We start from the raw sequence: 113,350 nt of genomic DNA on the forward strand, positions 1-113,350 counted from the left end.
ACCCTAAATAGCTACTTAGAATATGTATCCCGTGCACAAGTCAGAACATTTAATGAGTACTATTGGTGTCAAATAGTCTTGAGATATTTGACCATGAATTTCAATAAATTTTATGGTTATGACCATAGAATATATTTCTCAGATTAGGATTCCTATGTGTATTTAATTATGGAACATTAATTTAATTATGGACAATAATAATTAGGACAGCACAAGCTTCCACCAGTGTCCTCTAAAGCACACTAGACTCCTGTTTGTCTTCATGTCCATTGCTTTAACTGATATTTTCTCTTTTTTGGGGGTGTTCTGCATAGAATCCATTCTCATCCATTCCACTTGCTAAAGCAGCTGTAGTATGCTTTAGAAAGTGGTGACTCAGTACTAGTTAATATCCTACTTCTACGTCAGTGCAGATGACCTCAGGCTACTCTTTCTGGGTTGACGCAATGTCTTTCACTTTCTACCACATAACTCCAATCTCATCAATCCTGTTAGGGAATTAAAAGAAACTACGGAAATGGCGTTGTTGAAGAAATGTTCGAGAGAAGGTCAAATTATAATTTTGCACAGTTGCTCTCGTATCCATGAATAGTTATATACTGTGCAAACCTTTGCACTGGTCTTTTCCAGCACGTCTCCCTCTAATACATCTTCCTCCTTGAAACACCCTCCCTTGTTCATTCCTCGTAAATGATGGGGGCCAGAGCTGTCATTTCCTCAGCCAGATGCGTTAATGCATTTATTAAATATGTAATGTGTAAACAATATATATACAAAATATGTACTTACTTTACATTTGTCATCTTTTCTAATCATAATTAGAATTTGACCAAGTAACTGAACTGAAAGGCAAATATTGAAAAGTTTCAGCTATCATTTATTTAAGCAGTTATTGCATTTTTTTAGGCAGAAGCAGCAACGTTTGACTTTTCGTAGTTTTGTTTTATCTTTGTCACAAAGGTGTTTGATGTTGTATATTAGAATATTGGAATATTAGAAAACGGTGTTAGTCACTTACAAACACAAACTTGAGGTAAATGAAAAATGAAAAGGAAATTCTGACCTGCATCTGACTCTTAAAATTTGATTTAAAAAAACACCTTAAAAAGGATTGATATTAATCCTTGAAACAACTGCAATTAAGAGGTGTCATTTTCTGTCTGTCCTTTACCAGTATCTTGTCAATTCTTTCTAAATTCTGTCCAATAGACAAACAAAAATATTTTGATATTCCAAATAATGCAGGTAATATGAATGGGATGAGAATCCTGTAGTGCATGCTCAGTAGAAAATATTTTAACAGACAATACACAGGAAAAAAGAAAGCAAATCAAGGTGTTATCACCTGTGGTTTTACATGGGAAAAATCTCATTTTCACTTATGTAATGTAGAATACAAAGCTAATTTTGTAGAAAATATGTATCATCAAGCCATCAAGCTGTTTTATAAGATGTGAGTTTCCTGATTCATTCTAATAAATTAGGGCGGATGTCAATTCACCTAACTGGATAATATACTGAACATAATGCACAAGAAAACATCCATATTTTTTTTATAAAGGCATATTTTCCCTACAGTAGTTAGAAAAACATTAAAATGTATTATTCTTTACTTAAAGAGTAATCATATAGTGTAGATCAAGAATTGCTTGAAGGAATTACATCGTGAGCAAATTGTTTCTTTTCTCTGGTTAATGTCTATGTAAAAATATGCATAAAACATTATTTCTCAACCCCCCCAAAAAGGTACATAAATCAGATGTTTAAATATATTAAAACACAGTGATATGTGTCATACTGATTTTTTTTATTATAATTAAAGCAGTTTCTATAGGGATTAAAAGAAAACTATACAGTACTGTAAAAATGATAAAAATGAAATAATTACAGCATTTTAATACATATATTTGGATTTCAGTACTGGACCTGTAAATACCTATTGACGGTATTGAGTTAAAATTCCATTTTGATCAAGCAGAATATTCTAATCACGTATTTCATTTCAGCAAAGTTTGACATAATTTTGCAGCTGGTGTTTGTCTTTCTCACAATACATGACCCATTAATACGTGTAGGTAGACTATTCCCAGAGAAATTAAATGGATAAGTGCAATTGGATTGAATTCTAACTGTAGGCTTCAGAAGATATCTCAATGATATCGGTTTTCATTTAAAAATTCCCTTATGAATAAAATTGCTAGATCTCATTTATGATTCCCCTTATTTTAATTTACAATTGTTTTACTAATCAAAGTGTACATCTTCAAATCAAGTTCATTACAGTGTGTATCTATGAATTAAGAATATAGTTCTTACTAACAGTACAATTCAAATAAAAAATGGTACTGGATGTGGTGCTATAAGGCAGTTTTACAGATTGTAGCAGGATATAGAGATTTAGGAAAGGAGAATGAATCAGAAAAGCAATAAGATTTGCTTGTGAAATATAAAATTGGTAGCAACCCATTTCCATGGATACATATGAATCATAGCCTAGACCAAATGAAAGGTTTTATTGCTACTTATTTTTAGCATCCACACACTTCTTTCTGATATTCACAAAGGATAAAATGCATGGTGGGGGGTCCTGCCAGTATTTTTCCCTGGAACAACTTGCTCACCAAAAAACTGGATAGTTTCTGAGACACAGTTATGTCCTCTTTCAGGGCCTTATGAAATTTTTAATGAGAAATCAGTGTCCCCTGCACACCAATATCACAAATTGATGACTCGTGTTATATGTATGTGATACAGGTGCTTTTCATAATCTGTGAACATTGACTGTGTCTGCATTGTTTTTTATTGTGAAGAGGTACAGGTGTATATACAGTACTGTATGGTACCACACATAAGTAATTTGCTTAAACTTATCTTATATCGGTGAATCCTATTCATGGCATCAAAACCTTTTCTTTAGTTTGACCCAAACCTTCTAAACCTTACCCTATATCCTGAAGGAATAACGAAAAAACTGACAGTAATAGTGGAGTCACTGCAAGGATGATGGTGAGGTGGAGAAAGGAGAATGATGATGCATGAGTGAACAGAAGTGGGTGAGATCAGGATCTAACCTCCTCCCAATCTTTCACTGATAAGTTACTGTAGCTTTAACAGTTTGACCCAAATCCTAATTGAGATGGAGTAAGAGGTGTGATCTGAATTAGTTAAGCTTCCTAGGCTGAACTCACCTGGCTGAGGGAACAAGGCCGTCTTAATCTCCAAAAGAGTGAGAGAGAACCTCATACTGCAAAACAAATGCAGAATCATTCAGCTGCAGAGTTTATTCTGAAGATGCTTAGAAGTATATAACATCAGAGTTGGATAGGCTTTAGGAGAGTAGTGTAAAAGGGACTGAAGTGATTCCTCACTGAGTGCACAGGAGAATGCACCACTCCAGAAGAAATGGCAAGAAAAGTGTGTGGAAGTGAGGGTGGCTTTAACTAACACATTGATGTCAGTGCAGGAACTGGTGGCAAGTACTGTAAATAGAAATCAGTAGATTTTCAATGATGTACAGAGAGTTGGAAGGGATGACTACTGTCAGTGTAATCACTATTTGGAATGCAGATTCTAGAAGACTTGGGGGCACTGCGTTCTGAAGAATGATGTTCCGAGAGAGGGGGCTGCCAGGTCTGTAGAAAGAGAAGGATGGAGGAGAAAACAGGAGGCCAAGACTACATCTGGTAGGATGCCAGCGACGAAGGGGGTTAGAGGATTGGAACCCATTGCCACTTCTGCATGGGCTCTGACCAGAACACCCAAAAGATGAGGGACCGTGGTCCAAAACGCCAAGGGCAGCAAAGAATTGTGTAGGAAAACACAATTTACAACACAGGAGGGTTAAAAATTGTGATGAGCCAAGGGAGAGGGACAGACAGAATGATGTATAGTTTTAATACAGTTGGGTCCTCTAGTGTTATGGTATTTATAAACAGAAGTGGAGAAGTGAACATAATTAAGGTTTAATTCCTTCCCAACTTTAAAACAGAACTCTATTAATTTGACTAATGGAGTGGCTTGATGACATTTTCCCTGTCCATTTCAAATTGTTCTCACCGTGTGCACATTCTATGGTTTACTCAACATGTGCAAAATGAGCATCAGTCTTGGTCCCAATGCTGGCTGCACCTTTCATACAGTCACGACATTATTGCACAATATTTTGACATTTGCCATTGTATTTTGTACATTTGCAAGTTATTGCTATGATCATGTGCAATTTCAAAATGATCTTTAGAATTTATGGATGATAACATTTCAATAGATTTTTTTTTTGTTTGCATACAACTTAAAAACAAGACTTAAATGCGGTTTTAATTTCCTGCAAGACTCTCTGAAATATTCTTCCACTGAACATTACAGTACGATTACTGTCAAAACTGAGCGTTAAGGATGACAGCTTCTTTCAACGGTACCCTTTCTTGTTCCTTTATAAACTTTTTTTAGAAGGTTTTCACTCTTCAGTTGTGTGTAAAAAAGCCCCATTCCAAAATGCTCCTTTACTTCTTTCCAAATGACCTTCATTAGTTTCTGGTGCCCACGCACCATATGGCATTGGGGGAAATTTGCTACAGGTTCTACCTCTGCCATACACATTCAATCTCTTATTGAGGAAAGGGTGCTATTAATTTATTGCATTCAATACATTTGCTCACTCCATTAATGTGAATTACAGAGTGACATTTCTTGTTAGTAATGAAGATGGAGAGATGTAAATCCTTCAGTGTACTAAGTGAGGATTGCTCACAGATCATGTATTCAATACTCTTGTGTATTTCGTGATTTTAGCTTGGATGGAGTTCATTCAAATTTTAATGTGTTAGCAAACAGGGGATTGAGCCAAAGCATTGATGCATGTAAGGGGATGAAGTCTAATGCTTTAACTTAGGCTCTCACTTGAACATAAAATTACAAACAGGCCAATGTTAAGTGTCAGATTTGATGTCTCTCTAGAGAAGACAGAGCTACTGTACAAAACAGAGAGCTCTTTTTAGAGCTACTCTTTTCCAGGCGTGAGTCTGAAATCCATTGCCCCTGTTTTTAATTATTAGTTTATTAAATCAGTCTATATTTCTGCTTTGCTACAAGATTTTCCCCTTGTTTGCTTTGACATTTTCTACCGACAAACATAGACATTTCAAGCTTTAGTTAGGAACTGCAATACATTCCTTGTCTTATGTTTTGCCTTCATTACCTATGTATTTTTGCCAAGTTTCTTTTAATTTAATTTAATAAAATAATAAAAAAAATATTTTCTTTCTTTTCTCCTTCTGAGGAGCTCACTCTTTTCTCTGTTGCTTGCACTGTTTTTGTTACACGCACTATCCTTTTCTCCCTTTCAACATTTTTAAACATTTTTTCTACCTCATGTGTTAAGTAGAAATCCAAGAGGAAAAAGAGACAGGGAGCAGCAAGCATCTATTATTTGGGCTGCACTGTAGTTCACATTACAGCCTTTCTCCTTGATTACTTGCCTACTTCTGGTCCTCTTCACCTGCTTCTGGGTTTGTTGGCATATGGGACCTGTAATTCTCATCCCCCTCAACTCTCCAGAAATGGACTACAGCCTCCACTGGAAGCCCCCCTCCCCACCCCCCCCACCGTATCCTATACCTCCACATATCTTAGTATCTCCATGTATCTAGTGCTTCTATGCACCCCTCTCTCCTGCACCTCCATCGCCCACAACTGCTCCCCCTCTATACAGTACCTTTGTGCACCTCTCTATAGTGTGGCTCTGTGGACCTACTGTACATATTTCATAGTGACACCATTTTTTGCACCTCTGTGGCACCTACAGCTAGCGACACTCGGTTGCGTAGCATGCTGCTAATCCAGAAAACACTAACACATACAGCAGGCTGCTTACTGCAGGATCAGGAGAGCCTTCTAAGACTGTTTCTCTTTCACAGAGGGATTTCTTCTCATGAGAGTCTAGACAGCCAGCTTAAATAAGATGGCTCACAGCTGCAGCCCATTGACACACCAGCTCCCTGAAGCTGCGACCTCTGAGGCTAATGTCATCTAACAACTTGTAACAACAATATACAAACAGTCGTTCATGCCACACAAATGCACAAATACTGTAGATACTTTGTTATACTTTTCTAAAAAAATATTGAATTTCCTAAAAAAATAATTTTACACAGATATTGTTAGTGTAAACATGATATTGTTTTATGTGAAAATGATTAGAAACCTGTGTATTTAGATTAATGGGGAGTTTATAAGTTTGCTCATGATCTAGGAGGGAATGTGAGACATAGTGCAAAATTAAAGTCTTACAAGTGGGTAAATGCTACAATAACTGAAATGTACACCTACCTGGCTACTGCTCTGCGTATGGGTTGAAAAAAGTAACTAAAGGAATACAGGTCTACTGATTCGATTCAGGAATAACATGTCCTTTCAATTACTAGCTTGATTGCTTCTTTCCATTTGTGAAGGCACTTCAGTACTGCACAAACCAGTGACTGTCTGAATAAAATCTGAAAAATAGTCAGTGACCTGTAGGAAAGATCTGCTTGAGACCTGCATATAGAGGGCCACTTACGGTATGTTTTGGAATGTCATTCAGATACTGTAGTACTCAAAACATAATCATTTTGACATAAAACCCTTTGCTTTGAATTTGCAATGTCAAAATTTAGATGTTTGAAATTCTGAATGTTATAGTGGTTGAACAGCCGCTATTATCCTTGAGCCAAATATCGGAGTTTCTGGGTCAGTGTTTCTTGTACATCACAGGTTGTACATGGACAATGAGCTACTCCACACTATTAACTAGGATCTACCAACTGAACATGGTCCACTTCACAAGAGCTATAGCAGCCACCTCTGTCTTACAGACAGAACAGCATTCTCATTTTGAGGACTACTGTAGGTATTTTGGCTCTGGCTTCACTCACACCTTTATTTAAATATTTCTTGTTCGGCCTACCACATAACATCCATTGTTTGGAAGTGACTCTCAAAATTGTAAAGGATCAGAAGGTTACTACCATAAGAGAAATGTACTGTATCCACTAGGCTGCTCAGACAGGTAAACCAAGTGTGTTTCTTTTGAAAAAAAAATACAATCTCTTAGAAAACAAAAGGTTAACCTATACGTCTTTTAGTTCCCACCACCCATTTCATGTTTGAGAAGCATTAAATGACATACTTATATCCATTTTACATTTAGACTGAATATTGCCAAGTCTATTAACTGTCATGTTAAGCTAAAGTCAGTTTAAGAAGAAGGTATATAGCCTCTTAATAATGAATACAGTATGTCTCAGTACAGTGCCTTTAAAAGTGCCAACTCATCTGTTTCTTTTGCATTGATTTTTTATACAGCATGTTTGAAAAGGACAAGTTATTCAATGGTAACAAATTGCCTAACACTCATCTATCACATAGCTCATTACACTGCTGCCATCCCTAGTCAAAGATAAAAGACCATCCTCTGGAGATCTTTGCTTTTGTCAGCAGATTTGCTCATATCTTATTTATATTATCCCGATTTTCTAGATACTGGCAAGTCCAGATTATTATCATCATCCAAAATGTCTCCAAATTCCTCAGACATGGCAGTAACATTATAATACAGCATACTTAATAATCATCAATACTCCATATTTCTAATCATAGTCATCTATTAATATTATAACAACGTTTACCATGACCTCACCATTTATTCATCTTCATTATCCCTATCCCAATATATGAAATACAACCAGGTTGGATTCATTTTAAGTTCATATGCAATCTGAATTTTGATCCTTATCTTTTGCTGTTTACTTCATCGGAGATTTACTTAAGACTTAGACTGAGATTAGGGCTCCTTTTGATCCTCTACATCTTCCCACAAGTTAACTTAACACCTACCCCGCTACACAAATACAACCAAACAAAATCCATTGTTCCAAACCTTCTTAGTGAGGCAATCGAGATGGAAAGTACAAACACTGTTAACCTTGCTGAAGCTCCGTGCCCCCCCCCAAGTCAGAACAATTTAATAAAATGAATCTGATGGTAGCGCACGTAATGCAGAGGGTCAATAACTCCATAGAACAAGACTTAAAATAGTTCTTTACACACTGTCTTTATATCCCTTTCATTTTTTATTTTCTTTGTTTCCTTCAAACCGACCATCTAGCAAGGCTTTGGTGAATGCTTTTGATTATACTTTTTCACAAGTTGCATAAGGAGGTATCCAAAGATTTTTAAACACATCCTGATGACAATCATAGTGCCAGCTCTGTGCTACAGAATGAGCAATGAATGGCTTTTTCTTCTGCTCGATGGCTTTTCTCAAATTATTCATCCCACTTGCTTAAACCATTCCCCTAGGTGAGTAATATAAAGAGCTTTATATTGCAGGTATTTGTTCAGCAGGATCTATTTGTGGTCACAGAAAGTTTAAGTGTGGAACTTCGTGGGTAGCAGAAACTAATAGTATGTACAGTGCATGGGTTTTTATTTAGTTTTAGGGTTTCTGTGGTGGTACTGTAATCAGGAAAACACATTTTAGCTGTTTCCTTAAGATTTCATAGAGCTGCTAACTGATTTCCTTCTGTTTGTGCTGATCTTGAGCACTGAGGCATCATGCAGTCGATCTTGCCGCCAACTTGAATGCCCTGTACACAAATAATCACGGATGTTTATCAATATTTTTTTACAGAAAATACCAGCCTTTGCCTCTGTCTAAACCTTTTCTTTTATTAAGGTTTAGACTTACAGTTTGGTGACACCAGCAGTGTGTATACCCTCGGGCAATCATTAACTAATGCGTCACCACAGTTAATTTAAAAATAAGGAAGGCCGTATGCTAATTTTTTGTGAGATCCATACTTTTACAGGACAGCTGTAATTATTGTTCTAGAGCCGAGAGAAGAAATTGGAACTCAGTTCAATGCAAATCATTGAACGAATATCCAGTTAAACGAGACATGTACCGGCTTGATGTGGAGAATTGAATTATTTGTTCTAGGCATCCATTTGTCTAAAGAAAGAGTATTAACAAATGCGAATACATTCAAAGGCTGTGCAGAATTATCAACAAGCCGCTTAGCACCATCTGGAGGAAAGTTAGCTTATTTTCAAAATCTTCTAACTCGGTACCTAGAGCACATACTGTATCATAAGGACAGTATCACCCGGCTAAATCTGACCAGCAAACACTAAACCCAAATTCCCTCACATTAAAAAAAGAGTTGACCGGTCATTGAATCTAACAGGACCCATGTGTTGAAACAGCAGATGTCGTGTACCGAATATTATTTAAAAGACTACTGCATTGAGAGCGGGTAAAATACAGGGATCTGTTGCAGAAAAGATGATACCTGTGCGGTAAATCTCCGCTTTTTAAGCCTGTAAACTTTGGATTTATAAGCATGTTTCAAAACTCGGGGGAAATTGAATGGTGAGTGGATTTTTTTAAACACTTCACGCGCCAGAACGCATCTCGTTTTCAGAGGACACTGAAACAAAGAAGCAGCGCAGGCCAATCGGAATCAAATATTTATATATAATTGATTTCCTGCTAAGAGGAACACGCAGCCGTTTCGTACTGAAATTAAGCGTCAGTAAACAGGGGAAATAGCTCACCTACTGTAAGTGCCAAAAGCCAAGTACTGAAAACATGGAGGTCCTGCCCTGTGTATAATCTTGGAAAGCCGCCAGCGGTGCTGCAGAATGTTAGTTTTTTTTTTAACACGCAAGTCTCGTGCAGGTAGACTTGATTGAGCGAAGAAGGCGAACTTAATCTTCCGAGGTTCATGCAAGAGGAGCTATCCATGGTGATGAAGCATTTCTGCTGTCCTTTACTGTCATCAAATGATAGCATCTTTTCGCAGGTAACACTTAAGTGGACCTACAAACAGGGCAAGTATCCGATTCGGAGCAGTAGTATTTATTCTTGCAAGGGGGGCAGCCTTCGTGTTCTCTCGTAGTGTGCAACACTTGACGTGAAGAACAAGAGAACCGCAGTCGCGCAGCTTGGATGATAAAGAAAATCGGCAAGGGCACACAGACATGAAAGCAGAAAAGGGACTACGTGCGTTTGTTTCAGACTCGAAAAAGCAACGAGATATTTCAGATGTGACGTCGACATCCATTACTTTCTGTGCATTTCCACTTGCTTTCCATAACGACGACGTTTGGATCCAAAGCCATGTTATCGCCACGATCCCAAAAGAAAAAGTTAATATGATTTCATTTGTAACGTACTTGAAGTTGATTGAAGAGTAGCTTTGGGATACTGAGCTGCAGACAAATCCAATGAAACCTGCTAACAGGTCCTGTCGAAATTAAATGCACGGATGATCTGGAAAAGAAACGATTTGCAAAATATATAAAATACACGATGTTCACAGCATTAATATAACTGCCGTGGTTACCATGGTTAATAGCGCAATAAGTTAACTGGGAAAAACTAGTGGATTTCTGTCTGGAAGCGAACTTTTTTTTCAAGAGGAAAAATAAAATAAAGGAAGGCATGGCACAAGTCCCTATTTATGTGAACTGTATTGCGCTGGTGCTTTCTAGCTGTAACGTCCTTTTGGTGGAAGCAAGTAAGTGACTAATTTATTCTTTCAGTCAATGTTTTGCTTCGTAGAAGGCTTAAAGTTGCAGGATAATTCACAGTAAATGGATGAAAGGTCACTGTTTAACAGGTTTTTCCTTCAATATACAGTAACAATTGACTACATTTTTACGTTGAAATAAAACCTAATGTTGACACATTTCTTTTCAGTCTGTCGAAAAAAAAATCAATTTAATCTTAAATTTAGTTTTACAGACCACGTTCCGCACGACCTGCATGGCGTCACAGCAGCAGCAATATAAGGAGAACTCACTTCTAGGAAAAAATATAAAGTTAAAACTGCTGTATCATAATCATTTCTGTATTTTTTTCTTGCGATTGAAAATCACAATTTCAAAAATTGTTACCGTAGCTGACAGCCAATCACGAAATCAAATTATGAATCGATGTTATCCAGTAGTTTGGTTTTAATCTGCCTTTCAGTTCTTGTCTTTGTTTAGTACCGAAAGGTCAAATGCTTCGGATTTAAGAAGTCTTTGATAGGTTTTTCATAACTGATATTATGAAAAGAAATATTATTTTTGATGTACAGTATGTAGTGTGTGAAAACGTTTTCTGATGCAAGATGCAGCATTGATTCAAATTTATCTCGCAAGAAAGAAAACAGCACTTTTAAAATACAGTACTTTAGTAAAGCTCATATCTGGGCAATTAAGTAATCACATTAATAATATTACCTATATGTTGATATACTGTACGGTATAGTCGTCTTAAGTTACATCTTCTTGGAATAACATTACAGAAGCAATGTGATCTACATATACAGTACTAACTACAGTACATTTGTTCAAACAATATCAGTTAAATTTGCTTTAGAGCCTAGCAGCTCTTTTGTTAGAATTGATGAAGCTCTAAACCAAACAAACAGGAAATGCAATCTAAAATTAATCAGATAAATTTAGTTAGATAAATACATTGTTGATTCTGTTAATTAAAGTTTATTTTCTTAACTTTGCTAGGTAGGGTTAGTTTAGTGGTACTGTAAGTAGGGTTAACCAAGAGCTCTGAACAATACCCAAACTGTAAAAATGTCACACTTTCCCTCTTTTAAGGTATTTGTTAAATATGGTGGAAGATAAAATTATCTACTAAGGAAAATGGAAACCATGAACTAAAGAGTTAAGATCAGTAAGCCTAGAGATTTTTATTATGCCCCAGACATGTAATAATTGTATTGACTATAGCTGCAAATCTGTCAAAAAACAGTAACTCAATAACGGTTACTGTACTTTATGTAAGTTGGTTATTTGTATCTGGGGATCCTTAAGGTGAAGGGTTTGGGTTTAGTCCTGTGTACAGCTCATTACAGGTTCTCGAATTCCCAGAAGTAGACCTATTACACACTACTGACACTATGAGATGGCGGAGGTGGGTACATTAGCTTAATTGGAGACTAGCACTTGCTTACTCCACTCAATATTGTGGGTGTTAGTAATAGGTTTTGAGAGCTCCCAAACACTGACTTTGTGCTAATAAGCCTCTATTTTTTATTTATTTTTGCAATATCAAATTCACAGTCAATCTTTGGGTTTTATTTACCTGGGTATTAAGAGCTTCTCTAATTTTCAGCAGAATCGTTAAGAGAATACACATGTGAGGCTGAATACAATTAAAGCAAATTTGTCTAGCTAATCTTACAATCCAGAATCTTTCATCCTCTGCACACGAGGTCAGGATTGTAGCCCTCTTGATTCCAGTCATTGCAAAGTCATTGGGAATTTGAAGAAAAATCACCCTCATTTAGGAATCCCCCACAATTTCCTTTTTCACTGGTTTGGATTAATTGGATTCTCAGCACTTTACATATCCATCCTGGTTTACAAGAACTGTTTGTACACTTGGTGACATGTTTTATGTCTGCGGGCTGGGCAAGTTTCATGAGGGAGTGAATCGTTCTCACTGGATTTTCCTATATTTATATACCCCAGACTCTGCACAACCTTTTACACCTATGGGAGACATGTGACATTCCCTTAGCCACCCACACAGTGGCTGATCTAATTGATTTAACATCACCACAAGGGGTCTAATCTTATCTCCACATGACCTCTTTTGTCTACAGTACAATGAATCTGCTCTCAATTAAATGTGTAAAATACTTTTGAATGTGTTAGATACTTAAATAAATGGGATAGTAGTATGGATTGGGATGTGTCTTTAACAATACTTTTGTCTTCTATTAAAAATGTTACGTTTCACCTCGTCCATTTGAAATGTGTGTGAAGTACACAATACCTTACTGGTGGTTCCAGATAAACATGGATCTTAACCCTCTCGGGTACACAGGAACTCCTGGTTTTCATAAGACGTATCTATAAACATTGTGATGAGGGTCCTATCATAGAGGACTGATACAGTATATGGCACAAACACCCTTTCAGATATGAGTGGTGTGACTGTGTTACTGACTCCTTGACTGTTCCTTCTCACTGATGATTCCCAAGCTACTACAGTATCAGTCTTCAAGTATGATGTCTTTTGTTCGTGGGTTTAACTTCTGCCAGGGTATCTATTTAAGGCTGGGTGAGATACCCTTAAACAACACTTGGTTGCGTGTATGTTAAATGTATTTGCAAAAATTGTTCTTCCGGAAAGAAGTATGACTAATTTATGAGTTCATAATTCTAGCTTGGTTAGATGCCTTTTCTCCTTTTTGCAGTTTGTTTAATTATTGTTGAATTGTAATCATTTGTTGTGTGAGTTACCCTCCATTTTTGTATATTTTGTATTGGGTGCACTGTGGTGTTTTGTTTTACGATTGATAAAAAAATGCTTTAATAAATTATCCCAAATAAAATACCTGTGGAGAATGGAATTGACATCAATAATCTGGGTGTAGAGGGGATATTTCATATAATACAGTAACCACCATTGATGTCATAAGGTACAGAATAAGAATCTAATATACAAAAGAGTTACTTGTAGTCATTTTTAGGAGCTACTCAGTACTTTCTTTTCAATAAAATGTTTACAAAAACATTATGATGAAGCATTAAGGCCCTTGAGGGCCCTTGTTGTTTGTCATTTTATTCACCTATTTAAGAATTAGTGATAGGTATGGATAGGTTAAACAAATAATCCCACTGAATGATATTTCTAATTTTCTGTCCATACTGTACATGTGTGACAAGTGGAGCCCTCCCTCCCCCTGCCAGGATTCTAGCTCAGTTCCTCAAAACTCCGAGCATCAACACCACTATCAAGGCAGCAGATAACTCTTCCACGCTTAAAGATCGTGTCTTTGGCCACAGTAGAGATTTACAATTTCTAGCTTTTAGAGAGGGGCGATGTCACTTTTGTAACTTGTTCATTCCACTGAGCCCTAGGTTACATGTACTTAGAAAATACACCATGCCTGGCCATTTTTGTTAATTTCCCCATGCAATATAATACTACTTTTACAAATATAAAGAACAATACATACAGTTAAATTATATGTTTAACTATTGTAACTTTATATTGGCCTGTGAAAATCTATTTGACTATAAATTGTCCATGTCAACAAGAAAGTGCCATCTTTACAAGTGCACTAATGTGTACAGTACTGCATTAACAGAGGAAGAAAGGCAGGGATTCTGCAATTAATTTGACATTAATGAGCATCATGTACCACACCTGCTGTGAAGCCATTAGAGTGCAAAGTACATCACATAATATACTGTGTACTGTATATCATATCATAATCTGGCATTATTGTATTCAGCAAAGCAAAATTGAAACTGCTTTCTTTTGAGGAATTGTTTTTGTCTTTGCTTTTAACTTTTTTCTCATGCTTTCTTTTTCTTCAAAAGCATTTTTACTGAGTATCCTTCTGAGTGGTTCAACCAGTGACCAATAATCAACACATCAGTGCTTTGATCCTAGACTATCTCATTAGCTATCTTTGCCTGGGATTCCCAAGTGTGGCACAACACCTGATCAAGTACTACCAGGGTAAGATGGTCTTGGTCTGTTGCTTAGTTTATCCACAGCTTGTTGTACTCCTGGGACCTCCTCACCGTGGTGAATGGCTTTGATATGCAAAGGTGACAGAAGAGTTTTTCAGCAGTAGACAAGCTTTGGTGGCAAAGTGAGTCATTAATAATGAGTGATTTAACGTTTTGGTGAGCATGAAGAAAACAACACGTCCAAGTTTCATAATGTTTTGTTGAAGGTTAACATTGGGTGTTGTCTTTTCTATTCTTTTGTTCCATAAGTCACATTATTTATAAAAGTACATTTTAATAAAACTTACACATATATTACACACATACTTTCACCTATGTTATTACATATAGAAATTTCTTGTTGTAAAATTAAAACTGTTGAATGGCCGTTAGGATTAGCATTGTGGCACAGTGGTTAGCATTGCTGCCTCACATTTCTGGGGCTTGGTTTCAGTTCCTGATGAACCCTCCGCATGGAGTTTGTAAACTTTGCCTGTGCTTGGGTAGGTCTGGTCTCCTCCCACAGTCCAAAGACATACAGTACTGATAGGTTAAGTGGCCTCTGGGAATATTGGCCCTAGTGTGAGAGTGTGTGTGTTTATGACCCTATCTGTGTCTTTGTGTGTTCTGAGTCCCGTCCATGGTCTATTCTGTCTTGCACCCACTGCCTGCCAGGATAGGAGCTCCATGAAGTTGGCACCTCTTCAAACGATTAAGTGATGTGATGTCACTTTCCCAAAGAAATAAGGCGCTATATCACAGAAACAAAAGCACCTAGTTTCAACAGCATAAACCACCAGAAATGGAGTACAAACAAAATGTGGTCGGTTTCATTGTCTGTGCTGTTCGTAGGGATGCCAACTTCACAGAGCTTGGGATAGGCACCAGCTCCCCCATGATCCTGTATTGAATAAAGTGGTTAGAAAATGGGCAGATGGAAAGCCAGTTTAACTGTTTCAAACAACCTCACAGAAATTACAAGATTTGAACAGTATATAATGTAATAAATCTCAAGAAAGACTCAAGTGCCAGCACAGCCATTTTTTATCATCTTATTTCAGCCTTTGATTTGAAAGGCTCAGAATAGGTGATTCTGCCAGTCCTTGTGAAACACTTGCATTATTAAAGCATTCACATTGAGTTAGCTCTCAATTAGTTAAATGGAAAGAGATAGTAATGCACTATAAATTAAGATCAACAAATAAAACTCCTTATACAAACATCCTCAAATCCAAAATTCAATTCTGGACTCCCACCCTAGAGACTACTAAAATGATACCCTAGTCAAGTACAAATACAGGTACACCAGTCAGTTTTATAGGGAGTATCTATTTGTACATAATACAGAATGCAAATAATTGTAGAGATCTGATGAGACAAACTAACATGTGTTCAGTTATTGAGTTTGATGAGGCAATATAATTTTGCAGCCATATTTACTATACTTACCTTAACCTGCAAAATCAATAGTATATTTTTTGTTTTATTTTTTCTTTTATTGCAGCATTTAACCCTGTGTCTGTGGAGCAAAGTTAGGTCATGAGTTTTTTGGTATTTCATAGCATTATGATTAAAGTTCAGTTTTCTCTTGGGTCCTACTCAGTGTTTGTACCCTTGTTGTACAATAATCTTGTTTTACCAAATCAGCTGTGTGTGGTTTGTTTTAGACATCTAGTTACTGTAGGAAACAAAAATAAACAAAATACTGTAAATCAGAATGAAACCTGAAACCTTTCAGATTATATGAAAAATGTTACATGGCAATAAATTGCCTTTAAATTATGCTGACATTTAAGTCATTTTAGGACATTTAAGTGTTTTGGGATTTTGGCTAATAATGTATCTAGAGGTTGCTGTAATAAATTGTTTATAATACATCTGTGTATAACTATTCTAATTTCATCTTAAATGTGTACAAAAATAATTCTTATGCATCTCTTTTGAATACTGTACAGTATAAACACATACACAGGCAGCTCACAATTACTTGTGTGGTTAGTGAGTCAAATTTAATTACTTACTTTATGAAATTCTTAATGTCAGTGGGGAAGAGCTGGGGAATTTAAATTGAAAAGGGAATTTTCTAGAGCAATTTTACTCATACAGTAATTCAAGTGTATATTTTGAAACAAAATCATTGACTCATTTTCCCTTTAGAATGCTTCATTTTACAGGAACATTTTCCTGCAGTATAACCTTTCACAGACTTCTTACAGACTGGAATAATTATAGCATAAATAAATAATCAGAGCTGTAATATTCAGTGTTTTTTGTGAACCAAAGTTGTTTTGTTTGTTTTTAACTCTCTTTGAAACCCAAACGTTTTTTTTACTTAAATGTGTACAATGACGTTAATAGTAAAATAGATTTTGTTTTTGAGGTTCCAGTCTAATTTTTCCTTAGAGTCCTTCCACTCGTAAAACATAATAATATATGTTAATTTAATCAGGGATCCATTTTAAAATCTCAGGAGAAAGCTATTCCTTATTTTTTCCTAATGTGCTGGAGTTAACTTTACATTTAAATGTCCTGTAACAGGTAGACCTTAGTAGGTTTGAATATTTCCTGAATATTCTTTGTTTATTATTTAAGGAAATATTGATAAATACTTATTTTATTGTGTAGGAACCATTACTTAATTCTCATTGACATTAGTATCTTTAAACAATTAACCATTTGCTTTAAAGGCAATTAACCATGCCTTTACCCTAAACCTCAGAATACTGCATTTTTATGCTGAGATTTTAAAACAGGGTGGCACAGGGGCTCAGTGTTTAGCATTGCTGCCGTGTGTTCGGCTTGAGCCCTGGGTTCGGTTTTAAGACCTACAGTAGGGTGCTATCTGCATGGGGTTTGCAGGTTGGTCTGATTATCACTCACAGTCCAAATAAATACTGGTAAAGTAATAGGTTAATTTGCATCTGGGACACGAGTCCTAGTATGAGTGTGTGTGTTTGTGTGGACAGTGTATATATGGAGTGTATATAGAGTGTATCTCTGAGCCTCTTGCTCGCCTGCATAGGCTCCGGCTTCCCCGCAACCCTGAATTAGATAAAGGGGTTAGAAAATGGAGGGATAATATTTATGTGTAGGTAGACAGAAGATGTTGAGATTAGGATTTGACCTTTCTGAAAATCAAATACCTATTTCTTGGGCTAGTATGTCTGTCTCTAGATACACTTAAATCCCAGCACAATACAGACTTTATATTGATGCTGGGTTAAGTGAACCAAGGTCAGGATATCTGAAGTAAAGACATCTGTTTCTTTATTTTCTCATCTGTTGTGAGAGATTTTTGTCAAGGAAGAAATACCAAAACAGAGTAAGAGACACAAACCTTCATTACAAAAAAGAAAAACATTTTCACATAAAGTACAGTATGTGGTCTAAACAACCCACTAACTAAATGTTTTTAAGGATTTAATGATGCATTGATATACTTCCTTGAGCCTGTCCTTCATTTCTCCTGTTTGTATTTTTGTTGTTGTACAGTACATGTAAAGTTCTGTATACAGTATGTCTTGGAGCCTTGCAATTACCAGTTATTTTCCTTTACCAAAGGTTATTAATCAACCACTATGAACCCTGTACTTTCATGGGAGACTCAAGACAATGTCCATGCAGTTAACCAGGGATGAACCAGTGGTTCTAGACTATTGGGGATCAATCTGCTTTCAAAATTAGAGTCCCAGAACATCAAATGCCTGTACTGTATGTACATTTATTTTGAGCATAAGAAGCAGAGGTAATTTAGACCACCTAGCTCATTTGGTGGCTAGTAGATAGGTGATTTGTCAGTTGTGAAAAAAGCCAATTTATCAACTTTGACAACATGGTTTGGTAGTTTGTTCCAAACTCCCATCATCCAATGAGTAATACCATGTACTGATTTCATTTCTAGATGGAATTCACCAAAAATATCCTTTCCAGTTTCAGTTCTTTCAGTTCTTTCAGTGCTAGTCTATTAAAAATCATCCAGGTGCAGAACTTGTAAAGGTTTTCAGACCTTTCATATTGTATCCCATTTTGTGAAATTGCAAAGTGATGGATGTGTATTTTTTTAAAATGAAGGACTACTAAGGGTAAGTTAAATTCCAGAAAATATCAGGAGAAAAACTTAAATTTGTTGATTGTATGCAGTAAGTATTTAGACTCATGAATTCAATATTTGGCAACGATTACAACCATTACAGTCCATTATTTTGGTACATTTGCTCAAGCTAACTTGGGGATCATTTATGGACTGCAGTTTTAAGTCTTTCCACAGATTCTTAATAGTATCCAAATAAAGACTTTGACGGCACAAGGGAGATTAATTTTTTTAAGCTAGTCCAGTGTAGTTTTGGCTTTGTCCTTTGGATCATTGTCCTGCTGAAAGGTGAGGTTTTGTCCCAGATTTAGGTCTGAAGCAGATTTTCCTTTAGGATGTGCCAGTGCCATGTTCAGTCTTCTACATTCCCATCGGTCTTGACATACTTCCCTGTTGGGGCTGATGAGAAGCATAACTATAACACAGTGCTACCACCACCATGGTACACTCGCACTTGTTGTGGAGTGGCTGGGATATTGTTCTCGCCCACTGAACGCTGTAACTCTTTCGAAGTCGCCGTTGGCATTACACGGGCAGCCCTATTGAATTTCTTCCTTGTCCACTGTCTCAGTTTTGAGAAACAGCCTGGTCTAGGCAGTATAGGGTACCTTCCACTTCTTCCAATTCACCATACTGATTTGAAATATTAAGGATCTTTGAGGGGTTTTATAGCCTTTTCCTGACGTGTGACTTTATAAAGCTTTATGTCCGAGTTGTTTTGAAAGCTACTTATTCTTCATGATTGGATCCTATCACAAAAGTAAGTACTTGACTGAAGGACTTGACATAGACAAGTGTATTTACTTAGAAATCATGTGAACCAGTACTATTACACACAGACAGAGGCTGTACATGTCTTAATAAGGTAAGTATAGGATTTGAAAAGGGTCTAAATACATTTGCAAGGCACTGTAGGACAACATAGTAATTGATAACTGCATGTGGTGGTCTTTTGCATACTCCCAATACTATGCTAAAAAGAAAATAAAGGAAACACAACGTTTCAGCTGTGGAGCCTTCTTCAGGTCTGAGAAACACAGGGCAGACAGCAAAGATTAAATAACACAGGAGAACAAAAGCTGGGAGAGGGAAGGAGGCAGGAGAAGGGAAAGGCAGAGAGGCCACTCGGGAAGTGCAAAGTGGAGAGGGGTGAAGAAAGGTGTGAAGTGTGAGAGTTAGTGAATTGATGCAGGATGTGCTCTAGCTGGTCATTAGAGCATGTAGCAGCACTGATGTCATCGGTGTATCGCTTGTAGAAGTCAGGGACAAAGCCAGTATAGGAAGCAAAGAAGCATTCTTCTACCCATCCGACCATAATATTGGCATAGCTAGGTCAATCCTGGTGCCCATGGCGACTCCACTAACCTGTTGATAAAAAAGGTTATTAAATGAGAATGCATTGAGTGTGAGAACCTATTCCACAAGACGCACTAGAGTGTGGGTGGGTGGATCAAGCACTGTGCGTTTGTCTAGCATGTGCTTGAGGGCTATAAGACCATCATTGTGGGGAATGATGGTGTAGAGAGACATGATATCCATGGTAAAAATGTAGCATTCTGGACCCTGAAATTGGAAATCATTGAAAAGTTGGAGGGTGTGGTTAGTATCCTTGATATATGAAGGATGCTGAATGTAATACTCTCCATTGCTCTGTTAGCTCAAATTAATTACAAGTAATTACATTTGCATTATTAATGTCTTCTAATCTATTTTCCCCCCAATATTCCCTGCAAGATATAATACAGATAATGTTTCCAGTGCTTGAACAAAGCTGAAGTGAAAAAGCTTAAGTTTTCTTTACCAAACCATGTTAAACTGTCAATTAAACACATGTCTGAGAACATTTGTATTTGTTAATCTTGGTATCATGTAGGCAGGATACCTGAGAGAACTGCTGAATTAATTCTGCTTATTTTCCAGATGACAATGGGGCACACCAGGCCCCCCACTAAACAGGTGGCACATGATTCTGGGCACATGACACTCACAATAGCAAAGAGATTGTGCTTGCATACCTTTGCTAGAATACAAAAGCAATAATCCGTTCACACCAACAAAAATTTGTTCAACAACCACTCAACACCAGCTACAGTACCTGCGGCCCTTTCTATACCAAACAGTCTAAATTATGATTCTTATTGCTCCACCAATTAAACAATTAATCAAACAGTGACTCTTATGTGAGCCTATATACTGTACAAACAATAGAAGCCCTGGCAGCATCTAGTGGGGGTGAAAAGAAACTACTCTCCTTGCTGCAGCTGGCCTAACACAGTTGTTTGCTCCATCATGAACAGCAACAGCTTCACTTGACTTTTCTAGGGGCCTGTCTGCTCTGTGAATGTAAAATAAAAAAAGTCTAATTAATATATTCAATGAGAAATTTGATATTAACGATTAATTAGTGATACATCCACCTTCACCATTCAAATTAAATATAATCTGTTAAAGATCCCAGAGACAGTTAATCAAAAATGAACATTATTAACAGGGTTTGGTGCTTCTTTCACAGGCTCAGTGACATTGAGCCCTGTTATGTCACATTCGTAAACCCCTCCTCTTAAGCACGCTCCAGCCCCTCCTTGTTTTCCACTCATCGCCTACTCCCTGTCCCAACCCCCTTTCAGTTCTCCTTAAAAGCCAGGCGCTCACTCTATTCTGGGCTTTGCTCTGGTTTCCCCACCAGGCGAGTCCGGGACCTGGAAGCGCCTGGTCCCATTAAGGTTTTATTTTCTGTTCCTGTTCCCCACCGGTTCCGATCCGGTTTCCGTTTTTAAATCTTGTTTGTCTTGGATGGACCGGCCGGTTTTGGACTTTTGCCTTCGTTTGGATTCCCCTTTGGACTTTCTCCTGGATTGTTTGCCTCGGCCACACCTCCCCCGAACACCAGCGCACAAAGGACACGCCCCCTGTTTTCATCCCCATATCCTGCATGACTTCTTCCCCCGTGTTTTCTTCACTTTTCCCTGGATCGTGTCATCCGCACAGCGTCCGGAAAGAACTGTATGTTATATGTTACAGTTGCATCACTGGAAATTTTAGGATGAAGATGTTTGTGAACATACAGTAAAGTCTGTCTCTGGGTGGATTCCGGGCAGCAGAGGTATATCTGCAGGGACCTGGGTAAAATTGAAGGATGGGGCACCTGTCACTGTGTAGTTTTTATGTCCTTTTAAGTACGTGTTTGTTTGTATTTTCTCCACACACTCTAGTTTATGTTTATGTTGTTTCATATTTTTCAGAGTCTTCTAGCAGCACTTGAACATTTGTGTAATTTTCCAATGTCACTGGTGCCAACAGACAACACTCCCCCAGAGGGCTCTGATGTATTGAATACTAAAGTAACAATACTGCAAATCATTTCCCCAAAAAAGCATGGAGCTCAGTAGAGACTTAATGGATAATATAACCTTGCTTAGACCATAGCAATGAGCCTCTCACTCATTGTAGAACACAGCAGCAATCCGTTCCGGTATCTGGGAGCACTACTTACAATCCTCATCAGGGGTGGCAATCAGAAAATAGGCACTTTGCACACATGGTTACAGAAAGCATAAGGACAAAAAAAAACTTTATAAAAGAGAAGAGGTCATTCAGCCTTTGGTTTTAGTTGTTAATTGATTGGAAAGCTCTCATTTGGCTATTTTTAAGAAGCTATGGCAGAAGTGTGGAGTAATATTTAGGATTCTGGACTCATGAGTGGAAGATATTATGCTTAGATCATTGGTTGGGTACTTTTGTTCTAACTTTGAACAGATTACTTGACTCAAATTGATTCGGTAAAATACCAAATTGTATAAATAGGTACATACTGTTCTGTATGTTTGTTATCTTTAGGTAAAAGCAACTGCTGAACAAATTAATAATTGAAGTTTTGACAACATGGCTTGGTAACGTATTCAAGACTGCCACGCCCCTTTGTGTACAGAAGTACCTTAGTGATCTCTAGTCAAGTAAATACACAACATTAAAAGACACTTGGAAATTCCAGTAAAGGCAGCAGTCACATGGTATTTATTTTTTAAACTATGGCAAGTTATTCTCTTGACATAGGTCATACAAGAAATTTAATAAAATACAATTCCTTTGCAACTTATTTCAGGAGACTTTTTCTATGTCCGGTAAAACTTTGGTGTTCACAAGGGTTAGATACCTTGAAAACCTTATGGGAATAAGGAATACCTTAAGGGGAAAATAGGATACGGTTTCATGGCTCATGAAACCAGCATTTCGGTCGTTTCAGTCGTAATAGTTTTCTAACTATTAACAAATTTTGAAATATTGCGAGTATATATTGGAAGTATTTGTAAAGAAAATTAATACTGTAAACCTAAAACAAAGCATTGTTCCCCCCTATTATTCATTATTTATTTCCCCTCTATAAATCTGGTTATTGAATATGCAAAAAAATGAGATCATACCTTATCCTGTATTTGTTTTTTTCATTCCTAGTAGAGAGCATTTTCTTTAATTTGTTACATCTTGTTTTTATTACTGTTAGAAATGCAGCACTACTATAGTGTAATAAAGTTTAATTTCAATATGGAGCTACATATTGCTTGTAGTTTTAGATGGCATCTCGTTTAAAATTAGTTTTCATTTAAATGATCAAAAAATGTAATTATACTGTGCATAGTTATTTCCTGTTGGAACAGAACTGGCAAGTTCATCATTCTACAGCAGAGTTGAGCCTAAATACATTATTGTTAGAGAATTCAGGATAGACTAACATATTAAAAAACAAAGCTACAGTGGCAGGCTACAGTGTTCTAAAGACCAGCAAAAAACCATTCTGCATTTAACAAGAAATGAGGGCACGAAGCCAAAATGATTTAGGATTTATTTTAAGCTTTCTCAGGGATGCTGGGTAAAATGAAGAAAAAATAAAAGAAATGGAAATTTATTTTCAATAAGCTATAAATTAGAGTAAAGGGTAATTGCTCTTACATATTTAATTTTGTTCTCTAAAAGAAGCTTGCAAAAGTAGAGTTTTTTTTCTGCATTCTCTGTCATTAAAATAAATGCAGCTTGAAAGCACTGTTGTTTACGATAACTGTTTTGTGTTCAGATTGCAGTATTGCAGCTCAGTCATATTTAGTAGAGGTGCATATACCCTTATTAGCTTGATTACAAGCTAATCCTTCCCTTCCACCATTATTGCAGTGGCTTAGTTTAATAATCAACAACAATATTCCTGTCAAACATATACAGTATACTGATGGAAAAAAGAACCGCAACATTTTCTGGAATGAGGATACTATAGTTATAGCTCATGTACTTTCACAAAAAGTTGTCAATTTGTTTTAAGCCCTCTAACCAGTAATACAGCTTGAGCAGTGAGGCATTGCAACTTACCAATCACATGAAAGCTCATTAGGTGCACTTTTACCGAACGAGGTCCAGGTGAAACAATTCCCGATTAGGTCACCTTTAAAAATGCCTTAATTCAAAGCTGAGGTCACTGCAAGAAAAGGCCGCACTTAGTTTTCTGAGCTTTCCATAATGCCTCGAATGTCACCAGATAAAAGGGAGAGATCCATTGGCATGCTGCAGGCAGGCATGTCATTTGCCAGAGACTATGGAGTAAGCCACTCCACTGTGTCCCGAGTGCAGAGAAGGTTTCAGCAGACTGCCAGGACAGATGACCGTCCAAGATCCGGTCGCCCTCGAGTGACCACACCCAAGCAGGACCGACACTGGATCAGACTGGTCCATCTGAGAGATCCTTTAGATCTGCCACCCGTACTGCTGCTGAAACTGCCAGCAGACACAATGCCCACATCAGTGACAGGACAGTGAGGCTCTATGCTGCTGGCCTTAGAGCAAGGCGACCTGTCAGAGGCCCTCTGCTCACACCTCCTAGACGTCGCACCCGACTGGCTTGGGCCAGACAAGGCTGCGATGGACTAGTCAGCAATGGCATCAGGTCCTCTTCATGAATGAATCACTCTTCAGCCTGTTCCTCGCAGACGGGAGGGCCAGAGTGTGGAGGAGGAGGTGTCGCTTTTCTTTTTTCCATCAGTATATTTACTTACAATTTTTTAAAAGCATTATGTAAACCGATATGCTGATAATTGTTCAGCTAGTGGGCAGCACAGTTCTGCAGTAGTTAGCATTGTTGGGGCCCTGGGTTCAGTTCCTGGGATGTTATCTGTGTGCAGTTTGTGTGTTTTCCCTTTGTTTGTGTGGGTTTCCTTTCCACAGTCCAAAGACATGCTGGTAAGTTAATTGGCTTCTGGGAAAATTGACCCTGGTGTGTGTGTATGTATTTGTGTCTGTGTGTGCCACGTGATGTACTGGCACCCCATCCAGGGTGTACCTCACCTTGCGCCCATTGCATAGAAGTTTTAGAAAATGGATGGATGGATGAATGTTCAGCTAGTACTAGTGAAGTGTTTTGGGATACCTAGTTCATATTAATAAAACTGTTATACAAGCATTTAGACATACCAGGTGGTTTGGCGTTGTACCAGTTTAGCACTGGGGTTTCCTCCCCAAAACATGCAGGTGGGGTTTGATTGATTCCTTTAAATCACCCCATTCTTAGGGGGATTTCTTGCTCATGAATTTTTCCATTCTACAGATTACTCTCAGTGTTGGTTAATGGGGTTGGGCAAGCTGTTGATCTAGAGCCTAGTATCAGCTTTAAGAGCTGGCCAGGTGTTTTGGCTGCAGAGTTGGATCAGGAAGTGCTAGAGCAAAGTTTACTGAAGTACCCTAGAGCCCGGAGCTGGAGTAGGGTTCCCAGAGCTACTGCACTCTCTACTGCCTTCCATCGGAAATAGATACTGTATTTAGTATAGTTTACTACAGGTAAGATACCTTTGCTGATTTAGGGTGATAAAAAACAGTTCAAGCCGTTATTAAATAATACTTAATTAATTTGTGTTCTATGATGTACTTTCCTTTTTCCTTTTCCTGTGTTAATGAACTGATTCTATAATTCCAATGATTAGATACTTGAATATTGTCCTTTTAAGGTAGCATTCTTGTTTATCTTGTGTTCCTGTGAATGAGGTAGTGTTTTTTGGTTTGTCCTGCAATTTGATGGACTTTAATTTCTGGTGTTTCAGTAGTGCTGTCCTGAGACTGGCTGGTGTCAAAGTGGCCCAGAGCACTGAACTTAAGGACTGCCTAGCTGAGAGTGCTCTTCTCTATGCTCAGATGTTGTCTAAATGGGACCTTGGGGTGGTAGAAGTTTGGGTCACTGCTTTTTGTAGCCAGTATAATTGTATTAATTGTTATCAGCCTGACACAGCCCTGTACACATTGTTTGGTGTTTTTCTTTCAATATAAAGAATATTTTCACAGAGCTCTGCGTGCATGGCTGCAATGGGGTATTTGCTCCATTGTCCCATTTTGTATAATCCTGGTCTGGGATTGAACCCCACAATTCAGTGCCACACAGGGCAATAGGCAGTGAATTTCAACATCATAGTAGCTAAGGCACAGAGAGTGCAATCTGAAGAATATAATAAAATGAGCAAAACACAAAGCAGACTGTGCATGAGAATCTGAATGAGAAGACTTTTAAAGGCATGTTAGATATTTCAGGAGAATTAAAAATAAAACATCCACAGTCTCTACTAAGGATTGTTTTGGAATGCAATCGAGGAGTTAATAATTTTCAGCAGTTAAAAAGATGTTTAAAAAGTTGCATTGGAATTCAGTGGTATTGATCTGCGACCATTTTATTCCATAGAATAACTTGAATTTGGGTTCAAGAAAAATACAGATGTTCTTATTTGATTGCGTTTGTTATGTCCCAGTGTGTGGTCTGTGTGTGTTTTTTTAATGTTCCACACTGCTGACCCTCGATTGTTCTCCCTTCCCCATTGGCCCACCATTACACCACTGATCCGTATGACATCATCATCAATCAGCCTCTCACCCAATCAGACTGCATCTTATTCAGTATATAACATGGAGGTTTTAAGGAAGGAGAGGCCTTTTGTTTGACTTTGGTCCCGTTTGGTTGGGCTTTCCTTCATTTCACTTTGGACCGCTTTGTTGGTTTGTTGTTTTGTATTTTCGTATAGCTTCGGCTTTGTTTTGTTGGTTTCTGTTTGTTTCTTTGTACTTTCATTTGTTTGTGTGTTTATCCTTGTTTTGCCATTACCTTGCCCTAACGCGTTACATATTCAACCTTTGTGTTCTTTTGTACCCTGTTGCTGTTGATTACTCTCGTTTTCCCTTATTTGTATTCCAAGTTCACTTGTGTTTTGTGAACTTTTGTGTATACGTTTAGTTTAGGTTGTTGGGTACATTCTACACACTTAGTTGATTTTGTATTAGTAACACTAGTACGGGTGAGTGCCGTTTGTCTTGTATGGTTTTGGGTAGTCAGTGGAGGTTAGCTAGGGTGTTGAAGACGCCGAAGACCGTGTGTTTTGGGTTTTCTTTTGTAGTCATGTTAGCTTTCCCTCACTTTCCTAGCCAGCTCCATTTTGTTTGTTATTTTCTTTTCTTTGGAACCACTCTAGTTCCTGTGTGTTATCGTGTCTTACCAGTCACTTGTTCAACTTAAAATCAACTTTTGCACCCACCTTTGTCATCACACTTCCTAGTCCCTCACCAGAACCTACCTGCTTCCAAAAGAATTATCCTAAATGTTACACCCCTTTACCTCTAGACACTTGGGGTCGTAACAGTGTTAAAACAGATTTTTCTGTTTAGAACATGTGCCTAGTCTGGTGCCATATTGTTATATGAAATGTTCCTTAATTTTCCTCTCTGCCAGATTTCTGTGGTTGCTAATTTTATTTAAGTTGTTCCTGTGGACAGACTAATCTCTGAAATCATTAGTAACAAATTCTGAGATTAGTGTGGCTACAGAAACAATGTAGCCTAATTAGACAGAAATAAATAATTATCAGCAGATTTTATAATCCTCAAACTATAGTCTTGTCACAATATTCTATGAGTTGTTAATATTAATTTAATTTATTTGTTGTCTAGTTTTCTACATTGTATTACTTTTTTCTCTGTGCTCTAATAGTATAGTATGTATCCATATATATAGTCCTTGTAGGTTGCCTTATATAAATGCCAAACAAAGAAACTAATATAATAACTTTAGTGTATATTTGTTACTTGTTACTTGTGGAAACATTTTTAAAATGCATTTTTTTTATTTTAGTTTCACATCTTTTCAGAAAGACCCTATACCTCCTTTGTACAGGATACCAACCACCCTTAAGAAAATGTTCAGGAACAGTGTTGAACCATTCTTTTTCAACTATTGTGGACAGCTTAAAAGAAGCACAAATAATGGGGAGAACATTGCCACTCTGTCCTGAAGTTCTTTAACTTAAAGTGTGTAGTACTGTTTAATATGTGATGTTACTGATAATGATAGTGGAATCATTTTGTATTTGTGAGCAGTCTCTTGCAGTTAAAAAAGAGCTCTCTTGTCTGGCACAATTTGTACCAAAAAATTAGTTTTCCTATGGCAGGAAAGCAAGTTCCAGTAAAAAAAAAAATGGCTTAAAAATATGTTAATCCATTGCAGCAGTAAGAGGTCAACAAGTGCTTGGCTTGCTTGTACTAAGGTGTATCTGAATAAAATTGTGTCAGAGTCACATACAAGTGTGTTAAAAATGGTACTCAAACTTGCCAATGAAAACGTGTTCAATAAACAGACCAATTATAGATGATATCTGTCACATTGAAGAAACCAGCATAAAACAACTGCTGAAGATAAGGTGCACCTTGAAGTTTTGAGGTCACACCATTCCAGGAAATCAACAACACTCTGTAGCAAAATAAGTTAAGTTGTTGGAATTCACCAAGCCCTTAGAAAACCAAAAACTAAATTCAAAGCTGGACTGAAAATTATAGACTCTCAGTCGAGCCAAATCTCAATGACATTATCAAGCAGAGAGAATAACTTTGCTAATTACCAACCTTTCTTGAACCACGTTTTTTTTTAAACTTTGTTTGGCAATGACAAAAAATAAGCTTGAATCAAAGGCTTGTCTGATCTGGAAGGAAATAGTCCCAGACTTCAACAGGCACCGGTTAATGTACTATACACGAGTGAATAAATTGGTTTTATATGTGAAATAGAGCTGTTTTTGTGAGATCACTACCTGGATCAGGTAGTTCAGTGACAGAGCACTGGGGTAGTGGCAGCGGCGAGCGGGAATTGAATACCTGGTTGATTGCTCATTAATTGGTGGCAGGTAGCTGAGAGACCCTTAACAGGTCCATGTAATACGGAGCTCCTCGATCTGTCTCCTTGGAAACCGAGGATTGGGAGCTCTGACCATAACAATTGCATACTAATTGTAATAATTTAGGAAAAAAAATTCCTTGTTGCTAGCTGCTACCAAAAACCAAATTAGGTTCACTAAAGTCAACTAAGGGCTGCCCATTTCACTGAAATGTTTAACATAATTGTGTATCACAATTTGTATCAGGGATTTATCAGATATTAAACTGAGAACATTTTATTCAAATTAATCTCTCTAGCTATCAGGGAGTCACAGGCTGGAGCAAGTAGGACCCTGAGCATAGCAGTCTCCAGTGGTATCTGGTCAGGAGGTTGATAAGGTATCAAAAATGAATCCAAAAAAGTGAGAGGCAACGTCATGGTCGAGTATGGTTGCTAATATAGAAGCCAAAAGCCAGTAAGGACAGAAGAGAGAAAACCAAGTCTTCAGGAGTAGGAAGTCATAGAGCAGCTCGGCGAGGAAACCTCAATAGTGAGTGAGGTCCAAGAGGAGAATGAGGGTTAAAGAAGAGAGTGTGTGCTGTGTTGATGCGTGGATGTTTACAGTGAGTAGTGCTCGTGAGAATGCTGGTGTGTTTCCTTGTCTGTGTGTGGTTCATGACAGTACCCTCCCTTCACGGGCGGCTCCTGATGCTGTAGATTGGTGAAGAGAGAAGGAGCGGTGCAAGTCATCAATAAAAGTTGTCGAGGATGTGTCTTTCGGGGACCCAGGACCTTTCTTCTGGTCCATATCCCTCCCAGTCAACCAGGTATTGCCGTGAACCTCTATGCCAGCGGGAGTCCAAACGTATGTTGACCTTAAAGGTAGGTGATCCAGCAATGGAGGGGGAGGTGTGTGGGCGAGGTTGCGGTCTGGAGAGGGGGATCTGTGGTAGGGTTTGAGGAGGGAAACGTGAAAGGAGGGGTGAATACAAAGGGTAGGGAGGAGGGCAAGGTGGTAAGTGACCAGAGTAATCTGGGAAATGACCCTGAAGGGACCAATAAAGCAATGGCCCAACTTGTGAAAGGATTGGCATAGATGTATGTTTCGAGTGGTCAGCCAAATAAATTGTCCCCTCCTGAGCCTGAGAAAAGATCTTCTACGCCGATCCACGAAGGTCTTATGTCATTGAGAGGCTTTCAGGAGGGCAAGCCGGGCTTGGCCCGGCTTAGTCTCTTAAGGGAATAGTATCTTAAGGGAAGAGATGTATTATTGAACAGAGGGTAAGCCAGAAACTGGAGTGGTGTTCCGGAGGAGTGAAGGTTGGTAATCTAGGGAGCAGAGGAAAGGTGACATTCCAGTGGAGGAGGAGTAGAGCGAGTTGTGGGTTTACTCCGCCCAAGGGAGTAAAGAGGTCCAGTTGTGCTGGGTGGCCAAGACGTATGCCCATTAGTAAGTTAAGAGATCCTGGTTTAATCTCTTGGTCTGGCCGTTGGCTACGGGGTGGTAGGCAGAGATTGTAGTTTCCAGGGCCTAGCAAAAGGCTCTCCAGAACCGACACACAATTTTGTAGGCCTCTATATGAAACGATGTGCTCCGGAATACCGTGGAGTCTAAAGACTTGATGGACAAACAGGTCGACCATTTTCTGGGGCAGAAGGTAAGGATGGAAGGGGGACAAAATGAGCGGACTTGGAAAACCTGTCGACAATAACCATAATTTCGGTGTTGCCCTGGCTTTTGGGAAGGTCTGTGAGGAAATCTACAGAGATGTGTGACCAGGGCTGCTCAGGTAACGGGAGGGGTTGGAGGAGGCCAGACTTACATTGACAGAGTGATTTGATCCGGGTGCACATGGGGCAAGCTTTCACTTATTCAGAGACTTCACCTTGAGAGAGGGCTTCCAGAAGTCCCTGGAAATCAAATCCAGTGTGCGTCTAGCGCCAGGATGTCCAGCGAGGCAGGAGTCATGCCTCCAGTGTAGGACATCGGAGCGGACGTGATCAGTCACAAAGCTTGTCAGGTGGACACTGAGAGGGTACGGGGTGGTCCTTTAGGGTGCACCTAACAAGGTGTTCAATGTCGGAACAAATGGCAGCTATCAACCGGTGAGAAGGAATAATGGGTTCAAGGGGGTTCTCGATCCCCGGTATATCATGGAGGCGGTAGAGGGCATCGGCCTTGATATTTTTAGATCCCGGAGTGTAGGAGATGAAGAATCTGAACCAAGCGAAGAATAGGAACTACCTGGCTTGATGTGGATTAAGGCGTCGTGCCAACTAGATATAGGACAAGTTCTTATTAACCGTGAGAATGGTAAACAGATGTTGAGCTCCCTCCATCCAGTGCCTCAGGCCAGTGCCTCAAGGGTGAGCTTGATGGTGAGAAGCTCTCTTGTCACCAACATCGTAATTCATTTCCACCGGTGACAGCCTCCTTGAGAAGAAGGTGTAGGGGTGGAGGGTATTCCTATCCTCTTGGCGCTGGGATAGAATAGCACCAACTGCCTGGGCAGAGTCATCTACTTCAAGGACAAAGGGTAGAGAGGGGCTGTGCTGAAAAGACATTTAAGGCGATATAAGGCGCGGTCTGCCTTGGGGATCCATCTGCCCAGATTGGACCTTTACGAGTAAGGGCGGTTATAGGAGCGGCGACAGCTGAAATTTCTGATGAAGCGGCAGTAGAAATTGGCGAATCCCAAAGAGCATTGGATTTGTTTCAAGTTCCTGGTGGTGGGCTAGTCCCTTATTGCAGCTGTCTTGGTGGAGTCCATCTCAATACCAAGAGGAGAAATAACATAACCCAAGAACTGTAGCTTGGATACATGAAAAATACATTTTTCATGCTTGGATACAGCCTGTTCTTGATGAGGCAAGTGAGAATATTAAGATATCATACAGATAATTGAGCGTGTATTTGTGTATAATGTCCCGGAAAATATCATTCATGAAATTTTGAAAGACCGCCGGGGCATTGACTAGACCAAAGGTCATGACTTGGTATTCATGTTGGCCGTGGCTGGTGATAAAAGCCGTCTTCCACTCATCACCCTCGTGGATGCGGATAAGATTATATGTGCCACGGAGATCCAATTTAGAAAAAATAATAGCACCCCAGAGAGATTCTAAAGCCGCAGGAATGAGTGGTAGAGGGAAGCGCTTCTTAACAGTGATTTCGTTGAGACCGCAGTAATCAAAGCAGTCTCAAAGAACCATCCTTGTCTACAAAACAAAAGCTGGCATAGGCAGGTGACGAGGAAGGACGGATGAAGCCCGATTTAAGAGAGTCCTGGATGTAAGTCCCCTAACCCTTGGATTCATTTAAAGAGAGAGGATAGACACGCCCCCAGCGCAATAATGTACCCGGGATCAGATCAATGGCACAATCATACGGGAGATGAGGTGGGAGAGCCAGTGCCTTCTGTTTACTAAAAGCCATAAGCAGGTTGGCATATGGGGAGGGAATTGTGTGGGATACATCCTGAGAAATAAGGGCAACAGAAAGTTTCTGGGGAGACTGACAACAATGAGTTAGGCAGCGAGACCCCCAGGTTGTGAGTTTGTTAAGATTCCAGGAAATGTGTGGATTGTGTAATTGTAACCAGGTTAACTGAGAATGAGTGGAACTGACTGAGACTGGAGAAGGAGAAACTGGATGACTTCCAGGTGCATGGCTCCAACACGCAGAGAAAGGGGAATCGTCTGCCATTCAATGAAGCCTGGAGAGAGGTAGGAGCCGACGATGGACAGGAGGCAGATAGGAAGGGAGACCGTTAGTAGGGGAATCTTCAGAGAGGAGGCGAGTCAAAAGTCTAAGAAGTTCCCCGCGGCACCTGAATCAATGAAAACCTTGCCCCGGGATCGCGGGGAGGAAGAGACCGGAAGCAGAAGGATTGAGTGAGAGAATACTGACCTTAGTGGAGGAAGGGGCGGTGCAAGGAGGTCTTACAGAGCAGGAAGCTCTGAGATGGTCGAGATCCCCGCAATAGAGACAGCACCCCTCACTGAGCTGGCAGTCCGTTTCAGTGGTAAGTCTGGAACATGAAATCGTAGGAAGTGAAGCTGGGAGGGAGACGGGGAAAGGTCCGGTGGGAGTAGGAAAGCGCAGGTGTAGGCATTCGTTCCGACACTCTTGTAGACGAATGTCGATTTCAATAACTAACGAGCCAAAAGCCTCCAGAGTAGGAGTGTTAAAAGGCAGGAGGGCAAGGTGGTCATTTAGTTACTCAGACAACCCCCTACAGAATTGATGGATAAGGGCCTCCTCATTCCAAGAAATCTGGGAGGCCAGTGTGCGGAAGTTGGTCACGTATACCTGTAGGAGACATGCTCCTTGTAAATGTGTGGTAAGACATGAGGTGGTGAGGTATTGGGAGTGAACGTGTCCGAAGATGGAGTGCACCAGTGTCTGGAACTGGGAGAGATTGGAGGCTTCAGGTGCATTCCTGGCGAGAAGACCAGCAGCCCAATCCAAACCTCAGCCAGTTAAAAGAGAACATGAAAGTGATCTTTTCCCGGTCTGTTGGGAAGCAGTCAGGACGTAGGTGATAGGCCATCCAGCACTGAGTTAGGAAAGCCTGGCATTTAAGTGGATTGCTGTCAAACTTTTCCGGAGTGGGGGGAGGCAGAGGACTGGGTGAGGCAACAGGCACTGGAGCTGGCATGGGGGCAGGTGGTGGTGGGGAAACATAGGGTTGAGGAACTGATCTGGTGACGTAGCTGACCAGTTGTTGCACCATAGCATTTAGTTGATCAAGACCCTGGGAATGTGGGGTGAGCAGAGCCGAAGAGTTGTTAGAACCCGTGGGGTCCATCTTGCAGCTCACTGTTCTATCAGGGAGTCGCAGGCTGGAGCAGGTAGGACCCTGGGCATTGCAGTCTCAAAAACTAATCCAAAAAGGAGAGGCAAAGTCCTGGTCGAATACAGTTGCTAGGAGTCGAATGCCAGTAAGGACAGGAGAGAGAAAACCAAGTCTTCAGGAGTAGGAAGTCATAAGAGGTCTAAGAGGATAGTGAGGGTTTAAATAAGAGAGTGTGTGCTGTGTTAATTGTGCATGGACATTTATGGTGAGTAGTTATCGTGAGAATGCGGGTGTGTTTGCGTGTCTGCATGTGGTTCGTGTCACTAGCTGTACTAGAATTGGTTTTATTGTCAATTTAATGTTCCATTGCACCTCAAAGTGGCATTATAAAAACAATAAACATGGCTGCAAACTGCTCCAAAGTTCCTAGAGTAATTTAACTTAAATTATTGATCTTATTATTGCTTGCAGAGGTAGTGAAATCAAACAAACCAGATATGTTTCAAAAGTAAAATGATATGTCTAAAAAATGCTGAACAAAAGCTTGCATGAAATTACTGAAAATGCATCATAAAACAGCATATTATAAATCTAAAACATTTTGTGTTAAATATTTGTATTGTGGCAAAAGTTTAATTTCTGCTCTTTAAAGAGAATCTCTGGCATTCATTGAAACTTTACAGGACTGGGAAAAATCTGGAATGGCAAACCATTGGAACACAGACAGTAACGGAACAGTCTTTATAGTATTTCCTTAAACTGGTCTTTTTTACACATTTTTGTACTGCTTACTTATACAATATAACTTAAAGAATAACATCAGGGAACCCTATGGATCTAGACACCATTATGTTCAGAACAATGAACTGAAACACACAGAAGAAATATCTAGTATTAAAGAACTAAACTGTGTGGAAAAGCCAGCAGAAAAATCCCCTGGTTTAAATCCAGACATTTTATAGATAATGATATAAAATGCAGATTATACATTAATAAATACGATGTTATAGGTAATTTGAGTTTTAAAAATGTTGTATATAATCTATAAAAGCTCTGAAATGTTAATAAAATTTTAAGGCAAGGTAAGAATAGTACGCTAGCGATAAGAAGCAATTTCTAATTTTTTAGCACAAAAGAGGTGCATCTTAATTTATAACTGCTTTTCAACCTTTAGATTTGTAATTGTTTTATCGAAATAATATCAGTAATTATCTTGTAGTTGACAGTTCAGAAATAGGGCACTATGTAAATTTGAGTGGTAAACTGAAAACCATCAAGAGATAAAATGTGCTCTTAAAATAGTTTAATATAAATATACAACCTACAGACGAGGTTGTATATTACCTGCAGTGTGTTAAAAGAAATAGACATGAATACATTTTGTGATTGTAAGTGTGCTGCAGTTAAATGCTGCATAAAGCTGCCTGTAAAAACATCTGTATTTGCTGATTTCTGCTTCACTATACAAGTGCAAGTATGTAGTTAATGTGAATCTTTTTGAACCAAAAATAATATTCCCTTGGGTTCCCTTGATTATTTTAACGTAAGTGATCTGTAAGTACGTCTTGACCTATTTTTTTAAAGAATTTGCTTTTGTTTTCCTTTATAAGAATTCTGGTGTGCTTGAAATAATTTGTTCCTACTGAATCCGTCGCCATCATATATCAGTAAATCTTAATTGCTGGTTTAATATTTGATTAAATTTGAAAGCTGGTTTGATATTTGATCAAAATTGGCATTCCTGCTCTGTTACTTTCATGACTGACCACTATATTTTCTTGACATTTCCCGCTTGCTGTTAAAAGCTGCATTAAATGTCAGTGGGTGTGTGCTTTAACTTACAGTATTTTCTGTTTAGATGTTCATATCTGTGATGTGTTGATTAAAAGAATGCATAATGTATGCCCGTGTTAGTATTTCAAGGTCCATACTTGAAAAAACAGTATATTTGAGCAATGGAATGGATTACCAAATGTTTGGCATATTTCCAGATCACGTCCTAATACGATTGTTTTATTTAAAATCCAAATGACTACCAAAAATTCTGAGACTAAATACAGTATGTCGCTCTCTCAAATGTCCTGTGTTTCTTAAATAAGAGATGACTTACACATAAATGACTTGAGGTTATTAGTCTACTGCTAGTGCAAGGCAGAACTGTAGAAAAAGTTCAGTTAGTTCAGCTAGGTTGCTTGAATGCTATCTCCCAATTAACACAAACTCTTGAAAACACATTCAAATGATACTTCCTGACATATTGGAATAGGTTGGTTTTACAACGAAAATGTTCAGTAGATGTCTGTTGTAAAAATATACCGTACAGTATGTCTTTTTCCTGAGGGTCTGTACCAGACCCAGTAAGGCATACAGCTAATATCTGCTCAGACACACTCTAAAATCACAGACACACTGGATAGGCAGGGAAAAAAAACAAGCTCTTGTGATGTCAGCACCATTGGGGAAATGGAGGACACTTGAGATATTGAATTCATAAACGTACAAAATGTACCTCTATGGTATCTAGACTCCTTTGATTTATTAATGGGTTGGAACATCACTGTCTCATACCGTAGGTGCTACAGTGTTGTGCAATCTGTTTTTTTTCTAAGACACAAATCAATCTGGTCTTTGTTCTTGTTTAGTAAGAACTGTTTCTAAATTCATTTGCTGTGTTTTTAATGCCTCACTGTATATATTTTATGGAAGAACAAAAATGTAACAAATATTATCAATTTATAAATGTATCATCCAATTAATTTGTGACTTAAACATCATCTACTGCAACCAAACACAACCTTTACATGAAAACTGGTGAAAAAAGAAATTATTCGAACGTATTACAAATTCCTCAAATTTCATAATGTAGACTTAGTTCATTAAATGAAACGTGCAGTAACTACAGTATTTATGCAGGTATATAAAGCAACCATAAACTCATAACAATAATATATTTATTAAATTAGCCACAATTCGCCAAGTATAAGAGAAGTACTGTATAAGCAAGCTTTGGACAAGATTGAAAGTGGAATATTGTATATACTGTACTGTACTGTCAGATGTCATGGAAGCATTTCTGGGATGTTAAAATGCCAGTCATAATGTAAGTTATTTTGCACATTTAGGATACTGGTGTGTATCAAAGCCAGAAAATGTATGAGGTCAATGCACCACTTCAATCACTTGTAGATAGCTGCAGCAGTCAGAGCAGTGCTTTTGAATCCAAGAAACCATCTTCAAGCTGTCATCAACAGTTTTAGAAATCTTTTGCAATAAATGGCTAAGTCTGTAATGGAAAAATTACTGTATACACCCTGCATATACCACTTTGTAATCCTATCCATGTTTATATTTGGGGCAGTATACCATAATTTAAAAAAAAAAACATTTGTTGTGATGAAAATTGAAAGTGACAAATGTGTTTTCTGGTATGCGTACAATGTTGACAACCAACAGTACATTTACTGTAAGGTGACCAGATGACTCTGTGTTTATAGAGACAAAAGGTATTAATGTGTTCATAATTATGCTTTTGCTCAGATTAAAAATTGGAAATTCATGTATATAGGCAGTATATGTGAAATACTGATCACTATTCATCATAAACAACAAAATCATGTTTCTGATATGTTGAAATGCAGTTTGGGTTATTCTATAGAAAACAGATGATCAGTATTGTACAGTACAGTATGTCTATTGGAGATATATTTTTTTCTACAAATACAGTTCCTGTTTTATAATATCTTATATACAGTAGATGGTTTAGCTCTCACTGGGAACGTGTTTTTAGTTGTTATCTGCATTTTAAACAAACGGCACAAGCAGAGGTTTAAATGGAGATCATTCTATTATTATACTTTAACAACATCATGTTTATTTTTGACCTGCAGTTTATTTCTCTTTTTTAAAATGAAATAAATGTTTTCTACATTGTTTCTATATGACATTTGCCCATTAATTCAAAAATGCAGATTTGTTACAATCATTTTGTTCAAATATTTTAAAATATTAAAATATGAGCTGTTTACTCTAGTTAATTCTCTATTTCAAGGTAGTCCCACATTGATCTGCTAGAGATACCCAACTTTATTACTGCCAGAATACAGAAAATATGATTTATGTAAATAGTGATTCTGTGCTGTTTGCAAATTAAGATTCATTGGACCTTATTTGTTTAAATTAGTACTTAAGTGTAAATAGACCCTACAGAGTAAGATTTTTTTTAAATCACTTACTGTACCTATAGATAAATTTTTCAGCGCATTTCTCCTGTGTATTGTGTAAGTACATGGATCATGGTTCTTCATTGTTATTTTTAAAGACCAAGTAATTAAAGAAATATTAAAGAAATAATTGAACAATTATATTTAACAGTTTTCCAATTTCTATATATATAGAGAAATACAGTATGTCCTTCCTACCTTAGTTTCAGAAATAACCAAATATAAGGAACTAAAGATTTGCAATTGTACTGTATATCTATTCTCAAAAGCACATTCATTTGGTTGCAGTACAAGAATAATATTTTCTGGTTCCTATAAAATTGGGTATAATATTGGGTAATTGGGTATTGATACAGTATATTTCTCAGATATGTAATCAATATTCATGAGATCTACCGGTCTAACCGCATTTGTGATACAGTATCATCCTTTAGGCAAAATCTCTCCTTAATTTCTTAGCAGATTGAGGGCAGATGAGTAACAGCCATACAGATTGGATTGACTTTTTAACCATGATTCAAAATGTAATGAAGGGTTACCTATTCTGTTTATTAAAAAATATCCAAAACAGTACTGTAACTATAGATTCATAAATGTTACCCTTCCATGTCCACAATATCAGTGTTCCCCTCCCACAAAGTGCACACAGACACTCTCTCCATGGCTGTATTCAGCGCAGTTCATCATATACAGTACACCTGTCTTCAGCCTTGCACCCCCAGTGCCTGTGGCACCATAAATTCCTTTTTTTCTGCCTTCTGCACAAGGAAGGTGTCATTAAAGTAGTTGTGGCAACCAATGTGCCCTTTGGACTTCCTCTTACTGTCGCCTCCCTTGGCCTCTTTACCTGCACTTTCCCGATTGCTGGGATGTGTAAGAGATTATGTGGTGAAAGTGAAGGTCCCTCCACAATAACAACAAGAAGGCAAGCAAGAGCAAGTTATTGCTCATTTTGCAAGCAAAGCTGCAGCTGACCCTAACATAGCACTTAACTGCAGGCTATCTGAAACATGCCACTGATAAAGAGGCACTTTCAGAATGACCTTGCAGTCCCCTCAATGGATTGATCCCCACAACAAAATACAAGATCTTATTTATATTTTGCACACAGTACAAGGATTGGACATGAGGAAATTATCGGTGTCCTTCACATGAAGGGCATTCCAGAACAAATGAAGAGATGTTGATATTTTGTATTAAAATATCCAGGATAATATTGCAGGATAATCCTTCCTGCCTTTTTTTTCCAGTGTAGAAACTAAAAAGGCATGGATCTGTAAATCCGTTTTTTCTGTAAAACATTTGTAGTTTTGAAAACTAATTTCTCATTCTCATTTTTTTCTCTCCACCATTTTTATTAGATTTACTTATTCTTGGTTGTGCTTTAGCGTACAGTTTTTTTTTCTGTTACCCCAAAGGACAATCTTTGTTTTAAGAGAGTTTAATAACAAACAAATATTTGAAATGCAGCCAGAGATGCAGCCAAAAAACGTTGAAATTATGTGCTTTAAATAAAAAATCCGTCTATCAAAACTTAAGTATGCTATGCAATTGTGTAGTACACTGTATTTACAGAAATGTACCAGTTTTGCTGTCACCTGTTCTGTACTGTATATGTACTGTATATAACAGTGTGTCTGTATTCATATCTGAAATAATACCTTTATATTTATAAATTGTAGACTAGACTATCTATATCTATAAAGTGATAGATAAAGACTTGATAAAAGATCATTTTTACACTTCCCTTATAATGTTGTTAACCTAACAATGTGCTTTCTTTTTTTTCTGTGCTTCATTTCTTACACAGGGAAGAAAAGAATGAATCCCACTCTAAAACAGAAGTGAATTGTTTATTCATCATGTGCTATATTTTTGGACATACCATCTGGGATAGAATAAATGTTTTAAATTAGTACAATGTTTTACCAGTTCGTGTTATTTTAAATTTCTTCCTTTGAAATTCCAAGAGATTTTTTAAAAACCTCAGGCTAGATTATCGCCAAGTATTTGTCTTTTTGCTATGTTTCTAATACTATACATATAATTTCTTTGAGAATATCTAAAACAGATAAGGTGACTTTATTTCCTGAGTATTTGGTAGACCATTCAGAACACTGCTTCCTGTAACTCCATTTGTTTCTGTTGATGTTTGTTTTCTCACATATAACATCTGAATTTTAAAATAAAATGCCATCTGCAAGAGCTGATGTGGAACATAGAACATTTAATCGTGCTTTCATGTCTTTCTGTTACAAAAGTGACAAAGATACTGCATATCTCTCCATTCTTCAACAGGGGTAGATTGCCAGCATTAGTACCCTAACAAAAACACATGAAAATTGTCATCTTAGTAAGAATTAAAAAAAGGAGAAGCACTAAAACAAAATATGTACAGGCACTGGAAGATGTAGTTAAGACAACCAGCTTTCCTTCTATCAAAACGGGCTCATAATTAGCTAACATAAAGGCTTGTAATACACTGTATACAGTATGTGTGTGTTACAAATGTAATCCGAACTCCTCCCTAATAATCTTCATTCTTTCTGACTGCAACATGTTAAAGTTAATAGTCCACAATTAACACAGTCCAGTAGTTATACTTTATAGTGTTTGTGGCAGCATGAATACTCTGATTTAATGATGCCTTAAGCATGATGTCCGTATTTTAGGTGTTGTGCCTTTACTGAACGGTTGTGGTGCTCATTGCTGTACAAGATGGGAATCAACCGTGTGTTTGTTGCAACTTGATAGCAGAATATTAAAATTTATTTTGCAAAAATATCCTGGTAGATATGGTTTTCAGGACACTACCTCATCCAAAGTGGTTTGATATGAGTGATCTGGAAAGTTTCCAGATCACCCTCAGGTTATTGAATGTTTGTTTTTTTGTCACAGTATCAAATGAAGGACTACCACTAAAATTAGTTTGTTCCCATTCCTATACGAAATGAACATAAAAGTGATTTTTTTATGTATTTCTATGTATAATACTGAAAATAATTTTAAATGTTTTTGTAAAGACTGCAGTATGTTAAGATCATACCTCTGTTTCTGTGTGGACTAGCTCACAAATTTATTTACAGAAACTCTCAACTCTTTGCAATTAATAAATACATCTGTAGGTCTGTTTCATCTTCCCCATCAGCAGATTGGCATTCCTCTGCATTTTATTTAGAATCTCACCTTTTCTGACCCGAATCTCTGCATCACATAACTAAACCATTCTTGAATTAAATTAATTGTTTTGATTGTTTTCGTTCTGTTTTTAATGCATTTGCTTACAAATGAATATCTCTGCTTTGCAACTGACCTGAATGTTTTCATTGTCCCATTTATGTGAAAACAGAATGCTCTGACAAGAAATCTTTCAAATGGGGAGACTGCACATATAAGCTGTCTCCAGGTGGAATCAATGATCTTTCCATAGGCCCGACATCAACAGAATGGCAGTAAAGTGGAGTAATCCGGATGATGGATGCACATGTCATTCGGTCTTTGCAATTTTTACTGCTGAAAAGAGAGATCGGTGCTTTTTTTCCCTCAACTGCAAGGCCAACGATGATGATTTCCAATAACGAGTGGCCTTGGAATATTGAGATAAAAAACAGATTTATTATGGGAAGAAGATCAGATTATAAATACTTACCAAAACAGTTCAAATTATGAATGGAAAGAACTTGATTTATGTCTTGTTGCAGACAGTATATTACTATTTTATTGCCATTGATAAAATATAATTTGTTTACTGTAAACTCTATATTTACACACATGTATATTAATAGTGATCAGGGGAGTATCCATGCCCAGCCGATAATGGAATAGTGATAAATGAAATAAAAATCCGACAAAAATGGTGTCCAAATGTTTGTGTCCATCTTACATTGGAGTACTTTGCTCTAAAGACTAATTTTAGTAACTATGCTGTCCCACACTGGAATGGAAACATAACAATAACATGTTACCATTAAACTATACACTCAATCCTTTATTAGTCACTAAGGCTTTTTAAAAAAGATGTATAAGAAAACAAGATTAATATAAAGTCTAACAAAGTTTGCATCCTTAACCTTGTACTACAGCTGAAAACCTTTTTGAGGTATACAGCTTTTCAGCTAGTTTAAAACGTCCAACAGTTAGTGGAAGTATAAGATATTGTTACAGCTTTGGGTGACAGAGAAGTGTCTCTTAGATTTTAGATAAACTTCTAACTTCAAAGCAGAGTGGATGTTTGCTGAACTCTGGGGGGTCCCTTGAGCAGAAACAATAGTAAAGTTTATCTTAGTATGCCTAAGCATGCCTAAGCATGCAGTATAAGTTCACATTAAGAGACAAGGAGAAGCAGGGAGAAGAGAGAGGAGTCCAGAGGAGTTGGGACTTAAAGCTTGCACCAGGCGAGACCTCCTACTCCCTGATAATACAAACAAAACCTGACTGGAACTAAGTATTTAAACCTTATTAGAGCGTGCCATTCTGTGTTTTTAGGTAATAATAATAATAAAAAAACGGTATTTTATATAGCGCCTTCTCAAAGCGCTTTACAGGATGACAACAACAATAAATAAGAAGAATACACAAGATAAAACACAATTACAATATAAAGAGGAGACCGTGGATGGTGGTACTAAGAAGAGCAGAGGGGTGAAGAATGGAACCAGTTAAGTAAAGGTTTTTCAGAAGAAGAGGGTTTTGAGTCTGGATTTGAAGGAGTTTAGAGGAGGTGACTCTCTGATATCCTTGGGGAGAGAGTTCCAGAGCTTGTACCAAGGTAACCAGACCAAGGTAACTTGGGTTTCTTGGGTAAAAGATACCTCAGTTAGAAAGGTCTTTCCTGATAAGGGTACATTTTATGGATAGAGATATAGGCTCGCATTTGGTGGATGCTGCACATCGGTGGTGGTGGAGGGGAGTCCCCATTGCCTGTAAAGCGCTTTGAGTGGAGTGTCCAGAAAAGCGCTATATAAATGTAAGCAATTATTATTATTATTATTATTTACTCTGTGGCATCCAGGGTGCAGAAAGAGAGATTTAACTGCAGGTTGCTTTGTATTTAGTTAGAAGACAGCACATCTCTTGTGTGGCCTCTGTAGGCATATTAATAGTTTAGTGCTTAGTAGCAGTCTGGTGTTTTCTGGGTGACCAGAATGTTAGGCCTCTGAAACGCCTTGTCTGTGTATACTGTATATAATGTAACTTTGTATGTTTTGTGTTTTGTGTAGTTTATTGTAATAAATATTTGTTTTAACCAAGTGTGCCTGGATTATTACTCCTCTCAACAAAGCTGTGCCAGAGAATAAAGAATTCACATGCCTCTAGTAGGGGTGTACCTCTGGTGTCCTGGCCAAATTTCCCATTGGCCCTTACCAATCATGGCCTTCTAATAATCCCCATATATGAATTGGCTTCATTACTCTCCTCTCTTCCCCACTATGGCTGCCGTCGCATCATCCAGGTGGGGCTGCACGTTGGTGGTGGTGGTGGAGGGGAGTCCCCATTACCTGTAAAGCACTTTGAGTGGAGTGTCCAGAAAAGCGCTATATAAGTGTAAGCAATTCTTTTTCTTTTTCTTTTTCTTTTTCTTATTCTAGTTATACCAGACACTTGGGTATATGGTTAGAAAATCACTTACAAGTCAGGGGTTATGATTAATTATTTCACTGACTAAACCTCTCGATCAATTCCTGATTTTCAGAAGTTTCATAACCCCCCCCCCCCCCCTTGTAACAATTTGTGTTTTGTCATTGTTTTAAAATATCTGTCCAGCCCCATTTATAACAGTATTTTAAGTATTATATGGTCTTGGGTTCATAATTTCTTAATTTTTTTTTGATTTGCCAACATTATTTCTTATTTAGGAGTACTTTGTACATGGTAGAATTGTACTAAATAATCAGAGGTAACACAAACACTTAGAAACATACAGAAGATATCTTAGGATTTGTAAAAGGGGGTGATATAAATGACTTCTGTAACATTATGCTTCTCTGTTTACATTATTATGAAGTTATATCAAAGAATTTTCGCATTTTTAACTTCATGGCACAAGCTGCAGTACTTTTCAAATTTCAGCATGATCTTCCATGTGTGTTCTGTTGAGACTGGATGAAAACTAAAATCTGATTCAGTGTAAATCAGTGTAAAATTTTTAAGAAAGATGAGTACTTCTTTCTTGCTTGGTACTTGGCAGTGAAACACTCTGGGGCAGGAGTGCTCGATGTCATGAGTGGAGGTCGCTATATGATCTGGACGAGAGATGCTAGCAACTGGTGGTAGAACCAGACATTTCCCTGGTAGCATCAGGGTACTGCATTTCTTTGTGAGTCTTTGACAAGGAGAGGATGAGAATTCACACAGGACACTCTGAATGATATGGAATAGTGCAAAGCTGTTATTAAATGCTCTAAGTTGTTTGGTTCACTGTAAACAAGGGAATTAAAGTTCAATTTTCCTTGCACCGGTGTATTCATGTTTTCAAAAACCTCATGTTATAATATATTGATAAGAAGACCTACCCTAGTCGAGCTACAAGGTAAAGAAAACAATAAGAATTGTTCAGCCAGGTAATAATAAAATGTAATAAAATGGGGTACTTTTGTTTTTCTCAAAACATTTATCTCAGTGGTGGTGCACAATATTTGTGTGGGTACAATATTTCCTGTGTGCGGGCTCCCAAATGACTCAGCTTTAAAAGGTGCTAACTCTAGGATCCAGACTTGGCTAATTAGAGGCTTGATCATGTCACTGACTGCGACTAAGATTTCCCAAGCAGTAGCGTGCAGTTGTCTGAGCACCTCTTGGGTATGGATGATAATACGTGATTTCTGGTACACAGTAACTGTTGTTACTTGCCAAGCACCTGCAGGCTTGTAGTGTCATCAGTAAGAAATATGCTGTTCCACCTGAACTTGGGGTGTATTGCAAGAGACATGGATCCATAGGTGTCAGAGGAGCAAGTATACAATGTGTAAAATCAATCAGAATTTCCAATTCCCATTTTTTTGTGTGAGTCTTCAAAGCAGTTTACGTTTAATTGGGTGCAAATAAATTTGGTTGTCCATTGTCAGCATTCCAGGGCTGTTTGGCATGTCTAGGATACCAAAAACAGTTTCTGTGTGAGTTTTTTGGTCTGATATAGAAAGGTTGACTTTCAACCTAAGTGAAAAGAAGCAAAGATGTCTATTAACCAATTAACTGATAGATGTGTCCTCAGCAGGTTTCTTCTTTCAATCTCCCTTGAAAGAAGTGTTGTGCTGAGGTACTTATAATGAGCTCAAAGCTCCCACTTCCATGTTGTACAATATCTTCTCTGTGTTTGAATGTATCAGACATAGGGAGGTATAACACAGAAACTGTCTCTCTGAGCTGCCTTTGCTAACAAGGTTTAAGTTGCTGAAGGGTTTGCTTTAGGATAAACTAGGAGAGAAAATAAGTACAGACATTCAAACGCCTGGTTCTAATTACGTGTTACTCTATAAATACATAGTGAACAAAGGAGAAGGGCTCTCTTGGTGAGATCAGTCTGAAACCTGTCTTTTGATTAGACGCTTAAATAGTCATCATTGAAGTGAGTACTGAAGGTTCGGTGCTCACCAGTGTAAGGAAACAGGTTATTCAAGATCAGTGAAGGGAGGAGAAGCACAGTTCGCACTCCACACAAATACATTTAGCTTACAGAAGTAACCTCTGCCACTGGTTTCATGTTGGATGAACCTTGGTACAGTAGGTTTTGACAAAAAGGGGAAACTGCATAGGCAAAGTAGCCTTTCATATGTTCTTATGACCTGCCACAGGGAGATAAACCACTGTTGCACAGTTCATCACCAGACCTTAAATCCTTGTAAATGCTTTGTTATGGGAATTGGTATTTGGAAAATGTAATCAAACAGTGAGGTTTTGCCAATTTCCTGGGAATTGATGTACTGTATATCCCTCTTATATTTTACCACATACAACTGCCACTAATAATTTCATCGGTTTCTCTGTGTCAGGATAATGTACTATACTTCTTTGCTTTTAAACTCTAAAATCACATACAGTATATCCAGTGGAAACTGCCATGAGTCTCTCATGATTACTCAGCATTAAGTCTGAAGGATGGTCACTGATTGCACACATCATCTCTGCAATGACAAATAAGCAACAGTAACAGGGAATAAAACAGAATCATCTGAAATTTCTTCTTTGCTTTAAGTGTATTACACAAATAACTGAATTATCATAGAAATCATTGATAATGTCTCCATCTTCAAGGATGATGTTGACTATGGTTTTGGGGATCCATACTTCTGTTTCCATGTTAGCTCTGATTTCAGGACCCCAGGGCAATAGGTTTTTCCGTTTTTTCCTGTTTATGCAATATAAGTATAAAAGCTTAATGACGAGATCCCTCAACAAGGGTTGTCTTGACTCTTTATATAATATTCTAGTTTTAATGTGACTTTGGTTAAGCTTGTCATGGAGGACTGACTTTTGCATACATAAAATAAAATGAATACTTTATCATGACAAACATTCCTTAACAAGTAAAGACACTGCAGTACGGATCACAAACTAATGATATACATGATGCATGCTTGAGTGCTTCACAGAAAAAAAAACAGGTCACCTCTATTTATGACTTTTTTGACAGTAATGCAAAGTGGAGTTAAAGTTTAATTTTCACTTCCAAGAGGAATATCTCTGAATATTCACTTAATTCAAATCCCCTTGGAATGTTTGGGGTACATACTGTACTGTGAGAATTCTAACTCTAACCCTAGAGACAGGCAATTGTAAGTTTATTACGGGTTAAACTGTCTTAGTGATACATTTTCATGCATTACTATATGTGAAGTAAGCCTTTGACATGCTCTAGCTGCTTGTGCATTTGAGCTGCTTGGTAAGAGGGGTCCTATAAACTCTGTGTTCAAGAGCTGCTGCCTCTTCTTCAGGCCACACTGGCTTAAAATGGTCAAGAACATCTTTGGTCTCCCATCTCGTTTCTTGGCAAAATGGTTAACAGCTAGAAAACCGTAGTATGGCACGGTTTATTTCTTTAAGTAGAAATAACTCAATGCTGTTACAGTACCTGCCTAGTAGAAACATTATATAAGGAACACTATAAGCTCCAGTTTCCTCCCACAGCCCAAAGACATACTTCTGGGAAAACTGAGGCCCTGTGAGACACTGTGATGGCCCGTCCAGCTGTGTCCAATGCTTGCTGGGACAGTCTCCAACTCTCCCACAACACTGCATTGGATAAAGCAGTTAGAAAATCTACAGATAGATGGAATCACAGATTGTTTAAGCTGTAATGAGAATATTATAATGACTTATAATTCCTGGTGGGAACGGGGTAAAAGTCAGGTTTAAAAATCTGTGTTTATTAGGACCGAAACATTTTTCTCTGTCATCTAAAAGCTTTAATAAAAGTACTTATTTTTTAATGTGACTGCAAACTGACAAAGACACAGCAGCTTAGGTTGGTAATGCTGGTTTTTGAACAATAAAAAGACCCCCACCAGACAGATTTTTTTTTCTAAAATGGATAGTGAATATCAAAGATACAGTTTCTACCTAGCAGGTAATTAAAAGGAATAGTAAATCTGTCAAATATAAAAAGACTGAGATATGAGATATTTGCCCTTATATTTAATTGTGGTTTCTTCCAATGCTCAGAACCTAACATTATGTCCTCGCATAGTCCAAAATGCTCATGTTTTGAATCTGTCCGATGGGGGAATTTGAAAAATGTCTTGCTTCTTCCACTCTGAAGAATGAGTGTGTTGTGGCCAACCACCTCACCTTCACCTCTTAGCTTACAGTTTCTTTACCTTGTGTGGCATCTTCCACACAGATGTCCACCAAACTGTACCTTCCCCGATTCCAAGGGAAGAGGTTCAGTATATGTGACTAGCGATGGTTGGCAACAACATTCTGTCCATGTCCCACTGCCACTCACATCTTATGTCCTCCCTTGTCCAGGTCTAGCTTGGCAAGAGACTCCTGATTGGTGCAGAGAACAGTCTAGACATCCCTAGCTTGATCTGATATCTGCTAACTGCATAGCTCTTTCAACAAAGTGGAGCTACTTAACAGGTGGCCTAAGCAAGCCAAATGTGAGTCCTCATTATTTATTGGCCTGCATTGGCAAAATAGAACAAAATGGTAAATAGGTATGTTATATTCCATATTTATATAGAAAGTATACATCACAGCACACAATATACACAATAAAAATTTTATTGATGGGGTCTAGGATGAAAGAAGAGCAAAGCAGGATGTCGTAGTTGGAGTAGGAGTAGAAAGTTGCTAAAGGCTCATAAGACTTTGTAAGACTTTGTTTGTAAGATGAATCTAACGAGTGAATAAGACTCTTCACTGCTACCTGCCCAAGTTCCCATTACCTAGCATCCTCATCGCAACGTGGTCTTGTTTTCATAGTGTAATGAACACTCCAGGTTCTCATCAGGCTAGAGATGACTTTACAGGCACGCTGACTGTTTTATTGCCCTTTTCATTACAGTGGGGTATGATGATCATGGAGGCAGAGAGAGACAGTGCTGGGTGTAGCGCAGAAATTCATGTTGTTTTTTTATGATTAAAATAAGTATGGGATCAATGATGTTTCTTTTAGTTGATCAATGTTATTTAAATTCATATAAAGCCAATGCATTAGTACTTTAACTAGCATTATAAGGGAGGGTTACTAATGTCTTTTAACTATACATACTATATACTGTAGTACATTAGGTGAATGTATAGGGGTAGTGTTGGTTTTATGTAAATTTGGCTGTTTCCAATGGTTCTCTGCACTGAACCCTCACAAATGTTAGGACTCTACTATACATTATTATTTTTACATGTTAGAATCTTAATCACTTATTATCTGAATTACTGTTCTCGCACTGAAGGGTGCATTTACCAGCATTAACTACTTATGTGATGGGACAGCTAAATAACAAGGTCTTTACTAAATATAAATTTGATAGAATGCTTATTGATTTTTTTTTTCTCCATTACACTAATGGAACTAATTGTGTTTCCTCATTGCAACATGTTATACACTGTCTATAGACTGCAAGGATATCCTGTGCTAGCTACATCCTACCACTGACTTTTATTCATGGGACAAATATACTAAGTGCAACACTATTAGTAACTGTGCCTAACAGGTCAGGAGGCGCTGCTTCCAAATTCAAGCTGAGTGTACATGATCCTGCCTTTTTCTCAGGATAATTACTATCTTACACCTAGTCTTATGCCTTATTTCCTTATCCTGATAGGAGCACGTTATAATACAAATGGATCACATGACTAGATTGTCTATTATTTTCATCAATTTCCCTACGGGATTAATAAAGTATTATCTATCTATTAGTAATACATCTGTTACCAAATTGCAGGTTATTATTTTTTAATGGAGTTACCAAGTAACTTCTAGATTTTTCCAAACAAACTACTGGTGTTCTGTCCCTTTACATACAATGTTAAAATTGAGGAAAAATGGAAAGTTAGTACAGAGTGTGATGTCACCACAGGGTCTAATGACACGGAGCAACTATCATTAAAAATATTAGTAACCTAGGCAGTGGAAAAGTGCTCCCTAACGTTTGGGAAACTGAAAAAATATGTAACAGCTGTTGACCTTTTTCAAATGTTCAGCATACAATTGGGTGTCTCCATTTTAAGCCTTTCAAACCACAGAATTGTAATGTGATAATTTAAATTACAATCAGTAATTTCTTTATTGAATCTTTAAATTCCAAAGTGCAAAAGTTTGTCCACAGCTCTATGTTTGTTGTATTGACATTAAGGAGAAAGGGTGTACAGTAATTTGAACACTGATTTTATTACATCCATCAATCTGTATCATCACAATTATGTTGTTTGCGTTATTTTACTGAAACCAGTGGCTGAGAATGATTAGGATGGTGTTCACTTCTGATACTAGCAATTAATCATGTATCCAGATAATACCTCTTCTGAGAGGATAGAATTTCGTTTGTTGTATCTATTTTTGAACTACAAAGGAATTACTGTGAAACATGACTCCTAATCTTCAACCTATGAGATCATTTTAGTCCTGTAATATTCACCCTGGGATGTCACAGCATTTAATTTATGAATTAACTCTAGAAAGCAATTTCTGGCTTCTTAGTTGGATAATTGTTCTTAAGATGTCAGCTTATTATTTATTTATTACCAAGTAGGGTATCTCTATAACAGTTTACAGTGTGTGCCTCCATAATAATAGCATTAAATATTTAAATCTTTTGAGTTTTGGAAATACATTTCCATTGCTTTATGACAGTCCATTGGTTCCCAGCCCCGGACCTGGAGGAATATTTTGTCTTCTGAGTTTTGTTCCCAACAAGTTCTTAATTGGAGGGTAATTGATTGCAGTTTTCTATTTGTGGCATATTTGTCAGATTTATTAATCTGCTTTCAGCTCTTCAAATGGTCAGATGGGATAAACTCTGTACCAATTTGTTAGTTTCAGAACAGCCCTCATTCAGGCACGTTAACGGAAATGTGACCAATTGGACCACTGCAGAAGAAAAATAAATCACTGTTAGAGTGTCTGATACAGTGCCATTCCAACCTGTGTTTGTTCATTATCTATTGATCCGGTGCTTAGTTAGAAATAACAGCAAGCAAGTTGAAGAGAGACTGCATCAAGTTCTACTGAAGTTGTTGAAAACAATACACTTTAAATAGGGTATTTTGACACAAAGGGCTGGCCAAAATTAAATAAATGTTTAAACATTTAAGTATATCAATTATATCAATTAGCACTGGAGATGTACAGCTCAACTGGAATGAAAACCAGCAGTGTTCCTGAAGGGACCTTAATTGGGAACTACTGTAATAGTTTATGGCAATGGAAAATGCTCAGTCTCAATTCCTATTCCCACTTCACTAAAAATGCCCATTTAAATCTTAATGTACGATTATACTGGGCCAATAGTATCAACCTTTATGCTTTTCTTTGTGGGTATCTTATAGAGCTCTTATAGAGTCTGAAATTCAATTTTGTGTGACTTTTTTAATTATCAGATTCAAATTTGTTAAAAATTGTCATATTGTTATTGTATTCCCATTAAGACCTTTAATTTTTACAATAATTAGGAATTTAGATCAATACAATTACCTCAGGTTTAAATATTGCTTGATTGGAAATTGAATTGTTCAAGTCCACCTTTATGTTTTTTTCAAAAAATGATGACATATTATGGCTTACTATTACAGATGGAAAATTTTTATATTTATAATATTTTAATTAATACATTAATAAACATTTAAAAATGGTTTAGGTTGACTCTGACACCCCTTTGCATAAAGAAGTGTTTCCCTTTTGTGTTTTAATTGCATAACAATATAGTTTTCACTTGTGTCCTCGGGTTCCTGTTTCGTTGTTTATTCTGAAAAAGTCCACTGGGTAGACTTTGGCTGTGCTTCTGAGGATTTGTAATACTTGGATCAAGTTTCCTCATAATCTTATCTGTTAAAATCTAAAAAGGTTAAGTTGTTTAAATGTATTAATGCAAAATATATTCTTTAAGCCCAAGAATATATCTGGTTACTCTTTTCTCTCTAGACTGATTTCAGCTCAGCGATATCTTTTTTTTTTACCTAGGTGACAAGAACTGTGCACAACATTCTAAATGAGGTCTTTCTATTCCATTATAAAAGTTAAACGTACTGTATCATCCCTAGATTTAAATTTTGCACTAATACAGTTTATCCTCTTATCTGTACTGTTTTGTATTAATCAGTTCTCAATCTAAGCACACACATTTCCCCAAATGCCTGCCACATTTAATTTGAGACTTAATCTTTTATGAGGAACTTTATCACAAGCCTTCTGAAAATGTATATACAGCATATCATTTACTGTACTCCATGTTCAACGGTCCATTACTGTTGCTTTTTCAATGAAGTCAAACATGTTAGTTAAGTAAGACCTTCCTTTAAAATATACATGTTGACTGTTCCCTAGGATCGTATTTCCTTACACTGTATGTAATCTTCTGGTTCACTACTAATTATTGTTTCCATAACCTTGCATGTAGAAGACGTCTGATGTATTGCTTTTTGATTGCTTGGTTTAGTTTTCTCTGCCTTTTTATCAATGGGTACTACATTAGAGGTAACCCGGTCTAAGGAAAAATTAAGTTTGCTTTGTGCTTCGATCCAAAGCAAGGATTTTTTTTTACTATTTTTATTGAAATGTCTTGGTTCTTGAAAAGAAACTTTAGACTGTCTCTTTTTTAATGAAGAGGGATCAGGAAAACCATTCTGCTATGTAGCCCACTGACAGATGAGCATGTCATCTTGTCTCAATATCTCTGGAAACAAGAATGATGAGTCTTTGGAGAGCAGAGGGAAATAGAGAAGCCAACTTTAGATCTCTCCGTTCACTCATCTTCTCCTTTTTCTCACTCGACAGATAGGCCACCAGCTCCTGTCAATGTTACTGTCACACACCTGAAAGCAGATTCGGCCACCGTGTCCTGGGACGTTCCTGAGGGAGATGTTATCATCGGATATGCCATTTCTCAGCAGGTAAACCCTGTCATAGTAATTAAAGTCCTTTGTGGCTGAGCTAGAAGACAAGCTAAGTTACGCATTAATGCAATGTTAGGGACATTTTTCTTGTACTTTATCATGAAGGCAACTAGGCGATAAGTACTTAATTAAAAATAGCCTTTTTTCTACATCCCAAGGTGTGTGCATTATCAATTGTTAGAAGATTTTTTATCAATTTAAAATCAAATATCAAATGCACAGCTGTAATTTAAGCAATATTTTGTAATTTCAACATAGAAGAATTGTTTACAGTATTCCAATCTGGACAGTCACCACCAGAGTAAAAATGAAAATAATTTGAAAAAAGTTCTGGAACTGTTAGTTTGTGCTGCATTGTCAGTTGTGGTAGCTTGTAGTATTGAAAAACTAAAAAGAAAAGAAGCAGCATGAATTATTAATGTAAAACAATATTGATGTGACCCAGAGTAACTTCAACAAAAGATATTTTTTGTTTAGTTTTTTTCTACAGATGTTTCTCTTAGAACAGAAGAAAAGATACATTTAGCTGGGCTGTTTGTTTGACACCCCAGTGACTTCCTGCATGAAGAAACATCCCCCTTTCAGTTTTTAATGCATCTTCTCTGAATCAAAAGCCTTTTTACAGTTTCCTTTGTTCATATTCAATACAATTACGTTACTTTAACCATTCTAGCATTCATTTGAGAATAGAAATTATTATTCTTATTTTTTATAAATCTTTTTTGTAGAAGGAGATCTAATATTATGCACATTATTTCAAGTGAGGTATATAGTTTAAGATCCAACTGATTTAAAATCTATAAATGTTAGATTCTATATGTCCAAGTATTTTTGGTTTCCCTACATTGCCTAGAGAGCTGGGATCAAGAACTAGCAGCTCCGGAGTGGTATTCAATTCTTTGTCTGCCCCCTGTGACTCCATGGAAAACACATAACAGCAGTATCATGCCCAGGCAGGTGGGAGCTCACAGGCCTCGAATGCCCTAGAAAGTGGCAGGATTCCCACAAGTGACCAAAATCTTCCTAAGGCTACCAGAACATGCTCGTGCTATTTATCTGTGTCACTGTCATCCAATTAACGGTTGTTTTTCCAACCCAGTTCTCCCTATTTATACCATGTTACACCACTGGATAAGTGCTCTGACATTGAGATACCCCCAGTAGTGCAAATCACTGTACTGACCAGAGAGGCTCTTCCAGCCTGAAACCTGAAACCTGAAAATATCCAACCTAGCTTTGTGCCCGAGAACCCTGAATTCCCATTCAGCACCGGACCAAGAAGTGTCTGCAGTTTCTTCCATCTACCCATCTGCAGTGCAGACCCTATGCCTGGCCCTGCCCAGCCCAAAATGGCTTTCACTTCCCACACAGTACAAAACCTGTTCTTCATTAACCTACAAAAACTCTGTCCCTCCTTGCATTGGAAATCACAGACTCCTTGCATTTTGATTCCTGCCTGTCAGTAACCTGTGGCTGTCAGTTTCAGCCAGCTGCTGTGTAACAAGCGGTATTCAGATGTATAACAGATTGGCTTTTTAAAGAGCTCTTATCCATGACAGAATTTTATAAACTTTAAACTACAGGGATGTAGTTGATCCCTGGCCTACGTCCTCATTCACATTATTGAAGATACAGCATTGACTCAGTTAAGTACAGAAGGACTGTTTTTCACCAAATAGGGATCTGGCAACATACACTTAAGTGACAGAACAGAAAGAATAGACTGTACCACCTGAAATATCTCAGTGGCTGTTATGGAAGATTAAACCTGCAGAAGAGCAAAGAATGAAGATGAGTCATGTTTCTGCAACTTGAAAAGGTGACGGGAGCAGGATGAGCCCATGACGTGATTATCCTGCTTATGTATTCAGATTCCATGTAGGTCATGCCAATCTCCTTCAGTTCTGTGGAAGACAATCATGCTTTACTGTGAGCAACAGATGAAGGAAAAGTCTAGGTGACAAGAGACTTCTGCTGCCTACATTAATGGTTTTTGCATTTGTAAATATGTCTGTCTTGTCGTATGTCTGTTCTTTGTAATTTTTTTGCTACTTTTAAAGTTTAAACTATTAATTTTGTATAATTTTAAAATGTAACACTTACAGACCATACAGGAGTCTAGGTGTGTAGCTGCGTCAGCATGCGTAGGCTGCAAAGGAACAAGTAAAAGGTTTATCCCATAAGCACCCTCGCACCTGAAGAAGGCCCCACCGCCGAAACGTTGTGTTTTCTTTCATCTCTTTTCAGCATGGAATAAACCTATTACTTGTTCCTATACAGGAGTCTATATCAGGAGCAGTAGTGGGACCAAAGCAAATCACTGTGGAAAAATAAGTACCTCAAACAATTAGAAGTTTCTGACCAGTCTTTAATCACATCACTGTCACTGTCACTGTCACATCACTGTCTTTTACACATCAGTTTCTCTTCGGGATCAATAAAGTGTTATCTATCGATCTTAATCTCTTACTGTGAAAATAATCTTTTTTTGGATGTGACAGCTGCACGTGGTCTCTGCTTTTTGTCACACAAATTTAGTAATCTATCATTGTCTACCTTTTGGTTATGATAATATCCAAGAGCATATTTATACGGGCATAACCTTTTCTCATTTTCACCTTGTTCATTTGGTTTAAGACTGGTGAAGTGAAGACTTACACGTCAGCCGCATTACAGAAAGCAAATGGAAACCAAACATAGTGATGTCACCAGGTGTAACATCTTTCTCCCCCCTGCGAGCTCCTCATTGGTTAGTCATTTTTGAATGTTTGACAGGTGACCTCCAGCTAGGGTCTGCCCCACCTTAGTAGCAGACAAGGGTGTGTCAATTACGTTTATGAAATCCCTGACTGTGTTAGCATCAGCACATGATGTATATCAGAAAGCCCATTTCAGACACAGACCTAAGGTGTTTCTTAACTTATTTCTAAGCATCATGATAATCCTTCCTGCTACAACTGTATTAAATGTTACTCCATTATTCTTACTCCAGAGGTTTGTTATTTTGAGCATAGGTTATATCATTAGTTTATTCTAACCATGATTGCTTGAGCAGGAGCACAGGGATTCCTATGGTTTGCTGAGCACCTGTTGGCGTGCCATGACATCAGGGAGCATCGTCCAGTCTATGCTATTTCTTCTGTAAGGCACTATTGAGCTTGCAGCTTGTCAAAGACCGATTGACTCCACAGACAGGCATATTGGAAGAGCATATCCACCTACCTAATTCTCTCCTGAGCAGCTGCAGGATACATTGCAAGTCTTAAAGAAAAACAATTGATGACTCCAAATATCTCAGAGAAAGGCTGCAATGTATAGCCACCTAAAATGTTTTCATATATAATTTTCCCTCCAGACAGATTCAGAGTGCAGTATTGAATAACCTTTAATGACAATTACATTCCATTAATCTGTTCTTCTCAAGCATACAGTATGTACTGTACATTGGACATTATATAATGAATATTTTTATTCTTGCCTTTCATAAATTTAATGCTTTAGCCAAAATCATGCCAGAAAGCAAGAAAGGGGAATCCCATATGAAATTAAATGATGGGGTTGCTTCTTATAAAAATCCTTACACATCTTTAAAGAATGTTTTCAAACTGTCAGAGAAATCAAACAACTGCTTGATGAATCAAAAAGAGAAATAATGAAGAAATCAGACTGAAAGTCTGTGTGTGTTAACATATATAGACTTCAGTAAAGAATAATTTGTGGAGGGGAAAAGGGAAAGAGGAATTCAAGGAATTCAAAGCTGAGGTAGGAGAATTTCTGAGAAAGAGAAATGAAAGCAAAAGGGAATTGTAGGAACTAGTAAAGAAAATCGAACAGTAAGTAAAAAAAGAGGAGCTTTGGAAAGCTTGGAAAAACAATAATAGCAATCTAATACCAGCTGAATTGAATAGTTGATTCTCTAGGATCCATCAAAAATATATGAGGGTCTTGCCTCAAGCAAGTGGAATGATTTTATGTTTTTATGATTCTGACAAAGATAAATAATTTTAAAAGACCTCAAAGTCATCTAGTGTTAAAGAACATTCGTTAACCACAGTTTACTGAGTAATAAGCATGTTCTTAAACAGCGTCTAATAAAAAGCAAAATATTTTTGGGGATCGCTTTATTCTAAATTCCTTACAGGATAAATGAGAAACAGAAATACAATTGCAATTTACTGATTTTAAATCTTAACCACATGACTAAGGTATTAGTTAAGCATTTTGCTCATTTCCAAGGTCCGGATTTCTTAGACACTTCAGATTTCTTTTATATGCTCTGTTGTGATGTGAGTAGGATCATTGTATTTGCCTTATTGTTTCTTATAAGCAAAATTTAAAAAATTAAATCTGGCCCATTTTATTTTTGGCTATTCTACATAGCATTTCAGGAACTTCCTTATGAAAGCCAAGTTCATTATACCTGTTTCATTTACATTTACAGCTGTGTACACTACTCGTTTTCTATGTTTATGTTTTACATTTACATTTTATGACCTCCATCAGGTCTCTGCATGGAAACACTGAAGACAAATATTTCAGATTCTAATCATCCATAATTGCTCTTTTGCAGAGACAGGATGGGCAGATGCAAAGGTTCATCAGGGAAGTTAATACCACAAATCGTGCTTGTGTCCTCTGGGACCTAGATGAAGAAACAGACTACATCATCCAGGTCCAATCCATTGGGCTTTATGGGGAAAGCCAAGCCAGCAAAAGAATTCATTTTCGAACCTTGAAAAAGTCTGATCGCTTCCCATCCAACAGCTCTAACCAAGGTAGGGTGCTGTCCGATAAAATGTGCTGTCACATTTTATAGATGAATTATAGATGGTCAGTTTTGAATCGCAAACATTTCTATGAAAAAATATGTTACACAATAACTACAAACAGAATTTAAATATTGGGTCTGCTACTGGGTTTGTCCTCTGGTGCCACTCTCGACTAAATGTGCTAAATATGCAGCATATACTGTACATACTTGTGTATGCAATAACATAGTTATCTCTGTACCTATGACCTGATGTATTCATCTCACGTATGAGATGTCAAACTTTCAATATAAAACTACTACAATATTATTTGCAATGGAACAATGCTAACACTGAGGCCATGGTACTAGGTTCCTTGCAAGAACTGTGAAAATCTGATTGTCCTCGTATTTCTGTAGATGGTGTTCAAACTTAATTTTGTGTTAAAATTAAATATCAAGGGGTTATTTCTGAGTCTGGTCGAATTTTGCTCTACATGTCGAGGACCAAGGTGTATTTTAGTCAAGTTAGGAACATTTTTACCGTTACCGTTCTGTCAGTTCTCAATGTGGAGATACTAATGCATGATTTTGTTTCATTTTGACTTGAGTATTCTAGTGCCCTTTTTCCTATATTGTCAAATAACACCTAACACTCACCCCAGTATTTTTAAATATGTTCAGTGGTTAGGGCACTGGTAACCTGTTGAATTTCATATACTGTACCATCTTCAAACGATAGCTTTTCACTTAATGCAATGAGAACCAAAGATGAGTTATGCCTTTACTGGCCCTGTATATGTACAAAGTAAATGTGAATTAACTTGTCTGGGGAATTCAATCTGTTAAGTCAAAAGCAGTGCCTGTTTTGTACAGATTCAGGGTCAGGGATGAGTTACAATTTCTCCATTATTATTATAACATGCAGGTATGGCATAGAGCTCCATGAAAGCGTCTAATAATAAATGGAATGGAGTATGATTTCTAAAGACATTCTTGAACTGATAAATCTTTTGAAAATAGACAGAATCATCAACTGATAGTTTCTGAAATTGAATAAGGAAGCAGCCAAAAATGGGCTGAACAGAATGCTGGCAAGCAAGGCTCACAAACCTATCAGTTAAATCTGCCCGTATTATTTTTTTACCTTTGTGTATATATAGTCAGAACACTGCTTTGTGATGTTTTTACAAGAAACATGAATTAGAACAGCAACTAATTGAGTTATTATTACTATTATTGCTATGGAAGTGGCAGTTAAGGTTTCTCAAATTGTAGAAACAAAGGTTAATGAGGGTCAGTATTTGCAGTTCTCGGCAGGGAGTAGGAAGACGGGGAGTTTGCTGAGCTGTAGGGTGTCTGAGACACATTGATCAAAAGGAATCATCTGGTTTACTGTACCTTAGCAATTCATTAAGAATCTTCGTCGGTGAGAAACCCTAGATAAAAACACAGGTAGGCAGAAGCAGGAGAGAGAAGAGAAGGAGAAGGAGGAACAATACAAGAAAGAGATAGAGAGAGGAAGACACATGCCACATATAAGGAACCTGTTTAAATTATCCTTAGAGACCAGATTAAGTAATTGAACCTTGTTTAAGAGAGCTTGGCATTTGTCATTTTAGAAAACTCTAATTTCTAATCCTTCCTGGAGACATTTTTTAGAAATCGGGAGATAGGGTCCCAATAGTGAGAATAGGGAGCTCAGGGCTGTGTTTGGTTTTATCAAGGATGCAGGTTAATCTCTCTAGTGGCGTTATGTTGGATTTTTTTAATACAGAGTAGCAGCAAAAAATCAGTTTTTACTGATTTATAAGGATGTAGACTTCCGAGATAGTTAGTTCGTAAGTAGAATAACTTACAGTATTTAATTTTAATTATTGATCATCCAGCTCTGTATTTTGGTCATCTCTATTTTCTTAACCCCCCTTAATTTAACATTTTATTATATTTTGCATTATTCTTATTCTTATTCTATTTCCATGCACAAGTGTGTAAAGTATGTTAGAATTGTTAGGAAGATTAAATACATTTGTCCAAACTAGAATACATGTACTGTACAGTACTATGATTTGTGTGACACTCTTGGAAGCGTTGACAAGTTTAAATATCTCAGGTCAGGTGCCCAATTAATATCAGTGAAACTAAAGAGTAAATTCTGCTATAAAGCAAGATGTGGCAGCCAAAGACAACACAAGAAAGGAGACTGAAAGGTGGGCAAAAAGGGTCATATTTATATCAGAGAACTGGTGTGTTGTCAGTCAAGGTCGGGTGTGCATGTAAAAAATAATTTTACATATTTTAAACTTATAAATAGTCAAACTAATAAATGCTACTAAAAATTTGTAATTAAAATCCAAATCACTTAATTAAAATATTTCATTTCAAAAAGGTATTTAGAATGTCGGCTTTTCTTGGTCACTGTGATGCGACCCATCCCACAGCCTGCAGTGTGTTGTAAGCCTTCTGAAACAAAGGAAAAAACAAACTAATTTAGTACGGTACTTACCTTTTTGTTTCTATTATGTATTATGCAGTAAGCCAGATAAAAAACACAATGGGAAAAATCGAAGTAAGATAGTTGGGTGTATAATTAATTCTTTGGTATCTGCAGCTACTCATTGGCTTCACATTACTTGTTATTACACATTATTAAGTGTCAAAACCATATTCAGGTTCAGGAACAATTTTAAACCCTTTGGAAACAGCCATCAGATGGCCACTTGCCCGTTTCCGGACTGGAGGGGAGTTGGTCTCCCTATCACTTTGGTAACACCGGTGTTTTCAAAGCATTTATTCAAATAATATTGTTTTTAAAGGGGAACTGCAATGCAATTTTTATATTTTGGGGTTAAAAAGAATTGGCACTGATAAGTGCATTTCAAACCACAATGAAAGTAAAATCTACACAGTAACGTGTAAAAACTCCAATTTAAATCACAAAAGAGACTACATTTCCAGGTACAGTACTGTATGCCATCACCTTTTGCAATTTAGAGCAATTCAACTTCTGGTGCAGTGATGCAGCCCTATTACTGTATATTGTAAACAAAAAGGCTTGTGAATACACCTCTTTTAATCCAATAGAGATATTACTGTCAACTACAAGATGGTTTTGCCAACAAGTACTATTTACTCATTAACTCTGCATTCAGATCATGCTGGATCATTTCTGCAGTGAAGTGTCTTATGCACAACCTGTGCTTATTCACTCCTAAATCAGATTACATCAGCGATTACAGTGACTAGTGAGCAGGAAAGGCAGGTTTAAATCACAATTCTTGCGAACTCTCACTGTCACCTATGGCGAGACCAGCAGCTTTTGCAACAATATGGCGACCATACAGTACTTTCACAAAGTTCAGAATTTTGTGCTTAATTCGAAATTTGTAAAATTTTACAATTCTGTCAATTAATTTGTTTTGTTGCCGAGATTTTAGAACCGGTTTGAAAAATTGAGTATGCAGTTTCTTTTTTAATAAAGATATATTAGAAATACTTTTATGGGGGACTGATATACTGTATGTTTTGTGCTTTGTGCTTTTGGTGTAATATGTATTTATTAGGTGGAAATACATGCAAAAAAACAAGGTACCTTTATGTTTCTTATGGGAGGTTACAAGCGGGGAGCCTCAGGAATAAAAGGCAGAGGTTGAGCCCTGCTGGAGTAGGTCTCTTGTGGGATCTAGGGAGGAGGGTTCTCAAGCCCTTCTGTTATGGGTTATTCTTTGGAGAAAGGCAGCTTGTTTTCCTGTTGTAAGTATGTTGTACTGTACCTGTTGTATCCACCTAATTGCCTATAACAATTAACAATACAGATGTTGTCAAACAAGCAAGAAAGGAGGTTTTTTAAACCACTTTTGAAAAGTGTTAAAATAACGTAGTTTTGTCTGCTTTAAAGAAGCTGAGTTTATGAAGAAAACCAGTCTCTCTGCCTTTTTTAAAAATGGAGTCCCAGCATTTGTCCCTTTTGTCCATTGACAAAAAACAACAACAAGGGGCCATGAGAACAGCTTACTGGGTCAATTTACATGATGAAGACACCTCTCATGCATTTTAATGGCTTTCTGCCAACTACTGGCAAAGTTGTGAGCAGGGTTAGGGAAATGAATGCAAATGCTTTCTCCTCCAACTGCTGGGTGATTCTTCAATTGCAGTATATTTTGTGAAATGAAAAGTAAAAAAAATAGTTGTCGATGCTTTTTAAAAAATATTTTTGTTTTATAACAACAAGGTTTCAAATATATAGGAAATCACTCAGTGCAGCTTAATGGGAAAACCAAGGTGTGATATTTGCTACTATCATGAATGAAAACAGTATTTGTTGATAACTCTGTTACAGATACTGTATACTGTACAACACAGCAAATCCGCTTGGGTCACTAAGAACAATTCATGTACTGTATATGTACTGTATATATAATCATCAATAATTATATATAATCATAACTACATTGAAACATTTTGATTTTAGGTTTGTTTTTATCTACACAAAAAGTCCATTGTGATACTACTTTTTTCCAATTAAGGTCACATTCAAAATGAAAAAAAAATCTTATTTTGAGCAAATTGGGTACTATTCCTTTTGATTGTGCAATAACACAACATAGATATCATTAAAATCACATTTAAGACAAACAAATGTATAAGTAGTTCAGGCAGGTAGCTGCATCACCATGCATAGGCTGCAAAGGAACAAGTAATACTGTAGGTTTATTCCATGCATCCAAACACAACGTTTCAGTTGTGGAGCCTTCTTCGGGTGTGAGAAAGACTTGTTTTCGTGTGATCTTCTCTATTCTCATGCAAGTTTCGACTTCACCCCTCTCTTCACCTCTCTCCACTTCGCACCACCTGAGTGGCCTCTCTGCCTCTCCCCTGCTCCTCCACTCTCCCAGCTTTTGTTCTCCTGTGCTATTTAATCTTTGCTGTCTGCCCTGTCTCTCTCACACCTGAAGAAGGCTCCACAGCCGTAACGTTGTGTTTTTTCTCTTCTCTTTTCAGCATGGAATAAACCTATTACTTGTTCCTTTAAATATATACGTTACACAGATGATATGAGGGTAACACAGCTGACAGGAGAGTAACATTTGACAACTGTAATTTTTTCAAATTAATTTATATAATTGAATTATAAAATGCGCAAAAAAATAGGACAACTAAATTTTTATATTGAGGGGATATGTAATCAAGAAGTTAATCAGAGAAGGAACAGATAATTCTATAATTACATATGGCTCTGGATAAAGTAAAGTAGAAGAAGGTTGATTGGAAAAGCTTAAGCAATAAGTGCTTACAAAAACTACACATCCCAGCAATCCGTGGTTCTGTTTCCTTGGGTCCTGCAGGTCCCAACCAGTCTTGGTGATTTATAAGTACTTACATAACTTATGTTTGTTCAGTCATACAGTGTGGTTTATTGTTTTTAATTGGAAAATTGGGAGTGTCCATAGGAAATGTTGTTAAAACTAAAAATCACCACAGCAAGTGACAGAGTTATAGAATTTGATACAGAAAATGTTGATGAAGAAGGTGGAATACTGTTTTGTACCTTATTTTTATTTTCAACTACAACTACCTATTGTACTGTATATAATAGCTAGCTATACCTATACCTAATATAACCTATTTACCTACCTATTACCTATATAATACCTACTGTATACCTAGGTATTGTATATAAATATATCCTAATTATATTCATAAATAAATATTGTTAATCATGTTTATAAAATATATCAGAATTTTTATTTTCAGCGACCAAAATGTCCCTTTCATTACATGATTCCATATTAAGTGGATTTTTTTTAAAAGGTTTTGAATACATGGATGTTATTGTACTGTTCTTCGTAGTATCATACATAGTGGTCTAATGGATGTGCTTTCAACCTATGGAACCAGTTGCCATTTATGGCATGTAATCGCATTTGTTGCATGCAAGTGTTTTTTTAGAAAAAAAAAACTGTACAACCATGTTACAATTTAAAATGGTGACTAGGCTATTTATTTTATATTTTATATAACATTTTGAAATATTATATTTTAAAAAATATTATTATTAAACTGGGAAAAACTAAATGATGCTACTATTTTAGTAACATCTAACACAGCACAAGTGCCACCTATCAAATCTCTTTGAGCAGTGAAGAGCTGAAATAGGCATGCTGAACAGAACTGTAGTATACGGAAGTGCTCTTTCCTCTAACGCAAATTTTGACGTGCATTCTACTTGGCTGTATCAGCAAAAGCATGGTCAAAGGATACTACAGGACTATATGGACAAATGAGTTACTGGAATATGTGCATAAGTACATTTTATCAACCAAATGCATGGGGTTTATCATTTCTTAAAAGCCATGTGAAAAGCCATGTTTGTTCAATTAAGTTTAGCTTTCATGTATATCATGTAGAATACCAGATTTAATGCAGGAATTATGTAATTTCTGGATGTAATTTTGTAATCAGGTGCATAATGCATAATTTATAAGAATTTAAATTCCCATACCTGCATTTTGTAGATTGCTATAGTTAATTTTCCATTAGTTCACAGCCATGCTCCGGTGGCTTTTGTGTGAATTATTGAGGAGATCTTTGCACTACACTCTTGGCATAAAAGCAGATTCTGACAGAATAAGTTTTTATCTGGGTTTTAACTCATGAACGGGCAGCAGGTCTCTACTGTTGCTTCCTGACAGCTCTTTTAGGGATACTTAAGGGTCTGTTGTGAATATTGAATATTGATTGGGCTGGCATGTAGTACGTGTTTAGTTCAAATGCATTTTTTCCATGGTTTGAACAGCAGGATAAAACTAAATCTTGTTTCCCAGAAATGCAGTCAGCTATAGAGTCTTTGATAAATGAGTCGGGTTTAAAATCCATTAAAATTAGATGTCCGGACCATTTTGAAAGCAAAGTGAAAAATACGTGTTTCTACATGTCACCTTAGAGACCAAAGCTCAGAACATCTTTTCATAAGTCGACTTCCAAGACACACGGACTGCTGCTTAACTAAGCTTAAAAAATCATTAGATGCATTAAACATAGGAAAAGAAACAGTGTCGCAGAATGAGAAGGCAAACTAATGGATGACAAAAATTGTTATGTATTCCTTTGTACAATACAGTGCATTTTTAAATCACACAAAATTATTAACAAAAAGTATACAAGAAATATACCGTGGGCTAACAAAAATATCACAAGAAGGCCATTATTATGTTGAGTTGCTACTTCATCAAGGGAAGCTATAAAGGATTTCTTAAAGTATATTACTTTCTAGTATTGTGAAGTACTGTACTTGTACGGTAGTTCGCTGATACCATCCTCATTTCTTAATGAGTTCAAGTCTTACTATTCATCAGATGTATGTAACAGTAGCTCCATAAGTAGGCTGAATAAAACAGTTCTGCACAATATTGCTATTTCACAACAGAATCATGTACAGTATCTGTCACTGAGCTTTCAGTCTGGTCTGGGCATTTTATTTGAAACCAGGCTCATTTATCAAAGACTGAGAAATCTAAAACTTGGTGCATCGGCTATGAAAAGTTATATTTCAGTTATTACAAGCCCTCACCCAAACACGCACATGTTTCTTAAAAATACTTTTTAAAGTTTTATAAGACCAAACCTAGAGTATACTGTAAATCCTTCATCTATAAATTCCTCGTTAGGCAAGAATTGGGTGGTGCACTAAGATCAGCAATGCTGGTACTAGTTCATACAGGTGGCAGAAGTGGAGCAATTTGAGAAGAATGCACTGGTCAAGGGAACTACAGCAGCAGCTGTAGCAGCCACCTTGTAGTTAAGGGTCCAGAGCATTAGCCACTAATCTACTGTATATTGTCCCCTGAAAACTATTATTGACTTCAGAGAGAAGTTAAGCAGGTAACAACAATCCATTTTTCCAAAGGAACGCTTTTGGTAGCTTTCTTGATGCGCAGTTTCCGTGTTTTTAAACTTGTTTTTACTAATTAACTAGTTTAAACCACAAACATACATGTTTTGGTACTCTGTGCAAGGAATATACTGTATGTCCTGGAACAGTAACCCCTGCCGGTTTTCAGATGTTTTCCAAAGACAAACTGGTTCACAACACATCATGATAACATTAACACATCATAATAACACTATTACCTAAGACAACCGGATTCAAAGTTAGTTTCAGTTGATTGCTCAATAAATTAATGTTTCAGATGGATTTCAGTTTTGTACTACTGTATGTTCAGCTTCATTGATAGGTTAAAATTCAAATTAGAGTTAGGGTTACACTTCCACTGAAATGCAGGCTCCCGATAATGGTATACCTGCAGTTTGAATGGCAATAAAATAGTGTATTATTAGTAGTTCAGGTGGGTAGCTGTGCCAGCATGCATAGGCTGAAAAGGAACAAGTAAGGTTTATTCCATGCTGAAAAAAAAGAAGAAAGAAAACACAACGTTTTGGCCACAGAGTCCTTTCAGTACACTTATTGTATTTCTTGCATGTTGTTATTCATAGTGAATAATACTGTAACACAACAGGGGCTCAGGCAGGCGCCCTTGCCGCATTAGGCCAGCCCTGCACCGTCAGGGGCTCGAACCCAGGACTCCCGCGTTGCTCAGCAGGGACCTAGCCCGGTGAGCCAAAGAGCGATCTCTCTACAGCCCAGTAGCTGTAGTCCTGCTATCACAGGGAAGGGCGGTGACGTCACCTGCTCTGGTACGCCGGCTCTTACACAGTGCCTGTCGGCCGTAAGCGTTACAATATTTTTAGACATAACCTCCTAAAATGATTCAAGACATTAATAAAAAATTGCAGCAACATACATTACTTGAGAGCTATAATGATCTTCTGTAATGAATTTCTATGAAAGCTTCAATAATTAATAAGATGTTTCAGACTGATCTTTCCACTTTTCTGTCTCTGTAAAGCCCTGCGTATATGCATTCTTACTGGATAATTCTCCCAGTTGTCTAAGGTGACCTTTGACCTATTACTATTAAAATGAGCTGGATGTTCCAGATTATAGCAAAATGTTTCATCATACAGAATTCAACCAAAAGAGTGTGTAACTTTGCAGTGCTAGAAACTATGAATAAAACTGTCTTCACCAGCAATGAATTAAATAAAACCAGAATGTTTTCACCCTGAGAAACTGTGGTATCTTCTCTAGAAAGCTCTCTGTTTTAAACCATTTCTGATTATAGATGGTGAATTAGTGCAAACTGGGCCTCTTGCCGGAGAACCTCTAATAATGTCATTAATAACAGAATTGTATATATTTCACTTCTAGCTCATATCCAGGGTACAGATGATGAATGCTGTTTATATTTACAAAATGAGATTTTTAGAACTGGAAAAAAATCAATCTCCTTTAACAATTTCCTTTATTTCACTCCTTCATTTAAATATGGGTCCAAACACAGTAAACCCTTCAGATAATGCGCCTTAACTGAAAATGAATGAGTAAATTTACATGAAAATGAGAACAATAATGGGAAAACTGCCTTCTCTAGGCGGCTTTGAGGAAAATAATAAAACCTACCTTAATTTCAGTCACTTTTTATGAAAAAGATTAAAACAAAGAAAAACACTTTTATTTTTGTCATACTCCTGTTACATGCACTCCTTCACTCTACTTTACTTTTCTGGCATTCCCGGTTGACATGTGCAACAGAGATACATAACTAAAGCTTTCTATACTTTTCTTCGGAACTTGAATTTATTTTCCAACAAAAAAATAGAAAAAAAAATGTTTCTTTAATTTCCTGGAGCATCATGCATGATAGAAATACAGAAAGACAAAGCCATATAAGAAAGTTATGGCAAGATATTTCTGTGTGTTATTGTGTTTAAACACCGCTGTGTATCTTTTTGTTGTTTTCTAACCACTTTATCCAGTACAGGGTCATGTGCTTATTCATATCTTGTTTATTCTTTATTACATGAAAAAATTGACACCCAAGAAATAAAGCTAGTGTTCCCCAAAAGAGAGTAAGAACTAATTCCATGTTAGTAATAAATACCTGATAATAAATAAATAATAAATTACACCCATAGGATACAAAGCAATGAAGCATAAGAGAATTAATCTTTCATTTTGCCTTCTAGGAAGGCAACATTTCTCTAGAGAAGTATGAATGCAGTTATTGATACTGATTACAAAGGTTATAAATGAAAGGAGGTCATTAGACCCATCAAGCTCATTTGGTTTTTAATAGTTAATAGGTCTTGGTAGTTGATAGTTCTTAATCATAATCAGTTAATGATTATTTTAATCAGTTAATCTGTTGTTTTTATGTAAGAAGATCACTGGCTTCAAGCCCATGTCCAGGTAACATGTTCTGCAGTATACTCCCACAACCCTTTGCACCCTGTGCTTTCTGTTTTGCTGCTGTGAAGTAGTCCAGTAGGTTAACTTTATCACTGTCCTTGAGGATTTGGAATACCTGAATCAGATTCCTTCATAGTTGTCTTCGTTCATAGTTAAAAAGTTACAGTTGTTGTACAGTAGCTTGTCAGTGTGGGGGATTTCTTAAACCCTGTTACTGTGTCTAGTCACACTTTCTGAACTTCTCTCTATCGTTGTATCATTTATATGCTATGGATGCACAATCCCGACTATAAAAAGGAATAATTAGTACACAACAATAAGCAAAAGTAAAAATTATCGAACAGGACAGTACATTCACTTTTCAGGATGAAACTCCTTGTGATGACTGATAGTACTTTCAGCAAACTCAGGGTTGTGAAAGAAACACTCTCTTGTACAGTATACTGAAAGTAATTAAAATGACACAAATGCTATGTGTTTATTTGCTGCATTTTTTTCCACTCAAGATTGCTTTATGACTGATATTTGAATTTATTAATCTGTAGTACAATCATCTTAACACTGATATTTGAATTTATTAATCTGTACTACAATCATCTTAACACTATGACCTTTGAAATTTTTTATAGTTTTGATCCATATATCATAAATTCTATCATTGATTCAACAGATAAAGTTTCTTTGTTGTAATGATCCTTTTGATGCAAAACACTACATTGTTCATGTCTCTCTGGAATGCTGTGTATCCAGTTACGTTGTATTCTTCATCATAGTTAGCCATGCCTTTAAAATCACATGCTACTGCACAATTTTTGCCTCTTGCTTTCTGTTCCTAATACTACTAACACTTAGGTACAAATTTTACATTTAATATTAGTAAAGTGCTATGTAAAAATTAATAAACCTTATAAATCTGTTTACATACACAGAGTAAATATGTTTGATAAAGTTGGCAGTTACAGATGCAGCCATTCAAAATGCGCGGGCGATACCGCATTATTTTCCGGTACGCTGTACGCAGTCTACCGCAAGCTACCGGTAAATACCGCGAGTTACCGGTAAATACCGCTAGCAAAATAATAGTATCCGGAATTTCCGCAAGGTGGAGCTAATAAAGCTCAACCTCTCATGTTTGAGCTGTAGCCATCAAAGTCTTTAACGAAGATATTAATAATAGTATTAATAATAAATGACCTTGGACAAGCTGTAAACTCAAAGTATTGCCCTGGTCCACATTCTTTTTTTCATTGACCGTCTTTGTAAAAGTAACGCCACAGCATTTCGCAATCACGCATTTTTTTCCAATCATGCAAAGTACAGTGATTCACCATGCCTTTCACATGCTCATAAAAGAGATTGATTTAGGGACATAAACATATTACCGTATGCAAACTGTACTGTATACAGTATGTATATGTATATTTAATGTCTTAACTGTGCCCGTTTAAGTATTGAATATTCATATCTAATTTTACCACTGAAGGGAAATCTTAGTAGCTGAGCATAAAAACAATAGGAGCATACTGCAACGCGTGTGAAGGCCATAAACGATATTAATTTTGGAACATAAACATACAGTATATGGCTGGTCTCGGTACTTTAAAGAAAACATACACGAAACATGGTTTCATTATGACCAGAATCTTGAGATATTTTTAACTTGATTTACAGTATTTGAGAGGTATGTCTTAACACCGATACTACAGTGCTTAAGTACTACTCACGTATATGTTTCTAGGTTTATATTATGCATTTCATACGGTCAAATTACTTTTGAGCAACTAATAAGAAGCGCGAAACGGTATGCGTTTTACTTTCGTTTCGTGCTGGGACCCGTGGATTGATTAGAGATATCAAGTACATACAAGTCATTTTTTAAATGTTGTAGTTCGTCTTGAAAAAATGTTACGAGTACATCATCTATCAACAATTACACAGGTTCTGTTTCCATATTGCGGATTTTGGTTACGTAATATTATTTTCTAGATTTCACGTTGTGAATATATGATTTGGGCAAACAGAGCCGCAAAGAAGTACATTATGGGTTGTTGTTTTTTTTTGCAGTTTTATCTAGAACAAGCGATGCTTAAACCTTTGTCTGATTCTTGTGAAACTATCCACACGACAGTAACAGTACCTAGGAGTTGACTTCAGTGATGTCACTGATGGGATGTTTCTAAAAATCCATCCTCTGTAAAACGTCTTCTCTAGTTATCCTCCATATGTATTCGCTAATGAAGCTGTGTGTTCTGAGCCTGGATCTCTACATTTCTGTATGAACCACCTTAGAGGGCTAAAGACAGCTTGTGTTTAAATTGAGTGTAAGGCAATTTATGCTTCTAAAGTCATGGTCAGCATTTTTGTACTGTGCTGTAAACTTGTTCTGTGCCTAGTCACATTATTTTATAGCGTTTTCATAGCGTTATCAAATCTGGTGGCGCTGTGTTAGTTTCCTGACTCCCATGTCACATGGTCTGTGATTGTAACCTGTAATACCGGTTTAATTCGTCACAGCCAGCACTCCGGTTGTAAAGTAGAAGCAGGCGAGATTTCCAGCGAAAAACACCTCCCCCTTCTTCAGGTGTGAGGGTCTTCTGCTCAGAATGAAACGCTAAAATGTAATGTAGGCTCTGAATGGGTTCTGACTTGCTTTAACAAAATATGTTTACAAATCCTTTCACCTGGCATTTTCGTAGTTAGAAATTATGGAACGCTCTGTTAAAAGCAAGGGAGTTTTTATGTCCGTTGCAGTTCTTTTGCAACATGAATATAATTATATCGTTATTAATTTCTTGAGATACGCGATTCCATATTATATTCCCTTTTAATCAAATTCTAAAAGTATGCTTGTTGACTCCGGTATCGCGTTAGTTAAAGACTTCGATGCTTAAAATGTTTAGGAGAAATGGAATACTGGTGTGTATGTTTTCTTTAAAGTACCGAGACCAGCCATATACTGTATGTTTAAGTTCCAAAATTAATATCGTTTATGGACTTCACACGCGTTGCAGTATGCTCCTATTCTTTTTATGCTCAGGCACTAAGTAAAAGGAGATGCTTCATATTGCTTGACTAATTTTAAAAACTAAGTTAGAAATGCAGACGCTCCCTCGGTGCGCTGCTCTGGTGCGCCGGCTCTTACACAGTGCCTGTCTGCCGTAAGCGTTACAATATACATACCCAACACTGCTTGTACCCATCTGTCATGCAAATAAAACACCTTGAATTGAATTGAATTGAGGGGAGAGGGGGGAATACTAAAGGCAATACTGGCTCAATACCCTCGATGGGCTTTGACGTGCTAATGCGTTGGTTTAACAGTCCGGGTGTGGCAGGCTTCCAATGTCAACTCGACTCGATTGGAAGACAATGAACGTATTTTGTGATATTTAGAAATATAAATTTGTTTGGTGCGAGTGAGGTTTTATTTAATCTCTGACCAAGGGAAACGTTTCATTTTTTCAAAGAAATGTTTGTTAAAAAATAAAGTCATAGTTCTATGGGATTCAATCACAGACCATGTGACAAGGGAGTCAGGAAACTACTCTAACACACAGCGCCACCGGATTTAATAACGCAATAAAAACGCTATAAAATAATGTGACTAGGCACAGAAAAAGTTTACAGCACAGTACAATAATAAATGCTGACCATGACTTTAGAAGCATAAATTACCTTACACTCAATTTAAACACAAGCTGTCTTTCTGTATGAACCTCTAAGCTGGTTCATACAGAAAATGTAGAAATGCATTAGCCTGATTATGATTAAAAAACACATAATTAAACACGCGTTTGCGATTTAAATCAGAACACGATTTAAATCAATATAAATGTTTATATTGTAACGCATACTGTCCAGCCTCCATTTCTCTATAAAAATTTACTCTGTTGCACACACACACACAATAGAAGGAGGAACCGCTGTCAGAAGGGAAGATATGTTCAAAATATCGCAAATATCGTTCATGTTGCGATATTTTGAAATATAAAAGTCAATTTATTGTCCATAATATCGCTATTCTATTTTTTCGAAGAAATGTTTGTTAAAAGAAAAGTCCGGCACCAGCTGGATTCGATCACACAACCTCCCAGTTGCTAGTCACGCACCTAGACCAGTCGGCTAGAAGACAGCTCGCATGAACAGGCAGGCGAAAAAGCCCTACACAGCCCTGTCGCAGCACACGAATACCGTTATTAAATTCTTTAGATACGCGATTCCATATTATATTCCCTTTTAATCAAATTCTAAAAGTATGCTTGTTGACTCCGGTATCATGTTAGTTAAAGACTTCAAAGCTTAAAATGTTTAGGGAGAAATGGAATACTGGTGTGTATTTTTTTCTTTAAAGTACCAAGACCAGCTACAGTATATACTGTATGTTTATGTTCCAAAATTAATATCGTTTATGGCCTTCACACGCGTTACAGTATGCTCCTATTCTTTTTATGCTCAGCTACTAAGATTTCCCTTCAGTGGTAAAATTCAATATCTACAACGGGCACAGCAAAGACGTTTTTACTGTAAGTCTTTCTACGACAGACCAACGGACCACGAGTGCCCCTGTCGGTCAACCAATCACGTACTGCGGTGCCACGCGTCATCTTGCGTCATACTGAGCGACGTCACCTGCGGTACGTGTCTGTGACGCGCACTTTGAATGGCTGCATCTGTATAAGGAGTTAATATATGTATATACTGTATATATATTGTACTTCATTGAATTTAATTGAGGACGTATCATAATTCAGAGAAAGAGTGCTACAGAATATCCTTGGAGGTCTTTTTATGTTAGATATCCTTCCTATTGCTCTCATGTTTCCATGGAAATAGAGCATGACTAATGGTGACAAATATATTTGCTTATTATTGTTGACATAAACATGCTATAGAAAATTTTGATTCAGAAAGGGGCTAAAGTATATATTCATCAAAACAAAATGTTTCAATCGTTTCCCAATCTGCAATTTTTTCTTTCCATTCTTGCTTTTCTATATGTTTAAAGGTTTAATAATCACACCTTCTGCTATCTGCATTTTCAGTGTCTGCAGTGGTAAATACATGTTTAATTTTTTTAAATTATAAATGCTTAGTCTTTTACAGCAACATCATTTTAATGTAATAAGTGTTAAAGAAGTGGTCTAATTTATTCGTTTTTCTGTAGATAGTGCTCTTCTACTATTTAAGAAAAGGAGTACATGAGAACAATTTTAACAATGTGTTTTTGCGCAGTATGGAATCTCACACAATAAACAGTATATATTAGTTGCAATCTTTAATTCACAAATTCTAAGAAGGAAAACAGATGTGTAAATAACTCAATTATGGTCTGTCAAGAATCACCTCAAGAATTATTTTTCTTTTTTTTCTGTTTGGCTAATGAAGTTTGAAGAACATATCTTCCAAAAAAAATTACAGATTTTGAGGTTCATTTGATCAGTTTATATTTTTTGTTCTCTGCAGGGCCCCTCCTGGGATTTCATTATGCACCTACTTAACCAGATTTTATTAGCTACTCTCACAAAATGCATTTTCTAAATCTAAGCTTCATTTTCATCTAAATCTACCCATATACCTTACTCATTTTAAAAATATGCAGATTAATCTCACTTTTAACATCCTTTGGAATAAGTTTTGTGCAATAAAGATTGTGGTTTATTATGTCTCGATTTGAACATGGTTTGTTTCAGGAAACAGAATTCACATTTTGATATCAAAACTCATTTGACTTGCAAGACATTCCCAAGGGTGTTTGGAGACAGATGCATTTGCATGTGTTTTAAAATCATTTTAGAACTGCAGAAACTGCTTCTGAATATGGAAAATGCTCAAGAATGTAAACAAAACTATAACTTTTTTATTGATTAATTGGAGCGGTTATCATAAAATCTTTAACTATTATCTTGACAGTGCTGTTAATACCAGGCAAAATAAAACCATAACATTTTCCAGAAGTGATCTGTGATTTATCATTAGTATATGTGGACGGCACATACATTATGTGATTATATTTTAAAAATAAATTAAAGAGATACAGTGATGTGAAAAAATAAAGTACACCCTCATAAGGTTCTGTGGTTTTACATATTAAGATGTATCAGACCTTCACCTCGTCCTCACCAAGTTTTAACCAAGGGTGTACCTTCTTTTTCACATCATTGTATAAACATTAGTATATTTTAATAAATCACACTTAGAGGTTTTTAATTCACACTTTCTATTTGCTCCGTTATAGTTTATATAAAACAGGAAACATTTTAATGATATAATAAAACTAAAATGATCGTGTCTGGTCAGTTTTTGGAAATCAAAGGTAAGAAAAGTATAGCAGTCTCAGATAAAATGTTTCAATACAGTAGATCAGTACTATTTTTTAAAACACCACACAATTAAGTTACTGGCTATAATGTGTATTTTAAGGCCATCAAAAGCACTTTGTGTGCTCTTGAATGTGGATGTCCTGAAGAGCCTTTTAAATCTTGCCTTCTGAGCAAAACAGAATGGCCTTTGAAATTGCCTTTGGTGCCACTAAAGTACTCCTTTCCTCAAATTTCAGTATATTAATTTGCAGCACAAATGTCAGCCCTAAAAATGAGGAAAACAGATACTATTAAGATAAAAATAATAGAAACCTCTCTTCTAGTTATTCTGTGCTAAAATGTACAGTACTGCACAAGCAGAAAAATCAAGAGCCTTTTTATGTTTAATTTAATTTATTTAATCAGAACTCTCCCAAGTGGAGTGAGTTTTTGGATGATGCAAAAATTATAGGAGCCCATTTCACAATTTTGCCTTTGACCTTTCAAAGTCATGGTCACAAATACAGACATTTTTTATACAGCACGCATACTTCCTTACAGTTTCTCTACTATACCCATAACCCTATATGAGCTCCATACGGAGGTTTGCAAAGATTTTACATGTAATTGTAAATCTTTCTGAATTTCATTCATCTGTAAAGTATATCATCTACAGTACAGTGTTAATCCTCAGGGCTAATCCTAATCTTATACAGTATAATACTGTACTTAAACTTGACTATATTACTCAATATACCAGAATGAACTTTAGATAATTGATACAAATTAGGAAGAGCTGTGGTCCTACTGTAGATCCTCAGATCCCTGTGGTATCCCGTTAATTGCATCACCCCCATCGGGCCATTCATTCTTTATCAATGCTGTTTTCTAACCATTGACCGGTTCTGAATCCAAACACATGCATTTCCCTGAATACCTACAATACTTGAATTAAAATGCCGACAATATCTGGAATTTGATAATTAATCTTTTATGTGGAACTTTATTAAATGCCTTCTGAAAATGTAAAGGTTCCAAATTAGTATACTTTGTGTGTGTCCATTACTGTTGTTGCTTGTTTAAAGAACTCTAACTAGGTACCTGTAAGCAAGACCTACCTTTTCAAAATCCATGGTAACTGTACCCAGGGATCTTAATTCCAAATAGATTCCCTGGTTTAGTTCTAATTATTCTTTTTCTAACCTTGCATATAACTAATCTGACCTATTGGCCTATCATTGCTTGGTTTGGTTTTGCTGTCCATTAGCAATTTTCCTCTCCATTGGTTTTACTCCTGTCTTAGTTACTGTTGGCATAGTTGTGTTGATGATCCATGATTAACAATTTTCCTTAAGAACAATTGATAGAATATCATCATGCCCTCGACATTTGTTATTCTTAAGCACTTCTGGTACTTAAAACAATAATATAAAGCAAAATGAAAAAGACAATTTTAAAGTAATATCGTTGCAGTATTAAATATGCTTGTACATTACAAAGTGTATATTCTTTTGATCATGCTACTCTTGTGTGTTTGGATTTTTTGTGGCATATTGTACCATACTTCCTCTAGAACATAGTTTGTCTGCACAAAAGCCGTTTTGCGTTTTTTAGCTATCATATAATCCCACTCAGTCTTGACAGGAAGTATATCTGAATTCTACTAATTTCTCAGTTCCATCTGTTTTCTTTGTTACGTGCTACTTTCATATTTGAGCAGAGTGTTTTGGATCATTGTCCTGAAGCTGAATGAATCCTGTGCCTGGAAATGTGTTGCAGAATGAACAGCAAGACACTGGGGAATTTGCTTATACCTTTCTTTTGTCATGAGTCTATTAATTTTTACATCTTTCAACCCCTTATGTACAGTATTAGGCACCCACACACGCAGCAGATCCACCTCCATGTTTTGCTGTAGGCTTTGCTTCATGCTACAGTGTTTCAGCACATTTGTTGCAACATACATCCAACTTAGACTTGTTATTCAAGTATTTTTTTGTCTTTTATTTGAAAGGTCTTCTTCAAAAAGGCAAAGTTAGATTTTTTTTTAATCTTAGTATTGATTTATTTGGTGGATTTACTTATTCAATGTGACTTATGTTTAAAACCTTTTATAGAGCAGATCAATTTATCAAAGCCATCTGAAATTCACATGGGATAACAACACCCAAGAATAAAAAGTTTGTTGAGTTTTTTATTGTTCATTGAGTTTTTAATCATAGTACAATTTGGCTAGTGCTTGGCTGAGGGCCAGCCTCATAGGAGCCCAGGGCAATGAGGAATGAGCCAAAGCTTGGTGGAGGAGGGATACAAAACACAATATCAGAGGAGAAAAGGCTTACTTTTGGTACTGTATTTTTAGCTTTTTTTAATCTAGGAAATGATGTTAGGAATAAATACAAGTTATGCCCCAGCCACCACTCCACATTCTTGTCCACATTGTTTATGGTTAATATTTGTAACCAGGTCATTTTCAGGTTAACAACTACATTTGTGTCTATTCCATCACTAGCAAGCTGTAGGCTTTGCTTGTTTTGTGTGTTGGCCTTGGATAGTCTTCCTGATTTTTCCTTATGTTTAAAAGACATAGTGGCATCTTTCTGGGCTGAACATACATTATCAGGCTTGTAAAGATTACTTGTCTGAATATAAGGATACAATAGAGTCTGCTAGATCCACCTACTCTCACATCATTGGAAATTACCATAACAACCCCAGACATCTTTTCTCCACCATCAACAGCTTGCTAAAGCCAAACTGCCCCACCACATTATCTGCCTCATCGCAACTTTGCAACACATTCTTAGTGTCACGCCCTCTGCAGCCAGAGGGCGCTCCTTCTCTGTCCTGTCTCTTGTGTCCGGTGCTTTGCTGTCCTTCCGGTGTTTCTCTCTCTCTGGGGATATATATTTCTGGGTCTTTCATTTGCCTTTGCTCAGCATTGACGTTCGGATGTCCTGAGACCCGCCTAGCATCAGGTCGCCCCACGTCCGCTACCTGAGGGCATAGGTCTCTATACGGCATTTCCTGAACAGCTGTGCCCGGGCTAACCCCCGTCTCGCCGCTACGCATAGGGTCTTTCTCGCTCTCCTGCCTTTCCATGGTTCGTTCTTTCCGACATCCGTGACACTTAGATTTCTTTAGCTCCAAAATCGACAACTTCCGGCCTCACATTCTCTCCACAACGCATATCATTTCCACACCTTCTCCCTGCTTGCCCAACTTTACTGGCTCCCTTCTTTCCAACTTCTTTCTTCTTGACTGAATTCATCAGTAAACTGGTTTCACATTTGAAATCCACACCAAATGAATCCTTGAGCACTAGTGTTGTACCAACGCTCCTTAAAACTGCTGCCATTACCCCTATGCCAAAAAAGCCTAACATGGCTCTGGACAATCTAAACAATTTTTGCCCAATCTCCAACTTACCCTTTCTTGCAAAAATTCTAGAATGTGCTGTCACAATTTAGTTACATAACCACCTCATTGCAAATAACCTTTTTAACCCCTCCAATCTGGCTTCCGACAGCTTCACAGCACAGAAACTGCCCTGGTCAAAGTCACTAACAACCTTTTAATAGCTATTGATTCTGGTTCTCTTTCTATCCTCATTCTTCTTGATCTCAGTACTGCTTTTAGCACTGTTAACCATGATATTTTACTTTCTCATCCTGAGACTGTGTTTGGAGTTTCTGACACTGCTCTCAAATGTTTCAAGTCTTCACTAATCGCTGTCACTTTGTCTCTCTTGGCAGATTTAGGTCTGAAATTGGACTCGTTAAGACTGGGCTCGATACAGGGTCCCTTACTTTTCAGCATTTACTGTACATGTGTCCACTTGGTCAACGTTTAAGATCACATGGCCTCAACTATCATTTCTATGCTGACGATATTCAAATACGCATACTGACGCAGCCACCTACTTGAACATGTTTCTTCCAGGTTTACTCTAGACCTACAGTATGTAGGACATCTTGAGTTCAACTACTTTTCTCATTCTGGTTCCTTCTTAAATGCAGGTCATAATTTCAGTTTATTCTGCTGAATGGTATTTTCTTGCTGTCGTATTCTAGAGCTGATAAAAATATAGTCTGGTTAATTATTGTAATTGCTTAATTTTACATATAGTGCAATTGGAACATGCACCTTACCCTAAAGGCTAATAGGGTTGCAAGGTGGCTTGGGAATTGAAACTTTGGGTACTGTTCTGTCACAAGCAATGACTTTCTTCCTCTGCCCCATTAACAGAACAATTCCTTTTGTTTTTCATTCAATGAATGTACTGAAACATTCTAAAATTATTGTATTTCTTGTTAATAGATTGCTTCAAAAAAACTTCAGGTAGTTTAATCAAAAAACAGGAATTAGCTGAAACCTCCCATCAGTACCATGTATAAATAACTGCTATATAACTAAGTACTGTAAACTGGGTCACTGCTTCAATTTTTAAATTTGCTTTCTGCCCGAGGGCAGAGAAAGATTCTGACTTGTTAGATTTTAAACAAGACATCAAGAAGTTCCTGCTGCTTGGTGACGAGATGGACAATGATTGCACCTAGAGGACTGAAAAAGCAATTAGAAAAACTACTGACATTGCTTTTCAACCCACAGCAAGGCTAAGGCTTTTGCAACCAGTTCACTTTGTGTTGAGGTTTTTTTTTAATGAAAGCATTGTCTGTCATTTTTAATCCTATTTGCAGGATTGGTACTTTTAAACGTACTTTTTGATGCACACAAATTTTCATAATAAACAGGGACCTACTAAACAAACGGGTTTCTGTTATTTCAGAATTATTTCTGCATTTCTGTTATTAGTGTTATTAAACAGACATGGAGTTATTAAGTAATGGAGTTATTAAACAGACATCTGGGAGGAAGTCAAATTGTAATCTTGCAGTTCTGCAAGTTTTTCACATTTGGTGTTTCAGTCTCATCAAAGACAGATATCCCTCACACTGGGCATTGCTAGACTTTTCCATTGTTACGTCTGCTTCTGTCACTTTCTCAGACTCCCATCATTGCTTGGAACTCGCCAGCTTTTCTATAGTGCTGCTGGATGTGGTGATCCAGCCATCATTCGTCTCTTCCAAGCCAGGACAATAGTTTCATCCCATCTCAAACAAGCAGCTCTCTGCACTTGCCTTGCTGTCTGCTTCTCTTCCAGTTCTCCTGATATCATCACACTCTTCCTCCATCCTCTCTTTTCCACTCTCTTGCCATTTCTCCTCATTTCTGGTCAGGCATCTAACCAACTAGCCATATGGCCCCAGCCTTTCTTTGTTATTTTGTCTCTACTTTTTCTTTTCACTGTCCCCATATGAGTCCTCCCTATTGCCGATGCCCACTCCACTCTGAGAGTGCGAACTCATGGCATTAGTCTGCACTTGGTCCAGGCTCCACATTCTCAAAAATCATCTGGTGTCCAACTGTTGCAGTGTTGACCCTCGAATAACATAACTTTATTAGCCCTAGACAATTTCCTGCATTAGGAATTTGTCTTTCTGCATACCCCAGCTTGCTCTCCATGAGACACAGACAGGGAGAGAGAAGCTTGGGGTCAGAGCACAGGGTCAGCCATTGTACACAGCCCCTGAAGCAGTTGGGGTTAAAGGCCTTGCTCAGGGGCCTAACGGATTAGGATTCCTCTGCTGGCTGCGGGAGTTGAACCGGCAGCCTTCCAGCCACAGGCAGAGATCCTTAGCTACATTGCCACCACTCCCTTGCCAAGCTCCTACTCACAGCCTCTCATGTGCCCCAAATATTTGTCATCCGCACATGGTCTGTTTACAACTGTTTCAATCCTTGTGGGCACATTATCTCAAATTTATTTAAGTTAATTCTGCTGAAATGTATTTTCTTGCTGTCATATTCTAGAGGTGATAAAAATATAGACTGGTAAATTATTCTAATTGCTTACTTTTTTACATGGGCACACAATCTCCATAATAATGTTAATACTTATTCATTCCTGGTCTAGGAGAGCTATTATGTCTTCTGCTTTTTATTTTACCCTGGTCTCTTATTAACTTACATTATATCACTTGTTCCTTAATTTGTCTCTCTTACAGATCTTTACTCATTGAGGATTGCAGGTTTCCTACAAAAGCTGGTAGTCTGTGGCCTCCCAGGAATAAGAATGAATATCGCTTAAATACATCCCCCTACCATACAAATGCATGGATGCACACATCTGCACACAAAACAAACAAGTGATTACCTGTCAGTCATTGCTTTAAACTGAGAGCTCCCCAATCTGGTCAGACTTATTTTGGAATAAGTGCTTTATTCTGTAGCCATGTACAGTAAATGTCTACAATGTAAGATGTATTTTGTTAAATACAGCTAAATGTTCCCAATAATACAATCCAAATGTGGCAAACTTTTTATGGCTCAGCCCTAACTGAAAAGATTTTGCCAAGTATATTATCCATGTCTAATGTTCTGTTTAGACCAACCCAGGAAAATAAAATGAGTTTTCTCCACAGTTTGTTTTTGGACACAGTTAATTTTTTAATTGAAATTCTGATATTATTATCTCTTTCTAATACACATGTCTGTATTAGGGGATAACTATTTTATAAATGTATGTAAAGCATTCATGTTAAACTACACTACAGAAAAAGAAAACAAGTATAATGTCCAAATATTATAGTTACTATTTTTTATTCTCTTTTTCATTGAATTTATCTCTTTCCTTGAACACTCTGCTTTGTATTCCCTTGTTATAAAGAAAGTGCTGGAGGTGAAGACTTCTAGAAGCTGACTCTACAGTACATATCACCTCATAAAAAAGACAGATTACAGTGACCTTCACTGCGGTAACAGAGAGCCTATGCGGGAGTCTCAATTATAACAGTAAAAAGATGTCAAGGAATCAATTCTTCATGTCTCCTAGCAAGATCATGACTTCAGTACACTTGAGAAAAGGGAAAATAAAGCCAATTCATACTGTAGATGCCACGTACTGTAGCTATATGCTGTATAATATATATTGTATGCATATGAAAGCTTATGGAGATATGGTATAAATCACACATTTAAATCTGTAGTCTAATTTTACCTGGACTTATGTCGTTTCTACATAAGTCTGTGTTATATCTTTCTTGTGCTTTTGAATTTAGGGTGCTTTAAAAATTTTCAAGCAATAACTTTGCATAAATTTAAAAATGTGGAAAACATTTTCTCTGAAGCAGTTAATGTTTAAATAGAAATTTCAATGCATACTAAGGCCACTAGATTTTGATTATTTCTGCTGCAGTGTGGTGCAATGTGGTAGAAGCATTGGAACCGGAGCTCAAGGACTTGGGTACGGTGTAAATGCTGTAGAGGCTGTTAAATTGGTTGCCGATAAGCAGCTTGTCATGTGTCTTGGTGTTCTGCTCTCGTACTGCCTGTGTTCGTGCATATCGGTGTCAACCCAATGTGTGTGGGTGGCTGGTTAAGGGACTAAAGGGGTGCCAACATTTTCTCCCTTTCACTGAGTGAGTGTGGGCTGTGTCCTGTGCAGAGAATGTGGGCTTGAACTTGTACTAGAACAGTATTGATTCTTATTAGCACTGCAATATAGCAAACATAGTTTTCATAATTTTACATACATATTTTTACACATATATATTGTACCCTTTTGCCTAAAGATTACTGTAGAACAATAATATTGTCTTGTGCACTGCTGATGCAGAAAGCATTGTACAGTATTTTAATTTTTTTTCTATCTTTTACAACACTGTATCTATGAATTTAAACTGCTGTATTTATAAAATAATTAATATGTTATATGCTGCTGTTCTAAGGTGGTGGTGGGCCAGGAGGCACCACTCTTCCTTCTGGGGACAGAGAAAGTTACAGATTAGAGATTAAACTGAGGTCCTGACCATTGAGACATTAAAGATCACATGACAATGTCTATGTGAGTAGGGGTGTCCTAGGTAAATTCAACTCTGGGCTTGAATAATTTGGCCTTCCTAATTGTCCTGCTTAGTTCAACTGCAGAAGTTGTTTCTCACAACTCTAACTGATTGGCTGTATATTGGAGCTGCTGTGCATCACCAAGGTGAGTGCTACCCTTCAGTGTAGATGACGTGGACCACCTGTAAAGCACTTTGTGATGAAAAGAGCTATAGAAATGCCATCGTAGGAACTGTATTATTGTTTGGATTATTATTGCCCATTTTTGAAATGCCTACACAATCTATCACCCCTGACAACAACTCAAAAAATTTGGCAGGATTGTAAAGGACTGTGGGAGGTTGTGTGAGAATGAAAGTTACAGTATGTCAGGTGGTTGCATGGTTTGACTATTAATTTTAAAAAAACATTCAAACCACATACTTTGTGAATGCATTTGGCTGATTGAAACTGTGTGCACCTAGATGAGTGTAGCTCTTTTTTCTCAAGATTATTTAAATCAAGCTGCTATATTAAGCAACATACCATTAAAATTGCAGCTATCCACAATGTGTATCTTTGCATATGTTGCAGCAAATCATTTGTACAATGTTGTAGGTTTATGACTAATAAAATATGGGCAATTCAAGTCCACAACTGAATAATTATGTTTAGTCTCATGATTTGGCAGCCATAATTAGTACAGATAGGGACATGGCATTCTGTAATGCATATTGGAATTCATAAATGCTCTGGCCAGAAATAACCATGCTCATGACCTTAAAGAGAAATCCAAAACTTATAACACCTTAGAGACTGTAGACAGGGTCATTATCATTCTAGAAGACAAGTAAGAAACCACATATGACCTTTCAGACAAATGTTTTTGTTCATGAAAATGAATAAGGAATTTCCATCATTGATGATCACAGCTTTGAGCTGATAATTATTATTTATAGAGAGAATTTCAGTAACTATGGTTCACCTATGTACTTGTTTGAAAATATTGTAAACTTACATTTCAAAATTTCAGGATGCTGGCTCCATTGGTTTTTACTTCTTAGACAAGTTATTTCCCATGAATCATAGCAGGTAAAGGATGTCCCTGATAACTGTAATAAGTTGATTGCCTACTGTATGTATCTGGCCACATTCACTGCATTGTTAATGTAGTGCAATTTGCAGTGAGTCTTGAGTGTTTGATTGACTGCATTGTTTAATTGAAATGGAATTATTTAATTGATATAGATTTAAATAATTTTCACTATTTCCTTCATCTGCTGGAGGAATTAATGTCACGTCCCGCACTCGCCCTCGCAAAGCCCATTACAATCCCAAACCCACTGTTTCCCGCTCTCATTCCTAACTGAACCCATCACATTCTCACAGGCACCAGATTCCACAGATTCTCACTCCTGAGCCCATTATCCAACCACGTTCCTCTCCCTTCAGTATTTAAAGTTCCCACACACACCAAACCCTGCTCACTATTGTAAAGCCTCTTAGAGTTTTCTAGCGCGTGTTATTTTCTTGTTGGCTTTCTCGGTTTTTGGATTTGACTCTTTCCTTTTTGATCTCGCCTTTTGGATTACGATTTTGGATTGTTTGCCTCTGCATCCCGCAGAGCCCACGGCTACGCACAGGATCCTCGGAGAACTACCTGCCGGATCCCTGACAATTATATCAGGTGTTATAATATTGGTATACTGGGGATCATAGTGAATGTTGCATTTCAGTGAACAATGCATTAAGCTATGTAAAGAGATTTGGAATCCCTCATTCTATATAAAATCCAAGAAACGTTTGCCAGTGTTTTGAATTCAATACTACAATATCAGGATCAGTTTAGAAACAGTAACAGAGATATTAGGTTTACAAATACCTGTGATAGAGATTTATCTATTTGTCCCTCTTTTTTGTCATTTCAAAACTTTGTCCTGTTCAAGAGTAAGTTCCCTATTGTGAACCATTATCTTTACATTTTAAAATGAGTAGTTTACACCCAGTATACTGTAATCGTTTATAAAACATTGCATTACTGAACAGCACAGAATATTATTTCTGGAGAAATTACTATCATTTTCCCTTGAGAAATGAATTGCAACATACAGCATGAATACCATATTTTAGTCTTCATGAATGTGGTAAAACATTCTAATATCTTGATTATAATTTTGTTCTTAGAAGAATGTGTTTCTTCCTTGTTACAGCCTAATTCCTTACAATTGGTTTATCTTATTATTATTATTATTATTATATATATCATTTTAATTTGTTATTATGTACAGGGTGAGTTGGTGATGCAGTGGTTATCATTGTTGGTCTGCACTGTAGGGGCCAATTCCTGGGCTGTTATCCAAAGTGTCAAATTTACCCCTCTTCAAGGGTATTTTTTCCAGCAGTGTCAGCAGTCTCTCCTCAACTTCCCAGCTGTTATTTCTGACTAGACAGCTCTCATCAGTTGATCAATTTATGATGAAAAGTTTTCCTTCAGCAGAGGTCCAGTTGGTTACATTGCAGGCAACAAACCAAAATGAGGGTTGGGCTGAAACTCAGAATTGGTGCAGGGTTAATAGCAATTATAAAGTGCAAGTTAAAAGTTGAAATGTACAAATATGCCCCAAATTGAAACAGAAACAGATTAACCTGTGATCAGCAATCTGGCTGGAGCAAAAACTAACTGACTAAGAGTTTCTCCAGGACTGGAGGTGGGAACCAATGTTATAGAGTTTAAAGGCTAAAGGATTAGTTTTGGGTTTAGGTTTTATTCCACAATGGGTAAAACAAGGGTTAGCAATTAATGTAGGATATGCAGGGGTTAGATTAAGACCTATGTGAGCATTTACACTTAGATCAATTGAAAGAAACCTAAAAAGAGATTAAAGCCACACCCTGGCAGCACATTTATTAACTGGATTTGTCTTAATGTTCTTCCAGAGCCTCAGTAAAAGAATACTGTAGAGTGCTTTTGTTATAGGTCAGAGGCAAATGTAATGTGTTAAAACAAACAATTAACACCAATATCATTCATGTTGGTTTGCTTACAGATTAATTGAAAGCTGTGAAGAATAATGAATCAAAAGGGCCGAATGATAAAGTGTGAAAGCAAAAAGTCATATACAGTACAAGCACCCCAAGTCTAAGAAGGGATACTGTCTCTTCCTTAAGTGAACATCACTTTTATGAAGCTGTACATAACACTTTAACTTCTTCCAGTAATAACTCATAGTACAGTGGACTCACAACGTGTGCGGCCGCAGCTTTTCATGGTCTTCTCTGGAAAATAAAACATAATGAAAAAATGCCTTATTCTCTGAAAAATGTATCAAGCGACTTACAAATTCCAGGAAGCAATTGTTAAGGTTCTAGAGCTAGTTAGTGGGCCTATTCAGTCATCTTAATACTTTATTTTAGTTTAATTTACTGTTTTTATACTTATATTTAATATCTTGAATTACCATAAGAGGTACTGTAAGTAGGGGTTTTTAAAAGGATTTTAAAATGTGACTACTGTATATGCAAATCTGGCTTTAATGACTACTCAAAATCCCTAACCCGCTTAAGAAGTGAGTCGACTGTATATGAGAACTGTTCCGTCTACTTTTTTGTGTTGAATATAAAATAACTGTCATAATAATTAAGCTCCATGAAGCAGTGTTTCACTTAAATTCACTGGTTATGAGTTATGATTACAGTTGATATGATTACAGTTAACGCTGGAATATTTTAATTTTGCTCACATTTACCTGGGAACATACAGTACTATTGTAGTCAACAACCAAAACCTCACGAGTAAAATTACGGGACAGAAGGAGAAAAAAGGAAGCAGTGAGTATTCTGTAGGGGTATAATTAACACACTTTTCTTGGCTGTATCTATAGATGACCCGACAGTGCAGGGACTGGATAAATCACGACATCTTCAAACTGGGGAGCTGATCATTATAGCTGTGGTTCTCATCATGTGGGCAGGTGAGTACTTCAGCCTGGATGTAGTAGTTAAAAACAACTTATAAACAAAATTTCTAAAGAAAAAAGGAACAACACCAAAGTACACTCCAACACAGAATTGTCTGTTATGTCTTACATTATATTTATGCAGTTGTATAATATTTTTAAATGTATATTATGTCCTATGTTCAAATTACTGTGTTGCTAAAGACCATTTTAATAGTTCAGTCAAAATCTAAAAATGATGAAACAAGCTGAATAGTTTGACTTTAACTCACCTGGCTAAAGTTATGACAATGCTGGTTGGCGAAGAGTTCTGTCACACCCCACTTCTGCTTGAAAAGATGCGCATAGCGTCATGTTCAGCAGACGCAGGGGGACAGAATTGCAAAACTAGAATTTGACCTCCATCCGAACATCTGTTCAAAAACACCATGTAGTCCTTGAAAGAAGTCTCCTGAATACAGATGATTTGTGTTCAAGTCATTGCTACAAAAAGTAATTGTTCTAACTGTACTAATTTCTGTCAAGACATAAATTAGTTTCTGCTTTATGGTTAAACAAATCTCTATCAACCTGCAATGCAGAAAAAGAAAAAAAAACATTGAGTAATAATATTCACTGTTATTTACTTTACAAAACATTCAATGCTAATTATTGGTAATCACAAAAGAATATCGACACCTGTCTGTTATTATAAAGTAATTGAAAAATACTAATCATCAAAGGCCTAGTGGGCCGCATTGCCGCATTGCTGCCTTGCAGCACTGGGGTCCTGGGTTCAATTCCTGGGGTGTTATCTGTGTGGAGTTTGTATGTTTTTCCTACTGTATGTTCATGTGACTTACTTCAACGTGCTCTCGTTTCCTCATACAGTCCAAAGGTAATTGACTGTGTTAGTGTTTTTTGTGCCCTGCGACGGACTGGCGTTTTCTCTCAGGATGTATCCTGTCTTGCGCCTAATGCTTGCTGGGATAGGCTCCGGCTTCCCTACGACCTTGTATTGGATAAAGCAGTTAGAAAATGGATGAATGTTTCAAGGGCTTAAAAATTCTTTGGGAATTTGCAATACTATAAAGGTCAAAGTAAAAAAATGTTTAACCATAAATTATAAACAGTTAACCCAAACTGGTACAGAATACAGAAATATATCAGGTGTTGTACTGAATGAAAAAAGAAATAAAGGAATAATAGTAGGCCAAATGAATGTGCAGTAAAGCACTTGTTGGCTGTTATTAAGAAACATGGAAGACCAGGAATTATTGTGGCAAGATCCAGGAGTGACAGAGCGAGCAATGTTTCTGCAAACTGTGCAGAGAATCATTCAATCAACACAGCAAAATCCTTGGACTATAGCAAAGGATTTGACACACAAATGAGGTGAAGAACGAGAAATAAAAGAATTCAAATGATTCCATATGAATTTCTGCAGAACAAAATAAACATGCTGTGTTTAAAGCAAAATACAATGAAAACGACTGAAGAAGTAATCATTTTTTTAACCAAATTAATGCTCATGTGAATCCAAGATTTTCATAAAAAAGCAACAAAATGTTTGGAGGAAGTGATTATTAAGTAAAAGAAAGGTTTCTCATACCTCCTAAGATAGTGTATCTCATAAGATATTGTATGGTGTGTAATGGTCTTCCTTAGCTACTGGCAATGAACACTGCAAAATATTAATAATTTGTGCACTGTTTTGTTACCCACTGCAAGAGGGCATGTTGGGTGAAAGTTGTATTACAGACAAATAACAGCTAAAAGCATTCTGTGTGGATTGTGTACCTACTAAAGAAATTGTTTACGAAGATAAACTGCAGTTATGAATTAGCCATCTAAGTGCTCCAGACTAGAAACCCATTGTGATGAAAACCCATTGCTGTTGCAGTAAACAATAAAATAAGTGCAGATCTCAGATCAGAATTAGCTGGAGAATGGACAGAGACAGCTCCAGAAACATGACAACGATCATTTTAAAAATGTTTAATATTTTTAAAAACAGTAAACTGAAAGCATCCAAATATTTTTTTCCAAAATAAAAAAAAAGATTTTTCATGTTTTTATTTAATCCATGTATGCAATGTGTTTATGGTTTAGTGAAAAGCTGCATCTCTTATTTATATTGTTCAGTAGAATTGGAATTATTGAATTATATTTTTTTAGATTAACTTCCCATTTGTATACAGTGTGTGTGTGTGTATATGGACATACTGTACAGTACTTGGCAATGTATATTTATCATTTTAACATTGCTGATAATGAAATTCTACAACATCTAAGGCAACTAAAAACAACAAATTGTTCTTTGATATTATTCATAGACCCCTTGGTAGTATATTTCTACTTTATGGTATGGGATGGGAACAGTACCAACAGACCAGAAAAATGCAGATATAACACAGACGTATAAAAGAGGGAACAAACTTGAATTAAAAAAATGAAATCCAGTCTGTTTGACTTCTGCTACAGGTAAAGTTTTGGAAATGTCAGTCAGATTTAATGTCAGTCTAAATTAGTAGAATACTTAACAAGGAATGACATTTAGGAGTCAGCCAACATGGATTTAGTAAAGAGCAGCCCCTATTTAGTCAACTCGCTAAAACTCTTTAAGGAATAAATGAGGATAGTATATAGTAGTTAAACTAAAGTACAGTATATGACATAGTATATTTAGGCTTCAAGGAAGCAATTGTTAAGGTCCCTCACAAAACACTGATTCTCAATTAAAAATGTGTAGGAAACGTAGCTAATGTATGCTCTTTGACTGGGGACTGGTTAACAAACATGTGACAAAGCATTTTCTTAAGCGGCAAAACAACTAATTGGGCAGATATAAATAGTAGCGTGCCATGGGGCACAGTGTTGTTGCTCTTCCTGATCCATATAGTAGATTTAGATTGTGAGTTAGAAAGCTACCTACTGTAAATTTGCAAATGATAAGAACTAGAAGCAGTGGCAAATATAAATAATGGGAAGGGAATCAAAAACACTTTTCGACACACCAAGTTTTCAGTTTGGTGGACATATGGTTAATGATAGTATACATAATGTTTGTAATTCAGAACTACAGGAAACCACACATAAAAAGAGATCTGGGTTTATGTAGACTCTGCTATGTCCTTACAAAGAGAATATGGCAAAGCAAATAGAATGCTGACGGCATACAGTCTCGCACAAGGTGTGGAGTTTAAATCCAGGGAAGCTTAACATTTATAGTGCACCACTAATACCTCACTTACTATAGAATATTATGTTAAATGCGGTCAACATAACCACAAAAAAGGACATTATAGTCTTAGAAAGTGTTCAATGAAAGAGCAATATGAATAATTCTGGTTTCAGAGGATCATTGCATACAGACAGGTATGGAAAGGAAACTAGATCTCCTTAGTCTAGAACAAAGGTACTGTAACTGAAAGCTGGTTTAGCTCTTTTTCCAATCAGGTGTTGATGCCCCAGTGATTAGCAGTTTGGCTGCATGTTATTTAAGTTTTGCTACTAAACTGAGAAAAAAGCCAGATGGACAGATGAACCTGTTCTCGTTTTTTTTTTATTATGTTCTAATACAAAATTTGGTTTAAATTATGATTATGCTGCTGTGACCCATTTTAGAATTCAAAATAGAATGTCTAAATAGACTTTAATTCTGCTTCACAATGAAGTCTGTGTGGGTGTTCTGTTGAACATTTAAAAGGGCCATAGTAATTTGATTTGTTTACACGTCATGATTCACAATCACTATTTTGTTTTTTGACAATATATTCATGAAAAGTGTTTCTCAGTATAGAAAAAACACATAACGTGTGCATGAAGGCTGTCACAGCATCTTAAGTTGTTTCGGAAAGAATGGAAGTTTCAGCAGTGTGTAGGTTAGTGTCAGCCACTAGTGATTGATTTTCATAGCTTAAGTATTATCTAGAGTTTTCTCAGAACAAAAAGAGTCCTTGGATTTCTGTCTCCTGTCATTGCAACCAGAACTATCAAAATATTGGCACACCTTTTTTCCACCTCAGTCCATTCAGAGAGAATCTCTCTACTGATTTATAATCCTGTCCAGTATTAAGAAAAACTCAAACCTTCCAGAGAAAACTCAAACCCTACTGGGGTCTGGAAACATAGCTAATTGATTAATCATCCCCCTCATGGAGAAAACCCAAATCTTTTCTGGGAACTGTAACCATTGGAACGTAGATAACCAAGTCCCCTTCCGGGGTAGAGACTGCTACTCCCTCTCCTTGCTCTAACAGTACTAACAGTGTAAATGCAATCTTGATCTTGATCCTGTTTGGCCAGGACCTCTCTATCATAACCATTATCTTACTGGTGGACCTGAGAGGTCTGCTACTGTACTACTTTACCCAATTCAGGTCTCAGTTGCTGACTAGAACCTAATTGCCTTACACGACAGTGTTAAGACAGCTGAGTCGAGAGCTGCCTTCCTATTCCCTTAAGTCACACTGAAGCTCCTAATCCATAAAAGCTAACCTTTGCTCTTTCCCTGCTAGACTTACTTGGAGATCGCTCTTTGGGTCTTTATCTAATCCAACCAATCTGATCATAAAACCAAAAGACAGCTCCTCAGTGGGATTTTGAACCGGGCTGCCACAGCACATGTATCCATTGTGTGTTCTCTTTGTGTTCTCTTTTCCTCTTCTCTGACAACTCGAGTTTGGTGTTCTTTCTTTCTCCTTTCCAATGTTACTCTGATGCCCTCTCACTGAATTAATCTGTGTGTTTATAAAGAGATCAATGTATGCAGTTCGCCCATGTGCACCCATTGGCCCCGATCTCCCTAATAATCCCACTCAACCTAATTAACATTACATATGGCTCTTTACAAGCTCCTTTTGCAATGACCACTTCTCTGTTACATTAGGTTTATTCAGAACAACAAAGCGAAATTGTTAAGCAGTAAATCTTTGACCCATTGAATTACTGTACCAAGTAACGAAAACCCTTTCAGAAGCCCCTGATCACATGCTCCATGTGTCCCAGACACCCTTGTTGGAACATTGGACATGTAAGAGCCTTATCTAGACCTTATCAGATAATTATCATATTTTTGTGTACATTATTTAGGGATAAATTGAATTGTAAGTCACCTGCTTCCGTTTGAATATTACTATTACAATTTCAGCAGTAAAACTGTAATTTAGAAGGACAAGAGGCGCAGTTCACATAGTGAACTTTATTGGGATAACTTGCCTGCTTGGAGTAAATAGCAACCCATCTGTACGGAGGCAAGCAGAAGGGAGCAACCTAAAAGTTTTATTTTTCCCATATTTTTGTTTTGCTCCATGAATGTAATAATAACTAACTTCTAACTTTGAATGTAATAATAACTGTAACTTTTTTTAAAATAGGTGCATGCCGTTGTACAGTATATTTTATTTACTCATCCTTTCTGGTAATTCGCCAATTAAATCTTTTGAAAGACAAGCGCACCAAAAAAACAAACAGCAAATGTTATTCAGAACAAAGTAGTTAATCTTTTGTTAGTGTTTGAGTATGCATCTAAACTAATATAACTTTAAGTACAAGATGAAATAGCTATACATGTATTACTATTGCAATATTGTACATGTTTATTAAAATTGCATTTACATCTTCAAATTTCTTATTCATTGCTATGAAACAGATTTATTCGCTTAAGAAAACACAAAACCTGTTAGTGGAATAAAATGATTCATAAATAATGGAGAAGAAATTATTTCAGATTACAAAACTTTAATGTCGTTTTTTCCTTTTTAATTTATTTGGCGTATGTTTTATTTTTCCTGTATTCTCCAGAGGAAATAATTCCAGGGAAAATACAGTGATACTGCCTCAAGTCTTTTTGTCGGATATTGATATTGGACAAGGACATTTTTGATTGCAATGAAACAGTGACAGTTGTATATTCATATTTTTACTATAACAACTGGCCATCATTATTTCAATGAAGAATATAACAGTAAGACAAAAGTGGTGGAATTAAATTAACTGATGTGTATTCTGTACATGAGGTAGTATAGGAAATTGGAGAACAAAATGAAAGCATGGTAATTGAATCTATTTGGCTACAAAAATGAAAGTGAAAAAGGTGAAAATATATAATTTTCAGGAGACAGAGATTCATGAAATATAAAGGGAATTCTATGTCAAGATCACTTTAAAATGCTCATTTAGTACTTATGGTTTGTGGAATCAATACTAATTATGTTGTAACAGTCACTTCGTTTTCCTAGGGAGAGAAATGGTTAATTTAAGGTCCCTGTTTTTATGTCTTCTATTTTTTAAAAATAAAATCACATCTTTCTTCTATTATAATTTCATTTTTGAGCTATTGTGACAAAAAGCACAAATTCATTACTTTTCTGTTAGATGTAGATCTCTTTTATTAGTACAATGTACTCAACATCAGAGTTAATTTGAACTTTTTGCTTCAGTATCACACAAATAGGAATGCTACTAATGATATTCATACTTGATGCCAAAAATTAAATGAAATAGTCAACTAATTATTTATAATACAAATTAATTTGGATTTATAGTGACAAGTAATGCATCCCTAGAAGACCTCACAAGTGAAGTTTTTCTTCAAAGTACTTTCTGTATTTAATGAGCTCAGAGAGCCTCCAACAAGAAGTTTCTGCCTCTTTGTGTCATTATAGCCATTTCATTCAAATGAATAACAGGCAAGAGCTGTCGCATTCCTGTGGCCTTCTGGCTGATAGGGCCGCTGAACAGAACCTGTACCTCCTGCCAGACTTCATTAACACAGACAAGGTTGCTGTGACAATGACTCTCTGCACAGACCTGCCCCTTTTTAAATGGAGAGGATTGTCTCTCCGTTCCCTGTCTACCTGCCTGATTAAAGATCTCCTATAATTCTCTCTGTCATTGAATCACATTAATTAGATGAAGATGAACCTCCTATCTTCAGCAGGTATAAAAACCCAACTGGTGTTAATTTATTAAAGACAGTAAATTAAAGCCAGCTGGTTGAACTTAACAGTTAGGACATTTTTTGGACAATAATGGTTTGGGAAGAAATTAGATCCTTGTTTCACTCAGAGAGACAAGACAGGTTCTGTTTTCTCTTGAATTACATCATTACTCTTGGAATGGACATATAGTATTTATATATTAATACCTTTCTCTGTGCGTATGATGCGCACAACAAAGACCCATGGAACGCAAGCACATCCATCCATCCTTTTTTCAACCGATACAGGGTCACGGGGGAGCCACAGCTTATCCTGGCAAGCAGCAGGCACAAGGTGGGATGCACCCAGGACGGGACACCAGTTCTTCACTAGGCACACACAAATACAGACACCCAACCTCGCACCAGAGCCAATTTTTCCCAGAAGCTAATTAACCTTCTTGTACTATATGTCATTGGACCATGGAAGAAAACCAGAACATCTGGCAAAAACCTTCATGAACACGAAATGAACATACAAACTGCACACATAAAGCACCCCAAGTACAGCACTGAACCCAGGGCCCTAGCGCTGTGAGGCGGTAATGCTAACCACTACATGACCATGCCACCCATGCAAAACGATATAGAACAAAAATATCTGTGTGGCCAAGAGGAATAATAGAAACAAGAAAAGGTAAAAAGTGTGTGCATTTGTACATGATTTCAGACAAAAATAAACATATTATACAGCAGGTTCTTAATACACATTTAATAAGGTGATCTACATCAATTCAATTCAATTCAATTTATTTTTATATAGCACCTTTAACAACAAGGTTGCCCCAATGCGCTTAACAAAGCCATACATGTTGTGAATACAGAACAGAAAAGACCAGAAGACAATGGAGGAGAGGAACCAAAAACTTAGTAAGGAGAAAAAAAACCTCTAGGGGTCCAAGGTCAACTATTAAAAAAATTAAAAAAGAGATTTAACAAATTTTAAAAAACAATTTAAAAAAGGAAAAAATGAATAAAGGTATTAATCCATCCATCTTCTGTATGGCAGTACTCCATGCAGATCTCAGTAGACAAGCAAAATCCTCCTAAACGATAGCTACAGTATATCCACGATGTCCCTCTTGGATCCTTGGCAGTGATGCAGCATCCAACTCAGATGGTGCCCAGCCCGGACACCATCCAGACATGTGGGGAGGAGAATAGGATAGTTTCGTCAGAACAGATGTATCTACCTGATGGGCCAACACAGAGACACACAATGGCATGTACAGCAGCACCAGCAGCCATGGTTGCCATGGTTGCAGCAGGCTATGATGTAAGGTGTGAGTAGGCTGAAGTAATAGGTTTTCGTCTGGATTTGAATACTGAGATTAACTCGGCATCCTGAACATGGGGTGGAAGACTGTTCTGTAAGCCAGGGGCCCTCTAACTAAAGGCTTTACCACCTGTTTTTTTATTAATGCGTGGAATATGAAGAAGACCTGCATTCTGTGATTTAAGCAGGTGACTTGGATTGTATACATTAATACATTCCCTTAGATAGACAGGTGCCTGACCTCTGAGAGCCTTATAATTAAGTAGAAGGATTTTGATGTCCGCCCTGTACCTGACAGGAAGCCAATGAAGAGAGCTAAGTATGGGGGTTATATGGTCATACTTTCTGCTCCTAGTAACGATTCTAGCTACTGCATTGGGAATTCGCTGTAAGGTGTTGAAAGAGTGATGGGTGCTCCCTGATAGTAGGGTATTGCAGTTGTCTAACCTGCTGTATACAAGAGCATGTATTAATTTCTCTGTGTCTTGAGTGGAGAGAAGCCACCTTAGTTTTGCAATATTTCTTAACTGTAGGAAGCATGTTTTAGATACTGTTTTAACATGAGAGTTACTGTAAATGAGAGCCTTGTGTCTAATATGACGCCTAGGTTACGTGCTGTATCTTTGAGGCAAATTTTTAAATCCTCTGAGTTAAGTGCTGATGTTATAGTAGTCCTATCAGTATTGTTGCCTCCAAACAACAGAACCTCAGTTTTAGAGTTGAGTAACAAATTGTTTTGTTACGTCATGTCTAGGCTGTCCTGTCCTGCACCCTATGCATCCAATAATAATAGGTTTCATGGGTCTTTCCAGAAATTGCTTTAGGTTGTTTTTACATACAGCAGATTGACCACCACCACAGCCAGCAAATTAACAGCCAACAGCAGAATTCTGGGAAGCTCGGCCTGATACTTGGGGTTCTTTTGTGCATCCCAGGTATCAATCTGGGTCACGCATTCTGTACCTCATGGCTTACAATGGGTTTTTTTCCTTTCAGCTGTGATTGCTCTGTTCTGCAGACAGTATGACATCATTAAAGACAATGATTTCAACAACAACAAGGAAAAGGCCAAGCCGTCCTCAGAGCACAGCACACCGGAGAGACCTACTGGGGGGCTCCTGCGCAGCAAGGTGACTATGACCCGGTGACTAGGACACACCTAAAGAGGAGGGAGATCAGCAAGCTGCAGTATATACAGTGCATAAAATCTAGGATGTTATCTATGTGTTTAGAATAGTAATTGTTAAACTGTAATGCTGAGCTGTGATTTACATCGTTGTGAGATCCCTCAGATTCAGTTCAGAAAGCCTGTTGTAAATACAGGTTGTCGGTTTAAAAACCAGTTCACAACCACCTGAAATGGTTCATCAGCTGTGAACATCACACTTGTACTAAGCAATATCACAACAAGCTAAGTGATCCATATTATATACATAATTTTATTTGCAAAACTAACCAAAATGCAACCCAATCTACTTAAATAGTAATACACAAACATACTGTGGTGGTGTTATCTCATATTCATAAATATTCTTAAGTACCTTACTTAACTGGAGGGAGCATGAATAATTCATTTTCATCTGTTGCTAATAATTGCAGCTCTCTATATTTTTAGACTTTTTCTTTATATATATATACCCTAATTTATATATATATACTAATTTAACATATACTGTATATACTGATTCAACAACACAACTAATATCTTATATTGATGTAACTGTCTATGTCAGTGGTGTCCAGTCCTGTTCCTGGAGATACAGAATGTCTGCAGGTTTTCAAAGTCTCTTTAAAGCAGCACCAGCAGAAAAGCATGAAAAGTTAAATTATAATTTTAAGTAAAAAGTAAAATGAAGTCGTGTTAAAAGTGTGGTGAGTGCAAGTTATTTTGAATGTACAGTATATTATATATTTTTTTTTTTTTTACATAAAAAGTTAAGGTCAGGTTTTCATCACAAACTATACCTTCAGGGCAACCAGAATAGGAATTTATTTCCTATTTTATTTATTTTAATTAAAATGATATTAGAAGTGTTAGTAGTGAATTGTAAGGTCATGCTTTTAGATATTACCTATTATTGGCATATAGTATTTTCACAAATGATGTTAACCAAGACAAATGTCTTTATTTTAAATTACCTTCTAAGTTATATGACTGTACTTCCATTGCAGCTCTTACGTTATTAAAATATACAGTACATTGAGATGTCTGACAAAAATGTAGTTAAAGGAGTATTTCTTTGTTTCAAAGATATCTTATCAAAGAGTAAGATATAATCAATGTACGTTTTTCTTAATATACCTGTACTGTAGTAAGGAGGGATAAAATAAGCAAAAGAAATACAACATATTCCTTCATCATGTTTCTATAGAGATTTCACTCATGCGCATGAAGAGAAATATATGAGTTTCCAAGCAACCTACTTTCAGAGTAAATTCTATTAAACATTACATTTCTAGATGGGTAAAATTGAGTGTATTAAAGTTTTTCTAAGAGGTTTTTGTTGCGATTCATTTCTTTGGTTTCCTCTACAATTTCTTTTATTGTTTTTGCATGCTGCTTTGATAGATGGTAGCAGTTAATAGTGGAACTGGGTCAAGGGAGCACTGAGGTAATGATTCTTAGGTTTATACCGTAGGTCAAGGAAACCTGGAATCAGGTCATTCATTTCTGCGCTGCTGTAAGTCTTTATTTCTGCTCATTTATTTAATCAGGGCTGATTCATACAGTACTCTCTAAGGTAGGGATGGTCTGATGTTTTTTTTAATAAAAGTCTCCTGCCTTCTGTATTATTTTTTTTCTTCCCTGGAGAATAGGAATTGCTCCTTTTTCCAAACATACTCATTTGGATTTATTATTATGCTTCTTTGTTCATTGTTTTAGGACTCTGCATTAAGGTTGTTACAGTATATACCTGTTTAATACTATTATTCAGCAATAGCAGGGCTGGTTCAGCTACTAGTGGAAGGAAATTTAAACCGATGATATTAGATGAAAAACAAAAAAAACAGAATTTTGATATCCTAACATAACAGATTACAGAAAATAGTCAGATAGAGTAATGGTGAATGTTGGGTTTTACTTAAATTTCTGTTTATTTTATCCTAAGCAGTCTGACATTTAAAATGTTTGGAAAAGCTGCCAAATACAGGGCATGACAATGCACAATTACAACATTTAATTTGTATATTACCATTAGTACTAAAAGTATGCAGATGCTCTATGATAAAATTAGATCACCAGGCCTATAAATTTTAAGGATTTGTATTTTTTAAATGGCACATAAAGTAGTTTGCCTTACATTAACAGAAGATTTTCAATCCTGCTACTTCCCTATTTCCTGAAAGTTAGAAATATAAAACTACAAAACAAACATTTTGTTTTTATTTTTAATGACTGGACTGGCTCATTTAAATTTGATTAATTAAATAATCTCCTTTAAACAAAAGTGATGGAAACTGGACAAACCCATCTTGTTTTAGTAAAACTGTTTTGATATTATAATGTAATGGTAAAATACATATATTACAGTATGTGATAGCATGGTGATGTTTAAGATTATGTGAAAAATAATTATCCTACTGCTAAACAAACCTATAAAATGTAATATATTCTGGAAGAGATATAACATGTAGCCTACAATATTTAAGATGGGCTTCCTAATACAATAATGTTATGTGCTGCAACGTCTCTAAACAGGATGAAAAAGACCAAGAGACAGTAATAAAAAGAATAAGGAACTTTCTTTAAAGTAAGACCTACTGACATAGACAGTAATGATGTCCAGAGGGATGTAAGCTACCTAGGCAAACCATTGCACATAGAGATCAATTACTTTTCAAGTGCTTCTTTAAAACAGTGTATAAACATCAGGACAGTTTTATTACCTATAAAGTAGGTGCTTCTTGCATCTTTATTGTGGGATAGTTGTAAAGATATTACTACGTGACTAACATTCTTATCTTTTATATCTAGCTGTTACAATGAAAGTTGCTCCCTGGGCTAGGCAAGGAAACATCCTGTTTTATTTGCAGAGAAATCTGAGTGAATTGGGACCTTTTTGTCACATTTATTTTTCTTTCTTGCAGTTCCAGAAAACAGCACCATCAATCAACATCATTGAAGTCTGATGCAAGAAATTCAGATTCTAACTCCCAACCCTGTCTGTGCCAATCTTTCTCTTTCAAGAAAATCTGCAGAGCGTTACATGAATAATGCTATTTCTATGACCAAACCCACACTAAAACTGAAGGCACATTTGCCCCTGAAAACAGTGTCCATGATGTACAGTGCATGATAAATACAATGTTGATCCACATCATTCCTTGAGCTACGCCTTTAAGTACAGTTTTAACACTGCTTTTCAATGGATCCACTTGTACTGTATATTATGAAGAAAAAAGAACAGAAGATGTGAAGGACTAATGGCACTGTGTAAAAATGGGAGCTACAGTTTCTTCAATGTAAAATATCACAGGAAAGTAGCAGAAGCTGGGAATGTTTCTGTTACCTAATCTTTTTACATTTTTTTCTTTCACCTGTATGTTTGTGTTACAGATTTCTGTATGTTACAGATATGCACTACATGTAGGCCAACATGAATTAGGAATTAGACATTTTTATTTTTTTTTTCATTAAAATGGAAAAAATTCCCATAAGAAGCCTTTATCAGACTGGATAGCCTTGAAAATTTCTTTAGTTACCATGACGATCTTTGATTTCATGAACAGTGTCTGGGCTATGCTTTAAAAAGACCTTTTTCCTATCCTACATGTGATTTGGAAATCATCATAATAGAGAAAGATCAAGATGATATTTTCTTCAACAAAAACTGAACTACTTTTCAAAGATATTTTGACTCATTTTTATAGCCATACAAGAATGGATTGTGCTTCTTAAAAATAATATAATAATGAAGAATGTGCATGTTGGCGTTATATTATGCTGTGGATTAAGCACTTAATTTAATTTGAAATAAACAAAACTTAATTTGCCAAATTCCTGTTTACAAAGGTGAACTCACAAATGTTGTCTAAATATCACAAAAGGAAATGTGATTTGTTTACAGAGTTGTCTTTATCAGTCTTTATCACTGCCGGCACTTAATTTATTTTTTATGATATTTGGGAAATGTAGGCCAGATATGAATACACAAAATCAAAAGAAAATGTATATCTGACAGGTAAATAAAGCCCTCATGCACCAAATGAGAACTGTTGTTTCATTTTTAACATGTATGTTTTATTAGAATACACATGATCAAACTCTCTAATGTCGTTCCAGTCAATGGAAAAGCAACATCTAGTTGTAATACCTGTAATACAATTCAACTTTAGAATAATGGATATGTCTTTTCCAAACTGGCAGTGAAACACAAACCATCTGAGGATCGATCTATTTATATAATTTATGAACACACATCTCAAAACTGTAGGGTTCTTCGTCAGTGATGCACATTTATTAGTAAACATATATTGATCAGAAGTTCTAAGTAGCTTCAACTTGTTAGTCTCATTAGACGACACAGCAGATGTTCAGTTAAGCTTTTGTCACGCCCTCTGAAGTCAGAGGGCGCTCCTTCTCTGTCCTGTCTCTCATTTCCGGTTCTCTGCTGTCCTTCCGGTGTTTCTCTCTCTCTGGGGCTATATATTTCTGGGTCTTTCACTCTGCCTTGGCTCAGCATTGACGTTCGGATGTCCTGAAACCTGCCTAGCACCAGGCCGCCCCACGTCCGCTACCTGAGGGCATAGGTTTCTATACGTCATTCCCTGAACAGCTGAGCCCGGGCTAACCCCAGTCTCGCCGCTACGCATAGGGTCTTTCTCGCTCTCCTGTCATTCCACGGTTCGTCCTTTCCGACATCTGTGACAGCTTTAATGTCTCCTTTGCAAGAGGTATCTCTACTGACATGCAATTAATTGCTCCCCAAGATAAGAATGATGGTAAAATATCTATTCTGGTTCAAGCAATTATCAGAGTATCTTACTTTTTAGACAGTGCAGTGTTTAAATATTTGTTGGCATATCTTGTTTTGTTTTTATTTGCCTGGATAATGACGATATCTCAAAATATATGTTTTTCTTTCCAATTGCAACACCTTGCAGGTTTAATGAAATGCAGAATACTTTATTCGCCTATTTCAATGTATAATGATAGTGTATAAGGGACACTTCTTCAGTTTTGCAATAGATGTGCGTGTCTTGAAACTTATAGGTCCTTGACTATAAGTATAAATCACACCTGTCACACCAAATGACTTTTGGGCACTCATTTCTATTCTGGTACTCAATACAAAAAGAGGTAATATTTTAACAACTCTGCTCTTGGAGGTTACAGATTGTTAATTTAAAGTAATTATTTTGCAATTGAATGATTTACTGAAAGTATTAATTTATTGAAAGTATTTTATTAAAAGTATTGATATCCTGATGCGGATGGCACTTTTTTAAAAATATTGTTTTTGTACGATGTTGTAATATAACACGATAATTTGTTAAGTATTTATATATTATATGCACAATGAAAATATGTTCTAAAATTTATAAAAAAGGATTGAAAATGTGAGGTACAGAAATTTAGTAAATGTGGTCTTTAAATATAATCAGCATCTGTAGAACCTCAAATATTACCTGTTAATTGGGAGCCATTTTCAGTGAACAGATCAAAGGGCTTTCAATATATTAACAGATTCTGTTCTTTCATAAACAGTTGTCTCCATTGTAATCTGCAACATGCTCAGGCTTCTCATTTTCTGTTTCAAGAATTTTGCAATTGACAGATACAAGCTCACTCATTAAGAGGTCATTAATTCAATTTAAATCTCATTTACGTGTTTCCATTCAACTTCTAATTGTTTATATACCCAGACACCTGCAATGGTAAGAAAATGATTAGATAGCAGCCCTATTAGGTGAATGTGATGTTTTAACCAGGAAACTTAATTTTCAGCTGTACTATGTGGATCTTCTTATTTATGTAATTAGAGAAAATGATGTCCCACATGAAGCCCAGCAAAGTAAAAAGAAGGAAAGTGCACTTAATTTACATATAATTAACTTTTGAATGAAGTTAATTTTTGAATGAACAACATACTGTACATTTTAAAGCTCTCCTGCTTGACAATTATGCTTAAAAACAACGTTTCTTTAGAATAAAAAAACACCCTGTTCTCAAGTCCTGCTCTTATAATTTATTGTGTCCTTAATCATGGAAGTTATTTTAAGCACATTTTTTAATCTACATTTTACAGTTCCACGTATTCTCTGTTTTCGTCTTATGCTCCTAATTTCCAAGATAACTAATCCAAATTTATATCAAAATCAAAAGAGAGCTACGTACTGTTAAATTTGTTTCAGTGTGATAGTACCTAAACACATTTGTTTACAAATGGACCTCGCAGCTTTGTATGACATAAAGTTCTTCTCCTGTTTGATTCCTGGTAATCAAGTGTTTTCAGACTTTTTATTCTGCAATAGTTGATAAATATAGCAGGAAAGCTACCAAGTCTGTCTCGCTCAGTTTCAGAGGGCTTCATGGCTCTAATAGCACCGGAGTCTTTAATTGGTCAATTGATATAATTATTTGAATAATTTATTTAAAGAAACTACTTACCCAAACCTAAACAATCATGGGTATCAGAATCAATTGAATCTTCCGGGCTTCATCTTTGAATGGGTTTTACAATTATTAAATAAGTGCAGTTGAGCCTATACTTAAGATACCATACAAAAGAAAGGTTCAGGCAGGGAAACTTTGTACCTGTAACAGTAAATAATATACATTACATCCATCGATTTTCTAACCACTTCATCCAATTTGGGATCACAGTTGAGCAGGAACCCATCCCAGTAAGCAATGGGCGCAACTTAGGATACACCCTGGATGGGACACTTGAAGGGCAGACACACAGACATAAACACAAAAATGCATACACTCACACCAGGGCCAAATTGCTCAGAAGCAAATTAACCTACCAGTATGTCTTTTTACTGCGAGAGAAAACCAGAGAATCTGGAGGAAACCCACACAAACCTGGGGAGATGTCATCTCACTGAACCCAGGGCCCCAGTGCTGCAAGGCAGCAATGCTAACTACTATACCACTGTGCCACCCATATATAGTACATTGCACCACATTTACAGTACATTACTCCAGCATCAATTCACTTCATCTTGTAACTACTGTAGCACCCATTTGCTAATAAATAAAGTCATGTAATGAATGGCAAGTGGTTTTAAAAATACCCACCTTAATTATATGAATTAGTCTGGTTGTGCTTTTGAATTTATGTTCTCCTCTTCTGCTTACTCCGGCTTCTTTGGCTCCATACAAAGAAGGATGGAGAATAAAGGATGACAGACTGCCTCTGCTCGTTTTGCTTCTGGTCGGGCAAATATTTATATTCAGTCCTTTATTATAACCAGAAAAGTCAATTGGCAACAAATTCCTATTCCCAATGATGCACAGGAAAGAACCGATTTATAAAGCAGGGCGTTTACTGGAGTAATTTGTATGCAGTACGTTCCTGAATTGTACAACAACAGTATCCTTTGGCTTGAACCCCCAAATCTTCCAGTTCATAATCCTGACCACTACTGCACAGTACGTGCTTGAAGGATGAATGTATATTTAATTACCACAGCAGAAGGACAGTCATGCTTCTGCAAAAAAATATATATATATGTCAATTAAATGTTGTATTCAATTTACGTTTCCTGACTGAAGTTAAACTTACCACTAGAAGACTCAGAGTAGTACTATCTTGAATGTTTTTAGTATTTAAATTCAGTACGATTACTGTATTAAAGGTAAAAAAGTTTAAATTGGAACAAAGCTCAAAATGCTCCAGGGACGGAGAAACAATATCAAACAATATAAATAGCGAAATAAAAAATAAAATTAACCACAGAATAAGTTAGCTGACATAAATTTAGCTTTTAATACGATACAGTAGAGACTTCTCTTCTCATTAAAATAAACATTTAAAAGTCCATTGAGCAACTAGTGGGAGAAATCTGCTTCAGTGCTCTGTGTAGTCTTTAGCATTGATTGCATTTTTGTTTCAAAGTCATTATTGTTTTCACACTGATGTGGTTCTGGTAAGCTATTAGAATAGTAGTCAATCAAAGCCACTGGAACTTATCTAACATGTTTTTCTTGCAAGCAGATTTGAAACCGCTGATGAAAATGGATTCTTCACATTGCCCATCAATATCTTTGGCAATGTCATTTTGAATCTTCATACCAGTTCAGTTTATCTTGCTACAGTGAAATCCAGATTTTTCATGTTAGTTCAAACTGTTGATAGAACTGATAAATGGGTATGCTTAGAAGAAGAACAATTATCAAACTCAGAGAGAGAGAAGCTAGTTTACCTACCAGCCTATCTTTGGACTGTGAGAGGAAACCGGAGCGCCGAAGGGCACCCATGTGAACAAGGGGAAACTAGATAAACTCCACGCAGACTGCACCTCAGGAACTGAACCACTGTGCCTCTGCGCTGCTCATCTAATAATTGTAAATAGTGTAAATAGCCACACAACAGGTGATGAGGTAAATACTGGTTAAGGGATTGGAACCCACATTTTTCACACTGGTTCAATTTATCTTTTAGTTTGTTATTTGGTATGGGCTGAAAGTTGCATGTAATCCTACTCCTGATACGATCTAACTGGATCTGTCATTGAACTTCTAGATAAGGTTTTTTTATATGGGAAACTTCAGAAGTCTCAACCTTAATTATATCACGGAAAGTGGGTATGAGGGTATGGATGGTCAGCACCAGTTTTCCATTCCAGACTTACCTCCACTGACCTCTTAGGCTATCCGGGTGCTCAGGTCTGCCTTATACTATTGGTGAATTGTCACAGAATACAATCTAATCAAACCCCCAAATTAATATGTGGCATACAGGACAGCCTTCATACAGCCTGAATGAGTCATTCGTGTGTCTTCACTTAGTTCATGTGTACAAAAATATATTCTATCCAAATCAGACCAAAAATACCAGACTGGTAGAATCTCTAGCCTATGTGTTCTATCTAGCACTGAGCTGGAGGTTCTGCCAGACACCCATAAGCTCATGTACTTTTGCAATAGTGAGCAGTTCTGTGGCTGACCTGGGGTGGGGTTCGGAGCTATTCTTATGTAATCTTCTAATTATTTTCTCTACAGCTTAAATCCTCAGCCAGTGACACTCTCTTCAGCCTGACACGGGATCTGTACGCTACTGCAGCCTTGAAAGGATGCCACCCTCTCCCCCATCATCTGATGCGTAAATGTGATAAACACCAAGGTTTTGTTCCCTGCCCACACCTGAACCTTTCACTAGCTGGCCTTTAATCACTTCAATTACATTAAAGAATCTGGATAAGAATGTGACACCTGTATTAAAATTAGCACCAAAGCTGCTGAATTCTACGCCCTCTCACTCACTAACTTAGTCTGATTAGTAACATCAATGTGATTTTTCTACAAGAAAATTACACTCTTTTCAGTCCAAGATGAGCTGTTCTCTCTTGTTCCTATACTTATTTACACTGAAAGTCCCAGACTAGGGCTTCGTATTAATAAGGCATAAAGAAAAACATGTTGAAGACAAGCAAATAACACCATAGAAAAAAGTACTTAAACCCACATAAACATTTTCACGGTTTTGAGGAAAAGTTACAATTGACTCAAAACATTGTTTGACCTATCCTTTTCCTTTTTCTCACAATGATGAACATAACCTTCTACAGTATGTGGAGCTCAGTAATGGAGATAATGATTTCCTGCAAGCCCTTCACCATTTCTAAATATACAGTACATAATAACGTTTGTGCTAGAAACTACTCTCAACTTCTAGCTAGCCAACAATTTGTAAAATTAGACATTAGTACCACTGTCATTCTTTTCAGTTACTGAAAAAACAACTAATCCCTAAGCTGTTTTGAAAATGACTTTGAATCCTGTATTTGTCTGAAATTCAATATAGCTGACTGACAGTCCTTATAGTGAAAGGTACAGTATATTTATTCTGAAATCACATGAATCAATAGTATTGCACACAGAGGCCATTCGCTAATTGTGTGACTGTGTTAAGGTAGTTTTGTGCAACTCAGTTAATTAAGGTTCAACACAACAAGGAGCTTGAATATGTAATCACAACATTTCCATTTTACTTTCATATTATCTGTTCACTTTCTTTTTGCTTTGAATGTGTGGAGACGGTTGTGAATATAACATATATGAACTATTGTACTTCAAAATAATATAACTGTCAGCTTTAAAGCTACAAAATTTGATATACTGTTGCAAGGCATTTATAAACAGATGGATGGACAGAAGGATAGACAGGCAGCTGAATGAGGAATTCAAATTAATTTTAGATTGCCCAGTGTTCTAGTATTGTGAAATGGTCAGAGCTAATATCTGTATTCTCAGATGGGTATTAGAAGAGTTGAGGAAGCAAGGTAATAAAAGTGTTTTGATTCAAATTTGAACTTTGCGTTTACTATACAGTAAATTATGTCACTGGCATAAATTATTAAATATCTCTCATTAAAATCTCATTTTATGAAGCCTGCTTGTGTTTACTAATGGAATACAAGATTTATCTTTCCTCATTTTTTTCTTTTTTTCTCAGTATATAAATATTTGTGGCTGGGCTAATTTGTGCTTAGCAAAGTCATCATCTAATAGACACATGAGTTGTATTCTCTTTAATAGCTGTTTGGATTGATGAGGATCATTAACTAGAGTGGTGTTCATTTCCATTGCTCAGACATTCAGAACAACACATTCTGTACACATCCATTGTTCTTGAAAAACATATGTGGTACTAATGCAGAAGAAGTACATAACTAATAAAACATATGCTACTGTACCTCTATTAGGAATATGTAACTTTCCCCTGAGTATTTACAGATTAAGTATATAATATGTATATTCTGTATTATATTACTGTTAAAGTTTTGTTACATTTATCATTATAAAAGATTAGTTATTTTCTCAATGTATAAGTTGAGGCGTTTACAATAAAAACATTTTTGAAAGATTCATAAATGCAAAAACATAGACCCCTGTCTCTTTTATTTGTGTAAGATTCTTAGTATCCACAGAGTTTCAGAAGTAAAAAAATGTTCATTTTGACTTAAAATACCTATCCATTAAATTTGATAAAATTTAATTTATTAAAATTTTTTAATTTATTTAAATTACATGTTTTAAATTTAATTTATTATTTATCAGATGTTGAGTTGAATGGCTATGTCTAAGAACTCTCCACCAAAATACAAATTTGCTTTATTAAGTAAGGTTCTTTGAGGATGTAATAGAGGCCCATGAGATATGGTACATGTTTTTATGTCATTTTTATATTGTACTCTATTGTTTAGAAAAAACAAGATTCCAGTTATATTATCATATATCAAATATTAACATATTATCTGAGCCTGAGCACTATGTGGGATCTATGTGGTGTCTTGTTTAGGAGATTAACTCTTACTGTGAAAGGTAGTCCGAAACAGGTTATACTGTAGGTTTCATTGATGAAATAGCACCAGGAGTTGAAAAAAATGAGTCCACCAGAGCTCTGTTTCGGCTGTTTGAGCTTCAGGCATGCCTAACCTAATTTATGAGTAAGATCTTCCAGAACTCTTCTGGGTATACCCTTAGCCACCTGCTGAGTACCTGGAGTCTAGAGAGTTCCCTTTCCATCTGCCCCTTGCTATCAAAAAACTTACCCACTGCAGCATCCCTAACCCTTCATGGATGCAGAGCTTTAGAAAGTTGACAGCCGCCTCCAGCTTACAGCAGAATTCCAGCTGTGGAGCCTCCTCCTTTTTTCAGGCTACCTTAATCTTAACCCTGTTTCAAATTTTTGTTTGTGACCCTGTCAGTGTTCCCTCCCCTTCCAGGGTACTAGAGTCTCATTTTCTCTGTGGTCTTGTGTGCTGTTCTGGGAAACCTCAGTTGTCTTCCCACATCTGTCTTAGTATTACAATTATTCCACACACACCTAACCCGTGGTCATGTGACCATGACCTAGTTAAGAGCTGCTGCACCTTTACCCATTGGGTCACTGAACTGTGGCATTTTCCCAAAGCAGAGTGTCAAGAGGAGCTAATGGCTGCTCCTTCCCCTCTTCAGAGCCACCCAGTTACCCACCTTCCTGAATATCTCATAAAGCTAGTATATCAACCCTTAATACAAAGACATGTTATTTTGACATGTTTGCTCATCTTCCCTTACTCTCCAATGTCGTCCGGAACTTATAACAACCTAACATAACCCATAAATTACTGTAGTTATTTGGTCCTTTTGGACTTCTGGGATTTAACCACACATATGCTTAATGTTCCTCCTTTTTGGGTCCAGAAAGGAAACCTTCACCTGTCTTGTAATAGCAGTGTAATCCCTCTTTCAGCTGATCCTGTTTGGCCAGGTCGGCTCTACCACAATCACTACCATACCAGTGAACCTGGTACAGCAACAACTGAGTCTGATACTGCACTGCATCTGTACATCTGTCCTTTGTATAATCTAGCACCTATCCCAACAGTTTTTGTAACAGTTTATTTTTAAACTGTATGAGAGACCTGAGCTCTTAACCTGGCTTAGCTTTATCTGAAGGGATCCTCCACCTACCAGCTCACAATACACAGCCCTATGTTTACTGTTAACTTAGTTAACTATTATTATTCTCAATCAGAGACTCATAGACTAGACAGGTGGCTACCAGTCTTCTAGGACAGCTTCATTAATCATGTGATCTCCCTACTAGGCTCTCAGATCATTTATTCCCTTCTTTTAAGGAGTGGATTAAATCATATACAGCTGCAACCTACAGCTGCATTGTCTACACTTCAATTGTTTGCACAGGAAAAACATACGTTTGCACCTCACTCGCATGCACTGTCCGATTTTCACAATAAGCCTATTCTGAATTCTTTACAATATGCTGTTCTCTTTTAGATCTGCCCCATTTGGCTATTAGGTAAAAAATGTGTGCTCACCTTCCATTCACACACATTTTCTCAATCTCTCTTTTCTATACACTGTTTAGTTATGAAAATTAGTTTGCTTGGTTCACAGGTGAAAATGTGTGTTCATTTGTCAGGCGCACACATTTTCTTCATCTCTATCTTTTATCAAGTGTTCCCCTCGCTGCTCTCACTAACCTGCTATAAGGTTATAAGGGGTTTGTGCAAGAATCACAGCATGTACATTTTATTAAATAACATTTTTATAGGTCATTTCATTTATACCACACAAAATACAGCTTATACTGAATATGCTTTATGAGTGTGATGTAACTATCTGTTCCATCAAAGCAGCCATAGACCATACTGATGATGTTGACAATGTTAGAAAGTACTATAAAATTCACAGATAGAGATTGTGCCCATTTAATTTAGTGTATATGTATATCCGCATATCCAGTATATGTTGACAAGTCCATTAAGCACTTAATTAGGATCAAAATCCATTCCCATTACTGGGAAGAACATTGTGGTGACAACCTCTATCGGGTGTAATGTAGGAGAAAGTGTCTGAGTGCCTGGGCAGCCTTGTTTCCTGGATCATCTTCTTCCATACCAGGGACCAATGATCTCTCTAATGTTATTCCTACATTCATTTTAGTGCACAAAATTACCTTAAGGAGTTATGTATGTGCTCAATAATAGTTCACATGATTTAAGAATAAATTAATGTCTTCTATCTCTGTAAGGCCCCTCAGTCAATTAGTGACTTTCAAGCAAAGATTCATCAAGTAAAGAGATTCCAAGGGGATTACAAAACAAGTTAGGGATTAATCTGTATAAATTCACAGATTGGGAGATAAAATGATATAAGTTATACTTCAATAACCCTTATATAACCCAGTAATAGGTTTATTCCATGCTGAAAAGAGAAGAAAGAAAACACAACGTTTCAGCCTTGGAGCCTTCTTCAGGTGTGTGAAAAACACACAGAGTGAAAGTCCCAATTTAATCCTATTGAGAATCTGTAGAAAACATTTGAAAGGGGGTGGTGTGGTGGCTCTGAGGGTCAGGATCTGCGCCTGTGGCTGGAAGGTTGCTGGTTCGTATCCTGTGGCGGCAGAGGAATCCTTCTCTACTGGGCCCTTGAGCAAGGTCCTTAACCCCATCTGCTTCAGGGGCACTGTATAAATGGCTGACCTTGTGCTCTGACCCCAAGCTGTGTGTCTCATGGAGAGCAAGTTGGGGTATGTGAAAGGACAAATTCCTAATACAAGAAATTGTATACTGCCAATAAAGTGATCTTATTGCAAAGCTATCCCTAAGTAACTCGAGAGAGCTTAAGCAAATCTGCTGAGAAGAATGGGAAAACATTTTGCAAAAAATAAGCAAAGCTGTTACGTCCTAAATTGTTGCACAGCCCTAGAATGTTTTGTGAATGGTAACTTCAAGGTTACTGCCTAGAGGGAACATGATAGGCAATAGATGTTTTATTTCACTTTCCCCCTCAAGTGCATGAAGTGAAGATGCTAACACTGCAGCATTGAGTCCATTTGTACTTCTTTTGCTGTAAAAACAGAATTATAGCTCTGTTCCCTGTTAAACTGGAGTGATCGGTAAACCCAAATTAGCTTTAGCAATATGTTGAGAACACAGCTACATTGGTGCTCAGAATTGGTGTCTGAATTATTGGACTCAGTAATCATATTAGACTGTAGAAGTAGGAGTAGACGACTTACAGTACTGTAGTAAAAAAGAAATCAATAGGAATAAGAAGAAAAGCAGAAATGTGCCCTTTGCCTTAACAAATACACTGCACAGGTCACACATCTGTGCTTGCTGGGTAGCTGCTTTGTTGCCATTTCTTTTTTTGTGTGATTTAATTGACATTATTGATTGTGAACTGTGGGGGGCGTGATAGGCTGTGAAACCAAGCAATTCTTTCCACCTGAAAGCTGTCAATTTGAATTTTTAGTTTTTAAATCAGAGGTAATGATCTTAGTTCTCCATTTTGTTTAAAATTAGGCTGCTATTTAAAAAGCTTTAGTGAAGTAATCACTGTTCCTTTAAAAAAAAAACAAGAAGCATGTGGTGATGGTGAGAGCAGCATTATCTATCTCACCCTTTTCCACAGTAACCACACAAAGTGTTCCCAGGGAGCCAGGGACTCAATATGAAACCAATGCCAATCTCTAACATAAGTGCGAATATTTGAACTCAGATGATATTAATAAGAGTGAAAAGGAAAATTGCTTCTGGACTAAGTGGTGGCCTGCAGTTTTTTTGTCGTGTTTCAAAACCACAATGTGCACAGTTAGGTCAAATCTGAGTCAGCGGCACAGATGGTCAATCAATTTTAAAGGATTTCAATACTTTATGCCTGCAGGAACTAAGCATTAACACTAGAAAGGGCCAAGCAGGGTCATCATCATGTGTGGGGCATTCTCAAAAAAGGACTAACAATGTAAAGGTGTGTAGGGGTTTTGTGCATTTACTAGGACAATTATTAATTGGACAGGTAGCTGTAAATCACAAAAAGATTCTTCGATGGATATTAGAAAATTGACCTTGTGAAACAACTCAGCAATGCACACACTGCATCCAATCGATGTCCTCTGGCTCGGTGCCAGGCAGTCCTGGTATGGCTGGAGGTGTGGGAGAAGGAGGGAGAGATTCCTGCTGCGGCGCGCTGGCAGTGACTCTCGGAAGACCTGTCTAGTTAGTCCTGGCTGAACTAGCAGAGTTTGTGCACATGAAAAGTGACTGCGGGTCCGAGCAAGTCACACTCTTTAGACGGGAAGAAGACAGGTTCGATGTAGCGCTAGTCGTGAATACTGAGATTCAGCTGTCGACAGTTCTGACCGTAGTTCACTTGTTGATCAGGTGAGCAGTCATGGTGGGTTACTGGCGGTTCACAAGGCTTGCTGCTGGGCTAACCTCGGGCAGATCCTTTGGTTACGCGCGGGCAACCTCCGGTCTCGACTCTAAGAACAAGGTAAAGTCCTGGCATTCAAACACACTGGCCATCATGCGATTGTCCGAGATGAGTCCAAGAATGTCCTGGAGGGGCGCCCTCTGGGCCCTGTGCAGCCTCTTTTATCTGGAGGAACTACGGCTGTTCATTGGTTGAAAGTTTCGCGGGCATTAAAGACCCACGTGGGGTTACCCCGTTCTACCAGTTCCTGATTGGCTGTTCAAGGTGGAGGATGAGTAACAAAGCTCTCTGACCTAAGGGTTATAAACACTTTGGGGTGAGACTCTCCCATGGAATCTCCCAGACAGAAAGGTGCCAGAGATGACCATTCATTAGGGTGGCTGGAGAATCTCAGCCCTGGGAGGTGTTCCTTATCAGGAAACTCAGACAGAAAAACACCTTAAATCTTAACCACGTGGAATGGCCTCTCTGTTCAGCACTCCAGAGATGAGGGAGAGAGACTGGCAGGGGGACAGCAAACTTAATTCCTGTATTATTAATAAGCATTGCTGCTACAGATCATAAAAATTTGTGGACACTCCCACAGTTTCTCAGAGCTGATGTCGATGCCATTTTCAGTAAAAAGAGATACAGAAATCCCTGGAATGGCTGTCTTTGAAGTTGCCTTGGTTTTCGGTATACAGTAGTTTCACCATTATGTCAGTTTTTATGTCAAAAGTGAAATCCAAATCAGAAAAGATACTAGTTTGTCTGCAGCACTGAATGCGACAATTAATCATTTTTCCCCACTCTCCACCCAACAGCCGCCATATTCTGTCCTTACAAATGCTAACAATTTATAAGGTTGTTTATTATAGTAGCTAATTTCCATTCAAATGGACTTGCACTTTGTTTTAAGTTTGAATCATAACCTCAAAATATCCATTCTTATTTATAGAAAATTAAAAAAAAATAAAGCTGAATATTACTGGATTTATCTATTTTGTCTACATGATATCTACTTGACATATTATCTTTCAACAGATACAATATGCAAAAGAGATGCACAAAATTAATACATTTTGATCTTGTGGCTGATGATGTGCTTTTTAAGCAACCTCACTATACACTCACATTAAACCCCAATTAAAAAAACACAAAGACCCCAAAATAGTTTTACTTTTCCATTTATTCTCTAACCTCTTCATCTAATTTAGGGTTCCAGAAGAATCCTGGGAATCACAGATTCACAGCAGGATACACCCTGGATGGGACACCTGTCCTGTCAGAGATGGCTTTAGGAGCACCAGGTTGGACCCTATGTGGCGCTGAGACTGAAGGTGATTGCAACAAATAGGCATCCAAATCCCAAAAGCAAAAGGCAAACGTCATAGTCAAACAGAAAAGCTAGGTCGGGTAGCCAAAAGAGTCAGGTCGAGTGTATCCAAATCAGAGACGAGACGCAAGGCGAAGTCGAAGCAGGAGGAAACAAGGTCGGGCAGCCAAAAGTCAGGTCAAGAGTTTTTGCACGCACCAGAGAGAGCCGAAGAGAACTTCTCATTAGTGAGTGGGAACTGAGTGGAGTGAGAGGGTATAAATAGGGAAGAGCTGAAGAATGACGATTGAATAATTAGTGCGCGGGTGTTGGCGGTGAGAGGTGCTTGTAGGTATGCGGTTCCTGACAAGTCTATCATAGTGTCACGAGTGAGCTGCTGAGGAAACGGGAAGATGGACCCTATGCAACACATAAGGGGGCTAGACAAGAGGCGAAGTCCAAGTCGAGTTCCGAGGTTCGTAGAGAAAGGTAGCAGAGTAGGTTTCCAATCCAGAATAGGGCAAAGCTGAAGTCGTAATCGAAAAGGCAGTTCTGTGATCAAAAGGTGAAGGTCGATCGAGAAGGCTTCCAAATCCGAAGGGGCAAGACAATAGACGTAGTCGAAGGTGGGTTCCGTGGTTGGTAACAAAGAGCGAGAAGGAAACAGAATCGAAGGCGATGTAGCTGCACAAAAGGACAACCAATACCAGGCAAAGGGCAGAGGGTTCAGAAGGGTTTAAGTACTGTGCGAGGAAGAAGGTGCGTTGATTGATGAAGTGTCGTGGTTGGCCGATTTGCAGGGGTGGTGTCGATTGGCAGAAGTGCTCAGGGCTGGAGTATAATTAGTGCGGGAGCGTTTCCGTGTGAGAATGTGGTGAGTAGAGAGCGTGACACATAGGGGCACAACCAGACACATTTGCTTTTTTTTACCAAAACCTGTCATCATAACAGTAGTCAGTAAGAATCAGTAACGGAACAGATTTAGATTTTGGAAAAAACATTGCAAGAGCCATTGTGAAAATCTGATTTTCTTAGATTTTAAATTAGCACATTGTTTAACATGACGATTTTATAAAACTGAACAGTTTGTGACTTGGTAGGATTTACATATTTAGCAGAGTTTAGTTTAGCAGTGTTTTTACAAGCAGTGATTTTCTGCTTTTTTGCTGTGCAAATAGGCAAAAGCGATGTGATATTATATTTTTATATATTTCATGTGTGTTATGAGTTACCATTCACTGTGTAATAAACTGCATGTCCTCGTGTTAATAGCACTGCAATGCACTTAAATTGTAACAGGAAAATTCTAAACTTTTGCTCTGTATAATACCCTAAGTAAATTTGTACATAATTTAAATTGCACTGCTTGACTCATTATGATAAATAATCTATTCT

At 37.1% G+C, this 113,350-nt stretch overlaps 1 protein-coding gene across 1 annotated transcript; it reads left to right on the forward strand.

Moving 5' to 3' along the window:
• Positions 1-8,780: 8,780 nt before the first annotated feature.
• LOC148840002 (fibronectin type III domain-containing protein 4-like) lies at positions 8,781-98,969 on the forward strand. Its single transcript, XM_088906695.1, has 6 exons — positions 8,781-10,556; positions 52,211-52,326; positions 56,900-57,104; positions 85,450-85,539; positions 94,758-94,891; positions 97,851-98,969. Exons 1-6 carry the CDS (start codon positions 10,481-10,483, stop codon positions 97,890-97,892), a joined length of 663 nt encoding a protein of 220 aa, XP_088762821.1. The 5' UTR covers positions 8,781-10,480; the 3' UTR covers positions 97,893-98,969.
• The last annotated feature ends 14,381 nt before the right edge of the window (positions 98,970-113,350 follow it).

The sequence above is a fragment of the Atractosteus spatula genome, chromosome 2 (genome assembly GCF_055471065.1).
Source record: "Atractosteus spatula isolate fAtrSpa1 chromosome 2, fAtrSpa1.hap1, whole genome shotgun sequence".
Taxonomy (NCBI): domain Eukaryota; kingdom Metazoa; phylum Chordata; class Actinopteri; order Semionotiformes; family Lepisosteidae; genus Atractosteus; species Atractosteus spatula.

Bases quoted from the DNA above. Each gene is read 5' to 3' on its own strand.
- LOC148840002 (XM_088906695.1), top strand. From the start codon at position 10,481: ATGGCACAAGTCCCTATTTATGTGAACTGTATTGCGCTGGTGCTTTCT. The intron at 10,557-52,210 runs GTAAGTGACTAA...CTCACTCGACAG, and splicing joins CGTCCTTTTGGTGGAAGCAA to ATAGGCCACCAGCTCCTGTC. The intron at 57,105-85,449 runs GTAGGGTGCTGT...CTGTATCTATAG, and splicing joins ATCCAACAGCTCTAACCAAG to ATGACCCGACAGTGCAGGGA.